We start from the raw sequence: 144179 nt of genomic DNA on the forward strand, positions 1-144179 counted from the left end.
TCTTGCTACTGTTGCGTTGGCATAATGGGGCGATTCTTCTTTTGATTACTAGTCAAGAGGCTTGCTCTTTAAGTTTCGTTAGACAGTCCGTTTAAACTCGGACTTTTGGTCTGTTTAGGTTTCTTGTTGTATTGTTGAGGCACCGTTGAATGATGGATGGGTCGGGTGACCGATTCTGATAACTGCATTGTCTCGCACAAGTTTCCACATGGCCTAAAACCACTTAGCATGACAGCAAGAAGAGGTGTTACTTCCACCACCGAAGCGGTAGGCCTTAGAAAAGTGGACAACAGAACACTAGAGTCGGGGCGCATGATATTGAAGTGTCTGGTTGGTCTTCAATCATAATGGGAATTCCGGGCTTGCTTTCACATTTCGGACAATATCCCTATTCATCTAATAGACAACGAGGCTCTATCCTCTATTGATTAGCCCAACAACGCGATGTATTTCACTAAGGAACAATTTGTTGTGGGGCTCTGTCTACCCTTCCCATATCTCTTTAAGCAATTCTTTCACTTTACGCAAATCCCTCCAGCTTTTGTTCATCCAAATGTTGTCTAGGTACTGATGGGATGTAGCATCCTAGATATGCTTTTCTAGCTGGATCTTTCCTTGTTGGAAGTCTTGTTCGTCTATATAATCAAAATGAGCCAGAATGAAAGGTTTAGCTTCTCTACCCACATTCCTTCCCTCAAATTGGTGACGGGCCTTCCAGATTCGTGCAAAGGGGCATGTCTTAGTCTTCGGTCCTTGGAGTGGATCGTCCGAGGGGCCAGACGTAGTCTTTTCTCCATAACACTCGTTGAAGATTCCGAATAGGATACGTCTTTGTAACTTTGTCTGTACTTTGCAATTATTTCTACCCCGTTGTGAATCTACTGTTGATTATTCTATTTGGGTGATACAGGTAAGGAAAGGTGGGGTCATCTTGTAGAGTGGGTGAAAAAAGCTTCATTCACCCGACTTAACAAGCTATTCAAAATAGACGCGTCTAAATGGAATCACAAGGTTCTTCTGTCAGACAAGAACTTGCTAGCGCTTATCAACGATCCTAAGTCATTCATCATCCCCGTATTCCCTCATGTGGCTCCACCGTCTCTAATACCTAACGAACACTTCATGATGAAGGACTTACCTTTTTACGAGGTCACTCGTTTAGTGGATTCAGAGGCACGCTAGGCCCGTTTAGAGGAGCGAGAGAAAAAACGTCAGGAAAGGACGTTGAGGCAAGCTCCAACTGCTAGTCGTCTATCCTCCAATTTTCTTGTCTGCACTCCCACTAAGAAGAGGAAAGAACCTGCTACTTAGCCTGTTCAGAGGGTAAAGACTCTGCCACTTGCACCTTCGTCTTCTCCATCAGCTTCATCCTTCTCGTCATCTTTATCTTCTTCAGCTTCTAGTAGCAAACCAGAGATAGGGGTTGACCGGGTGGTACCCCCCATTATTTGTAAGGAGGAGGAAGAAAAAGAAGATATAACTTCAAACTTGAGGGTTGGATTTCGAGAGAGGCAACATAAGCACCTGTCTAAATCCATTGCTATCAATCCTACCCCTCAAAGAGAGCTTGTCCGGAACCTGCCTGTTATGAACCTATTTCAACTCCTCCACCGATGCTAGCGCCTTCGACTATTGCTGCAAAGATTACTTTTAAGCCCGATGAGAAACTTCCTTCCGCTAATGACATTGCTCATCATGAGCCAAGGAGGCCCTCCATCGGCCCGAACCATTTCAGCGAAGAATCGTTTGATTACATGGCTTCTTCTCATTTTCGTCCGAAGTCAAGCTATGTTCCCAACCAAAAGAAGGTATGTCCATGCAAGACTTCACAAATTTCGAGATGGTAGAAGTGGTAAGTCGCCTCCCATTTTCTACTAATTTTGCCTTAGCTTTTTGTTTTACAACAGTTTCCCTGCTGCCCCCTCAGGTGATAGCTAGAGTCTGGAATCTCATACAACTGTGTGCTCAGCTCTTCTACAGGGTTGGAAGCAGCTGAGACCATGAGGGCATACCTTGCCCATCATATGGATTGGAGTGAAGCTCTCTTCGCTAGCTTGGAAACAACGAAGACTGAAGTTGCAGCTGCCCGGAGAATTGTTGAAGAATGAGTTAACCTGCTGAGGAAGGTAGAGGAAGAGAATGAGGCAATTCGAGCTAAAGCTCATCGGCTGGTCGAGGAAAATGAGGAAATGGAGGTCAACAAGAAGAAAATTGAGGAGGAGACTGAACGGCTGAAGTAGGAGCTGTAGGATCTCTAGTCTGGGTTTGCCGCTCAGAAAGAAGAGTTGGAGGTTGAGTACCAAAAGCAAGTGGATGACATGTCCTTCTATGGCTATCAATGTTGCATGAAGAAGCATGGCATTGCCCAGGATACACCCAATTTCCCTTTAGATGATGAGGATGAGGCTTTAAGTGGCCCTGCCAGGGGACGAGGAGATGCTTCTAGAGCTAGTCCCTCTAGCGAGCAAGCTTGATCTTGAATTTATTTACTCTGGCCGGATGTGGCCTAAACTACTAAACTTGTAAAGACAATGGTTGCCTTATTTATTTGAATATACTTGTTTTATCCGTTTCTCATATATTATTTTTCGTAAGCAACTTTATTGAAAGTATTGTTTTAAATAGGATACATTCCACAAACGGAGCATGGGTATGTCGTCTAGTGTTTGAAGATGGTATGCCCCTAAGTCTCCAATCTTAGTCAAAACATACGACCCTTTCCAATTAGCTTGAAGCTTTCTAGGCCCTACTTCGGCTATGTTCTCAAAGATTCTTCTAAGGACTAGAGTTCTTGTCAGGAAAAACCATGGTCGCCTTTTTTTTTTGTAATGAGCGTTCACCATTTGATGGGAAGAAGTCATCCGGATAGCTGCATCTTCTCGTATTTCATCTGCCCAATCCAATTGTCTTATGAGTTCTTCATCATTGTCCCTTTGATCTTGCACGGTCGTTCTGGCAGTAGGCATACCAATTTCAGTTAGAATAACAACCTCCATCCCATAAGCAAGGGCGAAAGGAGTAGCTCATGTTGGTCGTCTAGATGTTGTTCAATAAGCCCACAAGACTTCGAACAGTTCATCCACCCATTTCCCTTTAGTGTCTTCCAACTTTTTCTTATGTGCATTCACTATAGTTTTGTTTGTTGTCTTTACTTTCTCGTTGCTTTGAGGATAGTAAGGCGTTGAATACGGGTTTCTAATGTTTAACTTCAAGTAGAACGTTCGGAAGACAATATTGTCAAATTGTGGCCCATTATCCGCCACAATTGCTTGTGGAACTCCGAATCGACACACGATGTTTTTCCAGACAAACTTGGAGACGTCCTTGTCTTTGATGCTGACATAGGCTTCTGCTTCCACCCATTTGTTGAAATAATCGGTTGCTACGAGTAGAAATTTCTTTTACGCCGCTGCAATGGGTACATGGCCTACTATGTTCATCCCCCACTATGCGAACGACCAAGGACTTATGACCAGGTTGAGAGCTTCAGAAGGTACTCGGGGAATGGGAGAGTATCTTTGACACAAGTCACATCTCTTACCATAATTTTCAGCATCTTGCTTCATAGTGGGCCAATAGTACCCTTGCGTGTGAGCACGATGTGCCAGGGTTCGTTTGCCTGGATGATTGCCACACACGCTTTCATGGAGTTCGACCAAGACATATTTAGCTTATGGATCACTCAAACACTTTAGGTACGGACTTCCGAATGATCGTCTATAAAGTTGGTCATCGATCAAAATGAAGCAGGTTGCCTGTACATAGAGTCTGTGCACCTATTTTCCATATTCTGGTAATTTCCCCATTTAGAGGCATTTCACGATGTCATGCATCCAACCGGGGTCCGCTTCATTGGTACTGTACGTTGGTTAGGGTGCGGTTGAGGGCATGGCTTGGAAATAAACGGGCAACATCACTGCTTCTTTTATAGGGAGAGTGGCGACTATGCTAGCCAATGCGTCTGCCTTCAAGTTCTCTTTGCGGATCCCTCGTCTAACAATTCATTCATCTAGTTTTTTCAAGCGATCTTCCACCATGGCGAGGTAGTGAGTCATGCGTTCATCCTTTACTTCATAGTCTCTTTGAATTTGCCCAATAATTAGCTGAAAGTCGCTCCTAATTTCCAACCTTGTTACAGCCAATGTCAGGGCAAGGTCTAGCCCTACTAGGATAGCCTCATATTCTGCTTCATAGTTGGAGGCAGAAAGAGACATATATCTTGTTCTACCAATTCTCCGGTTGGTGATTACATGATCAAACCTATTCCGGACCTGGACGCTCTGGATGCTCCGTCTACTTGAAGTGACCACCATTGTTCTCTAGGGGGATTAGTTGGATGTGCCTATTTTTTAGGGAGTTCGACTATAAAGTCAGTCATAACTTATCCCTTCAATGACAACCTAGGTTGGTATTTGATTTCGTATTCATTTAACTCGATGGCCCATTTCAACATCCGTCCGGACAGATCCGGTTTGTGTAGGATAACTCAGAGTGGTTGATTTGTGAGGACAGTCAATTGGTGAGCTTGGGTGTACGGGCGAAACTTCTAGGGGGATTTTTCAAGGCTAGGGTCGTTTGCTCTATTATGGAGTACCAAGTATCTGCATCTACCATTGCTTTGCTCATATAGTAGACAGGCATTTGCTCTTTATCTTGCATGTACCTAAATAAGATGGCATTAACAGCATAGTCATATACAACCAGATACATGTAGAGTTGTTCATCGGATTTAGGGCTACTGAGAATGGGCGGTTCAATGAGGTAGTGTTTGACTACTTCAAATGTCTGCCTGCACTTATTAGTCCAACCAAATGTACTTGCTCCCCTAAGCGTGAGGAAGAAAGGTTTCAGCTTGTCTGTGAAGCGGGCTATGAAACACCCCAAAGCTACTAGACGACCTATGAGACGTTGCAACTCCTTTTTGCTATTTGGGCTAAGTGTTTCAAGGACTGCCTTTATTTGAGTTGGATTGACTTGAATTCCCCTTTAGGTCACCATAAACCCAAGAATCTTCCCTGCACTAACACCGAAGGCGTACTTAGTTGGGTTGAGCTTCATATTGTATGCCCACATCAAGTGTTGGACGTGTTCAGCTCGGGTTTCGCTTTTTACAACAATGTCGTCAATGTAGATCTCCATAGTTCGGTCGATCAAGGGTTTGAAGATCTTCATCATTAGTCTTTGATAAGTAGCACCAACATTCTTAAGCCCGAATGACATGACTTTGTAGTAATACAACCCATGTGGTGTAACAAAGGTTGTCTTTTCCTCATTCGGATGGAACATAGGGATTTGGTGGTATCCGGAGAAAGCATCGAGAAAGGAAAGCATCTCATGTCCGGCGGTAGCATCGACTATCTGATCTATCTAGGGTAAAGGAAAACTATCTTTTGGACAGGCGTAATTCAGGTTGGTGTAATCAACGTAAACTTGTCATTTCCCGTATTTCTTTGGAACGACCACCACGTTTGCTAACTAGTATGGATACTTGACTTCTTTGATAAATCCGGCTGCTATCAACTTGTCAACTTTCGTCTGGATGATTCTCTGTCTATCTGGATGGAAACGTCGAACCTTTTTCCAGATAAGACATGAGAAAAGTGTGACTTTGAGCTTGTGAGAAGCCACAGATTGATGGATTACCAACATAAGTCCAGGCAAAGATGTCCTTGTTCCACCGAAGCACACTTCCGAGCAGTTCCAATTCATTATGCGCTAGCAGGGAGCTAGTAAAGGTGATTTGATTTGTGCCATGTAAGAGGCATAATGGTTGGAGTGGTTCAACTGCAGGTGGATCCTTCTCCATCGGGCTCAATAATTGCTATTGCTCCCTTGTGTTTGATGATTTCGAATGTGCCTCTTCACTGGTTGAATGTCCGGAGTCTAGGGCCACCTAGTAGCATTGGCGTGCGACTAGCTGGCTGCCAAGGAGATTGACTTGCCCCTCCTCACTAAGGTAGCTCACCATCTGATGATACGTAGAGTGAACGACTTTCATTCTATGAAGCCATGCACATCCCATAATGGCATTGAAATGAGACCTCAACCACTGAAAATTATACACTCAGGATGATTGGGCCAGCTTGGACGGGCAACACTATGTTACCCTGAGAAGCCGTCGTGGCTCCATTAAACCCGAACAATAATCGCTCTAGGTTCTTAGGGCGAATGATGAATAGTTCATCTGCTTGTAAGCTGACATTTGCAAGAGGTCAATTGAGCTACCCGGATCAACCAGAACCCTTCTTACGTCGAACCCACTTATTCCTAGTGTTAGGACTAGGGCATCTTCGTGTGGTTGCAATACTCGACTAGCATTTACTAGGGGGAAGGTAACTCTATTGTCAACTGGGCGCATACCCCATTTCGAAAAATTGTGTTGGATGGAGCTGACTCGCTCTCTTATAGAGACCGTGTGGAGCAACCTTTGTCTTTTCCATTTAGAGTTGTATATATCGTCAATGAGGCCTCTATGTATGTAGTGGATGACAACTCTAGGAATTGCTGAAAATGCAAGGGCCTGGACGGCTAGGTTTTGGGTCGTCTTTTTTCGCCTGCCAATTGTGCGGACATATTGTTTCAAGTGTCCTACCCAGATTAGCTTTTCCACCAAGTAATGGAGACTCCTACATTGCTCGGTGGTATGGTCGTGATCCTTATGATAGGTTCACCTTCTGTTTCGATCCCATTTAGTCAGATCTGTCTTAATTGGCTCTAGCCACTTGAAGTCGGACAGATCGCGGATCATCGGGAGAAGTTTCTCATATGAGATATTGAGGGGGGTCAGTCTCGCTTGATTATGTTGTTATGACCATCCCACCTCTTGCTAGCTTGCCTCGATTGGCTTGAGGGCTTAGAGTTTCCTGCCTCGTCGTGCTTGGTTGGATAATTCGCCTCACGGACATCGTCTTCAAGCACGGAGTATTTGTTTGCCCATCTAAATAGTTTGTCTATTATTACAAGCGGCTTCTTTGCAAGAGACTCAAAGAATGGCGTACCCAAGCAGATGTTTCGCTTGAAGATCTGCATGATGACATCCATGTTGCAGAACTCCACCTAGAACACGACTTGTCCGAACCATTTCATGAAGTCTCTAAGTGACTCGTTCTCTTGCATCTTGATGTTCTACAGGGTGCTTATGTTATGCTTATGGCGAGTTGAACATAAGTAGTGACCCACAAAGGCTTTCTATATGTCTCAAAAAGTGTTCACGGAATTCTTCAAGAGACCGTGGATCCAAAAGAGAGGCTAGTCATGTAGTTTGGCCAAAAAAAGCTTGCACAATAGTGCATCATTCCCTATATCGAGGGTCATGAGCTGCCTAAAGTGCATGATGTGATCAAACGGATCGCTTGTTCCGTCGTATGTCATGAATTTTGGCACTATGAATCCCCTAGAGGGCTCATAGTTAATAATACGAGGGTCGAATGGCGTGGAGAGTATGACATCCAACCATCACCTGATGGAGCCTAGTGGAGCTCGATTTGCGAGGGCCCCTGCTTGTTGCTACCTTGGTAGCTAAGAGGGCCACTTCGACATAATTGTTGTGGCTGAGGGACTTAGATGGGCTTCCAAGGTTTTTGTCATGTCTGGTTTTCCCTCTATGTCTAGCACCTTAGGTTCCAATTGGGTTCGCATCGCATCTGATATACGTGACTTTCTATCGTGCCTCATCTTCGTTGATACTCGGGTAGAGTCGGTGCCTTTGTCTAGCTGCACCTGGCGAGTTGGCAAAAACTCCTCCTCATACTGTGTCGTGTGGCTGCCAAAGGGGAACTCTGCATTCCTAGGGAAAGATGCCTCATCAGTCCGTCTTGAGGCTGTCCGTTGGCTTTGAGGTTGCCGACTTTGGGAGGGACCCAATGACGACATTTGGGCTCGTAACTCTTCATTCTCTTCTTTGAGTCGCCTCGTTTGGCGAAGTAGAGATTGCATTTTTCGATCACTCTATCGTTGGCGTCTTTCCATACTTTCACGCTAGGAAAAGTAGCCTTCGCTACCCATAGCTGATGATCGGCTCCTGGAAGGTGTTGACATCCTTAGTCGTTCTCACAGACGACACCAATGTTGTTGGTGTCAAGCCATCCAGAGTTAGGTTCGTCTAGCTTCGCTGAAGTTAAGTTGACTTATTCCCCTCTTCATGCTTCTTGAAGAGTCTGTCCAGCTGCACTAGAGTCAGATGGACTTCTTTCTTACACAAAATGATGTACGAATGGGTGGTCCAGGCATGCCCCTCAAAGCTTAAGTCAGACAAGAGCAGCTCTAACTATTTTATGAGAGAGAGTGAGCATATGTGTGTGCGCATACCTCGTTCGTGCTTTTTGAAGGGTTTATATAGAGCTGATGACACTGTCACTATAGTGCTGACTATGCACTCTAGCCTTTCTAGTAATGATGATTACCCTTAAGGCGAATGGGCAATCATCACAGATTAGGGCGGTTGGCAGGAGCCATTTGCTGATGTGCCAAAGTCTCGAACTGTACAATTGACCATTCATTTAGCCTGCCAATGTCTGGGATTGTGTGCAACAATTAATTGTCATTGACTTTTGGACATAAATGGAGTCTCGTCCGCCGCTCAGACATCAAACATGATTGATCACACATGCCAAAAGTCTTAAAGACTTGACTGGACAAATCTTCCCGTCTGAGAGTCCAATGAGCCTGGGCTGTAGATTCCGTCTGGCCTTGTGGGAGAAGGGAATCCTCTCACTTCTGATGTCAGACGAAACTTATCTTGGTTTTTCACGGAATGATCACAGACGAGTTACATACTTCTCCCAGACAACCAAGGGGTTTTGAGTTTGAAAGGGACACGTGGAGGGGAACCCCCCACAATATACAACTCATTGGATGCAAAAACCTTGTCGTAAAGAGTAGATGCAAAAAGGAAGTGAGGGTTTGAGGTCAAGGGCCTGGGGGTGGGTGAGAAACTGAATGTTGTAGTGATGGAGATTGGATGAGACTAGGGGAGGGGATGATTGCTTTAAAACTTAAAACCTATCTAATAAAAAGTAAAGCAAATTAAAGGAGAAAATAATAAAACCATTTCAATGTAAAAGAACCCCCCACTCCACATGGGACTATTTTGCTGGAGTTGGGCCCCATAATTGCACTTTTATGCCCAGGCCCTTGGAATACTCCTGTAATTGTCTCCAAGATTTTGAGACAATGTTGAATGTTGGAACTACTGTTCCATCTTATTCCAATTGAAATGATTAATCAACCGCTGCTTTTGGAGGATACATCAATTAACACCTTGGATTAAATGCTTTATCCATCTAATTCTTTCTTCTACTTCTAGCTATCTTCATTTTTCTTTTTGAATTTTTATTTTCAAAAGTACAAAATTTTAAAAATTACATTTATAACCCATTTTACTTTTAATTTCTATAATTTGATAGTCAAAATTTAAAATTAGGGTGTAGTTTAATGATTTTTTATTTTTTATTTTTTAAAATAAAAAATGATAATAACTGTGGACTCACATTTTCACGTGTCCCTATTCGATGGCGAGATTCGCTTTTTATTTGGTGAAAATTTGTTTTTTTTAAAAAAAAAACTTGGAATCACCACTTATTTTAGTTTTTTCTAAGGGAAAACAAAATAAAAAAGAAAACCTTATGTGACTCCTTATTTGGAAAAGACATGTCTACAAAAACCGAATCTGGATCTGAGGATCAAGTTACCTATTGGGAAGGTACAATGGTGAGTCGTACCACCCCTCTAAGCTTGCATGCATACATTCTCTACTAAATGAATTAAGGGAATTGTGATAATTAATTAATTAATCATGGATACTAAAATTAATAACATAAATCAATATACACAAAAATGATAATAAAATCAAGTTACAAGAATGCACAAAACATGTGACAAGAGAATCATGCAAAATGATTTATTGAACTAAATAAAAAAGATATTTCAAAATAATTAGTTTTTTTGGAAATTTCAAAAGATTTTATTAAAAACAATTTTGAACTAATGATTTCAATTTATTTATTTACACAAAAATGTCAATTTATTTTCTTCAATTTTTTTAAAAAAAGTTATTTACACTTATTGTTTCAAAAGAAATTATTACAAAATTTCAATTTGGCAACAAAAAAATTATTTTTACTTGCTTTTACTATAAAGGAATTAATTTTTACAAATTATTTAGAATATATAGATAGTCGTTATCTTTATAGAAAACATGACTTTTACAATTTTATTTACAAAATTATCAAAATTCAATCCAATTTTATTAATACCAAAAAAAAATTATTAGTCAAAAAATGAATTTTACAAAATTAATTACAAAAATGTTTGAATCCCTTGTTTGATTTTAAAAAGATTTATTGGAAAATATTTTATCAAATAATTATCCGTGATTTTATAAAAAGATATTTCAAATTTATTACTTACCCTTAAAGATTTGGAATTTGTGTAAAAAAAAGTGTAGACTCCCAAATTTGTCAAATTTAATTAATTTATTTATTATTATCTTTTTAACCTAATATTTTAAAGCCATTTTAATTATAATTTTGTAGTTATTATTATTATTTTTATCCCTTTTTCATTTTCTCTTTCATACTTTCTCCATTTTTTTTTCTCTTATTTCCCTTATTCTTTCTCTCATCCCCATGATAACCCCTACTCATCCCTTTTTTTTTTTTTTTTCTCATTTTTCCCATTTTTTTTTTTCATATTTTCCTTTTTTCTTTCTTCTTCCCATTTTTCCCACACTCATAGTCACCTCTCTTTTTCCCTAATCTATTTTTCTTCTCTCTCCACACCATTATACCCACGAGGGGCACTATCGGTGACGCTGTTATGGTGGCATTGTTGTCGACCAACAATCACCCCCCTTCTCTGGTTGTATCTTTCACTCTTCTTTTCTTTCTTTCTTTCTTTCTCTCTCTCTCTCTCTCTCATCACCATCGACGATGCCATTATTGGCGGCCCACTACCGACGATACCACTGTCGGTGATGCTACTGTTGACTAGTAGTCCTCTCGAACGTCGACAATCCTCTCTGTCATATCTTCTCTCTCTCTATCTATCTATCTCTCTCTTCTTTCCTACCCATCATCATCCACCACGATCACCATCCATGGTGAAGCTCACCATAGTTGACTGTTGTCATTTCGACATTGGTAGCATCGACATCGTCTCTCCACCACGACACTCATTCCTTCCATTTTCATTTTGGAGGCTTCAAAAATGGTAAGTAACCCTTTCTTTCTTCATTTCGATTTCTACAGTGCTTTGTTTGTTGGGCTTTGGATTGCATTTACGGGCTTTGAAGATGTTGGGCTTGCATGGTTTTGATTTGGGCTGCTAATTTGTTTGACTTAGGCTTGCATATTTATTGGATATTAAATTGGGCTTGAATTATTGGATGTTATTGTTGGGGCTACTTGAATTTCTTTGATTTTTGCTGATTGGGTTTTTCTTGGTGTTTGGACGGGTGTTTTGGCAATGTGTTGAGAGTGGAAAAAAATGGGAGCAATTAGAGCAGTTGAAGCAGGACATGGGTAGTGGCAGGTTGGAAAGGACTTCTCCTTGAAGAGTTAGATTTTTTTTATTTTTTTTTATTTTTTGTATATATTGGGATATCTTCTGTAAAAATGGGTGGGAGGGATAGGCATAAGAAATCCTGGTTTTCTCTTCTCTTTCTCGGTTTTGTTTTGTATATATTTACTGTGAGGAGAGATTTATTTTGGGATGTTTTTGGAGCTGCTGAGGGATTGCAATTTTTGTTGGGGCATTATTGTGTAGGTATACTCGAATCCTTCCCCTCATTTTGTTATATTTTTCATCTTTCATTTTATTTCGTTTAGTTATCTATTTATCTTTATCAGTTTTATGTAAATATTACTTTTTGATATTTAGATTTTATTCATCATTGGAAAAAAATGCATGAATAGTGTAATTGTACGAGATATTATCATTTGCTTTGAATCTTTGTCATATCTTGTTATCTCATTTTTTTTAAAAAAATAATTTTTTTTTTGTTATTATCATCATCATTATTCTACTTTAATTTCCATGCGTTTTATTCTTTTCATTTTTTGTTTGTTAATAAATCTGAAATAAAACTTTTTTTAAAAATTATAAAGTTTGAAAACCTTTTTTAATAATAAATTTGTTTTTTTATATGAAATTAAAATAAAGTAACAAAATGATTTGTTTTTACAATATTGAAATATTCATTCTTTTTTTTTTAATAAATTGGAAAACTTTTCTGTAATGAAACTTAAAAAAAGCAAAAAAGGACTTTTTATTTGAAATAAAATTCAAAAGCTTTAAATCCTTTTTTATCTTTATTTTATTTTATTTAGTTATCTTATTTGTTTTTCTCTTTACTTTTTTTATTTATTAAAGAATTGAGTGAAACATTTTTTTTACCTTAAATAAAATCACTTCATTTCTGAAATCAAGCTCCTTTATATATATATATATATAAATTGTTTAACATTTTATAAGAAAATTACTTTAAATAAAAAAATTATCTTGTAAATAATTAAAAGTCAAGCAAAAATTATCTTTAAATAAAAATCAAGATACTTACTTGTAAATAATTTTGCAAAGGTTCTTTTACCAAATAATTTATAAAATTCTTCCTTTATTTATGATTGGAATAATATTCTTTATATATATATAAAAAAAAAGATATAGTTTTATGATTGGAATAATTTATAATTGTTTTTTTTTATTTTTATAAAAAAAATAAAATTATTTTCTTTTGAGTGCGATATTTAGAACCACTATTAGTAACTCTAGTTTTAAATTTAAAGCTAAAACTACTATCACCAACTCCGATTTTTTACAATTTAAAAAGAAAAAAGAAGGAAAAATCACATGAATAAATATGTGATTACAAATACTAGACCGGTAAATATCTTGGGAGAAGATCTTGTAGACCCCCATTTTGGGGCTCGGTTTCATGCACTTTCATGCAGCTTGCTTTGCCAAGTGTCGCAACCTCAGAAGACCACATGGCATCTTTTAATTGGCTGCTATGGAATCAGATATTGTTTTTGGAAGAGCTATCAGGAGGCGACACCTGGAGGAGGATATGCAGAGGACGTTCAGAGTTTGTTGGAGGGGGAGCGTCTTCTGCAGAGGGGCCAGCTGGCTAGGGTGGTGGTCGCTACAGGGGAAGTTAGAGGGAGACCGGAAAGGGAACGGGGGGTTGCTTTAGGAAGGGGGTAGAGAGCTTTTGGCGAGGAGGGCTCTTGTTTGGTTTTTTTGGAGAGGAGGAGGAAGGATTGCAGAGGTGGCTTTTTAGAGAGGCTTTTCATGCTGGTTCGAAGGATATTTTCAGGCAGGGGAGGTGGAGAGAGCGATTTTTTAGGGGCAAGAAGGGGAAGCTGATGCATCAAGCTTTCTGAAGGAGAGGTTCAGAGGGTAAAAGGAAAATTCGACTATTTTAGTTTGAAGAAACCAGGTACGTATATGATGGTTCTCTCATTCCTAGTTATGGATTGTTCTCTTCAGTTTCCCATTGATTACTTTTCAGCATTATTTCGATTGGGAGAAGATATAGAGGGCTACATTATTTCTTTTATTAACCTTTGAATCGTTTTGATGATGCTTTTACATGTTCATTCTTCTCTGTTTGGTTTTTGTTGAGATTTGCTCAGCTTTGTTCCTCTTGATATCCGTAATAGCATTCCTCGTTTGTATTTGCAATTTTATTTTTGTTCATCCCACCTACTTCTCTTAACTCACCCATCCCTTATGAAATGAGGTTGCGACTCATGGATTTTGTTGTTATTCTAGTTTTGTTTGGGTTTCCTTTCCCTTCCCTCTTTTCACCCGCTTTGACTTGCAATGGAAGATGAATATCTCTTTACTGTGAATTAAAGTAAGGCTGGGCAGAAAACGGGGAGATTACTGAGGAGTAAAAAGGGATGAAGTGATCGAAACAGATAATGTTGATGTCATGGATGAAAGTCTGAGTTTGTTCGAAATGAATATATCCACGAATATCATCTCTATTTTCGAAGTCTGTGCAACATACTTCACCCCCTAGCCATTCAGCCATTGTTTGGAGAATTCCTTGAATACAACCAAAGCGAGAGGGAAGATTTTGGATTGTCAATATGTCGTGAGATTAACAGATTCGAAGTTGGCAAAGTGGATTGTAGTTGGGGAAGCTGGTGGGGTTTATGCTGCTTGAAGTGATTTTGATAAGCTGTAAGAGGCTAGTTATGAAGTGTCCTATAATGACCCTAATTCAATGTGATGCATGATTAAAAATTCCAGAATGGCTGAGGTCTGTGAGTATCATCGGGTGGGGATCTAATCACTACAGAGTGTAGGGCCCTACAGGTGGGCTATAATGGTGGATATGAGGTTCATGGCCCGAGGAAGAGAACATGGGCCCGTCCAAAAAAAGAATGCCCTCACTACCAAGGCTACCCCACCTTGCATGCCTTCCACCCATGACTCCTACCCACCTTATCCACTTATTCACCTTCCAACACAGAAGACCCATGATTCTCTCATCACCTCACATCCCTCATGCCCTTCTCATCTCCATGTTCTGTCACTGGTCCCACTAATCGATACCCATTCATTCACTAAATCATTTTTCAACCATTCCACTCATTATTCAAGCCTATTTTTCTCACCACTCATGGATCTCTTACACACCACGTACCTTCCCATTCATTTATTCACTTACCTCTCTAAACCTCCATGCCCTTGTTCCAAGGCAAGCTCTATTCCGTCATCAATCTCTGAAGTCCAAGAAATTTGTAACCCATCCTTGATAACACACACTACCCTCTTGGTTACCTTGATCTCCCATGCATGTCATCTTTTCTTTAAAACCTATAAACCACCTTTCTCTCTCATGCATGACCGGAGGAAAACACTTGTGACGGCTTGGCTATCGGTAGTGGTGTTGGAGATACATGTAGTACCTGGCTGATTGTTGAAGTTGGAATAGGAGATTTTTAGTCAGAAGCAGCTGGTCATCCATACTCCCAGGCCTAAAAGATTCGTCATCCTTTGCAAACATAGGAAACAGGTCTCTACCATCGGGATTGATAGAGCCCAGCAGCTGTTCGTTACTGGTGATGAAGTTTCTTGGAACGGAGAAGGAAGTCCAGCATGACCAAAGATTGCGCTTCCTCTTAAATGAGATATTCTTAGATCTTCATTGTTGCTACTGACAGTGTACGCTCAAGGCATGATGATGTGATGTCGAGCCGTTTTGTGGAGCAGAGGCTCCTCTATTTGCTGCTGGAACTAGATTGGTGCCAATGTTCTGGTGAAATATCTTGGAGGGGATGAGGTTAATATTCCTCTTGTTGGTGCTGCTGCTATCTGTTCTCCATGGGATCTTTTGATATCTGACAGATTCGTTAACCGCAAGCTTGTACAGAAACTCCATGACAAGGCTCTAGCAATGGACTTACAAGACATCTCATTGTTGGGTGGGATCACTTACTCTATCATGTATTTTGGGTTACGATAATTTGGTGGAGATGGAAGAAAGGGCAGCCTCCACAGTGAATTGAGCCCTAGAGCGATGGACTTAGAAGGATAGAACTGGCAGTTTGAGTGTGTCCTTAGCAGTTTCAGATGGTGGAGTTCTGGGTGGCGTTCTCGACCCGAATGCCTTGCATCTGATCATCAGTGGCATGAAGACGCTGCATCCTCATGTATATCAACAGCAATGGATAGATTCCATGCCATGCATGCCGCCACATATTTCTCAACCCATTGAACCCTTTTCCTTCCCACTGATCATATCCTTTACCACCCATACCCTCATGCATTGACACGTTACTCACCCATTATTTTCCTCACCACCCCCATCTTCATTATTTCATACCCATTGACCATCTCTTCATACCCATCTCATTAATTCTCATGCACATCATTCTACCCTTCCCACTAACCTTCCACCATCATTCAAGCTGCCATCTCGATCTCATATTCCTCAAATCCGTCACCCATCAATCTTCATGTATGACTTTTCCCTGCCGACACTGCAACTCATCATGTTCATTGTTGGTGCCATCGATAAGATCAAGAGTGAGGATTGGCTGTGCTTCACCTACTACCGTATGGACCTCCGACATAGACGAGACCTCAATCATTCTCTCAATCATCCTTCAGCTATACAGAGAGCAACTCTGTAATATGATCTTTGAGTTAAATTTTATTTTTGATGATCACAGAATAGACGTGTCGCGGAAGTAAACGCAGGGTTTTGTTAGCACTCAGAACTCCTTTGATGCTAACACATCTATTGAAGATGGTTCTGTTGGTCGAAGTTTCAGAAGTTGCTCCATCATTGTTATTAGTGGAGGTGCAGGTGGTAGCCAAAGGAGAATTTGAGGAGTTGAAATGGGAAGTTGTGAAAGCTGGGCTTGAAGATATAGTTGTTTCATGGCAGAATCGACGTTCTACAGGGCATGCTTTCCACTTGGAGACCCTGCTGATGCACCTTGCAGGAATCCAAATATTTCACTTGCATACATGAATTCATAGCATCACATATCTCATTAATGGAGTGCATCAATGCAGTTGTTTCCTTGGGAACCAAACATGCAGCTCGGGTGAAGATTCCAACTGGTAGAGCAGCGTAGTAGCTACTGCCAGTGTTTGTTCCACTTTGGGTTGGCTTCAGCTCAAAGCCAGAAGACTCCAGCTGGAAATCAACCTATTTTAGTCTTTGAGAACCCTATTAAGAATGTCTCGACAAAGACACAGGCCAATCCTCGCCAGAAAGTTGGTTCCAAGCTTGCTGCACCAGGAACTTCATGCAGACTAGGGGATGGGCCCACTGCAAACCAGAAAACAAGGCCCCTACCTCCAACAGAGTGGATCAGAAGGAACGGTCTTGATGAAGCCATTGACTTAGGTGAAATGTTGCGAATGGAGTCACAAGATTGGATCTTAGGATTAGTAGAGAGGTTCTCGGATGTCGATGTGGACATCTTTGGCATCGTCAGACAATGGTCGAACAACAGTTGGGACAATTGACAGGCCAAAGAAGAAAATTATGGGTATCTTCTCACGCATGTGACACCTGCTGCTGCCCTAGAAAGATAAGCTACAGGAAAAAGCCCTCTATGCATGGCCATCTTTTTGGCACGCCGCCTCTAGGCCACGTGCCACCTTCTAGTTCACCATCATCAACTTTGATAATGTTTTGTTTTAAATCTCATTTTTCAAATAAATTTTCAAATTTCAATTCTTCCACTTTTCATCCTTAGTTTTTTTTAGGTTCCAAAGATTTATTTTCCAATAAAATTTTGGCGTCATTTTCCTTCATGGCGAGCAACTTTCACATTTTCTCTTTTTTTAAAAGGTTTTTTAAATAAGCAAGAATCAAATTTTGTAATTCCTAATGATGGAATTTACGGATTTGATTCATGCAAAATAAACGGGCTTTGGTGGGGGCCCCACATATATGATTTCATGACTGATTGACTAGTTGGTTGACTTGTCTGCCATGTGTGATTGATTCGCTCTGTTCCTTGATATGCATATAGTCATTCTGTGTTTATTCACTAACCCCATTCCATGATAGCGCGTTGCTGTTCGCTGCCCAGGTACACATTCATTCATTCTGATCATTCTCTATATGTATTCTGATTCTCATATATGCATGATTGATGTGGGCATCCATTGATTTACTCATCCATTGCCATGATTGTTTCATTTTATTAGTAGAGACCCGACTTTAGGGACTTAAAGGGGTGCTACGGTCTATACCGTACCTTCCCGATAAGTAACTTGACCCCCGAACCCGATCCGGTTTTTCGTAGATCACCTTTTCCAAAATAAGGAGTCACACTTAGGGTTTTTCTTTCTTATTTTGTTTACCCTTTAAAAATAAAACAAAAATAAGTGGCGACTCCAAGTCATTTTCAAATAATCAAATAAAAATCAATTTTTCGAAATAAAAATCGAGCTCGCCATCGAGTGGGAAACGCATTGAGCCGAAATGCGGGGTCCACAAGAACCGACTTTAGGGACTTAAAGGGGTGCTACGGTCTATACCGTACCTTCCCGATAAGTAACCTGACCCCCGAACCCGATCCGGTTTTTCGTAGATCACCTTTTCCAAAATAAGGAGTCACACTTAGGGTTTTTCTTTCTTATTTTGTTTACCCTTTAAAAATAAAACAAAAATAAGTGGCGACTCCAAGTCATTTTCAAATAATCAAATAAAAATCAAATTTTCGAAAATCAAGCTCGCCATCGAGTGGGAAACGCATTGAGCCGAAATGCGGGGTCCACAGATCTATTTCTATTATTATTTTTTCTTCAAAAGCATTATTTTTTCCTTAAACTCACACTTTAAAGTCTATATATCTATATATGTGTACACATCTACTAAATTTATTAGTTAATGAGTATGACTTCATTATGGTATCTGATGCCTTCTTTCGTAACTTAAAAATTAATGTTACATTTAACTTCTTGGAAAATGTAAGAGAAAAATAAAAATAAAGTATGGAAGAGGGTGCAATGAGAATGTGAGAGATTTTTGCATGAAAAATGTTTATGCATATAATGATTAGAAAATCTTAATTATTTACTTCCATAATTAGTTTGAGAAGAAGGTAAGATTTAAGTTCTAAAATATAGTTTTTCCAAAATCAAACTCTTCTTTAAGCATATGCCCTCATAATTTCTGTAATATCAAAATTAGAAATAAAAATATTAAGAGTTAAATATTTCAGAAAAAGAATAAATAATTATTGAAAAAATAATTTTAATCTCACTTTTTGAAATTAATATTTATTTATTTTTACGATTTAAACACAGTGTGATTATTTGTCTATGAATTCAAATATTTAAATCAGATCAACGGTGGACCCCATCCTATTGTTAAGGAGTCATCTATTTGTGCATGTCACACTTGTCTCCTTCGTTCTTCGATCTTTTTAAAAATATTTAATTAAAAGGATGAAATAATCTTAGAAATCTTAACATTTTTCATGCTTTTTCTAGAAAAATAATCAATTTTTGACATAAATACTTTTTTCTATTTTAAATATTTATATGTAGGTTTTAAAAGAAAATGTTATTTTTATAAGAAAATGATGAGGACTTTTTTTTTTTTTCCAAATGTAAAAAAAATGGGGAGGTTAAATTTTGGATTTTGAGTGGCTTTTTAATCAAATAACCCATCTTTTTACCACTTATCCGTTACGAATTCAGGCGACCGTTGGACATGTGCAGCTGGCTTCAGTCTTCACGGCTTTCACTCGACTTTTCGGACAACGTTATTTTCTTTGATATAAAACCCTGAGAACAAATTCAAATGAGCGGCCTCAATCTCAATTTCTCATCCTCCTTCTTCACCGCCTCTCTGCCTCTAATCCAATCCCAAATTCCAAACCCTAAATTTCCTCGATTCCAACATACTCTTTCAGAAATCGACAGACTAAACGATGTTGTTTCATAGTACCACATGCTAGCTCTTCCGATCTTCCGCTCCTCCCATTTGATATAAACCAGGTGAGTTTCAGAACCGATTCTTCTTTCTCTTCCGTGCGCCTCTCTTTGTTTTTCTGGAAAGGGTTTTTGGAGAATTTCTTTTCTTTCTCTTTTCTTTTAAGAAATAATTTTGCTAGACGTGTTTGGAAAATGTTGGTCTTGATGATTCTTTGTTGGTTGTCTGTCTTCCTGGAAAATGTTGTCTGGGACAAGAAAATTATTTTTCTATTATTATGGGGGTTGGAGAATTTCTTTTTATTTTTATGGAAATAATTTTTTCTTGACGTGTTTGGAAAATATTGATCTTGATGAGTCTTTGTTCGTTATTTGTTTTCGTGGAAAGAATTTTCTGGTATACGAAAAAAATAATTGGTTTTATTATGGTGCTGGATAATTTTTTTTAAGAAAATAATTTTTCTAAATGTGTTTGAAAAATGTTGGTCTTGATGATTCTTTGTTAGTTGTTTGTTTTCGTGGAAAATGTTTTCTGGGATAATAATTATTATTTGTTTTGTTATGTGGTTTGGAGAATTTCTTTGTTTTTTTTTTTCGTAAGGAAATACTTTTTCCAGAAGGGTTTGGAAAATGTTGGCCGTGATGATTCTTTGTTGGTTGTGATGCTCCTATGGCTCTTCGCCATGTTTTACTATCTGAAGTTGGATTGCTGCAAGTTTTAATTGTTTCAATGACAAATTCTTTGTTTTCCCGGATGGGTGTTTGGAAAATTTCTTGGAAAATGATTTTCTTAGAAAAATATTAATCCAAGTGGGTTTGGAAAAAGTTGGTCTTAACAATTCTTTGTTCATGAGGAAGGCTGTGATTCTCATATCTGGATGGTTAATTATTCACTTGTAAATTTTTATTGATTTATCTTGTGCCAACAGGCTCCTAAGGTGGAATTGTTGCAAACATGTATTGCAACTCCTTAATGTGGGCAGAAAAGGAGCCTTCTGTCGATTGTGATGAAGCTTTTGTTCCATCATTGGCTGAACGAATATCCTTTGCAGCACTTCAACCTGTAACAGGTAAATGTGTCTGTGATCCTTTCCACTTTTCTATTGCTATAGAAATTTACCTGAGTTCTATGTCAAGCCATATTCTTTGTTAGATCCTTAGACACTGCCTTGACTAAAGCTTTTTCATCCTTTTTCTGCCTTCAATTCAAACCAAATTATGTGTCCGGTGCACTTTAGTGAAACCAAGTTAGAAAGCAAGGGGATGGACCCTTTTGCATAAGGAGAGTAGAATCTTTATCATGCCAAAAATATGGAATAGAAAAAGAAAAACAGGAAAAGAAAGAGAAAATACAAGACTTATTCTTATCTGGGGAACAACCTAAACTATTGATGAATCCATGAGAGAATGCATCATGCCTATCAAACAACCCCAAACCAAAAATTGCATGACTAAAAAACCCTTCTTTGAACTTGGGACTGTCAGGCTCAATCCCTTCAATAGTTCTCCTATCTTTGCCTTTCCAGATGCGTGCTAGGTTTCTAAGATTTATCGTGACCAACTTAGCATGCAGAATTCTTTGGCGTTTCTAGTGAATCTCTTATACCCTTTTTTTTTTGTTCTCTCTATTGCATCATCGTGTAAAATTGGACTGTGAATGTAGTTTCTCCTTGTCTCAATATCTGTATCGTAGAGTTGAATTAGAATCTGAATTGTGTTGCAAGGAGGTGACTGGGTCAAATCCGTACTGTAGTTAGGTTCTATTTGTGCAGGCTGAACTGCAGAATCTCCAGATTTGTTTAATTGGGTATCCAAAAAGATGGAATGTAGCAACTTTCTTGCTAGCCTTCTGGTACAAAGTTAATAAGCCTCCATAGCAAATGGGTCTGCCTTGTGACTGCTCATAAGACCACTCGAAGCTTGTTTTCCTGTGGACAGAAACTTCCTTGAACTGCATTGAGGTGGTAAGAAGAAACTAGTTAAAATAAGTACAAGAAAACTAGGCAAAAAAAAAAAAAATGTTACATGATTAAAGAGACGCTGCAGCCATAGATACAAACAGACTGTGGAAGCCTCACTCTTTAACTAAAAGAGAAACTTAGAAGATAGTAAGTTGCAAGATTAAAGAAAGTTGGGGGGCTAAAGAGAGAAACTTCCTCTGTTTGATTCTGTCAGTGCAAACCTGTGTCAGTTTGCTTCTGCTGTTTCCTGTTTCTTCAAAGGAAACAAATTTTGACAAAAACTGGGTTTAAGAGAGAAACTTCCTCTGAGTGAGTGTATTCCTAGCTCCACAGTCATTTTAGTTTGTTACTTATTTTCTTTTTCCTCTCTCTTTGTTTATGGTATTGGAGCCAAGATAACTCCACTCGACCACAGGGCACAAGCTCACAATAAAACAGGGCAGTTCCAATCAATTAAGACTGCACAAAGGCTACCAAGCCTTAAGACCAATAGAAAGAATAACTCCCCTTTTAACATTCTTGAAACTTTAATAGTGAATATATGATGGGACTTTTTGGTTTTTGTTTTGAATTATGGGCAATTGTAATATTAACTTGCTTAATATCTGATCGAAGAAATACATTGATGGGCATAAAACTAGTGTTGAACAATTGGAAACTAGACAACATGGTTTCCTAAATACAAGCTCAGATCCATGATGAGCCATGTAGAGACATCTCCTTCAAATATTTCACGATTATCTTGGTTGGATGACCCATAAGGCACTATGAGGATGAGGAAAACCAAAAAGATAAAAATTAAAAAATTAAAAATAGAAAGTTGTTTTTGAGTTTGTATGAAAAGGCAATCATGGATTGTAATTTATAGAAAACATGGTCTAAGAGGTCTAAGAGTGGACTGGTGGGTGGAAAAGGAATGGAGGCAACATAGAAGGCAAAAGAGAATGGTGGAGAGGGGGAAGGGAAGGGTGAGGTGGTCGTTTGCTTTTTAACATTGCATTGATTATGTACCCTAAGTACCAAGTGTTGAGCTACAGTGATAATCTATTAAGCCTGGTGTTGATCCATAAGGGAGGCTGCGCTGGAACTAGAGTAGAGGCTGCGCTGGAACTAGAAGGGAGGCTGCGTTGGAACTAGAGTAGAGGCTGTGCTGGAACTAGAGTAGAGGCTGCGCTGGACCTAGAGTAGAGGCTGCGCTGGACCTAGAGTAGAGGCTGCGCTGGACCTAGAGTAGAGGTGGAAAGATAACAAAGAGGACATGTCATAATGATGTGAGGTGTTGTGATTTTCTAAGTGACATAATGAAATAGACACCAATAAAACCTATAACTTTAGCTATGTGGCAACACTTGGGTTGGTTGAAAAGGTCCCACATATATATGGTCTATTTGGTTGAAAAGGTCCCACACATATATGGTTATTTGTATCTTGTTTTACTCACTCGGATCTCTTGGTTGGTTGAATTTTTAGGCAGAAGATTTTTCCATTAAGATTCATTCAAAAACTCTTCTCAAGTACTTACATCTTAATTTAAGAACCTGATTTAAGCATTGGAAACTCTTCATTCTTATCTTGTGGTCTTCTTGTCAAACTCGAACATTAAAAAAAAAAAAAAAAGAACGATTTTGAAAGTTCTAATGCACAACTAAATTGGAAAAACTCCCCATTCTTGTCTTGTATCAAATCTTGGACTTCTCAAACTTGAACATCCAAAGAAAAAAAAAAGAATGGTTTTTTAAAAGTTTTAAAGCAACTAAACTAAACACGAGAACACTTGCTTGCTATATAACACCAAAGAACTGAACTGCTACTACACACCATGAATCTGCTGAAAAATTTAGCTGGGGGGGTGCTATTGGATTTCTCCTTATGAAGTCGAAGCATAGACTCCTCTATTAGACTCAAATATGACCTTTTATGTGTTTTACGAAACCCTAGGTTCAATGACAGATGGTAGGATTGCTGGAGTCAAACAAAATTAAACAGCTCAAATGCATCTCCACTTAGTGTAGCTACCCCACAGGTAGGCACAAAAGGCTGACCATGGGCATCCCACCTAAGGTGGTGGCTAAGGTGGTGCACCCACCACAAATGGGCACTCAAGGTGGCACAACAACCTTGTTTTGTGTTATATGCTGCAAATATTTGCTTTGCATTGCTGCTTTGCAGCTTGATTGATTCTCATTCTTGAGATTTTGTGCACTCCTAACCAAAGATTAATTCCATAACTTCCAATTTTGGTTGCTTGGTGATGCACCTGGAAAACATTGCAAAAAGCTCAAAGAACTTGAGAATACCCCACATTGGGAGATGCACCCACCACAAATGGGGCACTCAAGGTGGCACAACAACCTTGTTTTGTGTTGTATGCTGCAAATATTTGCTTTGCATTGCTGCTTTGCAGATTGATTGATTCTCATTCTTGAGATTTTGTGCACTCCTAACCAAAGATTAATTCCATAACTTCCAATTTTGGTTGCTTGGTGATGCACCTGGAAAACATTGCAAAAAGCTCAAAGAACTTGAGAATACCCCACATTGGGAGATAACTTAAACTTTAGGGAATGAGACTGCTCCAAAATATAACTAAATATTGATCGTGAGAGCAATTGAGATTACTATTGGTTCAATATATAGTGAAAGTTATGGCCTTCTTAGAGTGTAATGGTAAACTAGGGTTTAACTTCAACTTGAGGAAATGAGACTGTTCCAAAATATAACTAAATATTGATAGTGGGAGCAATTGAGATTACTATTGGTTCAATATATAGTGAAAGTTATGGCCTTCTTAGAGTGTAATGGTAAACTAGGGTTTAAATATAAACTTACGAGGAGAAATTGTAAATGAAAAAAATATCATATAAGAAAATGAAAACAAAATAACATTGTTAATAATCACAAAATAACAAACTTATCAGGAAAAATTACTTGCAATGTAAAGGGATGAAAATATATGCGAGGAGTGGAGGCTTTGAAGCTTACATTTGAAAGGGAAATTTTGAGTGATGGCACGGTGTCACGCGTGGCACACGTCCTCGCGTGTGTTGTGCACGACGGTGGCATGTGTCACGCGTGGTGGAAGGCGTCTTGGCACGCGCGGTGGCACCGTCCTTCCGCGCGCGATGGCTTGCGTCCTTGCATGGGCGGTGACACGGGTCCTTGCGTGTGCGGCGCACGGACACATGCGTGGCGCACGGACGGTGGCACGTGCGGCGCACGGAGGGTGTGACGTCGCTTCTTGTCAGCCCACTTCTTCATTTTCTTAGCGGCCTTGTCCAAGTATGAGCGTGCTATGTCAGCTTGCTTGTGCCACCCTTTCGCGAACTTGAAAGCCGCTGGACTTCTCCCCGTATAGTCAATCGTTAGAGTGTGAGGAGTCAACGGTTGCTGCCCTATGGCTAACTCGAACGGGCTCTTATTGGTTGCCTCACTCCTCTGCAGGTTGTACGAGAACTGGGCTATGTCTAACAGCTTAGCCCAATCCTTCTGGTTGGCACTCACGAAGTGCCTTAGGTAGAGCTCCAGTAAGGCGTTCATCCACTCTGTTTGCCCATCTGTCTGTGGGTGAAAGCTTGTGGAGAAGTGAAGCTCCGAACCCATAAGCTTAAAGAGCTCCGTCCAAAACTTCTCAGTGAAACGCGGATCGCGATCACTGATGATGAACTTAGGCAACCCCCAATACTTGACTACGTGCTTTAGGAATAGTCTCGCCTTCTTTTTCGCAGTGCAGTCAGTCGGGGCTACTATGAAGGTTTCATACTTAGAGAACCTGTCCACTACCACTATGATAGAGCCGCTGTCCTCCGACTTGGGTAGCCTGATGATGAAGTCCATGGTGACGCTGTCCCATGGGCACTCTGCTATAGGTAGTGGCTCCAACAGGCCTCTAGGCTATCGTTGGTCCACCTTGTCTTGTTGGCACATCAGACAAGTCTTCACATAGGCCTCAACCTCATCCCGTATTTGAGGCCAGTAATAAGCCAACTCGAGTAGTGCCCTTGTGCGTCGTTGCCTAGGGTGCCCAGCCCACTTGGTGTCATGTCACTCTTTTATCAGATTCCGCCTTATGTTCCCCCACTTAGGCACATAGAGTCGTCTCTCCTTGGTGTAGAGTAGGCCATCCTCCACCCAAAACCGTTTAGTCTTTCCTTTATGAGCCAGGGCGATGAGACTCTTAGCCACTGGATCATGTTGCAGTCCCTCCCTTAGAAGATCCATTATGTTTCCTTGGGGCTGACTCGTCATGAACGCTAGCTCCGCTTTGCGGCTTAGGGCGTTAGCCACATGATTAGCACTTCCTGGCTTATACTCCAGCGTATAGTCGAACTTGGCCAGGAAGTCTTGCCACCTAGCTTGTTTGGGACTTAGCTTCTTCTGTGTCTGGAAGTAGCTAGTGGCAACATTGTCGGTCTTCATTATGAAGTGAGACCTCAGAAGATAATGCCTCCAGGTGCTCAAGCAGTGGACGATGGCGGTCATCTCCTTTTCTTGCACCGTGTAACGCCTCTCCGTGTCGTTTAGCTTGCGACTCTCAAATGCGATCGGGTGCCTTTCTTGCATAAGGACTCCCCCAATAGCAAAGTCTGAGGCATTTGTGTGTACCTCAAAAACCTTGGTGTGGTCGGGTAGTGCCAACACCGGCTCCTCAGTCACAGCCTTCTTAAGATCTTCAAAGGCTTGTTGACACCTTTCGTCCCATTCCCATGCCTTATTCTTCTTAAGAAGATCAGTGAGTGGAGCTGCCCTTGCCGAATAACCTTTGATGAACCGCCGGTAGTAATTAACTAAACCAAGGAAAGATCTGAGTTGAGGTACTTTGGTTGGTGGATCCCATTCCTGGATGGCTTTCACTTTGCTATCATCCATCATCAACTTGCCATCCTTAATACGATGCCCTAGGAAGCTCACTTCTTCCCTAGCAAATGAGCATTTTTCCCTCTTCACGTATAGCTCGTTCTGCCTCAAGATCTTAAAGACCTTCCTCAAGTGCTCTACGTGCTCCTTTAAGGTGTTACTGTAGATGACTATGTCATCCAAGTATACCACCAAGAACTTGTCTAAGTATGGGTGGAAAATCTTGCTCATGAGGGTGCAGAACGTTGTTGGGGCGTTGGTGAGTCCGAAAGGCATCACTAAGAATTCGTATGAGTCGTACCTGGTCACACACGTGGTCTTCGACTCGTCCCCCTCCGCAATCTTGACTTGGTAGTAGCCTGACCTTAAGTCTAGCTTTGTGAAGTACCTTGCCCTTCCAAGTTGATCGAATAAGTCAGCAATGAGCGGGATAGGATACTTGTTCTTTACCGTCACTTTGTTGAGTGCCCGGTAGTCGATACACATCCGTAGGGATCCATCGTGCTTCTTCTGAAACAAGACCGGCACGCCATAGGGAGCCTTGGATGGTTGGATGAACCCTGCGTCTAGCAACTCCTTAAGTTGTCTCCTTAGCTCCTCCAGCTCAGGCAGTGCCATCCTATATGGCCCCATAGCAGGGGGCTTGTCTCCCGACTCCAACTCAATCTTGTGATCTTCCTCTCTCGTAGGAGGAAGTCTCTTAGGCAACTTGGGCAGCATCACGTCCTTGAACTCATTAAGGACACCCTCGATTTCCTTCGGCATGGGTTCTCCCGACCCAACATCCCTTTCTTCCTTCAGGGTGGCGAGGTAGGTCACCTCTTTCCTCTTTAACCCCTTCTTAACTTGCATAGCTGATAGCATAGGGGTCTTGAGCGTACCTTCGGTGACCGTAGGGACCATGCATGGTTTCTCGTCCCTTAGGATAGCCATTGAGCGTAGGAAAGGTAGTGGCACAGCCTTGACCTTCTGCAAGAAGTCCATCCCTAGCACCATCTTGAAGTCATCCATGGGTGCCACTGTGAAGTCGACCCTTCCTTCCCATGAGCCGATGTGCATAGCCACCCCGCGAGCTACTCCATGTGATGGCTTGGCAGTTGAGTTAACTGCCTTGAGCCATCCTCCTTCCTTGGATGCTTGGAGCTCTAATCTCTTTGCCTCATCCCTCGAGACAAAGTTATGAGTGGCACCAGTGTCCACTAGGGCCTTGGTGGCCTTCCCATTCACAAGGGCCTCTACGTACATTAACCCTTTGCTTTGAGGCGTCTTAGGCATCATCTTGGCCTTAAGGGCATTTAGGAGCTGCAACGATCCCACTTTAGCATCGCCTTCCTGCTCCTTTTCCTCAATCATAGCATTTAGAGCTTTCGTCTTAGGGTAGTCCCGTGCCCAGTGTGGACCATCGCAAAGGAAGCAATTGGTCCTGGGCGTGAACTCCTTCCGCTTATCCTTGCCTTTGCCATCCTTGCCACTAGGGCATTTTGCTTGATCTTTCCTTAGAAGTGTGGCCTCGTGATCCCTTATCTCCCCCACCTTTGGCTTGGTTACCCTTGGATGGTGGCTTGGGCTTGGAGAAGTCTCCCCTTCTATAATCTACCAAGGACTCTGCTACTGCCATGGCCGTGGCTAGGTCTTGGACACCACGTCTCCTCAATTCTTGCTCGGCCCAGCTTTGCAAGTTGTCCATGAAGTTAAATAGTAAATCCTCGGCCATGTTGGGTATCTCAAGCATAAGCGTAGAGAATTCCTTGACATACTCACGGATCGAGCCCGTGTGCTTAAGACGCTTCATACTCTTCCTTGCTAGGAAAGCCACATCTTCGGGATAGAATTGCCTTTTGATTTCTCTCTTAAAGGCATCCCATGTGTCTATGGTGCACGTCCCTTTCTCTCTGTCGGCAAACTGTCGACGCCACCATAGAGTAGCATTATCGGTGAGGTAGAGGGTCGCGGTGTGTAGTGGCTTCATCCATCAATGCAATGGCCTCAAAGTAGCGCTCCATGTGCCACAAGAAATTATCCAACTCCTTAGCATCCCTCTTGCCACTGAACGTGTGTGGCTTGGGCACCTCCACCCTTGGTGCCTCATGAGTGGCCATGACTTGTGCTGACATCGCAGTCTTGTAGATGGCCAGCTCTTGACGAATCTCTTGGTCTCGGGTCTCCATGCGCGTAGCCAAGGCCTCCATCCTTGACTCCACACTAGCGAACATGGTCATAACCTTGTCTTGGAAGGACATGAACTCCTCGTGTGACACCGGTTGAACTTGTGAGCCTAGCACCCCCTCGCGAAGGTCTTGGATCTGCTCACTTAAATCCTCTAGGCCTTTCTCCATGCCTTGCTCGATCAAGTCCACCCCTTCCCGGGTGTCTGCCATGGCTAGCTCAACCTTGGCTAGCCTTGCCTCCATTTGGCTAAGGCGTCACAAGACTTATCCTTCCTACCTCTGCCCCGGGCAGTTTGCTCCATCTCCCTTCCACGGGTTTGCTCGCTACTTAGAGCCCGACATGCTTCCTTTGCTATGCCCACCTCGTAACCGCGCTCTGATACCACTTGTCACGGACTTAGTCGTTCACTAAGCTCGTGCGGCACTTAGACAAGCCAAGACGCTTGATCTTGCTAAGTCAGCCTTGCTCCCCAATGCTTAGCTTGCTCGGCTAAGACACTCGCGACTCAAAAGCTTAAGAAGCTTAGTAGGCAACTCTTTAAAGAATGGAAGCTTTTACTAATTCAAGGAAACCTTTACAAGTGCTTGGAAGCTCACTTGCTTGGTGCCTTGGCCAAATGAGGCCCTCACCTATTTATAGGCATTCATAGGCACCAATGGAACTCTCTGGAACCTTGGAGGGTTCGTTACAACTCAAGTATATTCTAGAATGTCCTACATCATTCTAGATACAAGTATGTACAAGGATATACAAGAGACTTCTGGAATTCTCTAGAAAGCCCTAGAGTCCTCTCATGCCTTCCACCATAGTGTAGAATTGTGTGGATTCCTCCAGACTTTTCTAGAACCTTCCACACTCTTCCCACTCTAGGAGTCTCCAGAAGCTTCCTAGCTCTATATAAGGCCATGGGGAGGCTCATTTGAATCAGCTTGTGACATAAAGGCTCTGATGATGCAGGAAGGTCAGGCTGAGGTGGAGGCAGAAGACCCAAGTGTTGCTGGATCTGGCGAAGTATAGTAGTCTGTTGGTTCGGCTGGGAACGCATCTTAGCCATCTGCTGGAAGAGAGCGGCGTGTGTGGTGGACAGTGTCTGCAAGGTAGCTACAAGGCCGCGAAACTCCGAAACAGAGATGGTGGTGGAAGGCTCGGATGTAGTAGGAGCAACAGATGGAACAGTAAGAGTCAAAGGGGGAGCAGTAGAAACAGCCTCAGGCATGGGCACTGGTTGTGCTGAAGTAGGTGATGCAGGGGCAGGTGGTATAGTCTCTGTCGGAAGCTCGCCCTGCTCTGTAGGTACTAGAGTATACTGTACCTGCTCCGTTTGTGGGGGCTCTGGAGGTGATGCTATGGGATGGGCTCCTGGAGGTGTAAAATAGCCTGCCAACTGATTCCATTTGTCAAAAGTGAATCGCTCTCAACAAATGCAGTGACGCTTGTGCTGAGGCTCAGTAGGAAAACCCATATGCTCCAAGATTTGGCAAAGCAACCTCGGGAATAGCAATGGAATGGTGTCCGCCCTCTGAAGCTTCTTCCTATGGACCTTCTCCTCAAAGTGGACGAGGGAGGCCATGATCAAGTGGTGTGGGCCAAAGTAGAAGCCTTCTGATATGCGGAAAAAAACATCCAAGATAGCTCCTCGCCTCTGTACCGAATGTTGTAGGGGAAAGAGGTTAGAGCGTAGCACCACATCTACGAAAAGCATCCCAGGTGGAAGCTCCTTCCGAAGAAGGATCGAATCTGTAGAGGTCCCCTTGGATAAAATGCGGATCATGTTCCTCTGAGATACTGGGGACCATTGGCGGAAAGCAGATGGTTCAACTAGCTCGAAAGGAATCTGTAGAGCCTCTGCAATATCTCTGGCCTCGAGGATACCATGATGTCCATTAATGGTGAAGTGAATCGAGGTAGGACTCGGGACGCCATGAGTAGTCATGGACTGGTAAAAGTCTAATGCTACTCTAGGATAAAAGCACTTTCGAGGAGTCATAAGTTGCTCAAGATAGTACCTCTGTAGTAGGCCATAAGAGTCTCGGAGCTCAGACTTCTGTTAGAAGGCCTCCTAATCAAAATAGAACTCCGAGTGGAAAGGTCTCGATCTGCAATCTGAGTTGCCCTCAATGGACGGTGCTATGAGCATCGGGCGTCTGATAATAGACCTCGGTGACATGTCGAAAGGAAGCTTAGAATCTGCAGGAGCTCGAGCATGTGTAGCAACAGGAGGCTCAAGCTGTGAAGCTCTGGATGACTCGCCTGGGCATGAAGTCCTAGCTCCAAGGGGGGTGTTGAATGGGAGAGGGACGGAGGAGTGAGATGTGAGAGGGGGAGAGGGAGGGGGGGGGGGGGGGGCGTGTGAACAGAGGCACGGGGTGACACTGTGAAGAGGCCGCAAGGTGGCAGAGAGATTCGCAATGGGAGGGTGCTTGCGATATGGGGGAAAAATGGGGGAGTTAGGGTTTGGGAGGTATTTTAAAATAAATTCGCAAGGTTGTTTTGCACAGTGTTAGGTGTGCGAAATGGGTTAGCAAACCCCATAGATTTTCGCACAGTGTGCGAACTGGTGTTGGGTGTGCGAAATGGAATTTAAAGGGCTCAAAATTGGCAGTAACCGACCTTACTATTTGAGAAGGGTTTCGCATACCTTGCGAAATTTTCGCATACCTTGCGAAATTTTCGCAAGGGTGTGCGAAATGTCTTGGTGAATTTTTTTTCTTTAGGGTTTTTCCTCTGCCAAGAATCTTTAAGGACATGCCCAACTGCTTTGAAGTCCCCCCTGAAATTGATCATCAAAAACCTAAGTTAAATCAAACTAAAATAAAATTAAAGTGAGAAATCAAAATCAAAACAAGTTACAACAAAAGAAAACTCTCAAATAAAAAATAAAACAAAAAGATATGGACTTGATAGTCTTTAGAAAGACTAAGTCCATTCAAAAATTGGTCTTGTCAAGCTTGATGTGGATCAAGGAGGATGAATTCCTCCTTGTCACGAGAAAAAGGCTCCATAAAGGGCTTGAGACGGTGGCCATTCACTTTGAAGCTACTAGTGCTGTTGGAGTTGAGTAGTTCCACTATTCCATTTGAATGCACTTGGTGAATGATAAAAGGACCTATCCACCTTGATTTCAGTTTGCCCGGAAAGATGTGGAGCTTAGTGTCACAAGATGATTCAAATGAGCCTCCTCATGGGCTTATATAGAGCCAGGAAGCTTCTGGAAGCTTCTGGAGACTCCTAAAGTGGGAATAGTGTGGAAGGTTCTAGAGATGCCTGGAGAAATCCACACAACTCTGCACTATGGTGGAAGACATGAGAGACTCCCACAGCCTTCTAGAGAATTCCAGAGGTCTCTTGTATATTCTTGTACATAGGCTTGTACATAGAATGATGTAGGACATTCTAGAATATACTTGAATTGTAAGGAACCCTCCAAGGTTCCAGAGAGTTCCATTGGTGCCTATAAATATGTGAGGGCCTCATTTGGCCAAGGCACCAAGCAAGTGAATCTTCAAAGCACTTGTAAAGGCTTCCTTGAGTAATAAGAGCTTCCATTCTCTAAGAGTTGCCTACTAAGCTTCTTAAGGTTTCGAGTCGTGAGCATTTTAGCCTAGCAAGCTAAGCATTGGGAGCAAGGCTAACTTAGCAAGATCAAGCGTCTTAACTTGCCTAAGTGTCGCACGAGCTTAGTGAACGACTAAGTCCGTGACAAGTGGTATCAGAGCGTGGCTACGAAGCGGGCATAGTGAAGGAAGCATGTCGGGCTCTAACGTGGTGGAGACTAGCGAGCAAACCCATGGAAGGGAGATTGAGCCTACTGGACGGGGCAGGGGCAGGAAGGATAAGTCTCGTGACGCCTTAGCCAACATGGAGGCAAGGCTAGCCAAGGTGGAGTTAGCCATGGTAGACACCCGGGAAGGGGTGGACTTGATCGAGCAAGGCATGGAGAAGGGCTTAGAGGATCTAAGGGGGCAGATCCAAGACCTTCGCGAGGGGGTGCTAGGCTCGTAAGTTCAGCCGGTGTCACATGAGGAGTTCATGTCCTTCCAAGACAAGGTCATGAACATGTTCGCTAGTGTGGAGTCAAGGATGGAGGCCTTGGCTGCACGCATGGAGACCTGAGACCAAGAGATTTGTCAAGAGCTGGCCATCTACAAGACTGCGGTATCAGCATGAGTCATGGCCACTCATGAGGCACCAAGGATGGAAGTGCCTAAGCCACACACGTTTAGTGGCAAGAGGGATGCTAAGGAGCTGGATAACTTCTTGTGGCACATGGAGCGCTACTTTGAGGCCATCGCACTGATGGATGAGCCACTAAGGTACGCACCGCGACCCTCTACCTCACGGATAATGCTACTCTATGGTGGCGTCGACGGTTTGCTGACATAGAGAAAGGGACATGCACCATAGACACATGGGATGCCTTTAAGAGAGAAATCAAAATGCAATTCTATCCCGAAGATGTGGCTTACCTAGCAAGGAAGAGTATGAAGTGTCTCAAGCACACGGGCTTGATCCGTGAGTATGTCAAGGAGTTCTCTACGCTTATGCTTGAGATACCCAACATGGCCGAGGAGGAGCTACTATTTAACTTCATGGACAACTTGCAAAGCTGGGCCGAGCAAGAATTGAGGAGACGTGGTGTCTAAGACCTAGCCACGACCATGGCAGTAGCAGAGTCCTTGGTAGATTATAGAAGGGGAGACTCCTCCATGCCCAAGCCACCATCCAAGGGTAACCAATCCAAAGGTGGGGGAGATAAGGGATCACGCGGCTACGCTTGTAAGGAAGGAACAAGCAAAGGCCCTAGTGGCAAGGATGACAAAGGCAAGGATAAGCGGAAGGAGTTCACGCCCAAGACCAATTGCTTCCTATGTGAGGGTCCACATTGGGTGCAGGACTGTCCCAAGAGGAAAGCCTTAAATGCTATGATTGAGGAAAAAGAGGAGGGTGATGCTCAGGTGGGATCGTTGCAACTCCTAAACGCCCTCAAGGCCAAGCCGATGCCTAAGACACCTCAAAGCAAAGGGCTAATGTACGTAGAGGCCCTTGTGAATGGAAAGGCCACCAAGGCCTTGGTGGACACTGGTGCCACTCATAACTTTGTCTCGGAGGATGAGGCAAGAAGGTTGGGGCTCCAAGCATCCAAAGAAGGGGGTTGGCTCAAGGAAGTTAATTCAGCTACCAAGCCATCACATGAAGTAGCTCGCAGGGTGACTATACACATCGGCTCATGGGAAGGAAGGGTCGACTTCACCATGGCACCCATGGACGACTTCAAGATGTAAGGATGGACTTCCTACAGAAGGTCAAGGCTGTGCCACTGCCTTTCCTACGCTCAATGGCTATCCTAGAGGAGGAGAAACCATGCATGGTCCCTACGGTCATCGAAGGTACGCTTAAGACCCCTATGCTATCAGCTATGCAAGTTAAGAAGGGGTTAAAGAGGAAAGAGGTGACCTACCTCGCCACTCTAAAGGAAGAAAGGGATGATAGGTCGGGAGAACCCTTGCCTAAGGAAATTGAGGGGGTTCTTGATGAGTTCAAGGACGTGATGCCGCCCGAGTTGCCTAAGAGACTTTCTCCTAGGAGAGAGGAAGATCACAAGATTGAGTTGGAACCGGGAGCCAAGCCCCCTGCTATGGGGCCATATAGGATGGCACCGACTGAGCTTGAGGAGCTAAGGAGTTGCTAGACGCGGGGTTCATCCAACCATCCAAGGCTCCCTACGGCGCGCCGGTCCTATTTCAAAAGAAACGTGATGGGTTCCTACGGATGTGCATAGACTACCGGGCACTCAACAAGGTGACGGTAAAGAACAAGTATCCTATTCCGCTCATTGCTGACTTGTTCGATCAACTTGGTAGGGTGAGGTACTCCACAAAGCTAAACCTAAGGTCGGGCTACTACCAAGTAAGGATTGCGGAGGGGGACGAGCCGAAGACTACATGTGTGACTAGGTATGGCTCGTACGAATTCTTAGTGATGCCTTTCGGACTCACCAATGCCCTAACAACGTTCTACACCCTCATGAACAAGATCTTCCACCCATACTTAGACAAGTTCGTGATAGTGTACTTGGATGACATAGTCATCTACAGTAACACCCTGAAGGAGCACGTAGAGCATTTAAGGAAGGTCTTCAAGATCCTAAGGCAGAACGAGTTATATGTAAAGAAGGAAAAGTGCTCATTTGCTAAGGAGGAAGTGAGCTTCCTAGGGCATCGCACCAGAGATGGCAAGCTGATGATGGATGATAGCAAGGTGAAAGCCATCAAGAAATGGGATCCACCAACCAAGGTACCTCAACTTAGATATTTCCTCGGTTTAGTTAATTACTACCGGCGGTTCATAAAGGGTTATTCGGCAAGGGCAACTCCACTCACTGATCTTCTTAAGAAGAATAAGGCATGAGAATGGGACGAAAGGTGCCAACAAGCCTTTGAAGATCTTAAGGGGGCTGTGACTGAGGAGCCGGTGTTGGTACTACCCGACCACACCAAGGTTTTTGAGGTGCACACAGATGCCTCAGACTTCGCTATTGGGGGAGTCCTTATGCAAGAAAGGCATCTGATCGCATTTGAGAGTTGCAAGCTAAACGACACGGAGAGGCGTTACACGGTGCAAGAAAAGGAGATGACCGCCATCATCCACTGTTTGCGCACCTAGAGGCACTATCTTCTGGGGTCTCACTTCATAGTGAAGACCAACAATGTTGCCACTAGCTACTTCCAAACACAAAAGAAGCTAAGTCCTAAACAAGCTAGGTGGCAAGACTTCCTGGCCGAGTTCGACTATACGTTGGAGTATAAGCCAGGAAGTGCTAATCATGTGGTCGACGCCCTAAGCCGCAAAAGGAAGCTAGCGTCCATGACGAGTCAGCCCCAAGGAGACAAAATGGATCTTCTAAGGGAGGGACTGCAACATGATCCAGTGGCTAAGAGCCTCATCGCCCTGGCTCATGAAGGGAAGACTAAGCGGTTGTGGGTGGAGGACGACCTACTCTACACTAAGGGGAGACGAATCTACGTGCCTAAGTGAGGGAACATAAGGTGGAATCTGATAAAGGAGTGCCATGACACCAAGTGGGCAGGGCACCTTGGACAACGACGCACAAGGGCACTACTCGAGTCGGCTTATTACTGGCCTCAAATACGGGATGAGGTCGAGGCCTATGTGAGGACTTGTCTTGTGTGCCAACAAGATAAGGTGGAGCAACGACAACCTAGAGGCTTGTTGGAGCCATTACCTATAGTAGAGCGTCCATGGGAAAGCGTCACCATGGACTTCATCATCGGGCTACCCAAGTCAGAGGACAGCGGTTCTATCATAATAGTAGTGGACATGTTCTCTACGTACATGACCTTCATAACAGCCCCAACTGACTGCATTGCAGAAGAGACGACGAGGCTATTCTTAAAACACGTAGTCAAGTATTAGGGGTTGCCTAAGTTCATCATCAGTGATCGCGATCTGTGTTTCACTGGGAAGTTTTGGACGGAGCTCTTCAAGCTTATGGGTTCGGAGCTTCACTTCTCCACAAGCTTTCACCCACAGACGGATGGGTAAACAGAAAGGGTGAACGCCTTACTGGAGTACTACCTAAGGCACTTCGTGAGAGCCAACCAGAAAGATTGGGCTAAGTTGCTAGACATAGCCTAGTTCTCATACAACCTGCAAAGGAGTGAGGCAACCAATAAGAGCCTGTTCGAACTAGCCACAGGGCAGCAACCGTTAACTCCTCACACTCTAACGATAGGCTATACGGGGAGAAGTCCAATGACTTTCAAGTTTGCGAAAGGATGGCACGAGCAAGCTGACATAGCATGCTTATACTTGGACAAGGCTGCTAAGAAAATGAAGAAGTGGGCTGACAAGAAGCGATGACACACGGAGTACAAGGTCGGAGACATGGTGCTTGTCAAGCTCCTTCCTCAACAATTCAAATGCCTAAGGCCGGTGTATAAGGGCCTTGTGAGGAGGTATGAAGGACCCTTCCCCATACTTGGGAAGGTCAGCAAGGTGTCCAATAGAGTTGAGCTACCACCGAGGTTGAAGATTCATCCTGTCTTCCACGTAAGCTACTTGAAACCCTATCACGAAGACAAGGATGATCCAAGCCGAGGGTTGTCTAAGAGGGCACCTACAGTAGTTGTGACCTCCTATGATAAGGATGTAGAACACGTCCTCATAGATCGGGTCATCAGGAGACGAGGTGTACCTTCTGCTACGGAATACTGAGTGAAATGGAAGGGACTACCAGAAAGCGAGGCTAACTGGGAGCCAGCAGATGCCCTATGGCAATTCCAGGAGCAGATTGAGCGGTTCCGAGCAGAAGGCGTGACGAGGACGTCTGCGGCTTAGGTGGGGGAGAGTGTCACAGGATGATTCAAATGAGCCTCCCCATAGGCTTATATAGAGCCAGGAAGCTTCTGGAGACTCCTAGAGTGGGAAGAGTGTTGAAGGTTTTTGAGATGCCTGGAGAAATCCACACAACTCTACACTATGGTGGAAGACATGAGAGGAGTCCATAGCCTTCTAGAGAATTCCAGAGGTCTCTTGTATATTCTTGTACATAGGCTTGTACATAGAATGATGTAGGACATTCTAGAATATACTTGAATTGTAAGGAACCCTCCAAGGTTTCAGAGAGTTCCATTGGTGCCTATAAATTGGTGAGGGCCTCATTTGGCCAAGACACCAAGCAAGTGAGTCTTCAAAGCACTTATAAAGGCTTCCTTGAATAATAAGAGCTTCAATTCTCTAAGAGTTGCCTACTAAGCTTCTTAAGGTTTTGAGTCGTGAGCATCTTAGCCTAGCAAGCTAAGCATTGGGAGCAAGACTGACTTAGCAAGATCAAACATCTTGACTTGCCTAAGTGCCGCATGAGCTTAGTGAACGACTAAGTCCGTGCCATTAGAGTTATAGAGCAATACTCTTTGTCCCTTTTGAAAATCTTTGCGGGAAACCAACTGATCATGCCACCTCTTCAATCTCTCTTTTGTAATTTTTGAATTGATGTAGGCATCATTTCTCAGTTCCTCCAACTCATTGAGGTCTAAGAACCTCTTCATCCTAGCTCTGCTCAAAATGTTGAGCTTCTTGATGGCCCACCAAGCCTTGTATTCCAATTCCACAGGGAGATGACATGCTTTGCCATAGACTAGGTGATAAGGAGACATCCTAAGAATGGTCTTGTAAGCTGTTCCATATGCCCATAGTGAATCAAGGAGCTTGGTAGACCAATCTTTTCTGTTCGTGTTCACCACCTTCATCAATATGTTTTTAATCTCCCGGTTTGCTAACTCAACTTGCCCACTAGTTTGAGGGTGGTAAGGTGTAGCTACCTTATTGACACGGACTTAGTCGTTCACTAAGCTTGTGCGACACTTAGACAAGCAAAGACGCTTGATCTTGCTAAGTCAGCCTTGTTCCCCAATGCTTAGCTTGCTCGGCTAAGACACTCGCGACTCGAAAGCTTAAGAAGCTTGGTAGGCAACTTTTGAAAGAATGGAAGCTTTCACTAACTCAAGAAACCCTTTACAAGTGCTTGGATGCTCACTTGCTTGGTGCCTTGGCCAAATAGGCACCAATGGAACTCTCTGGAACCTTGGAGGGTTCTTTACAACTCAAGACTATTCTAGAATGTCCTACACCATTCTAGGTATAAGCCTATATACAAGTTATATACAAGAGTCTTCTAGATTTCTCTAGAAAGCCCCGGACTCCTCTCATGCTTTCCACCATGGTGTAGAATTGTGTGGATTCCTCTAGGCTTCTCTAGAACCTTCCACACTCTTCCCACTCTAGGAGTCTCCAGAAGCTTCCTTGTTCTATATAAGGCCATGGGGAGGCTCATTTGAATCAGCTTGTGACACTCTCCCCCACCTATACCGCAGACGTCCTCGTCGCGCCTTCTGCCCGGAACCGCTCGATCTGCTCCTGGAACTGCCATAGTGCCTCTGCTGGCTCCCAGCTAGCCTCGCTTTCTGGTAGCCCCTTCCACTTCACTAAGTATTCCGTAGCAGGAGGTACCCCTTGTCTCCTGATGACCCTATCTGCGAGGACGTGTTCTACCTCCTTATCATAGGAGGTCACGATCGCTGTAGGTGCCCTTTTAGACAACCCTCGGCTTGGATCATCCTTGTCTCCGTGATAGGGTTTCAAGTAGCTTGCGTGGAAGACAGGATGAATCTTCAATCTCGGGGGCAGCTCGACTCTATAGGACACCTTGCCGACCTTCCCAAGTATGGGGAAGAGTCCTTCATACCTTCTCACAAGGCCCTTATGCACCGGCCTTAGGGACTTGAATTGTTGAGGAAGGAGCTTGACAAGCACCATGTATCCGACCTTGTACTCCGTGTGTCGTCGCTTCTTGTCAGCCCATTTCTTCATTTTCTTAGCGGCCTTGTCCAAGTATGAGCGTGCTATGTCAGCTTGCTCGTGTCACCCTTTCGCGAACTTGAAAGCCGCTGAACTTCTCCCCGTGTAGCCAATCGTTAGAGTGTGAGGAGTTAACGGTTGCTGCCCTGTGGCTAACTCTAACGGGCTCTTATTGGTTGCCTCACTCCTTTGCAGGTTGTATGAGAATTGGGCTATGTCTAGCAGCTTAGTCCAATCCTTCTGATTGACACTCACGAAATGCCTTAGGTAGAGCTCCAGTAAGGCGTTCACACTCTCAGTCTGCCCATCCGTCTGTGGGTGAAAGCTTGTGGAGAAGTGAAGCTCCGAACCCATAAGCTTGAAGAGCTCCGTCCAAAACTTCTCAGTGAAACGTGGATCGCGATCACTGATGATGAACTTTGGCAACCCCCAATACTTGACTACGTGTTTTAGGAATAGCCTCGCCGTCTCTTCCGCAGTGCAGTCAGTCGAGGCTATTATGAAGGTCGCGTACTTAGAGAACCTATCCACCACCACTATGATCGACCCACTGTCTTCCGACTTGGGTAGCCCGATGATGAAGTCCATGGTGACGCTGTCCCATGGACGCTCTGCTATGGGTAGTGGCTCCAACAGGCCTCTAGGCTGTCGTTGCTCCACCTTGTCTTGTTGGCACACAAGACAAGTCCTCACATAGGCCTCAACCTCATCCCGTATCTGAGGCCAATAGTAAGCCGACTCAAGTAGTGCCCTTGTGCGTCGTTGCCCAGGGTGCCCAGCCCACTTGGTGTCATGGCACTCCTTTATCAGATTCCGCCTTATGTTCCCCCACTTAGGTACGTGGAGTCGTCTCCCCTTAGTGTAGAGTAGGCCGTCCTCCACCCAGAACCGCTTAGTCTTCCCTTCATGAGCTAGGGCGATGAGGCTCTTAGCCACTAGATCATGTTGCAGTCCCTCCCTTAGAAGATCCATTATGTCTCCTTGGGGCTGACTCGTCATGGACGCTAGCTCGGCTTTGCGACTTAGGGCGTCGGCCACATGATTAACACTTCCTGGCTTATACTCCAGCGTATAGTCGAACTCGGCCAGGAAGTCTTGCCACCTAGCTTGTTTAGGACTTAGCTTCTTCTGTGTCTGGAAGTAGCTAGTGGCCCCGTTGTCGGTCTTCACTATGAAGTGAGACCCTAGCAAATAGTGCCTCCAGGTGCGCAAGCAGTGGACGATAGCGGTCATCTCCTTTTCCTGCACCGTGTAACGCCTCTCCGTGTCGTTCAGCTTGCGACTCTCAAATGCGATTGGGTGCCTTTCTTGCATAAGGACTCCCCCAATAGCAAAGTCTGAGGCATCTGTGTGTACCTCAAAGACCTTGGTGTGGTCGGGTAGTGCCAACACTGGCTCCTCAGTCACAGCCTTCTTCAGATCCTCAAAGGCTTGTTGGCACCTTTCATCCCATTCCCATGCCTTATTTTTCTTAAGAAGATCAATGAGTGGAGCGGCCCTTGCCGAATAACCCTTTATGAACCGCCAATAGTAATTAACTAAACCAAGGAAAGATCTGAGTTGTGGTACCTTGGTTGGTGGATCCCATTCTTGGATGGCCTTCACCTTGCTATCATCCATCATCAGCTTGCCATCTCTGATGCGATGCCCAAGGAAGCTCACTTCCTCCTTAGCAAACGAACACTTCTCCTTCTTCACGTATAGCTCATTCTGCCTCAAGATCTTAAAGACCTTCCTCAAGTGCTCTACATGCTCCTTTAGAGTGTTACTATAGATGACTATGTCATCCAAGTACACCACCACGAACTTGTCCAAGTATGGGTGGAAGATCTTGTTCATGAGGGTGCAGAACGTTGCTGGGGCATTGGTGAGTCCGAAAGGCATCACTAAGAACTCATATGAGCCATACCTGGTCACACATGTAGTCTTCGGCTCATCTCCCTCCGCAATCCTGACTTGGTAGTAGCCTGACCTTAAGTCCAGCTTTGTGAAATACCTTGCCCTTCCAAGTTGATCGAACAAATCAGCAATGAGCGGGATGGGATACTTGTTCTTCACCGTCACCTTATTGAGTGCCCGGTAATCTATACACATTCGTAGGGACCCATCATGCTTCTTCTGAAATAAAACCGGCGCGCCATAGGGAGCCTTGGATGGTTGGATGAACCCCGCATCTAGCAACTCCTTGAGTTGTCTCCTTAGCTCTTCCAACTCGGGTGGTGCCATCCTATATGGCCCCATAGCAGGGGGCTTGGCTCCCGGCTCCAACTCAATCTTGTGATCTTCCTCTCTCCTAGGAGGAAGTCTCTTAGGCAACTCGGGCGGCATCACGTCCTTGAACTCATCAAGGACTCCCTCGATTTCCTTAGGCATGGGTTCTCCCGACCCATCATCCTTTTCTTCTTTCAGGGTCGCAAGGTAGGTCACCTCTTCCCTCTTTAACCCCTTCTTTACTTGCATAGCGGATAGCATAGGGGTCTTGAGCGTACCTTCAGTGACCGTAGGGACTATGCACGGCTTCTCCTCCTCTAGGATAGCCATTGAGCGTAGGAAAGGTAGTGGCACGACCTTGACCTTCTTTAGGAAGTCCATTCCTAGCACCATCTTGAAGTACCTTGCCCTTCCAAGTTGATCGAACAAGTCAGCAATGAGCGGGATGGGATACTTGTTCTTCACCGTCACCTTATTGAGTGCCCGGTAATCTATACACATTCGTAGGGACCCATCATGCTTCTTCTGAAATAAAACCGGCGCGCCATAGGGAGCCTTGGATGGTTGGATGAACCCCGCATCTAGCAACTCCTTGAGTTGTCTCCTTAGCTCTTCCAACTCGGGTGGTGCCATCCTATATGGCCCCATAGCAGGGGGCTTGGCTCCCGGCTCCAACTCCAACTCAATCTTGTGATCTTCCTCTCTCCTAGGAGGAAGTCTCTTAGGCAACTCGGGCGGCATCACGTCCTTGAACTCATCAAGGACTCCCTCGATTTCCTTAGGCATGGGTTCTCCCGACCCATCATCCTTTTCTTCTTTCAGGGTCGCAAGGTAGGTCACCTCTTCCCTCTTTAACCCCTTCTTTACTTGCATAGCGGATAGCATAGGGGTCTTGAGCGTACCTTCAGTGACCGTAGGGACCATGCATGGCTTCTCCTCCTCTAGGAGAGCCATTGAGCGTAGGAAAGGTAGTGGCACGACCTTGACCTTCTGTAGGAAGTCCATTCCTAGCACCATCTTGAAGTCGTCCATGGGTGCCACTGTGAAGTCGACCCTTCCTTCCCACGAGCCGATGTGCATAGTCACCCCGCGAGCTACTCCATGTGATGGCTTGGCGGTTGAATTGACTGCCTTGAGCCATCCTCCTTCCTTGGATGCTTGGAGCTCCAGCCTTCTTACCTCATCCTCCGAGACAAAGTTGTGAGTGGCACCTGTGTCCACCAGGGCCTTGGTGGCCTTCCCGTTCACAAGGGCCTCCACATACATCAGCCCTTTGCTTTGAGGCGTCTTAGGCATCAGCTTGGCCTTAAGGGCATTTAGGAGCTGCAACGATCCCACTTTAGCATCGCCTTCCTGCTCCTTTTCCTCAATCATAGCATTTAAGCCTTCCTCTTAAGGCAGTCCCGTGCCCAGTGCGGACCATCGCACAGGAAGCAATTGGTCCTGGGCGTGAACTCCTTCCGCTTGTCCTTGCCTTTGCCATCCTTGCCACTAGGGCCCTTGCTTGACCCTTCCTTAGAAGTATGGCCTTGCGACCTCTTGTCTCCCCCACCTTTGGCCTGGTTACCCTTTGGTGGTGGCTTGGGCTTGGAGGAGTCTCCCCTTCTATAATCTACCAAGGATTCGGCTTCCGCCATGGCCGTGGCTAGGTCTTGGACACCACGTCTTCTCAACTCTTGCTCGGCCCAACTTTGTAAGTTGTCTATGAAGTTAAACAGTAGCTCCTCCTCGGCCATGTTAGGTATCTCAAGCATAAGAGTAGAGAATTTTTTGACATACTGACGGATCGAGCCCGTGTGCTTGAGATGCTTCAGACTCTTCCTTGCTAGGTAAGCCACGTCTTCGGGATAGAATTGCCTCTTGATCTCTCTCTTAAAGGCGTCCCATGTGTCTATGGTGCACGTCCCTCTCTCTATGTCGGCAAACCGTCGACGCCACCATAGAGTAGCATTATCAGTGAGGTAAAGGGTCACGGTGTGTACCTTAGTGGCTTTATCCGTCAATGCAATTGCCTCAAAGTAATGCTCCATGTGCCACAAGAAGTTGTCCAGCTCCTTAGCATCCCTCTTGCCACTGAACGTGTGTGGTTTGGGCACTTCCACCCTTGGTGCCTCATGAGTGGCCATGACTCGTGCTGACACCGCAGTCTTGTAGATGGCCAGCTCTTGACGAATTTCTTGGTCTCGGGCATCCATGCGTGCAGCCAAGGCCTCCATCCTTGACTCCACACTAGCGAACATGGTCATGACCTTGTCTTGGAAGGACATGAACTCCTCGTGTGACACCGGCTGAACTTGTGAACCTAGCACGCCCTCGCGAAGGTCTTGGATCTGCTCCCTTAGATCCTCTAAGCCTTTCTCCATGCCTTGCTCGATCAAGTCCACCCCTTCCCGGGTGTCCGCCATGGCTAGCCTTGCCTTCATGTTGGCTAAGGCGTCACGAGACTTATCCTTCCTGCCTCGGCCCCGTGCGGTATGCTCCATCTCCCGTCCACGGGTTTGCTCGCTAGTCTCCTCCACGTTAGAGCCCGACATGCTTCCTTTGCTATGCCCACCTCGTAACCGCGCTCTGATACCACTTGTCACGGACTTAGTCGTTCACTAAGCTCGTGCGGCACTTAGACAAGCCAAGACGCTTGATCTTGCTAAGTCAGCCTTGCTCCCCAATGCTTAGCTTGCTCGGCTAAGACACTCGCGACTCGAAAGTTTAAGAAGCTTGGTAGGCAACTCTTGAAAGAATGGAAGCTTTCACTAACTCAAGAAACCCTTTACAAGTGCTTGGATGCTCACTTGCTTGGTGCCTTGGCCAAATGAGGCCCTCACCTATTTATAGGCACCAATGGAACTCTCTGGAACCTTGGAGGGTTCCTTACAACTCAAGACTATTCTAGAATGTCCTACACCATTCTAGGTACAAGCCTATATACAAGTATATACAAGAGTCTTCTAGATTTCTCTAGAAAGCCCCGGATTCCTCTCGTGCCTTCCACCATGGTGTAGAATTGTGTGGATTCCTCCAGGCTTCTCTAGAACCTTCCACACTCTTCCCACTCTAGGAGTCTCCAGAAGCTTCCTTGCTCTATATAAGGCCATGGGGAGGCTCATTTGAATCAGCTTGTGACATTATGCTTCACCCCATACTTGGCTAGGAGAGTTTTAAAAGGCTTGTTGCAAAAATGAGTACCCCCATCACTAATTATGGCTTTAGGCACCCCAAATCTTGAGAAAATGTTCTCAACCCACTTAGAAACATAATCTACTCCCACCAAGATGTAAGAGTAGCCAAAAGACATAGAGAATGGTCCCATGAAGTCAATGCCCCAAACATAAAGAAGATCAACTATCAAAATGGGGTTCAAAGGCATCATGTTCCTGTGTGTCAACTTCCCAACCCTCTGGCATCGATCACAACTCTTGCACATGGTGTGAGCATCTTTGAAAAGAGCCAACAGAAACCCGATTGCAACACCCTCATGGCTGTCTTTTGAGAAACAAAGTGGTCTCCACATGCATTTTCATGGCAATGACTGAGGATCCCCTGTTGCTCTTCTTCAGGAACACACTTATTATCTGATACGCACAATACTTGAATAGAAATGGTTCTTCCCAATAGTAGGCATGAATTTTTGTAAAGAAGTACTTTTTATCTTGTGTTTTCCACTCACTTGGAACGTCTCTTGTGACTAGGTAGTTAGCAATGTGAGCATACTAAGGAGCAACTTCCACCAACATGAGAGACTCCTCTGGAAAATCATCATTGATGGGCAAACCATGGGAATTATGTGCGATATGTCACAAGCTGATTCAAATGAGCCTCCCCATGACCTTATATAGAGCCAGGAAGCTTCTGGAGACTCCTAGAGTGGGAAGAGTGTGGAAGGTTCTAGAGAAGCTTGGAGGAATCCACACAATTCTACACCATGGTGGAAGGCACGAGAGGAGTCCAGGGCTTTCTAGAGAAATCTAGAAGACTCTTGTATATAGGCTTGTACCTAGAATGATGTAGGACATTCTAGAATAGTCTTGAGTTGTAAGGAACCCTCCAAGGTTCCAGAGAGTTCTATTGGTGCCTATAAATAGGTGAGGGCCTCATTTGGCCAAGGCACCAAGCAAGTGAGCATCCAAGCACTTGTAAAGGCTTTCTTGAGTTAATAAGAGCTTCCATTCTTTAAGGAGTTGCCTACCAAGCTTCTTAAGCTTTTGAGTCGCGAGTGTCTTAGCCTAGCAAGCTAAGCATTGGGGAGCAGGGCTGACTTAGCAAGATCAAGCATCTTGGCTTGTCTAACTGCCGCACGAGCTTAGTGAACGACTAAGTCCGTGACAAGTGGTATCAGAGCACGGTTACGAGGTGGGCATAGCAAAGGAAGCATGTCGGGCTCTAACGTGGAGGAGACTAGCGAGCAAACCCGTGGACGGGAGATGGAGCATACTGCACGGGGCCGAGGCAGGAAGGATAAGTCTCGTGACGCCTTAGCCAACATGGAGGCAAGGCTAGCCAAGGTGGAGCTAGCCATGGCGGATACCCGGGAAAGGGTGGACTTGATCGAGCAAGGCATGGAGAAGGGCTTAGAGGATCTAAGGGAGCAGATCCAAGACCTTCGCGAGGGCGTGCTAGGTTCACAAGTTCAACCGGTGTCACACGAGGAGTTCATGTCCTTCCAAGACAAGGTCATGACCATGTTCGCTAGTATGGAGTCAAGGATGGAGGCCTTGGCTGCACGCATGGATGCTCGAGACCAAGAAATTCGTCAAGAGCTGGCCATCTACAAGACTATGGTGTCAGCACGAGTCATGGCCACTCATGAGGCACCAAGGGTGGAGGTGCCCAAGCCACACACGTTCAGTGGCAAGAGGGATGCTAAGGAGCTGGACAACTTCTTGTGGCACATTGAGCGTTACTTTGAGGCAATTGCATTGACGGATGAAGCCACTAAGGTACACACCGCGACCCTTTACCTCACTGATAATGCTACTGTATGGTGGCGTCGACGGTTTGTCGACATAGAGAGAGGGACGTGCACCATAGACACATGGGATGCCTTTAAGAGAGAAATCAAAAGGCAATTCTATCCTGAAGACGTGGCTTATCTAGCAAGGAAGAGTTTGAAGCGTCTCAAGCACACGGGCTCGATCCGTGAGTATGTCAAGGAGTTCTCTACGCTTATGCTTGAGATACCTAACATGGCCGAGGAGGAGCTACTGTTTAACTTCATGGACAACTTACAAAGTTGGGCCGAGCAAGAGTTGAGGAGACGTGGTGTCCAAGACCTAGCCACGGCCATGGTAGTAGCCGAGTCCTTGGTGGATTATAGAAGGGGAGACTCCTCCAAGCCCAAGCCACCATCCAAGGGTAACCAGGCCAAAGGTGGGGGAGACAAGAGGTCGCAAGGCCACACTACTAAGGAAGGATCAAGCAAAGGCCCTAGTGGCAAGGATGGCAAAGGCAAGGACAAGCGGAAGGAGTTCACGCCCAGGACCAATTGCTTCCTGTGCGATGGTCCGCACTGGGCACGGGATTGCCCTAAGAGGAAGGCTTTAAATGCTATGATCGAGGAAAAGGAGCAGGAAGGCGATGCTAAAGTGGGATCGTTGCAGCTCCTAAATGCCTTTAAGGCCAAGCCGATGCCTAAGACGCCTCAAAGCAAAGGGCTGATGTATGTGGAGGCCCCTGTGAATGGGAAGACCACCAAGGCCCTGGTGGACACAGGTGCCACTCACAACTTTGTCTCGGAGGATGAGGCATGAAGGCTGGAGCTCTAAGCATCAAAGGAAGGAGGATGGCTCAAGGCAGTCAATTCAGCCGCCAAGCCATCACATGGAGTAGCTCGCGGGGTGACTATGCACATCGGCTCCTGGGAAGGAAGGGTCGACTTCACAGTGGCACCCATAGACGACTTCAAGATGGTGCTAGGAATGGACTTCCTACAGAAGGTCAAGGCCGTGCCACTACCTTTCCTACGCTCAGTGGCTATCCTAGAGGAGGAGAAGTCGTGCATGGTCCCTACGATCACTGAAGGTACGCTCAAGACTCCTATGTTATCCGCGATGCAAGTAAAGAAGGGGTTAAAGAGGGAAGAGGTGACCTACCTCGCCACCCTGAAGGAAGAAAGGGATGATGGGTCGGGGAACCCATGCCTAAGGAAATTGAGGGGGTCCTTGATGAGTTCAAGGACGTGATGCTGCCCGAGTTGCCTAAGAAACTTCCTCCTAGGAGAGAGGAAGATCACAAGATTGAGTTGGAGCCGGGAGCCAAGCCCCCTGCTATGGGGCCATATAGGATGGCATCACCCGAGCTGGAAAAGCTAAGGAGACAACTCAAGGAGTTGCTAGATGCGGGGTTCATCCAACCATCCAAGGCTCCCTATGGCGCGCCGATTCTATTTCAGAAGAAGCATGATGGGTCCCTACGAATGTGCATAGACTACCGGGCACTCAAAAGGTGACGGTGAAGAACAAGTATCCCATCCCGCTCATTGCTGACTTGTTCGATCAATTGGGAAGGGTAAGGTACTTCACGAAGCTAGACTTAAGGTCCGGCTACTACCAAGTCAGGATTGCGGAGGGAGATGAGCCGAAGACTACATGTGTGACCAGGTACGGCTCGTATGAATTCTTAGTGATGCCTTTCGGACTCACCAACGCCCCAGCAACGTTCTGCACCCTCATGAACAAGATCTTCCACCCATACTTAGACAAGTTTGTGGTGGTATACTTAGATGACATAGTCATCTATAGTAACACTCTAAAGGAGCACGTAGAGCACTTGAGGAAGGTCTTTAAGATCTTGAGGCAGAACGAGCTATACGTGAAGAAGGAGAAGTGTTCGTTTGCTAAGGAGGAAGTGAACTTCCTGGGGCATCGCATCAGAGATGGCAAGCTGATGATGGATGATAGCAAGGTGAAAACCATCCAAGAATGGGATCCACCAACCAAGGTACCTCAACTCAGATCTTTCCTTGGTTTAATTAATTACTACCGGCGGTTCATAAAGGGTTATTCGGCAAGGGCCGCTCCACTCACTGATCTTCTTAAGAAGAACAAGGCATGGGAATGGGACGGAAGGTGCCAACAAGCCTTTGAGGATCTGAAGAAGGCTGTGACTGAGGAGCCAGTGTTGGCACTACCCGACCACACCAAGGTCTTTGAGGTACACACAGATGCCTCAAACTTCGCTATTGGGGGAGTCCTTATGCAAGAAAGGCACCCGATCGTATTTGAAAGTCGCAAGCTAAACGACACGGAGAGGCGTTACACGGTGCAGGAAAAGGAGATGACTGCCATCGTCCACTGCTTGCGCACTTGGAGGCATTATCTTCTGGGTCTCACTTCATAGTGAAGACCGACAATGTTGCCACTAGCTACTTCCAAACACAGAAGAAGCTTAAGTCCTAATCAAGCTAGGTGGCAAGACTTCCTAGCTGAGTTCGACTATACGCTGGAGTATAATCCAGGAAGTGCTAATCATGTGGTCGACGCCCTAAGCCGCAAAGCCGAGCTAGCGTCCATGACGAGTCAGCCCCAAGGGAGACATAATGGATCTTCTAAAGGAGGGGTTGCAACATGATCCAGTGGCTAAGAGCCTCATCACCCTGGCTCATGAAGGGAAGACTAAGCGGTTTTGGGTGGAGGACGGCCTACTCTACACTAAGGGGAGACGACTCTACGTGCCTAAGTGTGGGAACATAAGGCGGAACCTGATAAAGGAGTGCCATGACACCAAGTGGGCTGGGCACCTTGGGCAATGACGCACGAGGGCACTACTCGAGTCGGCTTACTACTGGCCTCAGATACGGGATGAGGTTGAGGCCTATGTAAGGACTTGTCTTGTGTGCCAACAAGACAAGGTGGAGCAACGACAACCTAGAGGCCTGTTGGAGCCACTACTTATAGCAAAACGCCCATGGGACAGCGTCGCCATGGACTTCATCATCGGACTACCCAAGTCGGAGGACAGCGGCTCCATCATAGTGGTAGTGGACAGGTTCTCTAAGTATGCAACTTTCATAGCAACCCCGACTGACTGCACTGCGGAAGAGACGGCGAGGCTATTCCTAAAGCACGTAGTCAAGTATTGGGGGTTGCCTAAGTTCATAATCAGTGATCGCGATCCGCGTTTCACTGGGAAGTTTTGGACGGAGCTCTTCAAGCTTATGGGTTCGGAGCTTCACTTCTCCACAAGCTTTCACCCACAGACGGATGGGCAGACCGAGAGGGTGAATGCCTTATTGGAGCTATACTTGAGGCACTTCGTGAGTGCCAACCAGAAGGATTGGGCTAAGTTGCTAGATATAGCCCAGTTCTCATACAACCTGCAAAGGAGTGAGGCGACCAATAAGAGCCCGTTCGAGCTAGCCACAGGGCAGCAACCGTTAACTCCTCACACTCTAACGATTGGCTATACGGGGAGAAGTCCAGCGGCTTTCAAGTTCGCGAAAGGGTGGCACGAGCAAGCTGACATAGCACGCTCATACTTGGACAAGGCCGCTAAGAAAATGAAGAAATGGGCTGACAAGAAGCGACGACACATGGAGTACAAGGTCGGAGACATGGTGCTTGTCAAGCTCCTTCCTCAACAATTCAAGTCCCTAAGGCCGGTGCATAAGGGCCTTGTGAGGAGGTATGAAGGACCCTTCCCCATACTTGGGAAGGTCGGCAAGGTGTCCTATAGAGTCGAGCTGCCCCCGAGGTTGAAGATTCATCCTGTCTTCCACACAAGCTACTTGAAACCCTATCACAGAGACAAGGATGATCCAAGCCGAGGGTTGTCTAAGAGGGCACCTACAGCGGTACATACAGCGGTCGTGACCTCCTATGATAAGGAGGTAGAACACATCCTCGCAGATCGGGTCATCAGGAGACGAGGGGTACCTCCTGCTATGGAATACTTAGTGAAATGGAAGGGACTACCAGAAAGCGAGGCTAGCTGGGAGCCAGCAGAGGCACTATGGCAGTTCCAGGAGCAGATCGAGCGGTTCCGGGCAGAAGGCGCGACGAGGACGTCTGCGGCATAGGTGGGGGAGAGTGTCACAAGCTGATTCAAATGAGCCTTCCCATGACCTTATATAGAGTCAGGAAGCTTCTGGAGACTCCTAGAGTGGGAAGAGTGTGGAAGGTTCTAGAAAAGCCTGGAGGAATCCACACAATTCTACACCATGGTGGAAGGCACGAGAGGAGTCCGGGGCTTTCTAGAGAAATCTAGAAGACTCTTGTATATAGGTTTGTAGCTAGAATGATGTAGGACATTCTAGAATAGTCTTGAGTTGTAAGGAACCCTCCAAGGTTCTAGAGAGTTCCATTGGTGCCTATAAATAGGTGAGGACCTCATTTGGCCAAGGCACCAAGCAAGTGAGCATCCAAGCACTTGTAAAGGCTTTCTTGAGTTAATAAGAGCTTCCATTCTTTAAGGAGTTGCCTACCAAGCTTCTTAAGCTTTTGAGTCGCGAGTGTCTTAGCTTAGCAAGCTAAGCATTAGGGAGCAAGGTTGACTTAGCAAGATCAAGCATCTTGGCTTGTCTAAGTGTCGCACGAGCTTAGTGAACGACTAAGTCCGTGACAGATAGCTAGCCTTGAAAGGTGGTTTGTTACCACATTTTCCATTCCTTTCTTGTCTTTGATCTAGAGATTGAACTCTTGAAGCAAGAGGATCCATCTAATCAACCTTGCTTTAGCATCTTGCTTAGTCAACGGATACTTCAAAGCAGAGTGATCAGTGAAAACCACAATGAAGGACCCTACCAAGTAAGCACGAAATTTATCCAAGGCAAAAACTACAGCTAACAATTCTTTCTCGGTGGTTGTGTAGTTTCTTTGCGCATCATTCAATATCTTGCCTGCGTAGTAGATCACATAGGGTTTTCCATCTTCTCTTTGCTCAAGAACAGCTCCTATGACAAAGTTACTGACATCACACATTACCTCAAAGGGTAGTTGCTAGTTGGGAGCCCTCACTATTGGTGCAGTTGTCAAAAATAGCTTCAATTCTTCAAAACTCCTTTGGCATCTATCATCCCATATGAATTTAGAATCCTTCACCAATAGTTCACAAAGAGGCTTTGCAAGCTTAGAGAAATCCTTGATAAACCTCCTATAGAACCCGGCATGGCCAAAGAATTGCCTTACTCCTTTAACATTTGTTGGGGATGGAAACTTGACAATGAGTTCAACCTTTGCTTTGTCAACTTCAATGCCTTGCTTGGAGATGATGTGCCCAAGGACAATCCCTTGTTGTACCATGAAATGACACTTTTCCCAGTTAAGCACTAAGTCTTTCTCAATGCATCGGTTCAGAACAGCTTCTAAGTTGACCAAGCATTCATCAAATGCACTTCCATATATGATGATATCATCCATAAAGTCTTCCATAATATGCTCCACCATATCACTGAAAATGCTTAACATGCATCTTTGGAAAGTTGCGGGTACATTGCATAAGCCGAAAGGCATTCTCCTGTATGCATAGGTGCCAAATGGGCACGTGAAAGTGGTCTTCTCCTGGTCTTCAACATCAATTTCTATCTGAAAGTACCCGGAGTAGCCATCCAAGAAACAATAAAAAGGATGCCTAGAGATCCTCTCAAGCACTTGATCAATAAAGGGCAACGGGAAGCATGTAGAGACATCTTCTCCCTTTTCATTTTGCACCACCGTGATCCTATACTTCTTTGGCACAACTTGAGTAGGACTCACCCATGGGCTATCTGATATGGGGTAGAAAATACCGGTCTAAAGCAGCTTAAGAACTTCAGCTCACACCACCTCTTGCATGTGAGGGTTCAACCTTCTCTGAGGTTGACAAACTGGCTTAGCTTCATCCTCCATTTAAATATGATGGGTGCAGACTAAAGGGCTGATCCCTTTCAAATCAGAAATTTGCCACCCTATTGCCTTCTTACATCTCCTAAGGACTTCAAGTAGACAATCCTGATGAATGGTAAGAGCTGAAGATATAACAACAAGGCACTGCTTGTCTTCTTCCAAGTATGCATACTTCAACCCTGTGGGTAGTGGCTTAAGAATAAGCTTTGGGGGCTCCTCCTTAGCAGCTCTTTGTGTCTCCTCCTCATTGAATAAGGGTAGAATTTCTTCTCTCCTCCTCCAAGGAGACAGGGTAGCAAGCAAATCGGAGGGTTCAGGTAACCCTTCATCAAGATCCCTAAGACTCTCAATCAAATCCTCCTGCATTCTCTGATCACAATGCTCCTCCACTAAAGTGTCAATCATGCACACTTCCTCTGGACCTTCTTCTTCTTCCGGATGGATATGCTTCTTGCACGAATGGAAGATGTTGAGCTCTAATGTCATGTTGCCAAACGTGAGTTGCATAACTCCATTCCTACAATTGATGATTGCATTTGATGTAGCTAGGAATGGTCTTTTAAATATGATAGGAACATAATTAGTTCATTTGACAACCGGATTCGTATCAAGAACAACAAAATCCACTGGATAGTAGAATTTGTCAACTCGAACCAAGACATCTTTGATCATCCCTCTTGGAATCTTCACTGATCTATCTGCCAGAGATAGAGTTATGGATGTTGGCTTTAACTCTCCAAGTATCAACTGCTTGTAGACAGAGTAGGGTAGCAAATTCACACTTGCTCCCAAGTCCAACAAAGCTTTCTCCACACAAGTCCCTCTAATACTCATTGAGATGGTAGGGTAGCCCGGATCTTTGTACTTCAATGGAGACTTGCACTATATGATGGCACTCACTTGCTCAGTCAAGAAGACTTTCTTGTTCACATTCAACCCTCTCTTTACAGTGCACAAGTCTTCAAGAATTTTGCATATGTCGGCACTTGTTTGATCATGTCTAGCAAAGGAATATTGACCTTCACTTGCCTCAACACTTCAAAAATTTCTGATGCATTATTGGTTCCCTTTTTGCCATGCAAAGCTTAGGGGAAAGGTGGAGGCATGTGTTTCTTCATCATATCTTCCTTGATGACTATCCTCTCAGGTTCTTGATACGTTCCCAATTGGTGTCTTAGCTGATTCATGTCCTCTCAATGGTCCTTGACAATGGTGCCATTTGATTTGTGTCCAGTTGGTGTCCCTTGATTGTGGTTCTCAGAAGGGAGTAATCAACAAAATTTATAACCTATTACACCATGTACTAGGATAGCCTTATGTCACGGACTTAGTCGTTCACTAAGCTCGTGCGGCACTTAGGCAAGTCAAGACGCTTGATCTTGCTAAGTCAGCCTTTCTCCTAGTGCTTAGCTTGCTAGGCTAAGACGCTCACGACTCGAAAGCTTAAGAAGCTTATTAGGCAACTCTTTAAAGAATGGAAGCTCTTATTAACTTAAGGAAGCCTTTACAAGTGCTTGGAAGCTCACTTGCTTGGTTAGGAAGTGATTTAGGTGGTGCCTTGGCCAAATGAGGGCCTCGCCTATTTATAGGCACCAATGGAACTATCTGGAACCTTGGAGGGTTCCTTTCAAATCAAGAGTATTCTAGAACATCCTACCCTATTCTATGTACAACCCTATGTACAAGAATATACAAGAGATTCCTAGAAGTCTCTAGAAAGCCTTGGACTCCTCTCATGCCTTCCACCATAGTGTAGAGATGTGTGGACATCTCTAGGCATCTCTAGAACCTTCCACACTCTTCCCACCAATGGCTTAGTGTAGATGGCTCTAGTAGTTTCCAGAAGCTTCCCTCTTCCTATATAAGCCCATGGGGAGGGTCATTTGAAGCATCTTGTGACACTTAGCTAGCATAGCATAGTGGCTCTAGGGTCGTTCACTGGGATGGGTTTTCACTTCACAATTGATATTAATTCAAAGCTGAATTGGTGCCTTTTCATTTCAAGGTTAGCTTTAAAAGAAAACATAAAGATGTTTGAAAAAGGATTGGTTTTAAGCTAACCAAAAATAGTAGTAACTGATTTTAATTACAAAGAAAAGTGTTTCTTGGAGTTTAGATCACTAGGCTCAGGTTCCTTATACAAAAAAAAGGAGTTCCGGTTACTTGTTTCTTTTCCTCGCATTGGGGATTTAACATATAGTTATTTCCCGAACCGGTGTGGTACAGATGCTTCCCTTTAATGGGTTCAAACACTAAATCCCTCTCACTGATGCATCTTGCAATGGCTTGTGCCTCTCACCTAGCATTTGCCATTCAAGGTGATCCTTAACTTTGGATTACCCGTCAAAAGCTCGTAAGAGATAACTAATGGATATCTCCTTGGAGTCCAAAAGCTTACCAAGTGTTGGCTATTCTAGAAAATCCTACCTTTAAACCACCTCCCAAAGGCTCGCAAGAGGTAAACTAGTGCATCTCAATGGACGGAGATCACTTGCCTTACCAAGTGTTGGCCCAGGTGATTTTAAGGCGTTTTAAGTTAATTAAAAAGATAAAAACCATTAACGGGTCACACTTTCTCTTCATTAAAAACTAAAACAACAAAACTTCCAATTTATGCATGAGGAAACTTACCCGGCTTTCTTTACTCCAAGAGATGAAGAGCCTAGTGTCACGGACTTAGTCGTTCACTAAGCTCGTGCGGCACTTAGACAAGCCAAGACACTTGATCTTGCTAAGTCAGCCTTGCTCCCCCAATGCTTAGCTTGCTCGGCTAAGACACTTGCGACTCGAAAGCTCAAGAAGCTTGGTAGGCAACCCTTGAAAGAATGGAAGCTCTTTATTACTCAAAGAAGCCTTTACAAGTGCTTGGATGCTCACTTGCTTGGTTAGAAAGTGATTTGGGTGGTGCCTTGGCCAAATGAGGCCTTCACCTATTTATAGGCACCAAGGGAACTCTCTGGAACCTTGGAGGGTTCCTTACAAATCAAGAATATTCTAGAACATCCTACCCTATTCTATGTACAACCCTATGTACAAGAATATACAAGAGATTCCTAGAAGTCTCTAGAAAGCCTTGGACTCCTCCCATGCCTTCCTCCATAGTGTAGAGATGTGTGGACATTTCTAGGCATTTCTAGAACCTTCCACACTCTTCCCACCAATGGCTTAGTGTAGATGGCTCCAGGAGTCTCCAGAAGCTTCCTTTCTCCTATATAAGCCCATGGGGAGGGTCATTTGAAGCATCCTGTGACACTAGCCTCTCATCCTCTGAGGAAAAATCCTCAGAGTTTGATTGGCTAGAAAGAAAACTAACGAGAAAACAAAAATATGAAGGAAAAACAGAGCAAGTGCTCTGTAAAATATATTTCTTCCTTTCGTCGATTACATGATGATTTTTTGTGTAAAGAAAATTACAAACTATATATAAGAGGTTATTTATCCTTTGTTCTTACTTAAAGACTAAGGAATCCTATGATAGGTGGGTTACAAGGAGAGTTTGGGGATTTAGACATCAAATATCTAAAGCAAAATATCTCAAAATGTCGGTCGCAACTATTGGGAAGCTTCAGGAGAAATTCCACAGCAAGAGGGCTGCGAAATTTCGCAGCAAAAGGACAACATTTTCGCAACCCAAGGCTGATTTCGTAGCCGTGTGAAATTTTCCTTCAGCTTGGAGTGATCGGCTTCCAATGGTTGTAACTCCTTCATTTCAACTCCGAATCGCGCACTGTTTGAAGCATTGGATTGTTGACTTCTTGAGCTTCGAAACGACATATACCATGCATAAATTGAACTCCAGGAAGTGCTCCAAAAGTGGCTTACATGACTGTTATCTAAAATGCTTCATGTTAGATTTCTCTTTGCTTCCCCTCCTTGCATTCCGGATTTGCTTATGGCAAAGGACTTCAAAGCTTCGGTTCTTCATGTTTCTGAGCTTTCCATTGCTTTGCCATGGATTCCAAAGAACTCTCCTCAATCTTGGATTGCTTTGGTGATCAAATTACTAACAAAAACACCAAAACTTACACAAAGTGATTAGAAATGATTGCAAAGGTCCTTAATATGTTAATTGGGTTAAAAGGTAATAACTACTACTCAAAAGTATTTAAAAGAGTTAATTACAAGCTATAAAATAACACTTTTTGAATAGTAATCAGTTCTTCATCCACACTAGAGTCATGGTCATCTTTCTTTGTACTTTTCCCTTTTCTCTTTCCTTTAATTTCCTCACTCTTCTCTTTTTCTGCTACACTCTCTTCATCATGCTTTGACTTCCCTCACCTTTGAAGATTCTCCCTTTGAGCCTCCACTTCAAGGATACCCTTGGGATTTTGATGAGGTTGAGAAGGAAACTTTCCTTTCTCTTGCACTGTGTTGAGATTGGTAAGCCTTGAGATTGCGTATTGGACATTGTCTATCTTCTAAGACAGATCATTTTGCATCCCATCCATCATTTTGTTCAATGTACTCTCCACACTTTCAATTCTCTGATTCAGTTGAGCATTGATGGACTTCTGATCTCCCACAATCTTGCTAAGGTTCACAATAGCTTGTTCAAGATTCGAGGTTTGCTGAGGTGCTTGACCAGGTTGTGTGTATTGAGGTGGCTTTGGTTTCCAAGAGAAATTTGGATGGTTTTTCCAATTTGAATTGTAGGTGTTACCATATGAAGCATTGTTATTGGGCTTGAATTGACCAATAACATTTGCTTGATCACCAAACATCTCTCTCACTACTGGAATGGTAGGACACTCCTCCATCAAGTGCTCATAAGATTGACAAATGGAACAAGGCATAACTTGCACTAATGTCTCAGAAATGACTTGCACTTCTTGTACCTTCTTCATTTCTAGCTCTTCCAATCTCCTTGCCATAGCTGCAACCTTTGCCTTCATGTCAATATCTTCATTCAAAACATACATCCCACCCTTAGCATTAGGTTGAGACTTCATTCTTCCCACCTCTCTAGCGTTTGGTTCATCCCATCCTCTTGAAACTTCAGCCACATAACTCAAAAAGTCCACGGCTTCCTCCAAATTCTTACTCATGAAGTCTCCTCCACACATAGTTTCTAGGAGTTGCTTCATTGAAGAAGACATACCATCGTAGAAATAGCTCACTAAGAGCCATGTGTCAAAGCCATGGTGAAGACAAGCATTAATAGCTTCCATGTACCTCTCCCAACACTCATAAAATTTCTCATTCTCTTTAGCTGAGAAGTTTGAAATTTGCCTTTTCAAACCATTGGTCCTATGAGTAGGGAAGAACTTCTTGAGAAACTCGGCTTGCAAATCAGTCCAAGTTAGGATACTCTTTGGCCTTAGAGAATTGAGCCAAATCTTGGCCTTATCCTTCAAGGTGAAAGGAAATAGCTTGAGCCTCATCAAGTCAATTGAAGCTCCTCCTTCTTGGAATGTATTACAAACCTCCTCGAATTCCTTAATATGCGAATAGGGATTCTCACTTTCCATCCCATGGAAAGTAGGTAGGAGTGGCACAATGTGAGGTCGGATTACTAGCTACTCAGTGGGAGGCACTATGCATGAAGGTGCACTCATACGAGGTGGATGCATGCGGTCCCTCATGGATCAGTTTGCATTGAAATTATCCTCTTGACCATGTTGGCATTCTGGTCTTCAGGTGGAACATCCATGATGTTCAAGCACACTTCTAACTCAGTTTCTTGAGGAGTTTCAATCTTCACAAGTCTTCCCTCAATATCTCTTATCCAATAGGGCATGCACAACTAGAGATCACTGAAACAAAAACAAAGAAAAAAAAGAAGTACAATTCTAGGAAAAGGTTAAGGTTTGCTAAAAACTAAATAAAAGATAAGCTAAAATAGAGACAAAGAAAAAGAATTAGTAAAAGAAAAATCACCAAACTTGTGATGAAGATCACAAGTGTTCACCAAAAGTAATGTCAATGTACTTTGGCACCATCCCCCACAACGACACCATTTGATTCGTCCCTAGCAACGGCGCCATTTGATTCTTGCGCCAAACGAGTGTTATCAACAAAATTTATAAAACCTAAATCACCTTACACTAGGGTAGCATGGCTACTATAGTATAGTGGGTCTAGGATTGTCCACAGGGATGTGTTTTCTTCGTACAAGTGACTTTAGTGAAGGTAATGAAATGGTGCTTTTCCTTATGAAAATTAGCTTTTAAAGAAAATGGAAATGTGGTTGAAAAAGTTGATTTTAAGTTAAGCAAAAATAGCAATTGAAGTTACTACAAAAGAATGTCTCTTGGAGCTTTATGTCACGGACTTAGTCATTTACTAAGCTCGTGCGGCACTTAGGCAAGTCAAGACGCTTGATCTTGCTAAGTCAGCTTTGTTCCCAATGCTTAGCTTGCTAGGCTAAGACGCTTATGACTCAAAAGCTTAAGAAACTTAATAGGCAATTCTTTAAAGAATGAAAGCTCCTATTAACTCAAGGAAGCCTTTACAAGTGCTTGGAAGCTCACTTACTTGGTGCCTTGGCCAAATGAGGCCCTCATCTATTTATAGGCACCAATGGAACTCTCTGGAACCTTAGAGGGTTCCTTACAACTCAAGTATATTCTAGAATGTCCTACATCATTCTAGGTACAAGCCTATGTACAAGGATATACAAGAGACCTCTGGAATTCTCTAGAAGGTTGTGGACTCCTCTCATGTCTTCCACCATAGTGTAGAGTTGTGTGGATTCCTCCAGGCATCTCTAGAACCTTCCACACTCTTCCCACTCTAGGAGTCTCTAGAAGCTTCCTGACTCTATATAAGCCTATGGGGAGGCTCATTTGAGTCATCCTGAGACACTCTCCCCACCTAAGTCGCAGACGTCCTCGTCGCGCCTTCTGCTTGGAACCGCTCAATCTGTTCCTGGAACTGCCATAGTGCATCTACTGGCTCCCAGCTAGCCTCGCTTTCTGGTAGTCCCTTCCATTTCACTAAGTATTCCGTAGCAGGAGGTACACCTTGTCTCCTGATGACCCGATCTGCGAGGACGTGTTTTACCTCCTTATCATAGGAGGTCACGACCGCTGTAGGTGCCCTCTTAGACAACCCTCATCTTGGATCATCCTTGTCTTCGTGATAAGGTTTCAAGTAGCTTATGTGGAAGACAGGATGAATCTTCAACCTTGGTGGTAGCTGAACTCTATAGGACACCTTGCCGACCTTCCCAAGTATGGGGAAAGGTCTTTCATACCTCCTCACAAGGCCCTTATGCACCGGCCTTACGGATTTGAATTGTTGAGGAAGGAGCTTGACAAGCACCATGTCTCTGTCCTTGTACTCCGCGTGACGTCGCTTCTTATCAGCCCACTTCTTCATTTTCTTAGCGGCCTTGTCCAAGTATGAGCGCACTATGTCAGCTTGTTCATGTCACCCTTTCGTGAACTTGAAAGCCGCTGAACTTCTCCCCGAATAGCCAATCATTAGAGTGTGCGGAGTTGACGGTTGTTGCCTTGTGGCTAGCTCGAACGGGCTCTTATTGGTTGCTTCACTCCTTTGCAGGTTGTATAAGAACTGGGCTATGTCTAGCAACTTAGCCCAATCCTTCTGGTTGGCGCTCACGAAGTGCCTTAGGTACAGCTCCAGTAAGACGTTCACCCTTTCTGTTAGCCCATCCGTCTGTGGGTGAAAGCTTGTGGAGAAGTGAAGCTCCGAACTCATAAGCTTGAAGAGCTCCGTCCAAAACTTCCCAGTGAAACACGGATCGCCATCACTGATGATGAACTTAGGCAACCCCCAATACTTGACTACGTGCTTTAGGAATAGCCTCGTCGTCTCTTATGCAATGCAGTCAGTCAGGGCTGCTATGAAGGTTGCATACTTAGAGAACTTGTCTACTACCACTATGATAAGAGCCGTTGTCCTCCGACTTGGGTAGCCAGATGATAAAGTCCATGGTGACGCTGTCCTAGGGGCGCTCTACTATAGGTAGTGACTCCAACAGGCCTCTAGGTTTTCGTTACTCCACCTTGTCTTGTTGGCACACAAGACAGGTCCTCACATAAGTCTCAACCTCATCCCGTATTTGAGGCCAGTAATAAGCTGACTCGAGTAGTGCCCTCGTGCGTCGTTGTCCAGGGTGCCCTGCCCACTTGGTGTCATGACACTCCTTTATCAGATTCCGCCTTATGTTCCCCCACTTAGGCACGTAGAGTTGTCTCCCTTTAGTGTAGAGTAGGCCGTCCTCCACCCAGAACCGCTTAGTCTTCCCTTCTTGAGCCAGGGCAATGAGACTCTTAGCCACTGGATCATGTTGCAGTCCCTCCCTTAGAAGATCCATTATGTCTCCTTGGGGCTGACTCGTCACGGATGCTAGCTTTGCTTTGCGGCTTAGGGCATTGGCCACATGATTAGCACTTCCTAGCTTATACTCCAATGTATAGTCGAACTCGGCTAGGAAGTTTTGCCACCTAGTTTGTTTAGGACTTATCTTCTTCTGTGTTTGGAAGTAGCTAGTGGCAATATTGTCGGTCTTCACTATGAAGTGAGACCCCATAAGATAATGCCTCCAGGTGCGCAAGCAGTGGACGATGGTGGTCATCTCCTTTTCTTGCACCGTGTAACACCTCTCCGTGTCGTTTAGCTTGCGACTCTCAAATGCGATCGGGTGCTTTTCCTGCATAAGGACTCCCCTAATACCGAAGTCTGAGGCATCTGTGTGTACCTCAAAAACCTTGGTGTGGTCAGGTAGTGCTAAGACCGGCTCTTCAGTCACAACCCTCTTAAGGTCTTCAAAGGCTTGTTGGCACCTTTCGTCCCATTCCTATGCCTTATTCTTCTTAAGAAGATCAGTGAGTGGAGCTGCCCTTGCCGAATAACCCTTTATGAACCGTCGGTAGTAATTAACTAAACTAAGGAAAGATCTAAGTTGCGGTACCTTGGTTGGTGGATCCCATTCTTGGATGGCTTTCACCTTGCTATCATCCATCATCAGCTTGCCATCTCTGATGCGATGCCCTAGGAAGCTCACTTCCTCCTTAGCAAATGAGCACTTCTCTTTCTTCACATATAACTCGTTCTGCCTTAGGATCTTGAAGACCTTCCTTAAATGCTCTACGTGCTCCTTCAGGGTGTACTGTAGATGACTATGTCATCCAAGTACACCACCACGAACTTGTCTAAGTATGGGTGGAAGATCTTGTTCATGAGGGTGCATAACGTTGCTGGGGCATTGGTGAGTCCGAAAGGCATCACTAAGAATTCGTATGAGCCATACCTAGTCACACATGTGGTCTTCGGCTCGTCCCCCTCCGCAATTCTGACTTGGTAGTAGCCTGACCTTAAGTCTAGCTTTGTGAAGTATCTTGCCCTTCCAAGTTGATTGAATAAGTCAGCAATGAGCGGGATAGGATACTTGTTCTTTACCGTCACCTTGTTGAGTGCCCGGTAGTCGATACACATCCGTAGGGATCCATTGTGCTTCTTCTGAAACAAGACCGGCGCGCCATAGGGAGCCTTGGATGGTTGGATGAACCCCGCGTCTAGCAACTCCTTAAGTTGTCTCCTTAGCTCCTCTAGCTCGGGTGGTGCCATCCTATATGGCCTTATAGCAGGGGCCTTGGCTCCTGGCTCCAACTCAATCTTGTGATCCTCCTCTCTCCTAGGAGGAATTCTCTTAGGCAACTTGGGTGGCATCACGTCCTTGAACTCATCAAGGACCCCATCGATTTCCTTAGGCATGGGTTCTGCCAACCATCATCCCTTTCTTCCTTCAGGGTGGCGAGGTAGGTCACCTCTTTCCTCTTTAACCCCTTCTTAACTTGCATAGCTGATAGCATAGGGGTCTTGAGTGTACCTTCGGTGACCGTGGGGACCATGCATGGCTTTTCCTCCTTTAGGATAGCCATTGAGCATAGGAAAGGTAGTGGCAGAACCTTGAGTTTCTGTAGGAAGTCCATTCCTATCACCATCTTGAAGTCATCCATGGGTGCCACTGTGAAGTCGACCCTTCCTTCCCGTGAGCCGATGTGCATAGTCACCCCGCGAGCTACTCCATGTGATGGCTTGGCGGCTGAATTGACTGCCTTGAGCCATCCTCCTTCCTTTGATGCTTGGAGTTCTAGTCTCCTTGCCTCATCCTCCGAGACAAAGTCATGAGTGGCACCAGTGTCCACTAGGGCCTTGGTGGCCTTCCCATTCACAAGGGCCTCTACATACATTAGCCCTTTGCTTTGAGGCGTCTTAGGCATCGGCTTGGCCTTAAGGGCATTTAGGAGCTGCAACGATCCCACTTTAGCATCGCCTTCCTGCTCCTTTTCCTCAATCATAGCATTTAGAGCTTTCCTCTTAGGGCAGTTCCATGCCCAGTGTGGACCATAGCACAGGAAGCAATTGGTCCTGGGCGCAAACTCCTTCCGCTTATCCTTGCCTTTGCCATCCTTGCCACTAGGGCCTTTGCTTGATCCTTCCTTAGAAGTGTGGCCTTGTGATCCTTTGTCTCCCTCACCTTTGGCTTGGTTACCCTTGGATGGTGGCTTTGGCTTGTAGGAGTCTCCCCTTTTATAATCTACCAAGGATTCTGCTACCGCCATGGCAGTCGCTAGGTCTTGGACACCACGTCTCTTCAACACTTGCTCAACCCAGCTTTGCAAGTTGTCCATGAAGTTAAATAGTAGCTCCTTCTCGGCCATGTTGGGTATCTCAAGCATAAGCATAGAGAACTCCTTGACATACTCACAGATCGAGCCTGTGTGCTTGAGACACTTCATACTCTTCCTTGCTAGGTAAGCCACATCTTCGGGATAGAATTGCATTTTGATTTCTCTCTTAAAGGCATCCCATGTGTCTATTGTGCACGTCTCTTTCTCTATGTCGGCAAACCGTTGACGCCACCATAGAGTAGCATTATCGGTGAGGTAGAAGGTCGCGGTGCGTACCTTAGTGGCTTCATCCGTCAATGCAATGGCCTCAAAGTAACGCTCCATGTGCCACAAGAAGTTATCCAGCTCCTTAGCATCCCTCTTGCCACTGAACGTGTGTGGCTTGGGCACCTCCACCCTTGGTGCCTCATGAGTGGCCATGACTCGTGCTGATACCGTAGTCTTGTAGATGGCCAGCTCTTGACGAATCTCTTGGTCTCGAGTCTCCATGCGCGTAGCCAAGGCCTCCATCCTTGACTCCACACTAGCGAACATGCTCATGACCTTGTCTTGGAAGGTCATGAACTCCTCGTGTGACACCGGCTGAACTTGCGAGCCTAGCACCCCCTCGCGAAGGTCTTGGATCTGCTCCCTTAGATCCTCTAAGCCCTTCTCCATGCCTTGCTCAATCAAGTCTACTCCTTCCCAAGTGTCCGCCATGGCTAACTCCACCTTGGCTAGCCTTGCCTCCATGTTGGCTAAGGCGTCACGAGACTTATCCTTCCTGCCTCTGCTTCGTGCAGTATGCTCCATCTCCCTTCCACAGGTTTGCTCGCTAGTCTCCTCCACGTTAGAGCCCGACATGCTTTCTTTGCTATGCCCACTTCGTAACCACGCTCTGATACCACTTGTCACGGACTTAGTCGTTCATTAAGCTCGTGTGGCACTTAGGCAAGTCAAGACGCTTGATCTTGCTAAGTCAGCCTTGTTCCCAATGCTTAACTTGCTAGGCTAAGACGCTTACGACTTGAAAGCTTAAGAAGCTTAGTAGGCAATTCTTTAAAGAATGAAAGCTCTTATTAACTCAAGGAAGCCTTTACAAGTGCTTGGAAGCTCACTTGCTTGGTGCCTTGGCCTAATGAGGCCCTCACCTATTTATAGGCACCAATGGAACTCTCTGGAACCTTAAAGGGTTCCTTACAATTCAAGTATATTCTAGAATGTCCTACATCATTCTAGGTACAAGCCTATGTACAACGATATACAAGAGACCTCTGGAATTCTCTAGAAGGCTATGGACTCCTCTCATGTCTTCCACCATAGTGTAGAGTTGTGTGAATTCCTCCAAGCATCTCTAGAACCTTCCACACTCTTCCCACTCTAGGAGTCTCCAGAAGCTTCCTGGCTCTATATAAGCCTATGGGGAGGCTCATTTGAGTCATCATGTGACATTTAGGTCACTAGGATTGGGTGCCTTAGGCAAAGGGGGAGATTCCAGATCTTCTCCTCGCATTGGGGACGATAACATAAAGGATGGTTATCTGCCGAACCGGTTTTGTATTTAGCAATTAAGATTTGATCCAAAGGGTTCATGAAAAATGGTAGTTGCTTCCCATTAACGGCTTCAAACACTAAAGACCCTCAACTTGAACCACCTTCCAATGACTCGTACTTGATAACCAATGAACATTCATGGATCTAGCAATAAGCATCCATAGAATCCGGAAAGCTTACCAAGTATTGGCCATTCAAGGTGATTCTCACCTTGAACCACCTTCCAATGGCTCGTACTTGATAACTAATGGACATCCATGGATCTAGCAATAAGCATCCATAGAATTCGAAAAGCTTACCAAGTATTGGCCATTCAAGGTGATCCTAAGGGATTTAAAGTTAAACTTTGAAATAAAAACCATTAATGGTTAACAACTACCTTCATTTAAAGCAAGGAAAACTCCCACCTTTGCATTTGGGTCCTTTACCTAGTTTCCATCACTCCAAGAAACGTAAAACCTAGCCACTCATCCCTTGAGAAATCATCCTCAGAGGTTGTTTGGCTAGAAAGAAAAATGAAAACAAAATGAGAAGGAAAGACAGAGCAAGGGCTTTGTATATTTCTTCCTACGGGAATTACAAGTGTCGTCTCCTACAAAAGATTATATAAAAAGATATTATATAGAGAGGTCTTTCCAACCCCCCTTTATAGTTCTTAACTAAGAAATCCTATCATTGGTTGATTACAAGGAGAAAATAGTAATTTACATAAAAATCTGGAGATAAAAATCTAACGGAGTCGGTGCACAGGAAGATTTCGCAGACCATGCGAAGTTTTGCATGGTGTGCGAAATTCGTTTTTTGTTGCATCTTATGGTTTCGTAGGGTGTGCGAAATTTCACACAATGTAGGAAATTGTTCTTCACTCAATCCTGCAATTGCTCCTCCTCTTGATTTCACATGCTATGCGAAAATTTCGCATAGACATGCGAAATTGCTACATGTTGGATTTCTTCCTCTGGTTTTCTTCCTTACATCTCTGATTGGCTTGACAACCTATTGCCAAGCTTGGCAAAGGGCTATGAAGTGCTCCAAAACTCGGATTCTTCATGTATTTGAGCTTCAACTTGCATTGCCATGGATTGCACAAAATTCTCCCTCATTCTTTGCTTGTTTTAATGATAAAAAAGCTACCAAAAACACCAAAACTAGCCAAAAACTAATTAGTAACCCTTGCTAGGTTCCTTAATGTGCCAATTGAGTTTAAAAGTATTAACTACTATTCAAAAGTGTTTAAAACAATTAATTTCAAGTTATAAAAGAGCACTTTTTGAGTAGTAATCAGTAGCCAATCTCTGTTCTTCCTGCAGCAACTCTCCATGACAAATATCCAAGGTAGGAACTGGATTTCGGTTTAATAACCCAGCCCGTGTAATCTCATATTCTGCCCTTAATTTCATCAGAAATTGATCACATCTGCTGTCTTCATGAACTGTCTGAAGTTTGGACAGCGCCTCCTTGGGTTTGCAGAATATTCGCCCCACAAGTTCAAGAAACCATAATAATACTACTCAATAGAAAGATGACCTTGAGTGAAATTTGCTATCTCCAATTCCAACTGAAAACGGTGTGCATTGTTATCTTGATTATATATCCGCCCTAGATATTCCCACATCTCATTAGCTGTAGAAAAAGACCTTAAGTTGTTCACCATATGTGGTTCACCTAGCCTCCCATAGACCGAGTTCCCTGGTGTCTTCAGGGGCTGAAGATGTCCCATCAATATGTCCCCACAACTCCTTTCCTTTCACAAACATCTTAAACTAAAACTCCCAACTAAGATAGTTTTGCCATTGAAACAAACAATAGAATTTTCTCTAGACATTACGAAGATAGAAATAGCCTAGGAAAAAAAAAAAAATATCGTCAAAGAGCCTAAATCTGAGAACAAACCTCCAAATAATCAAAGATCTCCAAGAGCCTAGAAGTGAAGAAACCCAAAGAAAACTCCAAGATTGCACCACAAATGTGCTGCCACAACCACCAGAAAAAAAAAAAAAAAAAAAAACCCAAAAGCTGGCCTAGAGTCTGAGAGCCCCTAGGGCTAAATCCGAGAAAACCCAAAGAAAAACTAGAAAGCGTGTAAACTCTAAGTTCAGAACACAAGCTTTGATACCATATAAAATTGACCGAATGCCCCTCACCATTGTGAGAATTCCATTAAATAGAAAATCTGGTAGCTATACATTGAAAACTAGTTATACACAAAAACTATACATTCACAACTGTACATGACAAAGCTAAGAAAGGAAAAGCAATCTGTACAACTAATGTAAATAAGGTAAGAAAGATATAGATAGAATCTGTCGATCCTATTGACAGATATTAGAGGTGGGCCCACAATATATATCATGCAATCTAACAATTAATATATAAAAAATAGTTATAATACATAAATATATTATTGCACCAAAGGAGCTTTAGTCAAGTGGTTGGAGCTAGCCATGCCAAACCCAAGGACCTACGTTCAATCCTTGGTCTTAATTGTGCTTAGCTTCTTCTTAGGTTTAAAAAACTAATTCCACATCAGAAATCCATTTGTGGCCCAATATTAGCAACTTGGAATTTTGGCATTAAATGGAAAAAAGTGTTGACTTCAATGTCGAACAACTCAATGATATTGGCAAAAAATTGGTAAAATATTAGTGATAAGCCAATAAATCGTGAAAAAAAGGGAGAAAATTCAGAAATATTGCACAAACGATTCATACCCTCCATTTCTCATGTTAAGAGTCATCTAATATGTGATATGTTGGTGAAATATTGTTGATATAACCCAACATTTTTGTCCTTGTGCATCCCTATTATTGTATGTCCCTAATTGATCATCAATTATGTCATTAGTTTGGCAAGGGAGAGTGGCAATTCTTGACTTTCCTTTCAATTCTTGACTTTACTTTGGCTTCTTGGCATACAACAAAAGGCATATCTTCATGAAGGCCTTGAATACCACCTCAAGAGGGTAGACAAACTCTGCCATAGCCATATGGGATGGAATTTTGAATTTGGTGCCCTTTCTAGTTGAGTCAGATTCAAATGAGGTAGAAGTTCATGTTGATTGCTAAATCTTGAAGCCAAAGATCTTCTAGTAGATTCTAATTCATGATGCACCCTTGCTTTAACTCACATCCCCATGGACATTACCTTATCCATTTCCCTTACATCTAGTTTCCTAGCTTGTCTCATAAGCTTTTTAGGCTTTCTTGGAAAGGGGATCTTCAGTGCTATTTTTGTTTCTTTAACACCTAGCTGGTATTGGAAATTGCCCACAGTGATCATTGTTGAATATAATGTATTTATAGTGTATAACCTTTCCTTGTTAATATAGGACACATATATGGTAGGACACATGTATGGTAGTTAGGACTCTTAGCCTTGTAGGACTCTTAGCCTTGTATATATATATATTTCTCAATTGTAAGTAGATCATTACATTAATGAGAATCAAGGTCATTCTTCTTTCTCTCTCTCTCAACATGGTATCAGAGCCAAGGAAGAAAACCTAATTCTTTCCTGTTTCCCGTGTCATCAACTCCGGGAAACCTTCCGGTGACCGTGTTTCATTCCGGTCACCTTCCCCATCTCCCAATACTTTCCGGACATTCGGATCGCCGACAGAAACCACTCACCGCCGGCGAACTTTTCCGGCGAACGTTTCCGGCGACGTATTTTTCCGACACCGACCATACCAGAAGGAGCGCCTGGAGGAGATCTCCAACTTTTGTGAAGGCACCAGCACCAAAAGAGCCTCCACGCGCCGCCCACGCGCAATTTTCCGGCCGGCCGCTGCATCTCACGCGCCGGCGCGTGAGGCCTTTTCCGGCGACGCGCCTCCTCCTCCAGCTTCGCCTAACGCCGACCAGCCTCCCTACCTCCCTGGTTCTCCCATCCGAGCCCTACACATACCTCTTTTGGGGATTTTTGTCTCCGTCGGCCCTCCAAACAGTCTTTCCGGCGAAGCTCCGACTACTTTTTCTCCACTCCAATCCCTGCACGTGCCTTGGGAAGTGTTCTTCTACCTTTCTGGTGGTACCACGCCGCGATCTGAGGCTGTCTCCCTTTTTCGGTGGTGCCACGCCGCAATCTGAAGCCGTATTAGGGCTCTCTTCGATCCAAACATACTTCATTCTCCAGATAAGTAGATATGACTACTAAAAATTCCATTTTTTCCGCTGTTATATCTGGCTCTCCTATGATTACTTCGGAGAAATTGGTTGGCAGTGACAATTATCTTTCCTGGTCTGCCTCTGTTGAACTTTGGTTTATGGGTCAAGGATATGAGGATCACTTGATTACACAGGAGGCAGATATCCCTGAGGTTGACCGCGTGCAGTGGAGGAAGATAGATGCACAGTTATGTAGTGTATTATGGCAATCGGTTGATCCCAAGATTCTTCTTCATCTTCGGGCCTACAAAACTTGTTTTAAATTTTGGACTCAGGCCAAAGGATTATATACGAATGATATCCAGCGTCTTTATAAGGTGGCTTCTGCTATTGTCCATCTCAGCCAACAGGACTTGGATCTATCTACTTATATTGGCCAGATTGCCTCTCTTAAGGAGGAGTTCTTGACTGTGATGCCTCTTACTCCTGATGTTGGGGCTCAACAAACACAACTTGACCAGTTCTTCATGGTTCTTACTCTTATTGGCCTTCGTCCGGATCTTGAGCCTGTCCGCGATCAAATTCTTGGTAGTTCATCAGTTCCGTCCTTGGATGATGTGTTTGCTCGCCTCCTCCATATCTCCTCCACTCAGACTTTGCCATCTGATAGTACTTCAGATTCTTCTGTGTTAGTTTCTCAAACTAGCTCTCGAGGAGGCCGCAGTGGTACCCGAGGTAGAGGTCAATGTCCTCATTGCACCTATTGCAATAAACTTGGCCACACTCGCGATCGTTGCTATCAGTTACATGGACGACCTCCTCGCACTACCCATGTGGCCCAGTCCTCTGATTCTCCGCTGCCTCAGCCTCCGAGCTCTTCCGCATCTCAGGCTTCTGTTGCCTTTGTTGCCCAGCCTGGTAATGCCTCTGCCTGCCTTACCCACACATCTTCCTTGGACCCTGGATTCTAGATTCTGGAGCTTCTGATCACTTATCTGGTAATAAGGATCTTTTCTCCTCTATTACTACTACCTCTGCTTTACCTACTGTTACCTTAGCTAATGGTTCTCAAACTGTGGCTAAAGGTATTGGTTTGGCCCTTCCTCTACCTTCTCTACCTCTCACTTCTGTCCTTTATACTCCTGAATGTCCTTTTAATCTTATTTCCATCAGCAAAATCACTCGTACTCTTAATTGCTCTATTACCTTTTCTGATAAATTTGTGACCTTGCAGGATCGGAGTACGGGGAAGACGATTGGCATAGGACGTGAGTCTCAAGGCCTCTATCACCTCACCTCGGATTCATCTCCTGCAGTTTGCATTTCCACTGATGCTCCTCTCCTCATTCACAATCGTCTGGGCCACCCTAATCTCTCCAAGTTCCAGAAGATGGTCCCTCGTTTTTCCATTTTATCGTCACTTCCATGTGAGTCATGTCAGCTTGGGAAACATACTCGTGTCTCGTTCCCAAAGCGTTTGAATAATCGGGCAAAGTCTCCTTTTGAGCTTGTCCACATTGATGTTTGGGGTCCTTGTCGGACTGCGTCTACTTTAGGATTTCAGTATTTTGTCACTTTCATTGATGACTATTCTCGATGTACTTGGTTATTTTTAATGAAAAATCGAGCTGAGTTATTCTCTATTTTCCAGAAATTTTATGCTGAAATCCAAACCCAGTTCAATATTTCTATTCGTGTGTTACGCAGTGACAATGCCAGGGAATATTTTTCATCACCATTTACTTCGTTTATGTCCCATCATGGGATTCTTCATCAGTCTTCTTGTGCTCATACTCCTCAACAAAATGGGGTAGCTGAACGCAAGAATCGACATCTTGTTGAGACAGCTCGTACTCTCCTCCTCCACAGTAATGTTCCTTTTCGTTTTTGGGGGGACGCTGTTCTTACCGCTTGTTATTTGATTAATCGTATGCCCTCCTCTGTCTTACATGATCAGATTCCTCACTCCCTTCTCTTCACTGACCAACCACTTTATTTCCTTCCTCCTCGTGTCTTTGGTTGTACTTGCTTTGTTCATATTCTCACTCCTGGACAGGACAAGCTTTCCGCCAAAGCCATGAAGTGTCTCTTCTTGGGATACTCCAGACTTCAGAAGGGTTATCGTTGTTATTCCCTTGAGACTCATCGATACTTTATCTCCGCTGATGTCACCTTCTTTGAGGACTCACCATTCTTTTCCACCACTTCTGAGTCTCTTCCTGTTTCTGAAGTCTTGCCTATTCCCATTGTCTCCCCACCTGATGCTATGCCTCCTCGACCACTTCAGGTTTATCATCGTCGCCCTCGTGTCGTTGCTCCTCTCCCTTTTGCTGAGGCACCTGCTGACTCACTTCCTATCCCTTCGGCTTCACCTACCTCGGCTCTGCCTTCTCCTAATGACTTACCCATTGCTGTTCGGAAAGGTACTCGCTCTACTCGTAATCCTCATCCTATTTACAATTTTTTGAGTTATCATCGATTATCTTCACCCTATTCTGCTTTTGTTTCTGCTATATCCTCTGTTTCTCTTCCAAAGAGCACCCATGAAGCTCTTTCCCATCCAGGCTGGCGACAGGCAATGGTGGATGAAATGACTGCTCTGCACTCTAATGGCACTTGGGATCTTGTTGTTTTACCCTCGGGTAAATCTACCGTTGGCTGTCGTTGGGTCTACACAGTTAAGGTTGGTCCTGATGGTCAGGTTGATCGCCTAAAGGCCCGCTTAGTTGCTAAAGGCTATACTCAGGTTTATGGTTCTGATTATGGTGACACATTCTCTCCTGTTGCCAAGATTGCTTCTGTCCGTCTGCTTCTCTCCATGGCTGCCATGTGTTCTTGGCCTCTTTATCAATTGGATATTAAAAATGCCTTCCTTCATGGTGATCTTGCCGAGGAGGTTTATATGGAGCAACCTCCTGGTTTTGTTGCTCAGGGGGAGTCTGGTTTAGTATGCAGGTTACGCCGTTCTCTATATGGCTTGAAACAATCTCCTCGAGCATGGTTTGGCCGTTTTAGTTCTGTTGTTCAAGAGTTTGGCATGCTTCGCAGTACAGCAGACCATTCAGTTTTCTATCATCATAACTCTTTGGGGCAGTGTATTTATCTGGTTGTTTATGTGGACGACATCGTCATTACAGGCAGTGATCAGAATGGTATTCAGAAACTAAAGCAACACCTTTTTACCCACTTTCAGACCAAAGACTTGGGGAAACTCAAGTATTTCTTGGGAATTGAGATAGCTCAATCCAGTTCTGCTGTGGTCCTTTCCCAAAGGAAGTATGCTTTAGACATCCTGGAAGAAACCGGTATGTTAGACTGTAAACCGGTAGACACACCTATGGATCCTAATGTCAAACTTGTACCAGGACAGGGGGAGCCTTTAGGAGACCCCAGGAGATATCGACGGCTTGTAGGTAAATTGAACTATCTCACCATTACTCGTCCAGACATTTCTTTTCCTGTGAGTGTTGTTAGTCAATTCCTACAGTCACCATGTGATAGCCATTGGGATGCTGTAATCCGCATTCTTCGATATATCAAAAGTACGCCAGGCCAAGGTGTGTTGTACGATAACAGAGGTCATACTCAGGTTGTTGGTTACACAGATGCAGATTGGGCTGGCTCACCCACAGATAGACGTTCCACTTCAGGGTACTGTGTTTTTATTGGAGGTAATCTAATATCTTGGAAGAGTAAGAAACAAGATGTAGTGGCCAGATCTAGCGCTGAAGCCGAGTATCGAGCTATGACTTTGGCAACATGTGAACTCATATGGTTGAGACATCTTCTTCGAGAGTTGAGATTTGGAAAGGATGAACAGATGAAACTCATATGTGATAACCAGGCCGCATTACATATTGCATCCAATCCAGTCTTTCATGAAAGGACCAAACATATTGAAGTTGACTGTCATTTCATTAGAGAGAAGATCGCATCAGGATGTGTTGCTACAAGTTTTGTTAATTCAAATGATCAACTAGCTGACATCTTCACTAAATCTCTCAGAGGTCCTAGGATTGAATATATTTGTAACAAGCTTGGTGCATATGACGTATATGCTCCAACTTGAGGGGGAGTGTTGAATATAATGTATTTATAGTGTATAACCTTTCCTTGTTAATATAGGACACATATATGGTAGGACACATGTATGGTAGTTAGGACTCTTAGCCTTGTAGGACTCTTAGCCTTGTATATATATATATTTTTCAATTGCAAGTAGATCATTACATTAATGAGAATCAAGGTCTTTCTTCTTTCTCTCTCTCTCAACAATCATGAAACAATTTCCCTTCTCATTATACATCATGTCTTGATAAAAAGTATATTCTTGATATTTTCAGAGAGTTTAGAGCTATGACACAAGAAATAGGTGAATTACTTTGGCGGAAAATAATTCTTGATGATCCAGGAGTGAAGTGGAATGAGGCTATAAAGCTATATTGCTTTAATAAATTATTAATTAATATTGCTCACAACCCAAGTCAACATGATTGTACCAAATATATTGAAGTGGATCAACATTTTATCAAAGAGAAGTTAAATAGTGGATTGATCTATCCTCCTTATGTTTCAATTGATAGACAACTTCTTGATATTCTAACAAATGGTCTATCAAGTCGGTCATTCCAGAAGATGACTTGCAAATTGGAAGCAGATAATATCACTCACCAGCTTAAAGGGGAGTGTTAACTAATCTGATTAAGATACCAAGGAATTGACTCCCTAATTTTTGAAATTTGATTGAAAGGGAATTAATACTTTGATTTATAGTATTGTACAGTTATATATTTCCTATTTTATTTTTTCTGATTTGTAGGGTATAAGATTTCTAAACTTTCTTTGTATAATTCAGTTTCCTAATTTTGTTGAATTGTACACTATAAATATTGTATCATTTTGTTGGAAATGTAATGAATAAAATCATTCTTTTTCATATGTTGAAAGGATGCTACTTTTTCGAGATTTAAATGATGGAAGATAATCAGTAAAATCATATTTTAAGGTGCTATTGTTTGTCACTTCTTCTGTTTTCCATGGCTCAAGCAGATGATATTTGTGTGTTTTAGTGTTTTTGGGTCTCCTCTGCAAAGGATGCAGTTGATATTTAGCTGGCATGGTAATTTGTTGGATTTTCTTCTCTATCTTCCTTCTTTCATTAATCCCTTTCCCTAGGAAACCCTTCTTGACCTGTCAAGTGAAGTTCAATATCTCCAGTAAATTTCTCTAAAAAAAAGAAAAAAAACACATGGGGATGAGAATTCATTTCTTTAGGGCCATCCGAAAGGATATTATTTCACCAATTTGTACTAAATAATTAGATAGACTTTCTAATCAAATTCACTGTAGCTCTCATAATGATGATTTGATTCTCATAAATAAGTTGCATCATCATTCATAATTCAAGCTGCACCACAAGCAATATCTGAACTTGCATTAATGCAAGAATCAGGCCAACAGTCAAGTCATCCATGTACCTTTTGATCCATTTCTTTTTACTTGATATATTTTTCACTTTGATAAGAAGGATTGGGAGAAGGCTTTTGGAGATAGGCTTGTTTAAGCTTCATTTAACAAGTCAGGATATTATTTGGGGGCATTTGAAAGGATATAATTTCACCAATTTGTACTAAATAATTTGATAAGACTTTCTAATCAAATTCACTGTAGCACTCATAACGATGATTTGATTCTCATAAATAAGTTGCATCATCATTCTTTATTCAAGCTCCACCACAAGTAATATCTGAACCTGCACTAATGCAAGAATCGGGCGAATAGTCAAGTCATCTATGTACCTTCTTATCTGTTTCTTTTTATTCAACATATTTTTCACTTTGATCAGAAGAAACCCACAACCCTTGGTATGGCATGGTGGTTATGGAAGAAAGGATTGAGTGTATGATTGTAGGGATTTGTTAGACGGCCGATTTTTTTTAAAGCTTAAACTTGTAGAATTTAGGCCCACAATGTATATCAATGCACTCTTAACACTCTCCCTTACATGAAGCCTCCTTTGGGCTAAACAAGTTGGGGAATAAAGTAGCTCTTTTGGATTTAATAAATTGAGGAAATAAATTTACAGTGATATTCAAAGACATGACCTTTTGCCAAATAAGGCTCTGATACCATGTTATACAACTAATTTTCCTAAAAGCTTAAACTTGTAGGATTTGGGCCCATAATGTGTATCTTGTAGTCTAACATAATCAAATTTAAAAATGAAAGCTAAAACAGTATATTTGCAGTCTCTGTCTATTTGGATCTGGGCTCTACACCTGAAGGAAAAGGAGTTATATTGCTACCCTTATAAATTTAGATTACTAAGTATTTTTTTTTTTTCAATTTTATTGATGGTAGAAACCACTTTGAGCCTTAATGCTCATTTTTGGACTGTTTGTTTCTTGTTTTTGTGTTTGTTTTTTGTTTCTTTTATTTATTTTTCATTTTTAAATTTCTTTTACCTTTGTTGACTGTAACTTGCATCAGTCTCATGTGCTTTGGTTCCATCCTTCCAGTGTGTTTTCATATATCTATTTATTTATTACCTCAAAATTTCTCTCTCTCTCTCTTTTTTCTTTTTTTTTCCTAATGATATTATTTTTTTCAATATCTCCTCGATGGTAAATTTTCCATATTCCATTTTCTAATTTTATAATTAAATTCCAAATTTGTGGTAGTTTGAGTTTATGTACTACAATTTTTATCTTATATATTCAACTTCTTCCTGTAGTGGGTCTAAGATCTTCCCTGCATTTATTGGTTTCCTTAAAAGCAAAGACCCCAGTGATGGGACAGAGCAGGCATTACTGAACGAGGTAGCTTCTTTTGATGATTATATAAAAGAAAATGTGAGTCTTCTACTTAATTTATTTTTTCAGTGATCTATTTCAGTTTCAATGGTGAGATAAGGCTATCAGTTACTTAATGATAATTGTTGTTGCCTTTAACTTATTTAGCCTCCCATGATTTGAGCAATAATATTGGAAAAATGAAAGTCAGACTTGAGGAATGATATTTTCAAAATCATGTTGTTTAATATTGCAGGGTTTTAGACCAGATTGAATGTTCCTGAATACCATTTTAACTTGCCTTAAAAATTCGTTAACATGACTTTACCAAATTAAATTTATTGGAATCATATATTTTATTTTTAGTTTGTAGGCAAAGTTTCAATCAGTGTTGTTTGTGGAAATAAGTACATTTACTTATTCAATGGAGACATTGTACCCAAAGTCACTGCTATTTGTACATATTATTGAAGTCATGTATTTCTGCATTTTTTGGGTCTGAAAATCTGGAGTGGAGTGCATTCTTGTTTACGTTTTTTCTTACTGCAGTGGCCTGGAAGGATATGGGAAATAATACGTGGATAATGATGCTCACCTATGTGTGCATATGAGATCCTTGAAATTTTGCTAGTTATTTATTTAATCTATTCTTTTCTAATTAGGAAAAATTAAAGTTGCTCAAGCCCTTGAGGCCTGGCTCAAGCGACTAGTGTATGGGGTGGAGCTATGCAATGTTCCATGCTCTAGTCCCAGCAGGGACAAAAAATGTTACCTATAACAGAGCTTTGTTCTTGTTTGGTAGCTTGGTAACACCCCTACTTATTTTTACCTCTTGATGTAGGTACATCTAAGATTATGGTCCAATTCTCAATAAGGTAGGTATGAGTCTAGACTCCTCCAAGCCAACTGTTAGCGCTTTTGGAAAGTACACTAGTGCAAAGTTTGGAAATTCTAGCGTTATTGGGTAAAATCTTGAAGACCTATTCAAAAACTTTCCCCTTTGAGTCCCTATACCTCATAAAAAGGACTAGAAAGTCATGTATGGCTGTGTGATCTCAAGGATGCAGCCCTCATGGAGATCCTCCTATTCACAGTCCCTGCAGAATCCACATTGAGGCATGTTGGGAAAGCCTTCAGAAGATGCAGTTCACTCTCTTCAACATCCCTTCAGAAAACTCTGGTGTTAATCTCCACCCAGAAAATTCTGGTGCGCTTGTTCTCTCCCAAAAATATAATTTGATGACGTCTCTATTCCAAAATCACGTCTTCAGTCTTCAAGAGAAAATCTGGTTCTGCTCAAATCTGATGCGCTGTTCTTCAAGGACAAATTTGGTGGCATTCCCTCTCCTCTCATGGTGCGTGTTGATTCTAGGTAAATCATTCAGATGGCTGCCCTCTTCATGGTGTTGGTTGAATTCCTTTCCTCTCCATTCTTATGCGGGTTGTCTACCCTTTTCAGAAAATCTTGTCCGTGTTCCTCCAAAACCCTCTCAGAAACGTGTATGATACCCCCCTCGAATTCCCAAACTGTGCATGTTTTTCTGGTGTGTCTATTCTCCCCTCTAGAATTTCTGGTGCGTGTGTATTTTAAGTGACAAATCCCATCTTTCCAATGGTCGTTCCCCCTTGTATGGCAGCCCACAATTCCATTAATGACATGATCTCTAAAAGAATTCCCCTCATCCGTGAATCCATTCTCCATTCTCCAATAATAGTCTCCCATTTTTCCTTCTTTCTCCCATCTTCCCATCCAAAGTCCCATTTCAGTTCAAATTCTCCTTTTTATATTCCAAAATACATGTAGTTGGGGACTCTCAATTATTCTCAAGGAGTTCAATTTTCCTTAAACTCCCAATATCCATATCTTCCTTACCAAAACATATCCTTAGAATTTCAAACTTCCCAAAAACGCCTTCCAAGGAGTCTCACTTTCCTTGGACTCCCATGCCATCTTCATATCTTCCGCACCAAAACAAATCCTCAAAATTTCAAACTCCCCCAAAACGGCTTCCAAGGAGAGTCCCACATTCCTTATCCAATGGTAAGTTTCCTTGCAAAATCATGAAATTTATTAAATTAAATAATTGAATGAATAAATAAATAAGTAAATAAATTAGAAAAAGATAAAACAATAATAAATAAATAAGTTAATTAAAAAATAAGAAAAATAATATAAAAAGAAAGATAACAAATAAAAATAAACAAGTGATTGATAATAACAAAAATAGAAATAAAAATAAATAAATAAATAAAAATTGAGCCACACAAGCCATGTAACCATGCAAGTCATACAAGTCACGCTAAAAATGTCTAATGGGCCAAGTGTGCCTAAGTGGGCCTAAGTGACCTAGATGGGCCTAATGAGTCTTAAGGGGCCTAGGGGTGTCCAAATGGGTCTAAGTAACCTAAATGAGCCTAAGTAAACCTAGATGGGCCTAAGGTGGTACTTAATGGGCCAAATGTGCCTAAGTGACCTAGGTAGGCCTAATGTGTCTTAATGGGCCTAGGTGGTTTAGGACAATGTCTAAGTGACCTAAAGTGATCAAGACATTGTCTAAGTGACCTAAACATGCCTAAGTGTGCTTTCTTAAAAGTGCACTTAAAAGCTATCCTAAAGAGGAAGGAAAAGCCTAAGTCTAAATTAGGGTTGCAAAGAGTTACAATGGGGTTAGATAAATCCCTCAACCAATGTCTCCAAGGTGGCTAAAGAAAAGGTAAGTAGTATGAGTAACAATGGGCCACCAAGGAACCATTGTGGAGTACTGGAAGTGAACTTAGAGACATGTGCTAAAGGGACAAATTGGAGGGTCTACAATCACATCAGTGATCCCATTCTGAAAATCCCAAACACATTTTTTGAAGGGATGAAAAAGCTCAAAGTTTTAGATCTCACTAATATGAATTTACATCACTCCCTTCATCACTTCGCTGCCTTGCAAATCTTCAAACACTGAGTTTAGATTGGTGCGTATTGGGAGATATAGTTATAATTGCAAAGCTGAAGAAATTAGAATCTCTTAGCCTTATAGGTTCTAATGTTGAACAGTTGCCCAAAGAAATAGGACAACTAATCCATCTAAGGTTGTTGGATTTGAGTAATTGTTCCAAACTTCAAGTAATTCCAACAAATATCATATCAAGCTTGTTAGAGTATGAGTATGGAAAATAGCTTTACAGGATGGGAGGTTGAAGGATCCAATGATAAAAAAACTAATGCTAGCCTTGCTGAGCAAAAATATTTGTCTCACTTGGTCACTTTAGATATAGAAGTACCAGATGCCAAGTTACTGCCAAAAGGCATACTCTTTGAGAACTTGATAAGATTTAAAATATTTATTGGTGATGTCTGGAGTTGTTGTGAAAATTGTGAAACCATAGAATCACTGAAGCTCAATAAGCTCAACACAAGCCTCCATTCCATGGATGGTATTAGTAAATTGTTGAAAAGAGCAAAAGATCTATACTTAAGTGAACTTAGTGGTGCTAATCATGTTCTTTCTGAATTAGATAGGGAAGGTTTTCCAGCATTAAAGCATTTTCATGTTGAAAGCAGTCCAAAAATTCAATATATCATGCATTCAGTGGAACAAGTTCCAGGAAATCCTGTCTTCCCTGCCTTGGAGTCATTGTATCTCACAAAGCTGATTAACTTGCAAGAAGTGTGCCATGGACAACTTCCACCAGGGTCCTTTGGTTACTTGAGAATTGTAAAAGTTGATGATTGTGATGGAATTAAATGTCTTTTTTCAATATCTTTGGCTCGAAGCCTTCCACAACTCCAAGAAATAGAAATAAAAAGATGCAGGGTTATGGATGTGGTTGAACAATATGGCAAAGAATTAAAAGATGGCAGTGATGTAGCTGATACAATTTTGTTCCCTCAATTACGATCCTTGACATTCCAACATCTACCAAAGCTGCTAAACTTCTGTTCAGAAGTGAAGGCACTGCCTTCCATTTATGTAAGCATGAAAGAATTGAGGTCAACTCAAGTAAAGTCTGAAGGAATTTGTTTGGAGGGTGAACCTGGTACTCACATACTGCTTTCCAACAAACAGGTATTTTATGCTTAATAGTCCTTTCTATGGCATCTTATTTTCCCTTGTCAATTTAGGTAATGTTATTCTTTAAGCAGAAATTCTCAGGATGTGCTAGTCAAGCAATTGGGCCAACAAGCCCCACTTCCACTTCAAGTCCTAAGTGCTATAATCTAGAACCCTTATTCTTACAGCACTTTACCAGCAAAGATATTCACCTTTGATACGAATGATTGTCTATTGTACTAAATTTCAATCTTTTAATGATAGGCAAGGAAAATAATGCTTACCTAATAGGTATTTTATAAAATACAGAAGATAATACTATTATTTCAGTCTTTGAAGCTCTTCATCAAAGAGTTGTACCTTCATGAAACGCACTTCAATAATATTTGTATGTTTCTCCTTTATATGATCATTCACTGTTAGTATCTTATGCTTCATGCATTATGCATGAGGGGCAGCAGGACAATATGGTGCATATGTTATGGATACATACCTCTGGTTTGCTTAGTCTTTAGATCAAATAGCAATTTGCTTACCATAACAAGTGGCATTTGAAATTATTATAGGGAAAGATGCAGAAAATAATCTCAACTTATTTTTTATTTCCATTGTCCACTTACAAAGTACTTATAAAAAGTTGCTTAGTTCTAGCTCAATTCAATCTTTTTTCATTGATGTTTAATGAGAAAACTGTTGCAATCCTCACAGAGCCTGTGAGGTTTTTGTTGGTGATTTACCCACATACCACTAGTTATGGAGAGGCTTGGTGTAAAATTCTCTTGCCAATTTATTCTGGTTTATCAATGCAATGTTAATGGGGTTACCCAACCCATTCAGGGCTTAGTATAACACGAAGGCAATGTATGTTGGACATCCTGACCCAACTCCGACCTAACATATAACTATGTTAGACCTAACATATAATAATGCTATTCTTTTATATTATGTTCCATGGAAATTAATTATATTTTATAAAATTAATTTTTTTTTAATTAAAAAATGCAAATGCCTAAAATTATGAGAAATCAGACCTTATATTCAACATTTTAGCAATTATATACATGCATGACAGGACACTGATTCCACTGAGATCTCAATTATCATTAATACATGTTAAATTATGATTACTGACTAAACATATTTATTGCAGTTCTGTTCTTGTCCTTGCAAGTTTGATATATGCAATTACTGCAATATATTACTGTACTGATCCTATCTAAAATTTCCATGTTGTAGGAGATATGGCATTGTCAAATTCCATCTGAGTCCTTCGGCAACCTCCACTCACTACATGTCGAGAATTGTGCATCACTATTGAAATTCTTGCCATCCTTTTTGCTAAGCAGCTTACAGAATTTGGAAGTAGTAATTTTAAAAAACCGTGATCTACTAGAAGAAGTATTTGATCTTGAAGGTATAGATGTTAATAATGAACATGTTCGGCTGCTCTCTAAGTTGAAAAAATTAAGCTTAATTGGTCTTCCTAAGTTGAGGCATATATGCAACAAGGACAGACCCTAGAGACAACTTGTGCTTCCAAAACCTGAAATGGCTGAATGTGGACAACTGTGGCAGCTTGAGAAACCTTTTCCTTCCTTCTATGGCCTCAGATCCTGTGCCACTTAGAGGTGTAGAAGTGATGGCTATAGGCAATATCGTATTTCCTCAATTAACCCACCTTTCACTGGAATCTTTGCTCAACCTAACAAGTGTCTATCCCAGATGTCATTCTCTACAACAGCTTGACCATGGAAACCTAGATGTACCCTTTGGAGTGCTCTTCAATGAAAATGTCAGTTTGGCTCTTAAAATCCTTTACTTTACCATCTCGTAATATTTCTTTTTAACACTCTGTTTAGGGTAAAATGGTTTGAAATTTGCACATGGAACATTTTAGATTCCTTGGAGGTCTTGGGCTCTGTTAAGGGTAAGTTTTTTTGCTTGGGAAGCGTCGTGGAACAGAATCTTGACCATTGATCAGCTCAAAAGAAGGGGTTAGAATATGCCGAATAGGTGTTACTTGTGTAAAGAGGAAGAGGAAACCAGGGACCACCTGATCCTATTTTGTAAGAAGGCTATAATGCTGTAGAGCTTGCTTTTCTCTCCATTTGATGTGCAGTGGTTCCTGCACTCCTCAATTAAAAGGAATTTGATTGGTTGGCATGGAACTTTTGTGAGTAAGAGAAGGGAGAAGGCTTAGAGGGCTGACCCCCTTTGCTTGATGTGGACCTTATGGAAGGAAAGAAATGAAAAAGTGTTCAATGACATTGAACGGTCCGACCAAGCTTTAAAACATTCTTTTTTGTACACTTTTGTGAATTGGGGTAGGGTATATTTAGAAGATCATTCTTTGTCCATGATTGTTTTTATAGAGTGCCTATTGTCTAGTTAGGAGAAGGGTTTTTCATATTTCTTTTTGCCTAGCTTCTTGGGCGTTGTTTGTATACTTCGTGTGTACTTTTTTCGCCACTTCTAGGTGTTGCTATTACAACTCTTATTTACCTATCAAAAAATAAAAATAAAAATTACTACTCTCATTCTTGATTTTCTTCTTTAGGTTTGTTGTATCTACAACACACTCCATATCACATTGGCTAGAGAAAATCAAGGTCTTGCCAATTAGTGTAAGGAGTAGAAACATCGCTGGTCAATGTCTTCCCCTGTTGTCTAGTCTCATGTGTCTTGTGACTAGGTTTGTAAATCTGGGCAGCATCACTACCATTGAAATAAGTTTGAGCCATAGCATCCTAAGTATCATCAGTTGTAGGAAGTCAAAGAAAAGGTGAACTAATATCTAAAGTTATTGAATTAAGAAGACATGACATCAACATTGCATTCTCCTCGGCCAAGCATAGACAAATGAATCAGAAAAAATTGGTTGTTTCTTCTCTCTATTCAAGTATCCCAACTTCCCCTTTCCTGCAGCTTCACAAATTAGGACCATGCAGAGTAATTCATACCGTCAAGTTTGTTAGAAGTCATCTGTATGTACATATTATCATGTTGAACTGTTACAACAGAAGGAATAAGCAGTGGTGCTCCAGAACCAGAAACATTTGTCACCAATTCAAACATGATTCTTTGTGGGAGGGCAGTTGCAAACTCAAACAGCAAGGATAGGAGGCAAAAGGAATAGGTGATCAGTAAAAGCATCAAACTAATAGAGGTGTCTTTGGTACTATGATGATTTAGAGAGAAATTTTTCTGTACATTTACTTCATAGCTTGTGCAATATATATAAGAAAAGAGAAAAACTATATACAAGGCTGAATCTAAAACAAATCCCTACGGGAAATTTGGAGAAAAGTCTTTGGAGAAAAGTCATTCTTGGAAATTTGGGGAGGTGGAGGGGGTTGGACCACTAGAGAGGTGAGGGATTCTTACAGGTTAAGTCTTTGGAAAGACATCAGAAAAGGTTGGGATAAATTCACTCTTAGAACCAACATCCGCATTGGAAATGGTAGACGCACAAGATTTTGGTGGGATAGTTGGGTTGGGGAGATTAAGTTGAAGGATGTTTACCCAACTCTTTTCAGGCTTTCTTCCCACAAGAATGCAACAGTGGCAGATTTACGGGGAAGGGGAGGGGGTGGAGGTGGATGTTGGGAGGTTTCTTTTAGAAGACCCTTCCAAGATTGGGAGCAAGAGGTGTTTCAGTTTTTGGAATACATCTCTTCTTCAAAAGTGCAAGAAGGGGGAGGACACTTTAATTTGCAAAAATGATGGGAAGGGAAAGTATAGTGTCAAGTCTTACTATATTTCTTTAAGGGCTGAGAACAATATTTTATTTCCAGCTAAAGAGGTTTAGGGATCAGGTGCTCCTCTCAAAACTCCTTTTTTTTGCTTGGGAAGCAGTGTGGAGGAAGATATTAACTGTAGATATGTCGATGAAGAGGGGATGACCCTTGGTTTATAGATGTATTCTTTGTAAAGATAGTGAAGAGTCAACTGATCATATTTTGATTCATTGTGATAGGACAAGATAATTTTGGACAATGCCGTTAACAACTTTTGGTTTGGTTTGGGTGTTCCAGACTTCAGTGAGAAATCTTCTTCTAGAATGGAAATTCAAGGGACTTGGGAAGAAGAAAAGAGCAGTTTGGCAGCTGGCTCCGATTTACTTATTTTGGTGTATTTGGGGAGAGAGCGACCAAATGATCTTCGAAAACGAAGAATTGTCGGACCAAAGACTGAGGGTTCTCTTTTTCAGATCCCTTGTGGAGTGGTCCAAACTGCTGGATTTGGAGATACCCTCTCATCTGAATTTTCTGTAGTCTCTTTATAGTGGCTAATCTTGCTCTTTTCTAGGTTTCTTCTTTCTTTTTTGGTGCTTGGGTTGTTTTTTTTTTTTGTGTATACTGCTTATATATGTTGGGTGTGCCCCCTTTTTTTGGTGCTTCTTAATACAAGCTTTTGCGTATCAAAAAAAAAAAAAAAATACAAATCCCTACAGTCTATTCCTAACTTGCAGCAATAATAATAATGAAATCCCTAAAATCAAGAAGCTAAATATGACAGCTACAAATCTATTCTTTGATAGAAGCTCAATATTTACTTATTTTATGCCCAAACTAAGGTATTTAACTTTAAAATTGAGCTCTAGTTACATTACTTCTTCTGATTTCTTACTAAATCCCTAATTTTGGTCTAATATATTTCTGTAGCGTGTCCTGTAATTTTTGGTTGCATTATAACTAAAACTTGCCAGCAGCCCTACACTTTATAATGTATCTAATTGTCCCTGCCACATATTCCAACTGGTTCTCCTACATTTTCCAGCTGCTATCAATGCTCAAAATAACCATTACAGCAGCTGCTAGCTTTCTCTACAGCTGTCGGCTATATCTCTTGCTGCTCATGCTTCTTTTTTGCTCTATTTAAGGGAGGTGAAGGCTGACCATTACATATGGAGAAATAGAGAGGGAGAAATGTAGAATATGATCATTCTTCAAGAGGAAGTAGATTGGTGTAGTTTTAAACCCTCATTTCCATTTATAAAATCTTCAATTTCAGTTTCAGCATTGATTTTCAGTTGTAATTTATTTTGTGTTGCCACCTGAGTGGCTAAATTTCCAAGCCAAGGTGAGGGAAAGCTTGGGTTACTCCATTCTTATTGTTTCTAACATGTATACTTGAGGAACATGTAGGAGACACTCCCTAATTTGGCCTGTTCATCTCAACCTAGGCATTAGCTCAGTTAGGAAAGGTTTTATAGTGCACATTTCTTGTTGCCTCTGTACCCCTTAGCTTGCTTGGAATGACTCAAATTGAAGGAGTTGATGCTGGAGTAAGAATTGGTACATTTGAACCTTATCATAGTATAGATCAGTTTGGAATGGTGAAGAGAAGAAGAATCTGTTTGTGTATCTTTGGGTTGGAATTAGATGAAGGAATGCATTGAATGTTATGGTGCCATGCACACTTGTGGTGATGAGCTATGCATTGCAATGATATTCCAAAGATAGCTTGTATGGGGGATACTTTATGATAACCCAAAACGTTGGTTGTTTTCTTAATTACATGCCTTGTTTTTTTTTTTTTTTACTCTTACCATTTCAAAGACTAATAACAAAAATACAAAAACTGTCTTTCATTCTCTTCTTGCACTTGTTTCAGTCATTTTTTTGGGTTTGACACCCAAATACTCATTGAGTACTATAAATTCAAAGTTCTTGCTCTGAGGGACTCAACACTAAGGAGAATACAAAACCAAACTGTAAGCACTCCTTGCCTATAGAAATTAAAATAATCAATCCTAAAATAAAGGGTCAACTTGGATATGAAAGCTAATATAGAATAAGACTGGAAATCTCTAAATATGTGGTTAGCACTTGTCAACACCAATCACTTGGCATGTGGAATCAAAGGGAAAGGTAGCTCTGCTAGCAGCTTCATAAACCATAAAGCATTAATGTTGTTTTTGTCCTTCTTTCACCGTTCTGGCTATTCACAAGCATAGTTATTTGTCTCATATCAACCTTGTGTGTTTTATATCATCTTTATGTCATTCATTTGGAATATATAGGTATCATTAATAGAATGGTTAAATGAATTCTGCAGGTAGCATTTCCTAGCTTGGAATTATTAAATATCTCAGGCCTGGATAATGTGGAAAAGATATGGCACAACCAACTTCTTGAAGATTCCTTTTCCCAACTAAAAGAGATTAGGGTAGCATCCTGTGGAAAACTGCTGAATATTTTTCCATCCAGTATGCTGAACAGGTTACAGAGTCTACAGTTTCGGAGAGCGGTAGACTGTAGTTCATTAGAAGTGGTTTATGACATGGAGTGGATAAATGTTAAGGAAGCTGTAACAGCCAGTGTGTTGAGTAAACTGGTTTTATATTTTCTACCAAGCCTTAAGCATATATGGAATAAGGATCCCTATGGAATTCTCACCTTTCAAAACTTGAAGTTATTAGAAGTTGGTCATTGTCAGAGTCTAAAATACCTTTTTCCAGCCTCTTTAGTTAGAGACCTTGTGCAACTTCAGGACCTGCGGGTATCATCTTGTGGAGTAGAGGAACTTGTTGTGAAGGAACATGGAGTGGAGACAGCTCCTAGGTTTGTATTCCCTATATGACCTCTCTGAGACTGATGAATCTGCAACATGTCAAGAGTTTCTACCCTGGGACACATACTTCAGAATGGCCTTTGTTGAAAAATCTGGAGGTATGTGAATGCAATAGAGTGGTCTTTGTCTTCATCAGGCTTGTTTTCAGTGAAATCTTTTTTCTTGGCCTTGTCAAAAGTCTCTAATCCTATTTTGTTCCTTCCGGCCAAGTTTTTGTGGAGTTCAAAAGCCCCTTCAAAGGTTAAGGCCCTCGCTTGGTTAGTAGCTCATGGGAAGGTGAACACCAATGACAAGTTGCAATTGAGAAGACCCTACAAGTCCCTCTGTCCTCAATGGTGCATTCTTTGCAAAGGAAATGGAGAGTCGATTGATCACCTTTTTCTTCATTGTCCTGTTACCATTGGACTCTGGAACAAGTTGTTCAAGCTAGTTGGGTTGGTTTGGGTCCCTCCAAGGAGGTTTGTGGACATGTTGGTTATTGCTTTTAAAGGCTTGGGGAATTCCTTAAGAGGCAAGACTCTGTGGCAAGTTGCTTGCCTTACTTTGGTTTGGATAGTGTGACAAAAGCGAAACAATAGGATTTTTGAGGATAAGGGGAGATCGGAAGAGACGTTATGGGATTTGATTTTGTTCTATTCCTCTCTTTGGGCTTCTTGTTCTGCAGCTTTTAGAGGAGTTCCTTTAAATGTGTTACAACTCAACTGGAGTGAGGTTTGCGCTTCAAAAGTTTGAGTGTGGGGGGGTTTCTCTTTGTTTTTAGCTAATGTTGGGGGTTTTTATGTTGTTCAGATTGTGTAGGAAGGACCTCTCATCCTTCTAGTGGTTTCTTTTGTTTCTTTGTTCTTTCTTTCTCCTGTATCTTTCCTTCTATTAATATATTTCTCTTCGTTTCTGATAAAAAAAAAAAAAAAGATATTTGCTTACAAAATTCCAACATTCCAAGAAGTACATCTGGAGGGCAAAGTCGATATCACAATTCAACAGCCACTTGCCTTATTCGAGACAGTATGAATTCCAACATTTCTGGGTTTAATTAACGTCAAGTTGCATACTTGCCATGTTTCATTAAATTTTCCATTTGGTTCATGTCATGTCAACAATTAGTATACACAACATCAGTTACATCAATTTGATTGTTTCATCTCTTTGAGAAAATTCATATCAAATCTTTGAATTGTCAAATGACTGCTCTGAATGTTCTGAAGGAAATGGACTTCAAAATTGTAAGGTTAGACTTAGTCATCTGATCAGATCTTTCTTATTTTTTTATTTTTTATTTTTACATTTTGGGTACCAAGTAAGACCCCCTAAAATAGTAAGCTTGAACCCTTTACTACAGAAATGGTGTAACTTTAATTGTAAATCTTGAGCATTCTAGGGCTTGAGGCAACCCGTTTCTTATTTTGAAGTCCAATCATTGCACACACCTTCATGCGGCCCTGTTTGTTAACTGTTCTAAAAAACAGAAACACCCTTTTTAGATGGAAAACAAGTTTGGCAGGAAGAAGATTGGAAAACAGTTTTTTGGAAACTCCTCCCAAAACATGGTGTTTTCAGAGAACGCCTTTCAGCTGTTTTTTCTTATTTTTGGTACTGTGTTCTAAGAACAAGAGAACAACATGAACAAAAGAACACACCAGAACCTCTTGTTCTTCAGCCTAGTTCTTGTGAAGGTCCTCACAGATCTCAATTACAGAAACAGATACATCATCAAATGGTTTCTGAGTTGAGCATCGGGAGGTGGGTCTCCATCAAAATGCATCATCAAATCTGTTTGGTTTCCTAGAAAATGCAGGAAAAATTATATATTTTTACTTCTGAAAACATTTTTTTTTTTGTGTTCTCTCTGTTTTTTCAAAGCACTTTCACTCCAAAAAAGATTGAATTTGAATCTCTTCACCTCCAAACCCAAACTCTCCTTTTCTAATCCTTTTTTGTTCTCATCCTTCAACTCCCATTTTCTCGAAATCCCATTCTTTGAAGTATTTTCAGTTTTATCTTTTGTCTTTGTTTCTATTTTATTTTTGTAAAAAAAATCATGTAAAATTTTCAAATGTTGTCCCTCACTTTTACAGCTTACAGCCTTAGAACTCTTACCACTTCTGCCAAAATGCATTACAGTTTTTGTTTCTTAAGACATGCTTTCATTTCTGTGATATCTTGATTTGTTATTGTTTGCTTCACTTGAGTTTTAGTGTTTGCTTGCTAAGAAAAGAAATGGGAGGAAAGGAAGTGTTGAGTTTTATGATGTGGGTTTTGTTAATATCCAAGAAAAGTGAGACTATCATCAGCTTAAGCGTGGGTGTAGTCCTTTCCTACCTTTTTCTCACCAACAACCAGAGGTGTTGGTATTAAATCTCTGGGTGGAGGCTTTGATATGATTTGAATTGGTGTTGATTGAAAATAGAAAGCAAATCAAGAAATGTTTGAATCATATATGAACCATAGTTGCTGCTGAGTCTTGCTATTTTTCTTGAAGCTAATAGAAATCCGAGCTATTGTATGTGGGCCATTGTTTTCTTATGCTTATTTATTAATTATAAAAAATATAATGATTTGTTTTGAAAAAGGATGAAATTATAAAAAATTTAATTTTATAAATCTATACATTATTTATTTTGATCATGTTGATCATTGGAAGAAAACACTCAATTTTAAAAACTAACTTCCAAACGAGTTTTTTCTTTTATTTGATTTATAAAGCCGTTTTTACTAAGTTAACCAAACAAGTTTATTTTTTGTTGTCTTTAATTTTTTTTTTAGAATAGAAAACTGTCTTTTAGAATTTAGTTTCCAAACTTAATTTTGTTTTTGAAAAAAGCATAAAATTGTTTTCAAGAGTTGTTTTTAAAAACTATTTTAAAAAAGATTCCAAACTGGGGCTTACATATATTTTTTTACCAAATTAACAAGGAAAATTGAACCTAAAATATAGGGTATAATCAAGTTTCATCATGCCGTATTACTGTGGTAAGCATAAGGATTTCCTCAGTGGATTATGCAGTCAATTGAACTTATTTTTCCAATATGATTCCAACTTTCATGGACCTATAAAATGTGACTTTATTGCAAAGTGATTTGTTGCTACCCGCCGTGCCCATCGTCACTTTTATATATAAACAACATCACATGTTGTATTAGTTTTGCCATGCCTTTTGTTTGAATTAGAGATAAAAATGCACTTCCTAATTTATATGATAGTTGTAATTTGACAGACTAAATTATTTTGTTTGAGGGATATATCAGGTTGCATTCCCTAATTTGGAGGAATTGACATTGGATAGTAACAGCACCACAGAAATACAGCAAGAGCAATTTCCAGTGCAGTCCATTTGCAAACTTCGAGTTCTGAATGTACTTAGATATGGAGATAATTTGGTTGCAATTCCATCCTTTATGCTTCATACGTTACATAATCTGGAAAAGCTCAATGTGAGAAGATGTGGTTCAGTCAAAGAGGTTGTACAACTTGAAGAACTTGTTGATGAGGAAAGTCATGCCATGGCACTTGCTGAGTTAAGAGAAGTACAGCTGCATGACCTACCTGAGCTGACACATTTGTGCAAGGAAAACTTCAAACGAGGCCCTCGTTTTCAAAATCTTGAAACTCTTCAAGTATGGAACTGTGGCTGTTTGATAAGTTTGGTACCAAGCTCAGTGACATTCCAGAACCTAGCAACTTTAGATGTATGGTCTTGTGGCAGTCTGGTTAATTTGCTACCACCATCAACAGCTAAAAGTCTGGTGCAACTCAAAAACCTCAAAGTAGGTGGATCAGATATGATAAAAGAAGTAGTTTCCGGAGGAGGAGGCGAAGCAACAGAGGAGATTGCTTTTTGCAAATTAGAACACATTGCACTTGTTTGTTTAGCAAACCTCACAAGCTTCTGTTCAGGAGGCTATACTTTCACATTCCCATCCTTGGACCATCTGGTAGTGGAAGAATGCCCGAAGATGAAAGTTTTCTCGCAAGGCTTCTCAACTACACCAAGGCTAGAGAGAGTAGATGTGGCAGATAATGAATGGCATTGGGAAGGTGACCTCAATACCACCATTCAAAAGTTGTTTATACAGCTGCATGGTATGTACCAATTCACCAAATTTGCTTTCCATGAACGTTTATAATGATCCTTTCCCTCATGTGTTTGTTAGTTAGGCACCAGGGCACTCTATCCATTGCTATGCTTTTCCTAGCAGAAATATTTTTAGTACCTTAAAATGATTGTCATTGCAATATGAATGAATGCACTACTACAAAAATTATATCCTTGATGACTTAGGCTCCAATCTTGATCTTTAGGAAAGGGGATGAATTGTACAGAGGACCCAATCTTGACCCTCTTTAATAAGCATAACCTTTGGTTTGGTCTAATATTGATGCTCTTAACAAGTGCCTAAATATAAAAGGCTCATATCTGCTCTCAAACACCACAGCTTGATACTTCTTATTTTCATTGCCCCTTCTTTTCAAACCCTCTCAACGTCTCTCCTGCCATCATCCTCAGCTGCTCTAGATACATCCTTCACCACTAAATCCCATTTCTTTTGGTCCACAGATGCCACAGATGTTAATCAATTCGGACTTCAGTTCTATGACTATGTTTGGTTTCATCAAATCATAAACCAGCTCCTCCTTTCAAGGCCATCTTCAGTGGAGATTTCTGTTTTCAGTAATTCTGATTGCTCTTTCCCTGCAACAGCTCTCCTTCAAAACCAAGAGATGGAGTTTGGGCTAGTGTTTTCTATTCTCTTTTGGAAATGGGTGGGTTTAGAGTTTTGATTTTTGAGATAGGCCATACAGAACTTGGATGCAATGTGATTGTCTGGGTTAAAGTTTTGGTTTCTTAGTAACTATGTGGCTATGTGGTCGTTGCTCCCTGAGGTTGTTTGGTGGTGATCCTGAAAAAGATTAGATGGTAAGAGTCTCACTTCCTCATGTTCAACATGTGTTTTGTGTAGGCTATTAGCAGTATCAAAGTGAATTTGGGAGGGTTTTTTGGTGTGTGATGTGAGTTATAAGTGAGAGCAAACTCGAAACACAAGCTGAAACATATAAGCAATGTGATTTATTAAGTTCGTCTTGAGAAGTTAATCCCATTATTTTTCAGTTTTCCTTTTGAAAAATTACTCTAAAATCCAAATATGGTTAGAAGTTTTTCTCTCCTTTAATAGACAATATATGATTTAATATTATTTTATTAATATAGAAAAACTTGCATCAGATTTTCAGATTTGAGAATGGAACAAGCAACATGCTGCTATGGCAATTAGACTTACCGCTAAAGAGGCATCTAAAGTAATTGAAAAGACCCAATCACACTGTTAATTGTAGAGAAATGGAACTCCACATAATTATAAAACATAATAACTAAGATCAATCTCACATTTGGCCAGAAAAAATGGAGAGCTGTCAAGGAAAAGAAAAAGGAAATAAAGCAAAATAAAGGGAACCTTATAAGACTCTTCTAAATATGCAGGGTACTATGTATTCCATTCCCGTTAATAGATCAAGCAAAAGCCTAATGGCATTTCATCCTTTTATTTCATCTTGTCTTTTAATTTATTTTTTATTAGCCCCGCTTCCTTGCTTGAGTTATGGAGCTTATAAGGATAAAGGTGGGATATGTGAGTGGAGGGGGACTGGATTCATATTGGACCTTGTTGTATTACATAATGGCTTTATCCTTGGCCATTACAAGGGTATCCATCTATACATGAGTCACTTCAAGCAGAATTTGGAAAATTCCTGTGAATTGGTTAACGTGTTTGGTGAATGGAATGTTTTGGAAAAAAGTACTCTGCAAATGGTTGAGTTCCATATGCTAATTCTAAACATGCATTTCTAGGTCTCATTTGGTTGATGGATGCAAAATATCAACTTTGAAGTTCTATATAATTTTGATCTTATGTTACATATTTTTATTATGCAACATGGCCGGGGATGGATTTTGTTCTAGGATGTAAAGGAAAAGTAAATTCATTGTGCAGGTTGAGGTAGAAGTTTCTTGGTTGGAATAGCTGAAAACAAGGAAAATGAAAGGGCTTGTTCTGAACAGCTAGAAGGGATTTGTAGGAAGGCAAATGTGGTCCTAGAAGCAGATAGAGCAATGGAATATGTAGTTGATGCTATGGAGTCTGCCATTAGACTTTTATAATATAGAAGTTTAATATTGCTGATATGTTTATGATTTATTGATTGCTTTTGTAACATCCCTTTTGTTGCAGGAGCTGTCCATGGTTTTTTGTCCTTGAATAAATTGAGCATCAAGTTGCCGAGGTTAAAGACGAAGGTTTTATCTGGAAAGAAATACTTGAAACAGTTGAGAAACGGTTAGCAGCATGTGAGAAAGAGAGTTGGTTCGAGAAACAATGTTGGGTGTTTTCTCATCTTTGTATTGATTCTTTGTTTCATTATATCCATCCTTATTTTTTGATGGCTGTTCAGGATGATAATTGATGCATTGGTGCAAGCGTTACTCATCTTACTCCCAGTCATGTTGAGAAAGCTTGTTCTTCGGTTAATAAACTTCCAGGTACTATTTTTTTTTTTTTGATAAGTAAAAACTTCCTGGTACTATGGTATCATACTTTATACCAAGTACTACTTTAGTAAAATTGGCAAACTTGGAATCATACTGGTGGTTTCTATGTTTGTTGAATTTCAATTACATTGAAATAATATCTATTCTGCTAACCGATTTACCAGATCAATTGCAACTGTTCTCATTGATGAAAGTTTCAATACTTCAAATTGTTCCTTATATAATCTGCTATATGTAATTGGATAAAAATTAAAAGACAAAAATTTTGAAAGATAAGTAAGAAAAAAGTCTACCTTTCTTTAGAATCCACTATATATCCCCAAAGAATTGATTACAATATTGGCTATGATTAAGTTATCAAATCAACCACAATTCACTATTACCTAAAGTAGCTCAATTAGAATCTCCTGTTGGTCAGTATAGACAACTTAATTACAACAACCCATATAGGAAAATATGTTCCTCTTTTAGTCTTCCTACACTTCTCAAATTGATGCTGAGGAGAATAGAGCATTAATTTTATAGCAATAAGATTTTGTGGAGGCTGAGGAACTGTTTTAATGAAGATATCAACAATCAACACCAAGGATTGTTTGATCTTTTGATTGTTGAAAAAGGCCAAACAAATAATTGTCCCAGAAACATGATTAGAAGTTGTGAAAATTGAAGAATGGATCAAAACCATATTCAGAAGTTGTCGAAAAACAGGTAGGAATGATCTGTAGAAGTTACTAAAAAATGGGATCAAAATCATGATTAGAAGTTGTCAAAAGAACGAAATGAAGGCAAACTCAGAAGTTAATCATAAAAAGGCTCAAAACCATGCTTTAATATCATATTAAGCTTCTAATTTGGGCTAAAAGTTTAAGCTTTTAGGTGACGAGTGAACCATATATCTTTAGGTCTTCATGTAGGCTCCATAAATAAGGAATAAATATGGATGAGGTTCCAACTTCCGACTAATAACCTTTCATAGATTAAAGCTATTTATCATCATGTGATGGTAAATAGTAGCTTAATAGAATATCCTACTGTTGGTAACTACATGCAGCTTATATGCATGAAGATATATTCCTGTTTTAGTCTTGATGTCATGAATGATAAGATTAATTTCTATGCTATATATAGTAAAGTACCAAGCTCATGTTAAAATTTTCCAAAATTTTCTTATCAGCTTTTTTTTTGTCTGCCCACAGTGGTGATCATGATATGGTATTCGATATAATGGGTATCCAAGATAGATAGCATAATATTTCTGATGATTGGAAACCCCATTAGTCAAGTTTCCAGGTAGGTATCTAAACTTTCAAAGAGCTATAAATTGCTTCTAATCAGAAACTCCACTGCTATATCTCACAGTTGTTTCCTTTTCCTTTTCCTTTTTTTTTTTTTCTCCATGCAGATTCATAGTTTATCTCTACTTTTTAGCCTTACATTTTCTCATGTGTAAGATGCCTTTTGAGATATTTATCTTGTTCTGATTCAATGAAAAGTAACTAAATATATTTAGTCCAATTTTATTTTTCTATTCAAATTAGGGATATGCATGTCAGGGTCAGTAATAAACTAAACATTAGTTGGTAGTCCATGTAACTGTGGAGGTCATTTTATAGTGATTGAGAGTGAGGCTAGCTGATGAGGCATAAACAAATTCTCAACTTTTATTTTAATGGAAGGTGATTCTCTCAAGTTGGTCACATGTAAGTGCCTATGCTAATTTTAATGCTTCTTTAATCTGCAAATCCAGGACCGTTTTTAGTGATAATATTTTTTTTGCTTTTGAAGATAACTTTTGTTCTTTACTTTCACTCATCACTTGTGGTCCATCTCTGAACCTCAACCTCGGGTTTGGTTTGCATGCCTTTACCATCCAATTTTGTTAGAGAATTCACTACATTGAAATCTGCAGTAGGTGGTAGCTCTTAGGGAAACCATGATCGGAGTGTGGTGTTTCAGAGGTGGATTGATGGATGAGGTGGTGGTAAGGTAATGCTGACTAGTGGTGCAAACGTAATAACAGGTAGATCCTGGGGAGTGTGTAGTCAATTTATAGATGTGGATGGTAAAAATTCACGGCAACCTCTCCGTTTAACCTCTTCGATTAAGCCCCTCTCTCTCTAATCCAAACACCTAATTGATACTACACATGCCTCACAAGAAACCTTGAAGAAGTTTTTCCCACATATGATATAAGCTTATGATGGATGCTTTGAATGACCATGAAATTAGGTGTTTTAAGAAATATAGAATATATAAAAAAAAAAAAAAAGCAGTATAAAAACTTACTAGGAGGTATGGTTGAGAAGAAGGTTCAGATGTGCCTTTAATTATAGTTGCAACTTGAGCTAATTAGAAGGCTAACCCATGTCAAACCCGCACAAAACCCAACCCGAGATTTGATTCTACTATTAATAGAGGTTTTAGCAATGTTTCTTACTACAAAAGGTCATCATGGACATGACAATGGCTTGGTTTAAGTCAATAGTAATCCGGTGAATTTATATTTAGATGGTTTGAGATCATATTAGATATTATTTGTCTTGTGGCTATAGATGTAAAACCAAGTGATCCATAATTGAGGAAGTTCCCTAATAAAATAAAAAATGATAATTGATATTGGCTATATTTTATTAGGATTGGTAACAGAATGTGTTTCGGATAGGCCTCTAGCTAGATGGATCTTTGTAACACATGGCCACAAGAGCACACATAAATTTGGTGATCCAAAACAGGGTTTGTTCAGCTACACTTGCATTTCAATCACTCTAAGCTACTGAACAAATTCCCTGGTAGGAGTTCTAGTGCAATAAGAAAAAAGTCACGATAAATGAAGATTGACGAGTCAGAACGAACCATATGCCTTTATAAACAACTGTTGGATGGTGGTGTCAAGATCATCCTTCCAGCGCCCCTCATCATCTGCCACTTCTACTCTCTCTAGCTTTGGTGTAGCCAGGAGGCCCTGAGAGAAAATTTTCATCTTGGGGATTTGGCAAGTGACGGAGCACCATTTCTTCTAATTTACAGAAAGTAATTTCATCTGTTTCTTCCCCTCCTTCATTGGTAACTACTTCTTCCATCATATCTCATCCTTCTATTTTGTGATTTTTGAGTTGCATCAGACTCTTAGCTATTGAGGGCAGGTAACAAATTTATTACAAGACCATATGTCTAGAGTTGCGAGATTCCGCAAGGACACTGAGGCTGGTACCAAATATAGCAAGTTGTTACAGTTCCATATTTGAATAGTCTCAAGATTTTGAAAATCAGGACCTAGCTTAGAGTTTTCCTGCCACAAATATGTCAGCTCAAGTAGATTTTGAAATGATTTTCTTCATCAACTAGTCCCTCAAGTTGGACCACCTCTTTCACAGAACCACAGCTTCTTGCTGGAGTGTAATATTCGAAGCATAACGGATGGAATGACAAACAAAATCTCTCTATATTCACACATATTTAGAACTCTTAGTCTGCAAAAGGACTCCACTGGAAATTGCCCTTGCCATAGTTCGGTGATAAAAATAGCCATCCGGTATCAATTCCTCCAAGTTAGGCCATGCAACCTGGGAAATGGCTCAAACAAAATAAGTTTTGTTTTTGTTGGGAAGATAAAGGGAGAGATCTAGAGTATTCACCTGCCCGTTAAAAGATTCCTCCACAATAATAACCACCACTCAACAATAATAACATAACAAAAATAAAGAATGATAATCAAGAACATTCAACCAAAAAAATGGGACACCAAATATACTGTGGAAAAACCCTTCAAATAGAGGTAAAAAACCACAGTGAAATTTTTTTCCACTTCAATAAAATGGAGATACAATAATTAAGTCCTCACTAGTTTCTCCACTTTTAAAACTTATATAAATATCTCAATGCTTGAGGTGAGAATCCATCATCCCATAAAACAATTAATAGAAAGAAATCAAGGAGAAAACATACCATAGAAATTCCCAAAACGGTTGATCAAGGAACCTATAACTTCATCCTTGAGCCCTAAAACAGTGCCCAAAAAACAACCATGATCTTCCCCTTCTCTCCTTAATACCAAAGCCCTAATGCTATTTACATATATATATATATATATATATTCGGGCTTAAAGAATACCCAAATATAAAATTGCTTAATATATGGGCTTGTGGGCTGGACAAACAAAATCCAACAATTTTGTCAATAAAGAAGTACAATTTTATTCCCCTGACCCAATTCTCCTAATAGATTTATTTCAAGAAATATATAAGAAATTCATTAGCTAAAATGATCTCCATTTTCATCAAGTTCCTATTTATGGGCTTGGAAATATGAAATAATAGTGGTAGGAGGAATCCTATGTGATCCCCTAAGGAAATTAATAATGATTGCCACAGTAATAAAGCTAATGTGACTGACTTTTTAATAATAGAGCACAAGTCCAAGGGTTTGGATTACCTCAAGTCCCGCAATCCTCAAGTAATTAAATCATGTTCTATTCAACAATAAATTATCAAACCTTTATGATTAGATGAGTCCCTCTTGTGCCCAAGAGGGGAAAAAAGTCAATTTGATCAGAGTAGTAGTGTAAATCTTACACTACATTCAGGATTATTTTCTACTATTCAAAGAGTTCGACATAAATTTTCCCAAGTTAATCATATTTATGTTTCCATATGCATGGTGCTGGCATATCATAAATTATTGATCTAAAATTTAAAGAAACTTGAAGAGATGAAGACAGGGCTCTTGCCTGTTGGGCCATGATAAGGGGCTGTTGTATGTTGGAGTTTCCCTCCAGATGTATTCCTTGGAATGTTGGAATTCTGTATCCACATAAGTTGACTTTAAAATATTTATCCACTCTAAGTTGTTTCAACAATGGCCATTCCAAAGTATGTATTCCTGGGTACTAGATGGTGAAGTGTCAGATTCTTCAGTTCAGGAAATACAAAACTAGGCATTGTCTCTATCCCATTTTCCTTTGCAACAATTTCCTCAACCCCACAACTTGACAACCACAGCAACTGAAGTCGCACGAGAACTAGACATGGTGTAATCGCATTGCTGAAGCAGCTCCCAATTCCACAATCTCAAGATCACAATCGCCTAAAAGAAAACAAATACAATACTATGAGTGGGAGTTCAAAATATGATCAAGCAGATTACATAAAATTTGTATTCACAAATAGCATCATTTTCAATTTATTCCAAAACTTCCCTTTAAGTTGATTGATTTATTAGCCAATAAAATAATCAATTCAACATGATAACAGTGAAATTGAAATCATGGTATTAAGCAATCAGAATGACACAACATCCTGGTATCCGGCATTGGCTTAGAGAAGGTTAGGCTACATCTCAGATTCAGGGTATTTACACATCCCAACATCAAAATATCACAAAGCATCTAGCATTGGAAAGCTCAATAACAGTGACATTCTATAATAAGAGACCATTCTCACTGGGTTTTTCACGTGATATACAATTCGAAGAACCTCTTATGTTTCTGAATAGAGCTTTCATATTTATTTCAAAATATACGAATAAAACATTCTGCAATAGCATTTCCTTGATCATAGGATAAATATTTCAGAAAAGAGTCACAAGCTTTCATTTTGATGGCTGCTAATAGGTATAACAATAACATGTTAAGTACGAATTGCAGTTGACTTTGATCTTAATGAATCAAACAAGATTGGCAGTGTCTCTCTGACAGCAACACTGTTTAACATTCACTGAAAGTGAAGAAAAGCTTAATACTCATCCTCTGCACCTATGAAATAGACAGTGAAGATGAAAGGTCCTACCATTATTGAAATACAAATGAATTAGAGGAGTCAATGCAGTGTCCAAATCCTGGAAATTCAGGCCACATTGAACATGAGAGTAGAAAAGGTGAGAATCAGTGAAGTTATGCATAATTAGTAGCTACATTCATTAGGAAAAAATTATAAATCAAGGGAAGTCCCAATAATTTGCAGTTGTGGGTTATTTGATGTTGACTGGGAGCACGGTTTTGACAATTGAACACTTAAAAATGAACCATGGTTCTGACTTGCTTTCAATTCCTTTGGTGAAAGAAATGTGCTTGGAATATGCCTCTGACTAGACTGATCTTTGTAACATTGGCCAGAGAGGCCCACCTTAATTTGGTGATTCAAGACAGGGGTTGTTCAGCTACACTTCAATTGCAATTATTCTAAGCTACTAAACAAATTTTATGCTAGGAAAAGCATCCATCTATAAATGGAACATAAAAAATTTCTACTGCACTACAAACAAGATCACCATAAAAGTTGAGGGACACAATGAAGATTGATGAATCAGCACATACCATGTGTTAAATAACAGGTGGATAGTGGTGTTAAGGTCATCCTTCCAATGCTCTTTATTATTTCCAACTTCTACTCTGTCTAGCCTTGGTGTAACCAAGAGGCCCTGAGAGAAAATTTTCATCTTAGGGCATTCTTCCACCACCACACGTTCCAAGACTGGGAATGATAATGAATAAACCCCTGAACAGAAGCTTGTGAGGTTTGGCAAACCACAAAGCTCCATCTCTTCCAATTTGCAGAAAGTAATTTCATCTCCTGCGTTCTCTCCTCCAATTGGCAAACCACAAAGCTCCATATCCGATCTACCTATTTTGAATATTTTGAGTTGCACCAGACTTTTAGCTATCAAGGGTGGTAGCAAATTTATCAGACTGCAACAGTAGGATATGTCTAGACTTGCTAGATTATGGAAAGACACTGAGGATGGCACCAAATTCATCAAGTTGTCACAATCCCATATTTTAAGAATCTCAAGATTTTGAAAATGAGGGCCTACATTAGAATTTTCCTTCCACAAATATTTCAGCTCAGGCAGATCAATCAACTCTAATTCCCTTAACCTTGCAAGTGCTCTGAAATGATTTTCCTCATCAACAAGTCCCTCAAGTTGGACTACCTCTTTCACTGAACCACAGCTTCTCACAGTGAGTTTTTCCAGCGTATGTAATCTTTGAAGCATAGAAGACGGAATGACAACCAAAATATCTCTATACTCACATATACTCAGAACCCTTAGTCTGCAAAAGGACTCCACTGGAAATTGCTCTTGCCATATTTCTATGATTCTACTGCCATCCAGTATCAATTCTTCCAACTAAGGGAATGCAACCTGGGAAATCTCAAACAAAATAAATATGTTCCATCAAATTTACAATTACTACATAAATAAAGTATCCATATCTACAAAGAATTACACTTCTATTCCCCTAATTCAAGCAAACAGTTTGACAAAATCAATACAATATGTTACTGATATTTGATCAAATTCCTGCAATAGATTCTTTGATGAAATATATAGAAAATTCATCAGCTAAAATGATCTCCATTTCATTAAGTTCCTATTAGCATATTTTATAGGTTTGGAAATATTAAATAATCATGGCACAGAAGTAATCTAATGCGATCCCCTAAGGAAATTAATAATGAATGCACAATTGATTTTATCTTATATTTTAGTCATAGAACATAAATCTAAGGCTTTGTGAACATTCTAGATCTTGCTTATAGAATATCTACAGGGGGTGAATAGGTAGTTCTTACTTTTTGGTCAAAAAATTTATTTTTAAAATTTCTCTTTAAGAATAAAAGATGATGGTTTACTTGGAAAAACACCCATAAAGTCTCCCAGAATGATGCGAGAGCACATACACCCCCAATAATTAAGCAAGAGGAGGGTAGAGGTAGCCCCTCATATAAGGCTCAACCAATGTTAGTAATTAGCTGATGTAGGATGTTAGACTTTCGTTTGCCCTATATCAGACACCTCAACTCAATAGTTGACGTTTATGTTGGCGAGCATGTGGTGAGTAAAGCCAAACCTCACTATGATACCAAATGATGTGGGACCACATACACTCCCAAAAGCTTAAGCTAATGGGAGATAGAGGTAGCCCCTAAAATAAGGCCTAACCAAATGTTAGTAATCTACCGATGTGGGACATTGAACATCTATCTGTCTTACATTAAACAGACTTTGCAGATGTAAAAAACACAATATCAAAGACCATAGAGCTACAATCCACTAAATACAAAGAAAAGGCACACAAATTTACCTGATGATTGCTATTCCCTGAGAATTACACCCCTGAACCTACACCTAATCACATATCCGTGATGCAACACCACTGGGAATCTCTCTCAACATCTTGAGGGGATGTGAATCTCTCTCATGAACCCAATAAAAAGAATCACAAACAATCTGAGAATTTTGGGTTAAGCGCAAAAGAATTGACCTAAAAGCTTAGGTACATAAGTTCTTAAGAGAACTCTCCCAATAGGCATTATTAGAGAAAAACTAATGGACTTGCAATTAATTTAGAAATCATATGTTATCGAAAAACAATTTAGGAAACTTAAGAATCGTACAAAGATGTTGGAAAGATTTCATATTTATTAAAAAAACAATTTAAGAAACTTAAGAATATTAATAAATTCGGAAAGATTTTCCTTTTTAAGTTCAAAAAGATTTAGAAACATTCTCCTTTTTAAATCCTTAAATTAAATTCCTTTCCGAATTTTTCAAAGATTTGGAAAGATTTTCCTTTTAAAATTTTCAAGTTAATTTTTTTTTGTAAATCGTTTTTCTTATTTGAAAAGATTTTCCTTTTTAAATTCTTAATTTAAAATTCTTTCCAAATTAATTTTATTCCCAATTTTCATATAAATCCACTCCGTCTTTTATGTCATTATTTGCAATTAACTCAATAATACTTACCTATTTAATTCCAAGTTAATTCTGCAGTAACATTGAATCTTCACAAAGAGTGTAGGTCATAGGAAAGTGCAAACAAGGATGGATAGAACAAAATTGTTAACTTAATCTAAAAAGTCTAATGCACTGTCAATTTGGATTACCTTAAGTCCCACAATCCTCAAGTACCTTAACAAACCTTTACAATTAGATGAAAAAAAAAATCAATTTGATCAAAGAATTAGTATAAGTCCTACCTTAAAATTTATGTGATCCTTAATATAAAATTTAAAGAAATTCAAAGAGATGAAGACTGAGGCTCTTGCCAATTAGACCAAGAAAAGGAGCCACTGAAAGTTGGAATTTTCCTCCAAAATGTACTCTTGGAATATTGGAATTATTTATTCAAATGCATGGACTCTAACATCCGTCCACCTTATGTTATTTCAACAGAAAAACACCATTCCAAAATATGTCTTCCTTATAGAAACTCTTGAGTAGAGTTAGACCATAAAGTTCATAAGAGTTTAGTTCAAGAGATACAAACCTAGGCCCTGTTTCTTTATTATATTTTCCTTCACAACAATATCCTCTTATGCCACAATTTGTATTAGAAAATGATTCAAATTCCTAATTAATATATATTCTTTTTTATAAAGAATATTAAATAAAATATTTACCATATTGATATGTTATTGTAATATTAGATTTCCTTATAGAAAGGGAAAAGTAGTGAAAAATATCTCTATAAATATTCTATGTTATGAGGAGAAAAAGTTATAAGATGAAGATGTATTTATGAAGGCTGCGTATTAGATAGAGATGTAAGGAAGAATGGGGGACATTTGTGAGCCCTCAATGGTAGATATATCTATTTTTCTATATTCTATAATATTTTCTATAATATAGTAGAATGCATTTTCTATGATATAGTGGAATGATTCTCTCTTATCTATCATTTGTATGTGGATGTAGGCATGGTTGATTGAGTCATATTTGAGTCATATTAAAACCTCCAGTATCTTTATGAGTTGATTGTTTTTCTTTGTGTTCTTGCAGTAATATATATGTTAACCTCAAAGTTTCTGTCTATGCAACAAGTGTAGCAAAGCTCAACTAGAGATTTCTAAAGAGCCAAAGGTAACAAAACACAAAAGAGAATTACAAAAGAAATTTTAATTGATGGTGAAGTCAATTATTCTCTCATTGGAATGTGATATAGGAAACATGGATTTTGTTATTTGGAACAAATGTAGTTTCTCTTATATACTTATCACATCTTGAAAAATGAAAATTGCGAAGTGGTAGAAATTGCAAGTCATGTGCACTAAAAGCTTGTATCATAGAAAATTGGAAGATTGACTTTATGAAATTTGATCTAAAGTAGAGATTATTGGATAGTATCTTAAATTTCTAATTGGAATATAATCCTTTTGATAGAGAATAATGTATAAAATAATTTCAATCTTGATTGTCATTAGAATATTAGATTTCCTTGTAAAATAGAGAAAGTTCTTAGGAATATATCAGTCAATATTATGGGTTATAAAAGGAAAAAGTACTTATGACATGCATAGAGACATATTTGTGAAGACTAAATGTATCAGATAGAGGTATGAGTAAGAATGGGAGACACCTAGTGAAGATTTGGCTTACGATTCAAGATATAGATACAAAGTGTAAGGAAATATGAGATCTTTTATGGTTCTATGGTTGTATCTATTTTTCTATCCTCTATAATATTTTCTATGATATAGTGGAATAATCATCTTTCATCCAATAATTTAAATACGGTTAAGTGAAAGATATTAAAATGTCATGTAGCTTTGTATAATGATTGTTAGCCTTAAAGACTTCTAGTCAACAACAATTTGACACCCACAACTACTAAAGTTGCACAAGATGTCTAACTAAAGAGGCTAGAAAAAGGATTTTAGACTATCACAATTATCAACTTCTAGTAATTGTAAGTTTTGAAAGCTAAGAAGTCCATAGGGATCCTTATTCCATTTTTTCCTAACTTTTGGTATATATCTCCTAGAATCAAGTCATGCAGTTAGCTACGTGAACATTACAACTTCATTCACATTTATCCATTTCATATAAAAAACCTCTTCTTATGAGTTACAATCCACTCGTTCCAAAAACTGTAGACTTTGTAAACTTTTCATAATCCTAAATGGAAAAATATTCACTACTTCTTCATAGGATATTTGTAACAAGTCACTCTTAACTATGCAGATATTATCCACTTTAAGCTTAAGGAGCCCTCATGACTTTAAATGGAAAAATATTCACTACTTCTTCATAGGATATTTGTAACAAGTCACTCTTAACTATGTAGATATTATCCACTTTAAGCCTAAGGAGCCCTCATGACTTTAAAACGTGTCTACATGGTTAAGAGAAACTCATACATATATAAAACTAAGAACTTTTTCCCCCTATCTGATACGGGATATCACAATCAACACCCCCCATCCTCCCTTGCCCCATGCACCCCCCCACCCTAATGCGGACACAATGTCCTTATTATGTTCCATAGGATTACAAAGCCAAATAGACATACACCCCTTGTAAGGCCAAACAAACTCTCACACCAGGGTCAAGGATTGACTCTGATGCTATTAGTCATGACCCACTCTTAATTGTGTAGATATTGTTCCTTCTGGGCCTAATGACCTCTTACAATTTTAAAACACGTCTATATGATTAAGAGGAACTCATACATAAATAGTGCCAAAAACTTTTTCCGCTATCTAATGTGGGATATCACAATACACGGTTGAGAGCGGGTTGTTGCAAAATTACGTTCACCTCTTTTAGTTTGGGAAAGGAATCTTGAGGAAGTGTTTTTACCATATCTTTTGTACATGATCCAGGCCCAATATATTTAATGACTCCAAGCTAGGGAATGCAACTGCATAATTCATTCCATCATTTTGTGATCTTATATATTCTTAATAATCGAGATAAGAACACAAAGGACACGCAAGAGTCATGAGAAAAATACTCACGTTTACAATCAGCCAAAATTGAGCAAAGAAAAGAAAATTTCATTGTTTAAAACCAATAGAACTTATAAAGAGAATTCCAATTGCTTCTTAATATATTTTGCCTTTTACCTATCAAAAAATAATAAATAAAGAGAATTCCGGTCAGAAAATAGCAGAACTTGGATGAAATTCATTTAAAAATAAATAGAATAGTGCATGATATTTAAAGCGTTCCAAATGCGAGATTCAATCTAGATTTTTGTTCTTTTCCTACAATAATTTGATTCTGAACAGTGCTAAAAGGAAAATTAAAATTATAACAAGTAAAAAGAAAAGGATTCTGAGAGATTTACTGACCCTTTCATTGAAGAGCATTTCAAAAGGGATATATCAAGGTCTGCATGGTCAAGCTTTTGGAGAGTATGATATCCAGGAGAGAAACTTGTCAGCCTGGGCAAATATTCCAGTGAAATATGGGTTAATTTAGGAAATATGATATTGCCTATAGAACCTGAGGCCATAGAAGAAGGGAAAGCATATCTGAAGCTGTCACATTCACACACTTCCAACCATTTCAGGTTTTGGAAGCACAAAATTTGTCGAGGGTCTTTGTTCCATATATGGCTCAACTTAGGTAAACCAATCAAACACATTTCTTCTAACTTGGGGAGGAACCCAACATGTCCACCATCAACATTTAGCCCTTCAAGATCAAATATTTCTTCTAGTTGATTACAGTTTTCCACTTTTAGTACTTCCAAATTCTGTAAGCTTTGGAACAAACTGGATGGGAATACTTTCAATAGTGACATGCAATTCTGCATCATTAGAGACCAGAGATTGCCGAAAGAAAGCGAAAGTTGGCCATTCCATACCTCCTATAGCATGAGAACCTCCAAGAGCATAAGAACACTGATGTATTACATTATATGCATGAAATTGCAATAAATATATACTGAAAATAAATACAATCCAATGCATGATAATATATAACTTCATTCGATTTAAGATCATCTAACTGAAGTTGCATATGTGTGGCATTAATCTTCCATTGGATGGGGTCAACCCATCCAAAGTTCAATTGACTAAGCAGGATAGATTGGTAAGGACTAGATTTCATCTGGATATAGCGCCAAAACAACCTCATAGGCTCTGTTTGGATAGGGGATATTTTATCTTGCTGGTGCATTCTTGTCAGAAGAGGGATTAAAAATGAAAGGTTTTGGTATTTAAATGAAGAGAGACTTGCTGACTTGAATCAATTAAGTGGGTAGTCTTCAAATACTTAGCCAAGAGTAGCATTATTTAAATTGAAGTGATTAAGAAAACAAGTAGCAAGAAAGGATTATCAAGGTTTGACATACCGCTTGGTTGAAAAGTGATGTACTACGACCAGCAATTGTGCTTACAGGCTTGGAAAGCATCAGGTTCTCCTCAAAGCAGAAATTAACGAGCTTGGGTAAGTCCTGTAACGTCAAGTATCTCAATTCAGGGAACAAAGGCACATTAACAGCATCATCCCCATCTTTTATTTCTTTCCTTCCTTGGGGAACAATCTCACCCATACTCTTGCATCTAGTCATTGTTAGTTCTTTGAGTCGTGAAAGGCCTCTAGCCATAGACAATGAGAAGAGAAATTTCAAGCTATCACAATCTTCCACTTCTACTTTTCTCAAGAAACCAAAGGACCCTGATGGAAATTGGCCATGGCATACTTCTTGCAACTTAATCAGCTGTCTGAGAAACAATGTCTCCATCACAGGAAAGGCATGATGTGATGGAGTCAGATCCATCGAGTTCATGATAGATCGAATCTCTGGACTGCTTTCAACATTAAGATGCTTTAATTTAAGAAAGCCCTGCCTATCTAATTTGGAAAGAATATTAGTAGTGCCACGCAAGTGTAGATCTTCGGTTCTCTCAACAACTTGCTTATACCTTCCACCAGATGAAGGCTTGTATTGAACTCGTTGAGCTTCAATGTTTTATTGGTTTCACAGTTTTCTTCCCAGCTCCAGACATCACCTACAAATATTCTATATTTCATCAAATTATCAAAGACTATGTCTTTTGGAAACAACTTGGCATCTGGTATTTGTATGTCTAAAGTGGTTAAATAAGACAAATGCTTCAACTCAGCAAGGTAAGCATTACTCTTTCCTTCCACCTCCCATTGAGTATAGCTATTTTCCATATACAAATCCTCTAACTGGGACAAACTTGATATGACATCTGGTGGAATTACTTTTAGTTTGGAAGAACCCTTCAAATCCAACAGCCTTAGATGAGTCAACTGTGATAATTCTCTGGGCAACTGTTCAATATCAGAATCCATGAGGCTAAGAATTTCTAATTTCTTTAGCTCTGCAATTATAGTAATGTCTCCCAACTTGCATGCATCCAAACACAATGTTCGAAGATTTGCAAGGCAGTGAAGTGATGAGGGTAGTGATGGAAGATGCATATTAGTGAAGTCTAATACTTTGAGTTGTTTCATTCCTTCAAAAAACGTGTTTGGGATTTTCAGAGACGAATTGTGGTTTGAATAACATTCAAAAAGTTCAAGCTTTGGACATACCAGCCCTTCTGGAAGTTCACGAATATCACAGCAGTCCAGATATATCATGGTGAACTTTTGGAGTTCATCCATATTTGGCCATTCTTCCATTCTAACATCTGCCTGGAATGTAAACACATGATGCTCCTTGGATGCAATTTCTAAGGCAACATTCTAAACAACATCATGCATTCTAAAAACTGCGTTATAGTGTGTTTCTAATAACAAATTTGAGGCTTTGAGGTTGTCAACCAATGTCTCTATTCTATTTTTTGCTTCCTCCAATGTATTAGTTCCTTGAAATAATCGCAGACCCATACCATATTTCAACAAGTCCCTAATATCAATATAATTAGAAAATAGACCACAAAGCAAGAACAATGACTTCACTTCATCTCCCTCCAAGTGTTTGTAGCTCAACTTCAGAGTTGAGTATACCTTTGTTCCCATTGCTGTTATGTTTGTAGAGGTTTGCGTTTTCAGTTGTTTCAGGGCATCCTTCCAAATAGACACATTCTTGTTTTTCAATGCCTTTGCCACTGTTACTATTGCAATTGGCAAACCCGCGCATTCTTTTGCTACATCAGTTGCTATAGGTAGCAAATCTGGATTCTCAATGGAATCTCCCACCATATTCTTAAATAAAATCCATGCTTCATCTCCTTGTAAATGTTCAACTCCAAAATCCTTTTGAGTACTCATCTCATTTGATAAGACGTGTTTATTTCTAGAAGTTAGCACTAATTTGCATCCCTTGTGGTTGTCTGGAGAAGGAATTCTTATTTTCTCCAACTCAAATTCCGCCCAAATATCATCCAAGATAATGAGGATGGTCTTCTCTTCGTTGATCCTCCGATGTAGTCGAGCTGCTCTTCCCTGTTCACTCTCCTCAAATTTCATACCTAGCATGTCTGCAATTTCTCCTTGAATTCTTCTGAAGTCTGGAGTCTGGAACACAGATGTCATGACCACCTTGTCGAATAGCTTCTCTTGCGCAGCTTGTTCAGCCACTTGTTTCACCAACATTGTCTTCCCGACGCCACCCATTCCCCATATCCCGATTGTGTTGATATCAGCATCCCTTAAGGCCTTCATAACTTCATTCAAAGTCAACATTCTAGATTCTAAAGCTTTGCAAGCTTTGGGAGGTGCAGACCCTATCTCTAGCAGAGGGGGACGATAGGATACCCTCTCAAATTGGCCATCTCCATGGATTTCAACAGCAACCCCTGCCTTCTTCCTTGCTTCCTTGCTTAGCTGGTACCGGGACTTCAAATTAGGGCACAACCCATTGAAACAAGTCTTCTGTGCTTCCTTCTCTTCTTCTAGGAATTTGCAAGCAACTTGTATGAACCCATCAGCACGTGTAAACCACTTGCAAACATCATCCTCGATTTTATGTCCCTTCCTAATAGCTTCATCCACAGAATGCTGCTGCCTAGCCCTGGCATCCCTCAGCTTGGCAACCTGTTGAGAGAGGTCCTCAACGTTGGTGCGGTAGTTAAACAAGTGACCCAACTGACGTCCAACTGGAGCGACCAGGTACTCTGAAACTTTTGCTGCAACCGAAACAACAATTTCTACCATTTTCTACTTGGGATTCTTTTTTTTTTTTCCCCTCTTTTGGACCACAAATGACAGAAAACAAAAAACACCAGGGGTAAAGCAACCACAGGCTGCCAGATATGGGAATCAGTATTGCCAAGACCGAAATTAAGGAAATTGAGACTTTTATCAGGAAAAGGAGCAGAGCGAGAACCACATCAGAAAAATGATAATGAAAATGGTGTTTGGGGAGTGAAGCAAGGATAGTGAAGCTGAATATAAGATCAATAAGGACTGAGAATGAATAGGGCTGGTGAGAAAGAAAACAAGAAAATGAAAGGCAGTCACCACAATCAGAGGAGAAGAGAGTTCTCTGCAGCAAGATGAAAATGAAAATGGAAAATGGAAAATGGAAAATGGAAATGGAGAATAGGAGTTGCAGGGTAGAGGGTCAGGAAAGAAAGGTCAAACCATTTCCTATCATTAAAAGTTCAACCTGAAACCAAATCCGCTCTTGGATTGTGTTTTCATTGGTCGGGTCAAGGCGTGCTTTAAAGTTTGTATGACAAAGAAAAAACAGAAAGGAAAAATTATTGGATCTGTCACAATGACTTTAAAAGGCATGACTCTTATAAAGGATGATAGAAAAGGAAAAAATTTTCCTTAAAGTCCATTAGCCAAATAACATGTTAAGATTCCAAAAATATCCTTTAATTAAAATAATATAGATAATAAAAAATAAAAAATAAAATAAAAAGAAAAAAAGAAAAAAAAAAAAGAAAAAGAAAAAAAGAAAGCGTTGGTTCATGCACCCCATATTAGATGTAATCACCAGATAATTTTTAAACCAAATTGTGATTTTTAACCCCTTTTAGATTGGAATGTATGTATAATTTGGTATCCAAAACCAAAATGTTTTTGTACCCACATCTCAAGTGTTTTTGCAGACATTTTCTATTTTTACCTTTATTTAAAAAAAATTCATGTTCCATAATTATATAAGAAGAATATCAATTTTTTTTCAATTTTAAATTAATAAATCATATTTTTGCGATGAGTTTGACGAAGATTAAGGGCCCGTTTGGTGGTGTTTTTAAAATTATTTTTAAAATAAAGAACCAAAAACAGTTTTTTTAGAATTTTTAAAAAATTAGAGCATTTGACAAGATGTTTTAAAAAATAGATTTTTAAAACAAAAAACAAAGAACTTGTTTGAATGAAAGAATTTGTATTGTTTTTAAAGATAATGTATTACTTTTATTTTATAAAAATTTTATAAAATTAATTTATAATAATATGAAATCAAATTCAAATTAAGTCTTATTAAAAATAAAAATTAAATTTACAATTATATATGAGTTAAAGATAAATAATTTTTTAAAATTATGAAACAAATTTCTTATTGTAGTGAAATAAAAATTTCTATAAGATAAAAATAATTTTAATATTCATTTTTAATATAAGTCAAATAAGTACTTTAATTAATTTTTTTAAAATTTTTTTTATTTGATCATGATTTCTCATTCTCTTTTTTAGAAACTTTTTTTTAAGTTAAAAGAATAAAAAATAAAGTTTTTAAATGTTTTGTAAAATTAAGGATATTTGGTAAGTTATTTTTATAAAAGGATTTTAAAAATAAAAAGCAAAAAGACTTGTTCCAATAAATTGTTTTGATTTTGTAAAAAAAATTTAAATTCAATTTATATAATATTAATTAATTAAATTTAATTGAAGTCTTATTGAAAATAAAAATAATTTTGTAATTACAAATAAATGAAAAATATATAGTTTTTACTAAAACATAAATAGTAATGTTATAATAAAATCATAAATTATATTTTTAGTAGAAAATATACTATTTTATTATATGTTAGAAAAATGATATTTTACAATAATCATAAATTTATGGCATTAATGAGTTTATTATTTAATTTTTTTCATTATTTTTAGAAATTAATAAACTTGTTAATAAATCAAATGCATTAAGTCTTGTTTAATTTGGAGTTAATTTGCCTAGTGAAAAAAAAATGAAAAATAATAATTCTATGTAGAAGATAAATAATAGAGTGTATGTGTTTTTCTATTATTTTTAAAAATCGGCGGAAACAACTTTTACTTGTTTTCTAAAAGGTGCTCTTTATTTCATTTTGTTTTTAAAAACTGGAAACAAAGAATAATAACCAAACAATGTTACGAATTTTTAAAAATTATTTTCTATTTTTAAAAGCAGAAAACTGTTTTCAAAAACTCCGTTAAATAGACTCTAAATGCCTAATTTTTTAATTCAGGTATACAAAAAGAAATTTTGGATAAGGGTTTAAGCAAAAATCAATTTATTGTACAATAGAGAGAAAAAAAAAAGGTAAAAATATTTAATCGTTTTTAGTTTTTTATAATAAAATAATTTTTAAAAATTATATAGTTTTTATATTTTTCTTATTTTTCCTTTGTACGGTGTTTTTTTTCTTATTTATTTATTTTTTTCTCTTTCTTTCAATGTACCAAATGGATGATATTAATGATATGATGCATTGATATGTTACAATATGACCTAATTTATCATCAAGGAAACCCTTGTTTGAACCATATAACTAAACATAATAACATCACCAAACATGAGCTTAATATGCAAAAAAAGTTCCAACATCCAAAATAAAATCTACTAAACTGCTCCCTAACAATAATTATTGAACATAACCATTAAAAAAGAGCACCATTTTTATCAAACAACACCTTAGCTCCCTAGTCCCATTTCTTCACATTCTTCTAACAACATTTCCTTGACCTGTCTACCACACAATTATCGTCACTCATAGCAATATGAGAGATGGGAACAATGGGATCTATGCTTTCCTTTTTATAGTATTCCAATGGTGGTTTGGAAAGATTGGTGGAAGATCAAGTAGTGATGATAAGGGGTGGAATACTTACAAATACATCACCTAATTGAAGAAACCAAACCAAATCTATACAATCATCCTTACATCACCTAGCCTCTTTATGTGCATCTCATCCTTCATTCTTTTCATCATTCTATCTTCTAGAGTGCTTCTTTAGGCTTCAACCATTCTTTTATGATATGTGTTTCAAATAAAACAACATTTGCATACCTTGGATTGGATTTTGTCTTGTTGTCAAACTTTGGGGTTGGAATATAGTTTCTTCTTTGACTTGATTGCACTTACAATGGGTTCCAAGATGTAGGCTAGTCTATCATGGGCTTGTAGATATAACTGTTGTCCTTGGTGAACTAACTTCAATAATTCATTATCTTCCATATTCAAGTGGGGCTAGTGAATGGAGGACGGGGAGATAAAAATGATGTTAGGTGCATTTTTACATCAATACGACCCATGTCAAAATCACCTTCTTTTCATGTTTTAGAAATTCATGCCTTTCAAAAATCTGGTGCTGAAGTTTGAACAAATCTGAAGGCAGAATTTGGTCTTGCTCCAGTGGTAAGTCATTTACATTGAAGGCTCATCTACTTTCCTTCTTCATCATCTCATTGTAGATGGATGAATTGAGTCGCAGCTACTTGCAATCCCAGCTAGTGTTTTTCTATCCAGTTATTGACGAGATGGTTGACTGCCCAAATAAGAACATAATTTGTGTGCCAAGCACAAATGATGCTTCACCTTTGTATAAGGAGGTGAACCAAATATCTCATGTGCCAACATTGAAGAGCAGGTTCTGTAACAGGCAATTCTGATTTGATACTTTGAACCAAATGATGAGGACCATCTGTCCTTTTCCAGTCCATTGTATAGCACAATCTCCTTAAGAGCCTTGTTGTTATTCATGTAGTGATTACAATCCAAGTTCAGCAGATGGGGTGCATTTGTAAGCATAGTAGAGACTATGATCAAAGCATTCGCAGCACTAACGTTCTCATGATAATTAAACCCATTTCTCTTTTCTCTAGACTTTCCAATGCAATTCACATAGTTTTCAGGCACCTGGAAATTTCCAACCGTATGATAAGTGGCTCTCCCAGAAGCACCCCAACCAAGATGGCCAACCCTAAATGAGATACTTAACACCCCAAACACAACAAAAATGGAGTAATAAAAGTAAAGACATGAACCAGAGTAAAAACTAAGGGTAGATCATATAGGAGAACATGTAACACATAAATGTATAGGGCCTCATTTCATGTGGCATCCATGGGCTCGTAACAAGTGGAATTAACAAAGAAAATAAGCATGATTCTTACATATCAAGTTCAGAAATAAATTCATGCATCAGTCTTGTACGGGGGAGATCAAAGAAAACCCAAAACAGAGCATGTATAAAGAATATTATATTCAACCAACCAAAACAATCAAATAACTCTTCATATCTGCACCAAAACAATAAATTAATGCTTAGAACAACAGCTGAAAACATCAGGATGAGCTTAAACAAAAGTTAAAACATGGCTCCTCGAACATCAATCAACAAACAATATTCAAGAATCAACAGAAATGCTGAGCGGCAATTCGCATCCAATAATCAAAATGATAAGAGAATAATGGAAGATGAAAGACCTAATGATCATACCTGGAAATTGCCTCCCTACCAGCAAGACTAGTTAGGCTTCAAGCCAGTCTATTTCTTTTCCTAAACCTGAAATCCACTCAACTCCAGCATCTGCTTCTGTTCATTCTTCTCTCACAACTCAACTTACATTCTATCTCTCAAGCTCTCAAATTCTTCTTACCTTCTCTCCCAAGCTCTCCAACTCTTCTTCCTCTTTCCAGTATCTTCTTAGTTTTCTCTGTTTTGATCTAAATCTCATAGTATTCCTCTCTCAAGCTCTCATTTCTTAAAAAAAAAATGGTTTTCCCACATCCTCACTTCCTCTCTATCCCATAGTCCCCTTTGCTCTCACTCCCATGGTTTAAGCTCAGCTTACCATGGTTTCTCATCTAGAATCCTTACCCCTCACCTCTTTTCCACTCCCTCTCATTCTGGTCCTTAATTTCATGTTGCCCCAACTCACTCCCAAGGACCTCTAAATCATAATGCCACACATCACTTGTTAGTTCCCCACAGAAAAGGTCACTGCTCTAGCCCACTATCTCAAATCCTATTGTGAAAACCTCTTAAAAGGTGATCAAAATAACCAAAACCCATAGACCAAAAATAAGGGTTTACACCAATATATAAGCATAATCAACCAATTTAATATCCCACCAATATATATATATATATATTTAAAAAATGGAAGGATGAAAATAGGAGAAAATGGGGAAAGGAAGAGGGGGTGTGTAGTAGTGGAGTGTGGCTAGAGGTGTTGTCCTTGGGAGAGGAAGAATGGTAGCCCAACAATGGGGTCTTTCTTAAGAGAGGAAGAAGATAGGGAGAAAAAAAATAAGGGAAAAAAGCTTCCAATGGGGTCCTCTCAAAAATGGGAAGAAGAAAAAAAGAAAATGGGAAAAAATGAAGAGAGATGAGAGGGGGGGGCATGGTCTTTGACGTGGGAATACGGGTAAGAGAGAGAGTATGGGTAAGTGGTTGGGGAAGGTATGGGAGAGAGAGAGAGAGAGAGAAGGGAAAAAAGAAAGGAAATAAAAGAAAAGAAAAAAAAGTAAAATAATAAAATATAATATAATATAAAATACAAAATACAAAATAACAAAAATTAAAATTTAAAGGGTATGAGTGGACAAAAAAATCAAATGTATTCGGGTTTAAAATCTAAGGATAAAATTGACCTCAAAATCAATATAAAAATAAAATTTGGACAAATTTTGGGGTTTGCACAATTGTTGCCTATAACTGTTGATAAATCCATGTTACTTAAAAATTTTATTTAAATGTATAGTTTTTATTCTTTATGATGTATGACTATATATAATTTTTCTTAGAGTCATTTGTTGCTTATAACTCTTGATTAATCCATATTACTTCAAAATTTTATTTACATCTTTAGTTTTGATTCTTGATAATCCATGATTGTATATAATTTTTCTTGAAATCATTTTTGGCTTATAACTCTTGATTAATCCATTTATTTAAAAAAAATATATTGAAATCTTTAGTTTTGATTTTGATGATCCATCACTATATATAATTTTTTTCAAAATTATTTGTTGGTTATAAATTTTGATTAATCCATATTATTTAAGAATTTAATTTAAATTTTAGTTTCGATTCATGATGATCCATCATTGAATATAATTTTTCTCAAAATCATTTATTGCTTATACCTCTTAATTAATCCATGTTATTTAAAAAAATTATTTAAATCTTTAGTTTTATTTTTGATGATCCACGATTGTATATAATTTTTATTAAAATCATTTGTTGCTTGTAACTTTTCACTAATCCATGTTATTTAAAAATTTTATTTAAATCTTTAGTTTTGACTCTTGATGATCCATGATTGTACATAATTTTTTTTCAAAATCTTTTGTTACTTTTAACTCTTGATTAATCAATGTTATTTAAAAATTTTATTGTAAAAATTTTATTATAATCTTTAGTTTTGATTCTTGATTATCCATGTCTGTTTAATTTTTTTCGAAATCATTTGTGTATAATTTTTTGAAATTTATGTGTGTAATTAAAATATATGTATTATACCATGAATAAGTGTTGTTACTAATTTCTCATAATTTAGAATCTTGTTGAAGCACTAATTATAATAATTTATTCTAATTTAATAGAATTAAGAAAAGAAAAAAAAATGAATTTCACATTTTTTAATTAATCCATATATTAGAAATAAAATTCATGATCCTAAGACCTTTTTCTAATAACTTTTTCTCCTAAGTTTTCTCATTCATATATGAAGAAGCAAAAGGTAAATTCAAATTTTGAAATCAAGAAATGATTATTGCTTACCTATGTCCAACTCTTTTTTTCTCTCTTTTAAGACATCTCTCATCTCTCATGCTCTCATTCTCGTTTTTCTCTCCCTTAAGACAGCTCTCATCCCTAAGTCACTCATTCTCCTTTTGGTTCTAATTTGCATCAACACATAATTTTTCTATCAAGAGATGTAGAGATCAAAGCTTGGGGATAAAATCTTTGAAAGGTATGGATTCAAAACCCTATTCCTTTGTAGTTTCTATAGAATTTCTTATAAATCTTTAATGTTTCTTACAAAATTTATTCAAGGTTTCTTGGTTTTTTTCCTTAATTGGAACACTAATATTGCCATTTTTGGACTTCATTTAATCCTATTTAAGATTTTAGTTTTTGGACAACTTCTCATTTCTCTGTCCCATTTAAGTTTCTAGTTTTTGAACTTCATAATTTCCTAATGAAAGGAAATAAGGCCAAATATGTTTGTTATAGTTTTCTCTTAGTAACTAAGGAAGAAAGATCCATTAATGGGCAAAATCAGAAATGGGGTCATTTAATATCCATCAAAGAAAATTATGTGGCTGACCCATGTGACATAACATGTCAATTTCAATTAGATGTAAAGCACAAGAAATTAATACGTCTGAGCTCCATGCCCAACCTGCCTGCTTACCCTACTTTAAAAATATTCAAACATATCATATCTTAAAATCATTGCCCTATTCAACATACTACAATCTTATTAGACAGTTTTAAGTCCTTTGGATTTGATTTTAAAAAAATCATATCATTACTCAAATGCATTTCCAATATATCTAATAACTTATTTTGTTAAAATAAGAATTATTTGATTATTCTAGTATTGGACACAATTATATCTATATTTAGTATATATAATGTTTTATGCTTGTCATGTGTTTTTTTTTTCTATGTATTTATAAATAAAATCAATGCCAAGTGGAGACACAAGGAATACCAATTATTAGTGAAAAGAAATGTAAGAAGAATAACCCGAAAATCAAAATTAATTTTTTTTTTGTGTGTAATTCTTTTATTATAAATAAAATGTATGGATGATACTTTAGTAATTGTATGTAATTTATGTGTATAATTAATATATATGTATTATAACTTGAATAAGCATTGTTACTAATTTCTCATAATTTAGAATCTTGTCTAAGTACTAATTATAATCATTTATTTTAATTTAATAAAACTAAGAAAAGAAAATGAAAAAGTTGAATTTCACATTTTTTAATTAATCCATATATTAGAAATAAAATTCATGATCCTAATACCCTTTTCTAATAACTTTTTCTCCTAAGTCTTATCATTTACTTAAGGAGAAGCAAAAGATAAATTCAAATTTTGAAATCAAGAAATGGTTATTGCTTACCTATGTCCAACTATTTTTTTTTCTCATTTAAGACATCTCGTACCTTTCATCTCTCACGCTCTCATTCTCATTTTTCTCTCCCTTAAGACAACTCTCATCTCTATCACTCATTCTCTTTCTGGTTCTCATTCTCATCAACACATAATTTTTCTATCAAGAGATGTAAAGATCAGAGCTTGGGGATAAAATCTTTGAAAGGTGTGTTTATTGCTTAATGTTTCTCTATAGTTTCTATAGAATTTCTTGTAAATCTTTAATGTTTCTTGCAAAAGTTATTCAATGTTTCTTGGCTTTCTTTCATTAATCAAAACACCGATATTCCCATTTTTAGGCTTCCCCTTACTCTATCCCATTTAAGTTTTTAATCTAAGTTTTTGGTTTTTCAACTTCTCCTTCTTCTTGTTTTTATTTTTCTCCCTCTCTCATTTAAGTTTTTAGTTTATTTCTTTTTATCCTCTCTCCTCTCTATCCCTTTTAAGTTTTTAGTTTTTGGACCTTTTCTTTTTCTTCTTTTCTTTGTTTTTACTACCTTCTTGCCACATGTAGGGGAGACTTTTTATTAAGGCTCATGGGATTGTTTTTTCTATAGGAGGGGAACATGTTTTAGCTAACCCTTCAAGAGACACATAGAGAGAGAGAACTTTTTGAAAGAGTAGGAGTCTTTGAGAGGAAGATAAGAAATTGGAAGAAAAGAAGGAAGAGGAGAACAAATAAGGTTTTAGAAAGAGAGAGAGAGAGAGAGAAAGAGAGAGAGCTATGAGCAATGAGGATTTTTTTTAGATTGTTTTTGGAGGGGGGAGACATTCAAGAAAACATTTTCATGCTGCTTTTAGAGAGGAAAGAAAGCTTGAAGCAAAGCTTGCATGCTGCTTGAGTGGAGATTACCCAGGTATGGTTCCTACTATATCTTCTATGTTTTCAGTTATATCATGTTCTTCTTCATTCTTTTGTTGTTTCTAAGCATTTTATTTTGTTTTTTAGGAGTGTATAATTGATTTCTAATCAATTTTTTTTCTTAGTTCATTTATGATTCAATTGCATTTATTAATTGTTTATACTTGATTAAGGAACCTGTGCATGAAATCATCCCTGATTGTCCACGATTTCATGCTTATTTTTCTTTAAATCATTCTGGCATGCCCATGGAGGACACATGAAATGAGGCTTCATATGTTTATTCGGTTATTATTTTTTGTTTTTATTCATTTTTCTCTTCCATGGGTTTTCCTTGTTTCTATTTTTGTTCACGGATCCTTTATTCCCCTGTGGTTTCAGTCTTTGTCTATGTATTTGGGTGATATCAAGGACGGGTAAATAGCAAGAAAGATAAGAGTTTTGAATGGCAATTTTGGAGCTAGCACTTGAAGAAGAATGTCACTAAACAAGGGCCCAATGTGGTTCCTCAAAAATCTAGACCTACAAACAATATTTAAGCTCCTTCTAGATGAAGTTGTTGGGCATAGCTATTCATGTATCCTATAGATGTAGCCATGACTAAGTTTAACAAGATTAGAGAAGTCGATGTGGAGACTAGGCTTTTGAATATTGATGTCATAAAAATTTTGTGTTTAGTTTAGATTTAGTATGGATGGACAATTGCTTGTATCTAGAAGCTTTGATGAGCTTGTTAAAATCTAGATGCATTTTTAAGAGACCTAAAGTGAACACTTGAAGGCCCTGGTGAAGGTATTGAGTGGGTCAAGTTGCATCCAAGAGGACATTTGGTTTTGGTTGGTTCAGAGGATTGCAGGGTTTGGATATGGAACGTTGACAGGAGTGCCTACCTTAACATGTTTTCAAGTCATGTTAATAGTGTGACCTATGACAATTTTACTCCTAATGGTAAAACTATTTTTATTGGTTTCGATGATGCAACCTTAAGAATATGGTCTAGAAGGAAGATAGTCCTTCTCCAAAATTATATTCTGATGTTAAAGTGGAAGTTCAAGTGTATTAGGTTGAAGCATCCAACAATGTTGATGACCTTGAATCATCAATGTAGGATGAGATTTTGTTTGTGGAATCAAGGTCAAAATCCCAGAATGGCTCACTGTTATTAAAGTCTGCAAGCACTTGGCTTGTATTCCCTTTACCAAATGCTAGTGATTTTTGGTGGTTGATTTTTAGTCCACGCCATGGCTCCCACTATGACGTCTTTGGCATGATCTATAAAGGGCTAACCTTATAATCCTGAGGTACCCTCTTATAGCTTCTTAGAGGAGAGTAAGTCATTGATTGGTTGAGAATCAATGAAAAGGAAGTTGTAATTTACTGAGGATAGCAGGAATGTAAAAAGGTATCAAATATGACAATGTGAAGGGTTTGCTAATCAATTAGTATACTTTAAACGTATAAGGATTTTCGAGATTTTGGTGCTCTGAGAGAGCTTCAGATTTCATTATTATGGTTGATGGTTCAGTTTTGGGCTTTGAAATTTAGGGGCATTGCTTGCATCTCAGAAATCACAATCAAGGCAAAGCTAGCATAGTGTCACAAGATGCACAAATGACCCTCCCCATGGGCTTATATAGGAAGTGAGAAGCTTCTAGAAACTTTTAGAGCCATCTACACTAAGCCATTGGTGGGAAGAGTGTGGAAGCTTCTAGAGAAGCCCAAAGATGTCCACACATCTCTACACTATGGTGGAAGGCATGAGAAGAGTCCAAGGCTTTCTAGAGAGTTCTAGAGGTCTCTTGTATATTCTTGTACATAGGCTTGTACATAGAATTGTATAGAGTGTTCTAGAATATTCATGAGTTGTAAAGAACCCTCTAAGGTTCCAGAGAGTTCCATTGGTGTCTATAAATAGGTGAGGGCCTCATTTGGCCAAGGCACCAAGTAAGTGAGCTTCCAACCATTGTATAGTTTCCTTTGAAAGCAATAATACTTCCATTCTTTAAGTGTTGCCTACTACGCCCTCTAAATCTTCTAAGTCAGGTGCATCTTAGCCTAGCAAGCTAAGCATTGGGAGTATGGTTGACGCAAGACCAAGTGTCTTGGCTTGTTTAAGTGCCACACGAGCTTAGGAAAAGACTAAGTTTCTGACAGTTGGTATTAGAGCATGGCTACGAAGCGGGCATAGTGAAGGAAACATGTCAGGCTCCAATGTGGATGAGACTAGTGAGCAAACCCATGGGAGAGAGACTAAGCTTGCTGCACAAGGCAGGGGCATGAAGCATAAGTCTCATGATGCCTTATCTAACATGGAGGCAAGGCTAGCCAAGGTAGAGCTAGCCATGGCAGACACTTGGGAATGAATGGACTTAATTGAGCAAGGTATGGAGAAAGGCTTAGAGGATCTTAGGAAGTAGATCTAGGACCTTTATGAGGGGGTGTACATCTCACAAGTTCATCCGGTGTCACACGAGAATTCATGTCTTTCTAAGACAAGGTCATGAGCATGTTTCCTAGCATAGAGTTAAGGGTAGAGGCCTTGACTACACATATGGAAGCCTGAGACCAAGAGATTCGACATGAGCTAGCCATTTACAAGACTGTAGTGTTAGCATGGGTCATGGCCACTTATGAGACACCAAGGGTGAAGGTTCCAAACCCACACACGTTTAATGGCAAGATGGATGCCAATGAGCTGGACAATTTCTTGTGGCACATGGAGAGGTACTTTGAGGCTATTGCACTAATGGATGAAGCCACTAAGGTACATACCATGACCTTCTACCTCACCGATAATGCTACCCTATGGTGGCATCACATGTTTGTTGATATAGAAAAAAGGACGTACACCATAGGTATGTGGGATGCCTTTACGCGAGAGATCAAGAGGTAATTCTACCCTAAGGATGTGGCCTACCTAGCAAGGAAAAACATGAAAAGTCTTAAGCACATATGCTCGATCTGTGAATATGTCAAGGAATTCTCTAAGCTAATGCTCGAGATTCCTAACATGTATCAGGAGGAGTTGCTACTCAACTTCATAGATAACTTACAAAGTTGGGCCAAGCAAGAGTTGAGGCAACGTGGTGTCCAAGACTTAGCTATAACCTTTGCAGTAGCAGAGTTCTTGGTGGAATATAAGAGAGAAGACTCTTCCAAGCCTAATCCACGACCCAAGGGTAATCATGCCAAAAGTGGGGGAGACAAGGGATCATAGGGCTACACTCCTAAGAAATGATCAAGCAAAGGCCCTAGTGGCAAGGATGGCAAAAGCAAGGACTAGTGGAAGGGGTTCACGCCCAGGACCAACTGCTTCCTATGTGATAGTCCACACTGGGCATAGGACTACTCCAAGAGGAAAGCCCTAAATGCCATGATCAAGGAGAAAGAGAAGGAAGGTGATGCTCATAAAGGATCATTACAACTCCTAAATGCCCTCAAGGCCAAGCTAGTGCCTAAGACGCCTCAAAGCAAAGGGCTAATAATGTATGTAGAGGCCCTTATAAATGGGAAGGCCACCAAGGCCCTAGTTGACACTGGTGTCACTCATATCTTTGTCTCGAAAGATGAGGCATAGAGGCTAGGGCTCCAATCATCCAAGAAAGGAAGTTGGCTCAAGGTAGTTAATTTAGTTGCCACGGCATCACACGGTGTAGCATGCGAGGTGGCTATGCGGATTGGCTTATGAGAAAGAAAGGTCGACTTCACAATGGAACCCATGGATGATTTCAAGATGGTATTGGGAATGAACTTCCTAAGGAAGGTTAAGGTCATGCCACTACCCTTCCTATGCTCGATGGCTATTCTGAAAGAGGAGAAACCATGCATAGTCCTTATGATCACGGAAGGCTAGCACAAAACCCCAATATTATCGGCTATGCAAGTTAAGAAGGGGTTAAAGAGAAAGGAGGTGACCTACCTAGTCACCCTTAAGGAGGAAAAGGATGATGGGTTGGGGGAGCCCATACCTAAGGGAATCAAGAGAGTACTTGATGAGTTCAAGGACGTGATGCCACCCGAGTTGCACAAGAGACTCCCACCTAAAAGGAAGGAAAACCATAAGATTGAGTTGGAGCTAGGAGCTAACCCCCTATTATGGGGCTATATAGGATGGTACCACCCAAACTGGAAGAGCTAAGGAGACAACTCAAGGAGTTGTTGGACACATGATTCATCCAGCCTTCTAAAGCTCTATATGATACACCAATTTTGTTTTAAAAGAAGCATGATGGGTCCTTACGGATGTGCATCGATTACCAGGCACTCAACAAAGTAACGGTAAAGAACAAGTACCCCATTCCACTTATTGCTAATCTATTTGATCAACTTGGTAGGGCAAGGTACTTCACTAAGTTGGACATGAGATCGAGCTACTACCAGGTGAGGATTGTAGAAGAAGACGAGCCGAAGACTACATGTGTGACCCGATATGGCTCATATAAGTTCTTAGTGATGCCCTTCAGTGTCACCAATGCACCAGCAACATTCTACAAACTCATGAACAAGATTTCCCATCCCTATCTAGACAAATTCGTGGTGGTATACTTGGATGACATAATCATCTACAGTAACACCCTAGAGGAGCACGTGGAGCATCTAAGGAAGGTCTTCAAGATCCTAAGGCAGAACGAGCCATATGTAAAGAAGAAGAAATGCTCCTTTGCTAAGGAGGAGGTGAGCTTCTTAGGGCATCGCATCAAGGATGGTAAGCTGATGGTGGATGACAGCAAGGTGAAAATCATCCAAGAGTGGGATCCACTTATTGAGGTACCTCAGCTAAGGTCTTTCCTTTGCTTGGTTAACTATTATCAACAATTCATCAAGGGTTACTCTGCAAGAGCAGCTCTACTCACTGATCTTCTTAAGAAGAATAAGGCATGGGAATGGGATGAGAGGTGCCAACAAGCCTTTGAAGATCTAAAGAAGGTTGTGACTGAGGAGTAGGTGTTGGCACTACCCGACCACACTAAGGTATTTGAGGTACACACAGATGCCTTAGACTTCGCTATTGGGGGAGTTCTAATGCAAAATAGGCATCTAATAGCCTTCGAGAGTCACAAGCTTAATGACACAGAGAGGCGCTACATGGTGCATACACTTAGGACACTTTTGTACCATAATTTAAGACCCAAATTAAGACACATTTAGTTTTGAATGTAGTTGCACCTTAGGTCAATACTTAGGACACTTGAGTTTCACCTTGGCACACATTCTTTTTTTATAGTTTGTGTTTAAGAGTCCATGTGTTTTAATATTTTTTTTAAATTGTTTTCAACTTTTTTATAGATGCAAATTAATCTTCTAACTTCATTTTAAAATTAATCTTAGATCAATTAGGTAAAGAAATGTCAATTTTTTAAAATTCATGCAACCAATTTTATTCGGCATGCATATTTGAAAAAAGTTTTAAAATGAATTCTGATTTTGAATATACATGAATAAAATTTCATAGCTCCAATCAATGGAATATTTATGGATTAATCCGTGAAAATTAAAAAAAGATTTAATAGATCCCTACATACAAAGTTTTTTTTCCAAAACATAGTTTTTTTAATTTGAAATTGTGGATGGTTCATTGTACTTTTGCACTCGTAAATTGGAATCTAACAACATAGAAACCCTTTAAAAATTTTATAACTATTCTATAACATTTTAGACTCCTTCAACTTGATTTTAGAATATTTCTTGGGTCAAATATGGTTTTCCAATTAGAAGATATAAATCAATCTTTCAAAAGGTTTAGTTTTCACTTTGTTTTTGACACTCAATTTTGTTTTGAAATATTAAATTACTAAACGATGTCCTTAATTTCTTTGAACATTTTTCTCTTAATTTAGACTTCTTAAATTTAAGTTTTGATACCTAAAATATTAATAAATAATTTTGAAAATGAGATATATAATTTTTTCTTCTTGCACTCACTATACAAGTGCTCTTCTGAAGCTGAGAGATATTTATTTATTTTAAAATATGTTATGAATGTGATATTTCCTTGTGATTTTTTTCCTATAAAATAGACATATTAAGTAAATTTTGAATTTTTCTATGATTTTGGGACATTTCTAAGTTAATTGGAAAAATAAATTGTTTAATACCTTTAAAAAAATGCCTTATTCTGGACCTATTATCATCATTATGAATTCTGGAACTAAATGAGGGTAGTTAATTAATTTGGTCACTTAAATGATAAACTAAACATATAGGAGATGTTCTCTGAAAAATTTCATGATAAAAATTGACTTCTGGATATTTGTTTTAGATTTATTTTGTAAAGTATTCTATTCTGATCATGTGCTGATTTTTCTATGAAGTAACCCACTTGTGAATAAATTCGATATTAATTAGAATACAATGAATTAATTTAGCCTATTGGATGTTAACCTATACATGTTAAAGATATTACATAATTTTTATTTTGGTCAGACAACAGTTCTTGATATTTATTTAGAGTTTATTTTATGAACTGATATTCTACCTTGTTAATGATAATTCCTTTGCTAATGATAATTTGGTCACTTTTAAACATGCTTGTGAACTTTCCTTGATTCGAGACATGTTAAGTATATATATCTATATATAGGTTTAGTTTTTTTATTATTCTTTAATCTCATTATTATTATTTGTGAATTAACCTCATTTTTATAGAAGCGTCGATGCATATTATCCAGGTACGTTCTCTATCTTCCAATTTCAAAATCTCATGAATATGTATGTCATTGAGAACCATATCCACGTTTGATATTGACCTTGGGCATGCCTTGATGTTTGTTTGATTTCCTCTGATAAAATGCATGTTGATGATATAATGTATGAACTAACTTTGATGTTTTGTGATAGCGCTTAAGTTGTGGATTCAGGTGTGTATATTATCATTCCTCAATGATTGTGCTTCTCTGAATTGACATATTAGTATCAATGGAGTTTTGAAAATCACCTTAGCCTACCAAGATACACTCAATCAACTGATTGATTACAATACTTCCCTCAACTTAGCTAGTAGAAACCTCGTTAAGGCTTATAGGGGTGCTACCTCTTTAGAGGTACCTTCCTAATAGGTAAACTAATCCTCGCACCCAGACTCGAGCTTTTCCCAGACAGCTTGTCCAAAGGTCAAGAGTCATTTTTAAGGGTTTTGTTCTTACTTGATTTCCCATTTTATAAATAAATAAATAAAAGTGAGTGGCGACTCTAAATTTTAATAAAAAATTGTTTTTCACAAATCAAAAGTGAGTCTCGCCTTACGAGTGAGGACGCACGTGAAAAATGTGGGTCCACAATAATCTGACCCCCAGACTTGGACTCAGTTTTTTCATAGACATGTTTTGCCTTTAAAAAGAGTCACTCTTAGGGTTTTATTTCTTATTTTGTTTTCCCTTAAAAGAAAAACAAAAATAAGTGGCGACTCTAAATTTTTTCAAAAATTAGTTTTTCACAATAAAAAACGAGTCTTGCCATCGAGTAGGGATGCATGTGAAAAATGCTAGTCCACACTATCAATATGGAGTACCATGGTACACAACCACTAATAGTAGTCTTTGTGATTTGGTTTCAAATGACGAAATTCATTTATGTACAATACACCAACTAATGGTCTTGTAAAGACATTTAATAAGACCCTTTGCAGTTTATTGAAGAAAGTTGTAGATAAGTCAAAAAGGAATTAGCATGAACAAGTAAGATGCACTCTGGACATACCCAAAAATATATCAAACACCCACACAAGTAACCCCTTATTCCCTCATTTATGATGTAGAAGTTATACCGCCCCTTGAGCGTCAAATCTCTTTATTAAGGATCTGTATACATGAAGGACTAATTGATGAAAATAATGTCAAGTTATGTCTTCAAGAGTTAGAAGCACTAGAAGAAAAGCAACTTGAAGCCCAACAACGCTTAGAGTGTTATCAAGCACACTTTTTAAGAGCTATAAATAAGAGGGTTCACCCTCAATCCTTTCAAGTTAGAATTCTAGTTCTTGCTATCCCATTGTTACAACACATAAGACTAGCTACAAATTTCCATTAAAGTGGGATGGACCTTATGTGCTGTAAGAGGCTTACACCAATGTTGCATATGAGGTTGTCACTAATAACATATTAAGAGTTGACTCCATCAATAGAAAATTTTTAAAGTGTTATTATGCTTGAGTCACACCATGCTCCTAGCCAGCATGAGCTTAAGTTGCATACAACAATAAATAAATTTAAAGTTTATTAAGTTGAAAATATAAAATGTGACTTAAGCAAAAAAAATTAGGACATTCTCATAAGATTAAATTATTTAATCTTGGCAAAAGTTAGAGTAAAAGAATTAACTCTATAAAGGGAACATAGGTAACTTGAGGAAACTACCTAAGTTTAGTTACCACTACCTAAAAAATGATAAATAAATAAATAAAATACATGGGTGTTAAGTGCAGGTCCATTTTAATTAAGTGTTAAAAATTCCACATCGCTCTACATTAAGGTCATAACTTGTCTATATATAGGCATTAAATATGATTCCAATTTTAATTAAATGTTAGAAATTGGACACCACTATACATCCAAGTCAAGCCAATTCACATGGGTGAAATTTTAGCACTTTAGTTGTTTTATGTACTGAAAATACAACACTACCTAATGTCAAGGTTATGACTTGTCTACATAAGTGTTAAATATAGTTATAATTTTAAATTAAGTGTTAAAAGTTGGACACCGCTATGTATTCAAGTTAAGCCAATTTATATGGATGAAACTTTAACACCTAAGTGTCGAAAATATGATACCACTCTGCATCATGCTACAACTTGATTATATGAGAGTCAAACTTTTAAATATTTATTTTTTCTATGGATATTTAAGATTGTTAAAAAAAATATCTTGAAGTGTTAAAGTAATTTTTGAATAAAAAAAATTTTACCTAAGTGCAAATTTGACTTTACAAGGAATGGAGATCCACATGCATTTAGGAATGGTGCCTTTTTTCTTCCTTAAACAAAAGTTAGAAAAAGAAAAAAGAAAAAGGAAAAGTAAAAAAGAGAGTTATAAAAATAAATAAATAAATAAACCTCATGCTCCAAGTAGATATATTATTAACCATAGAAGAGTTTTTCCCCACATGAGGCATGATGAGTATCATGCATGGTGATGTCATGCTACAAGACATACTTCAAGACGTGCTCCAAGACATGCTCCACTCTCTATGAAAAGTGACACACTCCACAATGCACCACACTGGATTCAATATTGTGACATACTACTCCATGCTGCAAGGATAGAAAACTCTCTCATAGACAGTTCAAATTGATTTTCTCAAATTATTGCACTCAAATTAGTTTTCTCAAATTATTGCTTTCTTTATATATATATATATATATATATATATATATATATAGATATAGATATAGATATAGGAAATTAAATATTCCAATAACAAAATTTCATGCTAATACAAGATGCTTATGAAGAAAGGAAAGTGGATGTTCTAATTGAAAAGGTTCTTGTTAACATAAGGTCTTCCTCTGATATCAAGTGGAAAGAAAGAAAGAAAGGGCTTTGAAGTAAGAACATTTGTAGACATTAAAAATTTTAGTAGATTAAATTACTACTAAATTGATTTTCAAAATTGTGACTTCATAGTTCAACAAAATTTGAGCTTGACAAGTGATGGTGTAGACCCTCAATTTTGTCCCTTGCCACTTGCATGTATCTTGGGGGTGTCGCCTGCACCCAATTTTTGTATGTCACAGCCATGGAGCCCTTGTTGGGCTTAATCAATTTTCATACCTCACGTGAGTTCACCTATGGTTCCATTTAGTGTGAGTGTTTGGTCCAGTATGAAATGTCGTCATGGCCAATTCCCTGGTTCATATCATGCTACAGGATAGAGGTTAAGGTCTCCATAAAAACTTTAGTTCGATTAGAGCTCGCTGAAGCCCATCCAAATCTGGAGAACTCTGGCTTGTTTTAGTCATTTCTCCCTCATCCAAGCTTAGAATTGTGTACTTTTTTTTGTTGGATTCCTTACTCTTCAAGGAATATTTTTTCAAAATTTGAGAATTTTTCTCAACCAGGTCAACCAGTTTGGCTCATCCGGTTCATCGGGGCAACTCGTTAAAGCCCATTCAAATCTAGAGCACTCTGGCTTGTTTTAGTCATTTTTCTATTATCCAAGCTTAGAATTGCGCACCATTTTCTTTTTCTGGATTCCTTACTCTTCAAGGAATATTTTGTCAAAATTTGAGAATTTTTCTCAACTGGCTCAGCCGGTTCGTCGAGGCAGCTTGCTAAAGCCCATCCGAATCTGGAGCACTCTGGCTTGTTTTAGCCATTTCTCCCTCATTCGAGCTCAAAATTGTGCACTGTTTTTTTGTTGGATTCCTTACACTTCAAGGAATATTCTACCAAAATTTGACAATTTTTCTCAATCAGCTCGACCGGTTTTCGGGTTGATTGCAACCCACCGTGAATCCATGTGGATTCTTGACAGGTAAGCAATGGTGGATTTATGAGGGCCAGTTGCCCACCTCATGATTGAAGGAAAAGTTGAATAAGCTGGAGTTTCAAGGCTGATGTTCAGGGATTCTAAGGTTGAAAGGGAAGAAAAATGAGGTGGTGTAGATGCTGAGGGGGACAAGCCGGTATAAAAGGCATTTCAGAGAGAGTGTGAGGGAGGTTTTTTGAAATTTTAGGTGGGATACTCTACTAGGGTGACGACTGAAAGTGTGGGGGGGGGGGGGGGGGGATTCTTAGTATCTCTGAAGGCTCTACATCCAGAAAGAGAAGGGAGCAAGAGAAGAGAAAGAATAAGAGGAGAGACATTTGAGAAAGGGAAACTGATTTTGCCGTGGTTTGTTAGAGGTTTTTTTTATATAAAAAAAAAATATGGCAGCTTGGAGCCCAGCTGTTCTCGTTGGAAAGAGCTTTTCCAGGTGTGTTTATTGTAGCTTCTTTCATCATTTCCACTCATTACTTTGTTTTTCTTTCATTCTCTTTGGTTATCTTTAATTTTCTAGGCATTGTTCAATTGTTTGGGGTGTGGATGTGGTGTTGTAATACTCTTCTCTCTCATATATATATATATATATATATATATATATATATATATATATATATATATATATATATATATATATATCTAAATATGACTACTCTCTCTACAATTCACTCATTCTCTGTTTCTACTATCTTTTCATCTCTGTTTGGTTTTCTATCTACTGTTAGGTTGGGTTGTGTTGGTTCTTTTGAAGGGCGTTTAATTTGCGTACTTTTTCTTTGCTGTTCAAGATTAGATCATACTTGGGTGGCCCTTGGTTTGATTCATCTTCACTTGAAGTAGACTCAAAGCCTTGAAACCCCTTGTTGATCCTCATTTTTTTTAGTCTAGGTGGTTTTGGACAGTGGATGATCACAAATTATCAAATCTGAGAGGGGATCGTTAGCTCTCTGTTCTTAATTTTTTTTCTTTGTAACTTGCTATCTTTTTTTTTTTTGTGCTTGAATCAGAAACATGGCGAATTGGTAGTAGGCACTTTCAGCAACTAAAAATCTGATTTTAGTGGCCATAAATGGGTGAATTATCATGACTGGATTTTTATGGGAAATTATGGAAATAGTGGCCTTGTGTGTGTGAATTTCTATGGCTAATTTTTTTTAGAGAAAAAAGGGAGAAAAATGGTAACATTAATGGATATTCACAGTTGAATTTTAGTGTTTGTGTTTGCTAAATAAAGCGGTTGAATTTTATGGAAGTTTAAGTAGAGAACTGTTGAAATTTTAATGAAAACTATGACTGAAATTCAAGTGATTATTTGCTGAAATTTTTAATAAAAATCATGGTTGAAATTTCAAGTATAGATTTGCTAAAGTTTTAAATGATGTAATTGGCTAAAATTCAAGGTTGGACATGGAGATTTGGGGTAGAAGTTCATGCCGCATTGGTAAGTTTAATGGAAAAGGTGGCAGCAACATGGTGAGACTTTTGGAGGCTTGAATTATTATTTTCATGGTAAGAATGAGTGAAAATGGTAGCTATTAAACATTTGAATTGATGAATCTTTTTTTTTAATGAAAAAATGCATGTGACTTTCATGAATTCGGTGGCCTATAATTGATATTTGGCAACTGAATTTTCTTTTTTATGGAGAATTATGGAATTTGTGGATGTTAGTGGATGAAATTCAAGTGGAAAATATGTTAATTCCCAACTGAAAGTCAATGGAATTGGAATAACTAAATTTCAGCCACATAATGAAGTTTCGTGGTTGCATTTTGGTGGTCATTTGGTGGAGAATAGAGATTACATATATAGGGTTTGGTCATGGCTGAAAATTCTCTTAATTCAAATAGAAATACGACTAAATTTTAGTAGATTTGGTGGTTGCATATGTTGTGTGATTGTGCTTATTGACTCACCCTTTTCCGCAGTGCGTGGCTAAGGACCTCAAGTACGCATCATTGTTCTGATTGTCGATTTCCTATGCATTCCGAATACCAACTAGGATTGTATGAGTCTTGTCATCCATGTAGCTTGGGGGGGATTGACTAATCTTTGACCCATATACTCCAATGTACCCAATTAACTAGTAGAGACCAAACCCCGGGCCTAGAGGGGTGCTACCTCACATGAGATACCTTCCTAATATGTAACCTGATCCCCAAACCCAAAAATTGAGTTTCGCAGACCGCTTTTTCTTAATTGGAGTCATTAAAGGGTTTTTGTTCTAACTTAATTTCCTCCATTTCAGAAAAATGAAAATAAAAATAAGTGGTGACTCCAAACAAAATCGTTCCTCATCAGGGACGAATTTTCCAAAACTCACAAACCACATTTTTTTCTCCACATATTTTTAATCGCAAGTCGTGTTAGTCGATGGACCGGGGAAGGGTCCACAAATTGGCGACTCCAATGGGGATCGAACCCAGAATCTCTGGTTTCATAAGTGGATCAAACTTGAACTTGAGTTGGGTATATTGGAGCACATGGTTCATTGACCAGTGGACTTTTAGGCCATTTGGATGACTGATGATCACTTACTTAGTTGGCATTTGGCTTACACTTGTGATTTGTTGTTGCCTATGTTTTCAGCTGATTGGTTGTAGCATGTTCACTCATTATTGGTAGTGCTTGGTCTTATGGTTCATGATAGGCATAGATGATTAGTTTTTGTGTAGATTCTATAGTAGGCCAGCTCTTTATGCATGACTGTTTGTTGCATGACTCACTATCTCTTGCATGATTGCTTGCTGCTTGTCTTTGTGGGATGCACATGTATCCCCCTTACATCCAAGTTTCTAGTCTTGGTCAATTGTCCCTCACTGGTTTCTCGAGTTGTATGGGAATCATTCCCAATTGTTTGCCTTTGACCAAGATAGGGGCTTGGAGCAAGGTCTAGCATAGGGGGTATATCGATGTTTGGGAGCACTATGGAGATGACGGATATCTGAGCAATGAAGACCTGTATAGCCCTGAGTTGGATTTCATGGATACATGTGTGGCCAATGTGTCACTTTGTTTGTTGCTTATGATCTTAGGTTACGTATCCCCTGTGGGTGCAGTCGTCTAGTCTTTAGGTCATGTTTCTGTATGTCATTAGTTATAGAGCTACCTTACCCTTAGGATACTGCCATGTCAGAGTTCCGTCTCTGCACATGAGGCCATGTATTAGTTTAGTTGTTGGCATCACATGATAGTTCATTCACTCGGATGATGTAGTTATGGGATTACATTAGTGGTTTGATTTCAAGTTTGATAGTCACGGGGGTTGATACTTTCCTTTTCATTACAGGATTGTTAATTGAGAATATGACATGGGTTCTAGAGCTTGGATCAGGGTTGGAGGTAGACTTGTGAGAGGATCAGATCAGTACATCCAGATAGGATAGCCATTAGTTCATAGAGATATGGACCCCTAGTATGCTACTGTTGACCAACTAACCGAGATCATAAACATTATGGCGTCACTTAGAGACGCTATCTTAGGATTGGGACAAATGATTGATGGGCACCAGGCCCAGCCAGTGCCGATTCAAGGGAGCACCCCACATGACTCTACTATACCACCACCACCACCACCACCACCATCTAGACATACCATACAATAGGACCACACGGTTCCTCCACCTCCACCACCACTGATTCAGTCAGCTCCATAGGCTGGGGCATTTATTCTACATGGGCAGACTAAGACTATGCCACATTCTGTTATGGCACCTATGCAGGTTACAAATGATACTCAAGCCCACATTGATAGGATTGAGTAGAGGATGAGGTTGTTGCATGTTTCAGATGGAGTTATGAGTTGGGATGGGCATGATGATTTGTCAGTTGCAGCATTGCCTATTGAGTTCCGCATACTGGATATTGAGAGAAACACAGGGATCGGGTGCCCCCGTATCCACTTGCAGTTGTACAACGCTGTTATGCACGAGCACAGATGATTATGTTGTTTCCCCTATCATTGAGTGGTGTCACGCAGCTTTGGTTTGCTTCACTAGACCCCTCACGGTGCAGGACCTAGAGTGATTTAGCATAGGAATTCCTCATATAATACTCCTTTAACACAGTAGTAGTAGTGGATGTATCACGAAAAGAGTTGGAGGCCCTTAGACAGAGGCCAAATGAGCCAATTACCTCATTCATATCCCGTTGGAGGGAGAAAATATCGCAGATTATTGACAGACCTTCAGAGCGAGATCAAATCAGTATGATTACGTGCAGTCTTCAGCCCCGATTTGCTAGGCATCTCATGGGTTTTCCTCCGACTAATTTTGGCTCATTGGTATAGGCCCTTTATGGCATCGAGGACAGTATAGCCAAGGGATTATGGGCAAACTCTTCCCCTTCAGACTCAAAAGGGAAGAAACTCGGGTCAAGCCCCAGACCATCAGATGTTGGTACTATTGGCATAATGGGCCATAGGTCTTCACGACGCCCTTAGACTTAGAGACATTTTTTAGATACTCCTTATTTGACAATACAGTATGATCAGTACAGACCACTTTTCCCCACTAGGCCAACAAGGCCTGCTTATCTACACCCGCCATCGTAGCCAGTATATACCACTCAGGTGGCTCAGAGCCACCTATGCAGCTCCATCATCAATATAGAGCACCGCTTCCACCGAGGTCCGTTAGACAATTCTCACAGCTCGGGATGCCCTTGAGCCAAGCCTTTCAGAGGTTAGTTAAAGGGAGACTGATTGCTCCATTACCGCCCAGACCACCGCCACAGCCGGCCCCACCAGGATATAGAGTATATCTTCATTGTGCCTACCATTAGAGGGCAAGTCATGATACAAAAAGTTGTGGAGCTTTGAGAAATGCTATTCAGGATTTGATTTATCAAGGCTTAGTTGACTTGGGATGACCTGGTGTGACCACAGACCCGTTTCCTACTCATAATACTACAGTCATACCTCCACTCCTAGGAGAGGTACATTTGATTGAGTCCGTAGGGGATGAGATATTTATGATGGGATGGGATGGGATGGAGAGGCTCCTCAACCGATCAGTTTGTATGTGGATTCAAACTTCATTGGATGTACCTTTGACTAGTAGATCCCTAGGCCATTCAGATTAATCCCAAACGGGATTCCCAAATAGCCTTCAATATCACCAGTGTATTTGCAACATGTGCCATCCATGACACCTTCCATTCTATTCCTTGAGGAGTACGAGCCCGCTTACAAAAATGTTCAAATAGTTGCACAAAGTGGGAGAGTAGCCCAGCCTCTACCCGTGGACAGGCCATTTGTTGGTACAACCACCAAAGAAGAGCTTTAGATAGAGGATGACCAGATTTTGTGCCAGTTGCGCACTACACAAGCTCACATATCCATTTGGAGCCTTTTTGCCTCATCTAGTACGCATAGAGATGCATTAGTCAGAGCCCTCAGCTAGATCAGGATTGACACCTCTACTACCCCGAAGGGGCTCATGCACATTTTGACAACTGATAGAGCCACATGTATTGTGTTCTTTGATGACGACTTGTCCCCGGAGGAATTAGATCACGTTCGTCCCTTGTATATTAGTGTTGCATGTTCAGGCCATCGAGTGCCATCAATCCTACTGGACAACGACTCTATCCTGAATGTTTGTCCTTTGGCTACATCTATTGCTCTTGGTTTTTCTCCATCTGATTTTGAACTTTCTACACAGAGTGTTAGAGCTTATGATGGGACTCAGAGGATTATTATGGGTACACTTACTACACACGTTATGATTGAGATAGTCAGATACTCCGTGCTATTCCAGGTTTTGAGGATCCAATCATCCTTCAACCTATTTTTCGATCTTCCTTGGATTCATGAGGCTAGCGCCATACCATCTTCCCTTCACCAGAAGGTAAAGTTCATACATGAGGGATGAGTCATCTCGATATAGTTTGACATAGATGTCATCACTTCCTCTAAGCCTATGTTGCATATTAGCCACAGTGATGATGACTTGCATTTGACTGGGTTCACATTTGATGAGGTTCAGGTCGTCAGCTTAGAGGATGATAGTAGAGACATGGTGTCTATGTCGTTTGATCAGTATAGCAGCACCTTAGTACTTAACATGATAAGAGGCATGTCCTACTTACCTAGCTTGGGATTGGGTCGTCACCAGTAGGGGCCACATGAGTTTGCATTCATAATTAATCATGACACGCCCTACAGTTTGGGTTACACTCCTACAGAGGAAGATGCACGTTACATGGTGCGACTGTGCATGGACAAGGTGAGGGCTTGTTTGTTTGGAATTCCATTTGATTATCCCCTTCGTCTGTATACATTTCTCTTCGCTGACTACTTTATCAGAGGCTTAGAGCATGTACCCCGTATGGAGGGGATTGACCATATTTCGGAGATAGTAGAGATTCAGGATATTGAGTAGGCACTGGGTCAAATGCATTTGAGTTCTGGAATACTGAGGCATCCGATGTTGTGATAGTCACACCTTCGTTGTCGGGTTGAGCCAACATGTTCTCTATGTGTTTCCCAAATGAGGTCTTTGATTATGGATTGCCCGTGGATTCTAAATGTGGAACCGATGGAGTGACCCTTGATGATGCCTACACTGACAAGATGGATATGATAGGCATAGGTCGTATTCTTGACACAGGCCTCATTCTGCTTTTGATATGTTTGGAGTTTCTATGCTTGAGTTGGATGGAGATGACTCTATTACTAATGTTGCTACTCCTGATTTTACTTCTATTGAGAGAGTGTCTGATCTTATGGACCCACCTCTTTCTTTTGACTCTATGTCTGGGTTTGTCACCCGCTATGATGTTATGTCTGATGGAAATAATAATGATATGAGCATTTTCAAGTACTTACATGTGTCATAGCATTTCCCTTTGATTGCACCTCAAACACCCACAACATAGATACATGATATTGATGATGTGGGAAACCCAGATGGCCCACTAAGTGGTCAGTCAGATTGTGATTCAGACTCAAAAGAAAGGAAAGTTACACCCGTTTCTAGTAGCACCGAGTCAATGGATTTCGGGACCTCTTATCAGCCCAAGGAGCTTAAGATTGGCTTTTCTTTCTCTCTTGACAAGAAAAGAAGACTAATTAACCTGCTTAGGTCATACCTGGATGTATTTGCATGGTCATATGAGGACATGCCAAGCCTTGACCCCTCTATAGTTCAGCATCACTTGCCCATTCTGCCATATGCTAAACCAGTTAAGCAGAAATTGAGAAGATTGCACCCTCGATGAAGTTTACAAGTTAAGGAGGAGATTCAGAAACAACTCAGTGTTGGTTTCTTATCTGTGGTTGAGTATCCTAAGTGGCTGGCTAATGTCGTTCCTATTCCTAAGAAGGATGACAAGTTAGGGTTTGTGTCGATTTCAGGGATCTTAACAAGGCCAGTCCTAAGGATGATTTTCCCCTTCCACACATTGATATGTTGGTTGATAGCACTGCAGGGCATTATATGTTATCATTTATGGATGGGTTTTGTGGGTATAATCAGATTTTGATGGCTCGAGAGGATATGGAGAAGACATCTTTCATCACTGAGTGGGGTACTTATTGCTATAAGGTCATGCCATTTAGGTTGAAGAATGCAGGAGCCACTTATCAGAGAGTCGTTACTACTCTGTTCCATGACATGATGCACAAAGATGTTAAAGTATACATGAATGACATGATAGTGAAATCCTAAGACAGGGCAAATCACCTAACAGCCTTACAAAGATTCTTTGAGAGGATTAGATAGTTCAAATTGCGATTAAATCCCAAGAAGTGCACCTTTGGGGTAACTTATGGGAAGTTGTTGTGGCATATCATCAGTGAGCGTGGTATAGAGGTTGATTTGGAAAATATCATAGCCATACTTGACATGCCTGCTCCGAGGACTGAGAGAAAGGTAAGAGGCTTTCTAGGCAGATTACAGTATATCAATCATTTCATTGCTAGATTGACATACATATGCGAGCCTATTTTTCTTCTTCTGAGAAAGAACCAACATACAGTTTGGAATAATGATTGCCAGCACGCTTTTGAGAAGATTAAGGAGTGTCTCCTTTCTCCTCCAGTTTTAGTGTCTCCCACATCGGGGCACCCTTTACTCTTATATATGTCAGTTTCATACATGGCCTTAGGGTGCATGTTAGCTCAGTTTGATGATTTAGGGAAAGAGCGAGCCATTTACTACCTGAGTAAGAGAATGCTTGAGTATGAGTATAGATACATTATGATTGAGTGTTTCTTCTTAGCACTGGTTTGGGCCACAAAGAGACTGAGGCACTACGTGACAAAGTACCCCATACATTTGGTCTCACGATTAGATCCATTGAAATATTTGTTCAATAGGCCTATTCTGACTGGTAGACTCATGAGATGGTTGTTACTATTGACAAAGTTTGATATTCAGTACGTCACGCAAAAATCAGTGAAGGGTAGCATTGTCGCAGATCACTTAACTTCATTACTAGTATCCGATGACAGATCAATTGATGACAATTTCCCTAGTGAGCATTTTGTTTTAGTTGCTAGTATTGTAGGATGGCGGTTGTACTTTGATGGCACTGCCAATCAGTCGGGATTTGGCATTGGCATTTTGTTGATATCACCCCAGGGTGATCATATCCCTAAGTCTGTTCGATTAGCATTTTCTTATCATCATCGGTTGACGAATAAAGTTGTGAACTATGAGGCATGCATCACAGGTCTAGAGACTACACTTGATCTTGGGGTTAGATAGTTGGAGACCCACGGGGATTCCAACTTAGTTATATAGCAAACTCAAGGTATTTGGAGGACTCGGGAGAAGAAGTTAAAACCCTACCATGCTTACTTGGACTTGTTGATTGATAGATTTGATGAGTTGAGGTATATACTTATGCCTAGGGTAGAGAATCAGTTCGCTGATGCGTTAACCGCCTTGGCTTCTATGATTGAGATTCCTACAAGGATGACTATGCGACCATTATTGATTGAGACCAGATCCGCACCAACTTACTGTTGTTTGATTGGAAATATTAAGGATCGGGCTGAGCTACCATGGTATCATGATATTCATCAGTTTCTAGCATATGGTGCTTACCCTGAGTCAGCCACGACCAAGGATAGGAGAGCATTGAGATAGTTGGCCACCAAATTTGTTATTTTTAGGAATGCCCTTTACAGGAGGTCATCAAATGGCATGTTGTTGTTATGTATAAACCGAGCCACAACAGATAGGGTGATGAGAGAGGTCCATGCAGGAGTCTGTAGACCACACATAGGAAGTCACATGTTGGCACGTAAAATCATGAGGACTGGCTACTTTTGGTTGACTATGGAGATAGATTGTTGCCAGTTTGTACAGAGATGTCCAGAATGTCAGATGCACGGAGACCTGATACACGTACCTCCATCTGAGCTACATGCACTTACATCCCCTTGGCCATTTTCAATGTGGGGTGTTGATGTGATCGAAAAGTCTCTCTGAAATCCTCCAATGGTCATGAGTACATCCTGGTAGCTATTGACTATTTCACCAAATGGGTGGAAGCTTCTTCTTATGCCATCTTGACAGCGGCTAAGGTGGCCAAGTTCATCAGATCACATATTATATGTCGATACGAGATTACTCATGAGTTGATCTCAGATAGAGGGGTACATTTTAGAGGTGAAGTGGATACACTAGTTTAGGAATATGGTATTCAACACCATCATTCGTCTGTGTACAAGCCGTAGACTAATGGGGCAATTGAGGCCGCAAACAAGAATATCAAGAGGATTCTACAAAAGATGGTCGAGATGTCTGGAAATTGGTCAAAGAAGATTCCTTTTGCATTCTGGGCATATCACATATCATTTCGCACATCCACGGGGGCTACTCCCTTTTCAGTGATGTATGGCATGGAAGCTATCCTGCTTGTTGAGATAGAGGTGGGTTCATTGAGAATAGCTTTGGAGCATTAGATTGTTGAGACGGATTGGTTACGAGCCAGGTACGACCAGTTGAATTTACTTGATTAAAAGAGATTGAAGGCCACAGATCACATGCATGCTTATCATAGGAAAATGGTCTGTGCATTCAGGAAGAGGGTTAAACCCAGGAAATTTCAAAAAGGTGACCTAGTCTTGAAGGTCCTTGGGGGATTGATTAGTGACCCTAGGGGTAAGTTTAGACCAAGTTGGAGCGAGCCTTATGTTATCCGAGAGTTGACTCGAGAGAAAGCCGCCTGGTTAACAAATTTAGACAGAAATCAGTTTTCGAAGCCAGTCAAAGTGGATCAGTTGAAGAAGTTTTAGGCATGAGATCATGGTCGAAGAATGGGTGGCCATCGTTTCGAGTAGCCATATCCTTTTTGCGTATCCATACATTGATATATCCAGTTGCTAGCCGGTTGAGCCTCATATGTACATTACGACCCTTTCGTTCACTTAGCCTTGCATAGATTTTCTCGCTTGGGTTGGGGGCCCATTATTGTGCATTTTACAGTTATTTTCTTGATCGGAGAGTATTGTGAGCACATTGTGTCATTGTTCATTTTTTTCCTTTTGTAAGTTGTTCATGGTTTTTCTTTCCTCCATTGGGCATCGTCGCTCCGTATGTCTTTGAGTTTTATTTTTATCGTGTCGTCTCGTCCTTCTTTTGTTTTCCCTTGTGTGATGATGATGCGCTCACGTCCCAATATTTTAAATCAAGTATGTCACACCCTTCATTTCGCCCCTACGTTTTGATCCAAGAGTCTTAGTTTTGGGGAACCATTTGGGTTTGGGGTTTGAGAGTCACTTGTTAGATTATGCTAGTGTAGCCTTCAGCTTACTTGTTTTGTGGCATCATTAAAAAAAAAGAAAAAAGATTAAGCTCGTTTGATTTTCATTTCATTGATGTTAGCCGTCAGCATCACGGCTCAGTCATCAAATGTCATTTTGCGTATAAGGGATTTTATTTTTCTTCTAAGAGTGAGTGAGAGCATTGTATGATCCATTTCTGCATGGATCTGGGAGACACGTCGAGAGTGAGATTGGGTTTCTTTAACGCTAGGTCACTTGGATCATTATCTACATCACCATTCCCATCCTACAATGACCTTCGACTTGTCATTATTGGGGTCAGTTGTTCGTCGTTATCAGACGTTGCCACGGTTTCTATCCCGATTGTTTTCACTAACACTCCTTCGTCATTTATCTTACCCATTTTCGTTTTCTTTTACCATCGTGATCATTGTTTTGCTTCTTAAACGATGTGTCATTTAGTGTCTATAACCTATCATTTGGCATTGTTCATTTATATGTAGTCTAAGTCACTAGGCTCACACGATTCTCCAATATTTGACATTGCGCACTCAGAGGCTTGGTATTATCTTTTGGGTATTTGGGTCTTGTTTCCATCGTTTCATTCATCTTTTACCCCTGGCCTTCATTACGGTCTGAGTCGTAAGACCATCCTGAGGACATGAGATCTTGTGTTTGCTTCGACATATTTCATTTGGACAGGCTCCGTCCAATAGTTAAAGTACGGGATGTCAGTCGACCTCCGTTTCTTAAGGATATCGAGGTATCGCATAATGCTTTCTCCATTCAATCTTCTCGTCTCTAGTCAACGATCAAAGACAGATGATGCAGAGAGTTGGGACTATTGAGGACACCTTTGCTTGATGCTTTGACATGTTCATACTGGGGCATACCCCCTATCCTTGCATAATGACATCAGTTTTTACATGTACACATGCAGTCCATTTCACTTGGAGATGTTTGGCATCGATGTTTGGACATACTCCACAGTCAGCCTAGATTTTTCATATAATAGAGTGCTTCCTGGGCTTGCCTGAGATTAGATTCATCCATATTCATTGACCCAGTAGGAGTGTACATTGGGGCATATCCCATGCATTGTCATGTTCGCGTGTTCAGACGGATGATGGTCTTCGGGGATACGTTTTCATAGTTGGTTCGCTAGAGAATACATTTGTTAGATGTACATCCAAGGGAATCCCCTTAATAGCTTTGTGGACACTAGATGTTTTGAAAAATAGTGCATGATTTGTTATTGATGATTATGTGTGATGCTTTCAGCTCTTTCATTTTAGCTGCATGTGCAGTTATGGGATTCTGACGTGGTATTGATATCCTAGACTAGGGCATCCCCTTTTCTTTCCGCCTCTCACCGATCCTTGATGTTTGCTTATCGTCCTACAGGGGCATACCCCATTCTTTCATCTTGATTTAGGTGTTTGATTTTCTTGCTTATTCGAGTCATTTATTGGCATTTCCTAGACGCCATATTGGGGCATACCCACTCTTTCTTTTGAGTTGTTTGCTCCCTAAGTCCATCGGCGGCTCTCCGACATTGTGTATGGATCCCCTATATTTTCGGTGGCTCTTCGACATCGTGTCTAGATCCCCTATCTTTTCGATGACTCTTTGGCATCGTGTCTGGATCCCCTATCATTTCAGTGGCTTCCCGACATCGTGTCCAAATCCCCTTTCTTTTCGACGGCTCTCCAACATCATGTTCGGATCCCCTATCTTTTCGACAGCTCTCTTGCATTGTGTCTGGATCCCCTATCTTTTTATTTACTCTCCGAGATTATGTCCGAATCCCCTATCATTTTGGTGGCTCTCTAACATCGTGTCTGGATCCTTTATCTTTTCGACTGCTCTCCGAGATCATTTCCGGATCCCTTATAGTTTCAGTGGCTCTCTGACAACGTGTCCAGATCCTCTATCTTTTTCGACGACTCTTCAACATAGTGTCTGGATCCCTTATCATTTCGGCGGCTCTCTGGCATCGTGTTTGGATCCCCTATATTTTCGATAGTTCTCTAGTATCATGTCTGGATCCCCTATCATTTAGGAGGCTCTTCGGCATCGTGTCCAGATCACCTACCATTTCGATGGCTCTCTGGCTTCCTATTTTTTCAGCAGCTCTCCGACATCTTGCCCGGATCCCCTATCTTTTCAGGGGCTCTCTAGCATCGTGTCCGGACCCCCTATTTTTTCAGCAACTCTCCGGCATCCTGTCCCGATCCCCCATCTTTTTGGTGGCTCTCCGGCATTATGTCCAGATCCCCTATCTTTTCGATAGCTCTCAGGCATCGTATCCGGATCCCCTATCTTTTTGGCAGCTCTCTGACATCGTGTCTGGATCTCCCATCTTTTCAACGGCTCTCCAACATCGTGTCTGGATCTCTTATCTTTTTGGTAGTTTTTTGGCATCGTGTCTGAATCGCCTTTCTTTTCCATAGCTCTTCAGCATCGTGTCTAGATCCCCTATCTTTTCGGCAGCTCTCCGGCATCATGTCCAGATCCTCTATCGTTTCGAAGGCTCTCCGTCATTGTTTTCGGACCCCTTATCTTTTCGACAACGCTCTTACATCGTGTTTGGATCCCCTTTCTTTTTGTCAGCTCTTCGGCATCGTGTCTAAATCCTTATCTTTTCAATGACTCTCCAACATCGTGTTTGAATCCCTTTATTCTTTTTTACGACTCTCCAACATCATGTCCGGATCCCCTATCGTTTCTGCAGCTCTCCGACATTATGTCCAGATCCTCTATCTTTTTTGCGGCTCTCTAACATCGTGACAGGATCCCCTATCTTTTTTGCGGCTCTCTAGCATCGTGTTAGGATCCTCTATCTTTTCGACAGCTCTCCGGCATCATGTCTGGATCCCGTTATCTTTTCGACGGCTCTCCGGCATCATGTCCTGATCCACTATCTTTTCAACAGCTCTCTAGCATCATATCTAGATCCCCTATCTTTTCGACGGCTCTCCGGCATTGTGTCTGGACCTCCTGTTTTTTCGAAAACTCTCCGGTATCGTGTTCGGATCCCCTTTCTCTTTTGGCAGCTCTCTGACATCATACCTGGATCCCCTATCTTTTTAGAGACTCTCCGGCATCGTGTCCAAATCACTTTATTCTTTTCGATGGCTCTCCGGCATCGTGTCCGAATCCCCTATCATTTCAGCGCTCTCCGACATCGTGTCTAAATATCCTATCTTTTCGGCGGCTCTCCAATATTGTGACAGGATCCCCTATCTTTTCAACGGCTCTCTAGCATCGTGTCTGGATCCCGTTATCTTTTCAACTGCTATTCGACATTGTGTCCTGATCCCCTATCTTTTCGTGGCTCTCCGACATTGTGTCCGAATCCCCTATCTTTTCGGCGACTCTCCAACATCATGTCCAAATCCCCTATCTTTTCAATGGCTCTCCGTCATCGTGTCTGGATCCCTTATCATTTCGGCAGCTCTCCGACATCGTGTCTGGATCCCCTATCCTTTCGGCAACTCTCTGCATCGTGCCCGAATCCTTTAGTCCTTAATCATTGTGACCCAGCTCCTTTAGCCTTTGGTATTGTTGTGTGGGGACAAAATTGTTGGCCTTTGATTTCTTCACTATAGTTCATTTCTACTCATTCATCGCTTGTGCTTTGTGCTCACGAACCACTCATTCATTCACTCTACTAAAGAGGGGCATATTTGTAGACCCTTAATTTTTTCCCTTGCCACTTGCATGTATCTTGGGGGTGTCGCCCGCATCCAATTTTTGTATGTCACAGCCATGGAGCCCTTGTTAGGCTTAATCAATTTTCGGACCTCATGTGAGTTCACTTATGGTTCGATTTAGTGCGAGCGTTTGGTCCATTATGAAATTCCGTCATGGTCAATTCCTTGGTTCATATCATGCTATAGGATAAAGGTTAAGGTCCCCACAAAAACTTCAATTTAGTTAGAGCTTGCTGAAGCCCATCCAAATCTGGAGCACTTTTAGTCATTTCTCCCTCATACGAGCTCAGAATTATGCACCGTTTTTTTTTTTTTTTTTTTTTTGTTAAACTCCTTACTCTTCAAGGAATATTTTTTTAAAATTTGAGAATTTTTCTTAATTGAGTCGACCGGTTTGCAACCGGCTTAGCCAGTTCGTCAGGGCAGCTCACTGAAGCCCATCCAAATCTAGAGCACTCTGGCTTGTTTTAGTCATTTCTCCTCATCCGAGCTCAGAATTGTGCACCGCTTTTTTTTTTTTTTTTTTGGATTCCTTACTCTTCAAGGAATATCCTATCAAAATTTAAGAATTTTTCTCAACCGGGTCGACCGGTTCGTTGGGGCAGCTCGCTGAAGCCCATCCAAATCTAGAGCACTCTGGCTTGTTTTAGTCATTTTTCCTTCATCCGAGCTCAGAATTGTGCACCAATTTTTTTTTTTTTTTTTTTATTCCTTACTCTTCAGGGAATATTCTATCAAAATTTGAGAATTTTCTCAACCGGTTTGCAACCGACTCAGCCGGTTCGTCGGGGCAGCTCACTGAAGCCCATCCAAATCTGGAGCACTCTGGCTTGTTTTAGCCATTTCTCCCTCATCCGAGCTCAAAATTACACACCGTTTTTTTTTTTGGATTCCTTATTCTTCAAGGAATATTCTGTCAAAATTTGAGAATTTTTCTCAACAGGCTCAACTAGTTTTCAAGTTGATTGCAACTCACCCTAAATCCATGTGGATTCTTGATGGGTAAGCAATGGTGGATTTATGAGAGGCAGCTGCCCACCTCATGACTGAAGAAGGAGTTAAATAAAATGGTGTTTTGAGGCTGATGGTGGGGGATTCCAAGGCTGAAAGGGAAGAAAAATGAGGTGGTGTAGATGTTGAGGGGGACAAGCCGGTATAAAAGACATTTCAGAGAGAGTGTGAGGGAGGTTTTTTGAAATTTTGGGTGGGATACTCTACTGGGGTGACAACTGAAAGTGTGTGTGGGGGGAGGGATTCTTGACATCTCTGAGGGCTCTGCGTCTAGAGAAAGAAGGGAGCAAGATAAGAGAAAGAAGAAGATGGGAGACGTTTGAGAAAGGGAAGCTGATTTTGTTGGAGGTTTTCTTTTTTTTAAAAAAAAAAAACAAGGCAGCCTAGAGCCTAGTTGTTCTCATTGGAATGAGCCTTTCCAGGTGCGTTTGTTGTAGCTTCTTTGATCATTTCCACTCATTACTCAGTTTTTCTTTCATTCTCTCTAGTTATCTTTAATTTTCTAGGCATTGTTCAATTGTTTGGGGTGTGGATGTGGTGTTGTAATACTCTTCTCTCTCTCATATATATATATATATATATATATATATATATATATATATATATATATATATATATTATCTAAATATGACTACTCTCTCTACAATTCACTCATTTCTCTATTTCTACTACCTTTTCATCTCTGTTTGGTTTTCTATCTACTGTTAGGTTGGGTTGTGTTGGTTCTTTTGAAGGGCGTTTAATTTGGCATACTTTCTCTTTGTTGTTTAAGATTGGATCATACTTGGGTGGCTTTTGGTTTATTTCATCTTCACTTGAAGTAGACTCAAAGGCTCGAAACCCCTTGTTGATCCTCGTTTTTTTTTTTTAGTCTTGGTGGTTTTGGACAATGGATGATCACAAATTATTAGATCTAAGAGGGGATTGTCAGCTCTCTCTTCTTGATTGTCTTCTTTGTAACTTGCTATCTTTTTTTTGTGCTTGAATCGAAAACATGGCGAACCAATAGTGGGCACTTTCAGCAGTTGAAAATCTGATTTTAGTGGCCATAAATGGGTGAGTTATCATGACTGAATTTTTGTGGAAAATTATGGAAATAGTGGCCTTGTGTGTGTGAATTTCTATGGCTAATTTTTTTAGAGAAAAAAAATGGAGAAAAGTGGTCACATTAATGGATATTCACAGCTAAATTTTAGTGGTTGTGTTTGCTAAATAAAGCAGCTAAATTTTATGGAAGTTTAAGTAGATAAATGTTGAAATTTTAATTAAAACCATGACTGAAATTCGAGTGATTATTTGCTGAAATTTTTAATGAAAATCATGGCTGAAATTT

The 144179-nt window shown here is 40.2% G+C and overlaps 2 protein-coding genes across 10 annotated transcripts; one reads left to right on the forward strand and one right to left on the reverse strand.

Annotated features, from left to right (window-relative positions):
- Nucleotides 1-19217: 19217 nt before the first annotated feature.
- LOC117930145 (putative disease resistance protein At4g10780) lies at nt 19218-93694 on the forward strand. 7 transcript variants are annotated; one of them, XM_034850625.1, is made up of 10 exons: nt 19218-19482; nt 20346-20486; nt 74779-74896; nt 80116-80671; nt 84940-85574; nt 86365-86460; nt 88702-89536; nt 91681-91988; nt 93194-93287; nt 93400-93694. In XM_034850625.1, the coding sequence occupies exons 5-8, from the start codon at nt 85461-85463 to the stop codon at nt 91788-91790; spliced, it is 1155 nt and encodes a 384-aa protein (XP_034706516.1). In that variant the 5' UTR covers nt 19218-19482; nt 20346-20486; nt 74779-74896; nt 80116-80671; nt 84940-85460; the 3' UTR covers nt 91791-91988; nt 93194-93287; nt 93400-93694. The 7 variants fall into 7 exon arrangements, with proteins under 7 accessions (XP_034706516.1, XP_034706511.1, XP_034706512.1 ...); XM_034850620.1 differs by lacking the exons at nt 19218-19482; nt 20346-20486; nt 74779-74896; ... (1 more) ...; nt 86365-86460; nt 88702-89536 and adding an exon at nt 77527-78894 and having other exon boundaries at nt 80116-80293; nt 91681-91826; nt 91901-91988; XM_034850621.1 differs by lacking the exons at nt 19218-19482; nt 20346-20486; nt 74779-74896; ... (1 more) ...; nt 86365-86460; nt 88702-89536 and adding an exon at nt 77527-78894 and having other exon boundaries at nt 80116-80293; nt 91681-91796; nt 91901-91988.
- A 3031-nt stretch (nt 93695-96725) lies between these two features.
- LOC117930144 (disease resistance protein At4g27190-like) lies at nt 96726-108342 on the reverse strand. Of its 3 annotated transcripts, XM_034850617.1 has the most exons (4): nt 105080-108342; nt 104073-104593; nt 98309-99138; nt 96726-97080 (listed from the first exon to the last, which is right to left on the reverse strand). In XM_034850617.1, the coding sequence occupies exon 1, from the start codon at nt 107857-107859 to the stop codon at nt 106447-106449; it is 1413 nt and encodes a 470-aa protein (XP_034706508.1). In that variant the 5' UTR covers nt 107860-108342; the 3' UTR covers nt 96726-97080; nt 98309-99138; nt 104073-104593; nt 105080-106446. The 3 variants fall into 3 exon arrangements, with proteins under 3 accessions (XP_034706508.1, XP_034706509.1, XP_034706510.1); XM_034850618.1 differs by lacking the exon at nt 98309-99138; XM_034850619.1 differs by lacking the exons at nt 96726-97080; nt 98309-99138 and having other exon boundaries at nt 104578-104608.
- Between the last annotated feature and the right edge of the window lie 35837 nt (nt 108343-144179).

Source organism: Vitis riparia, chromosome 14, assembly GCF_004353265.1.
Source record: "Vitis riparia cultivar Riparia Gloire de Montpellier isolate 1030 chromosome 14, EGFV_Vit.rip_1.0, whole genome shotgun sequence".
Classification (NCBI taxonomy): domain Eukaryota; kingdom Viridiplantae; phylum Streptophyta; class Magnoliopsida; order Vitales; family Vitaceae; genus Vitis; species Vitis riparia.

Coding starts and splice junctions, on each gene's coding strand:
- LOC117930145 (XM_034850620.1), top strand. CDS start 77,989: ATGAGTATGGAAAATAGCTTTACAGGATGGGAGGTTGAAGGATCCAAT. Junction 78,895..80,115: donor TACTGCTTTCCAACAAACAG/GTATTTTATGCT, acceptor TCCATGTTGTAG/GAGATATGGCATTGTCAAAT. Junction 80,294..91,680: donor AGAAGTATTTGATCTTGAAG/GTATAGATGTTA, acceptor CTTTTGTTGCAG/GAGCTGTCCATGGTTTTTTG.
- LOC117930144 (XM_034850618.1), bottom strand. CDS start 107,859: ATGGTAGAAATTGTTGTTTCGGTTGCAGCAAAAGTTTCAGAGTACCTG.